This window comes from Saccostrea echinata, unplaced genomic scaffold, assembly GCF_033153115.1.
Source record: "Saccostrea echinata isolate AGI-Se365-2 ecotype Australia unplaced genomic scaffold, CSIRO_AGI_Sech_v1 ptg000001l, whole genome shotgun sequence".
Classification (NCBI taxonomy): Eukaryota; Metazoa; Mollusca; class Bivalvia; order Ostreida; family Ostreidae; genus Saccostrea; species Saccostrea echinata.
Window position 1 is genome coordinate 5,993,781 of NW_026889750.1, and position 123,505 is coordinate 6,117,285.

Here is a 123,505-nt window from a genome sequence, read left to right on the forward strand (position 1 = left end):
TCCTAGGCAGCCTAGGTATGTATTATCTACTATTCCTGTTTAGAAATTGTAATGTTTAATAACTACGATATAAAAGTACTTGATTTTAAACAATAAAATTCGTGATGAATATTCATTAGCAAAATTGTACAGACATGCATGTAGAACATCCTCGTTAGAAATTCAAATGTGGCACAATTTATGCGCGATATATAAAAACAATTCATAGGTGTGTGTCATTTCTTACTTTATTAATCAATTTATCAATTATTATTCATTAATAAATTAACAGTGCACGAGAAGATGACATCCGATACAACATGGGAATCAACAGTTATGAATGGCATCGTGTCCACGGATCTCCCTGGTCAGTATCGTCCAGACTGTGACTTTTAACTATGTAGAAGTGCTACATATTAAGACTGAAAAATGCAAAAGGTAAAGATAACGAACCGTAATCGATCTCAAAAAAACCTATAAACAAATTGAATGCAAATCTGTGAACAGGGCATAAAACACGGACCCCTGGAAATTAATATTCCGAATGTGGGATCAGGTGCCTAGGAGGATTAAGCATCCCTTGTTGACCGGTCACATCCGCCGTGAGCCCTATGTATTGATCAGGTAGACGGAACATTCTGTAATCAAATTTAGTATAAAAACAAAAGCCTAACAATTGGTATGAAATATGTCTGTCGAAATACGACCCAGTAATAGGTTATATTTGCTAATAAGGTCATTATAACGACCATAGAATTTTTTTTTAAATGCTGATTTTAAACGAGTTTGGTGAAATCCTGTAACATCAACTTATCTGACAGTAACCTGCTTCAGTTTAAAAATTGATCGTACTCAGAGCATGCTCTTGAGTATCGAATAAGTTGGGAGACATAAACACCATAAGCAGGTGATAGCGGAATATAACTATATAAATAAGGAAGGATGGCGATGGAAAAGTGCAATCATCTCGTTTGCCATAAAGTTTAGTTGTTTGTTGGTCCTTTTCGTTTATAGTCAGTAAAACATCCATATATGAAACAGATAAGGCATACTCTGTTGCATCTTTTACTTTCAGTTCACTGGGACATATTGAATCGACATATGAATGGAAGTAACTATTGTTTATTAATAAACATTGTAGATATATCTGAATGTGCAACTGAAGGTCACAGCAAGTGTTCTCGTCTTCTCGTGTAAGAGTTTTTGAATAAATTCTGCTTCATAGGAATATAAAAACAGGTCAGGTAAAAAGGAGCACAACTAGTTCCCATGTTAATTCCAACAGTTTGTTGGAAAACCTGGTCTCCAAAGACTACATAGATGTTGTGAATGAGAAACTCCAGGATTCTTTAAATATCAACTTCAGAGTACTTGTGAGTAGAATCAGAGGGATTTTTAACACTTTTGTTGATGACCAATCATAAGATACGAAAAATTCCGGGTTCCACTTTTATTGAAGAAGCAGTTATCTGTGATTTCAAAATGCCTACTTTTTCATTTATCGTGAGGCTAAGTTGTATAAAGTGTAGGGAAGTTATACGTTTTGATGTTACTAACTTTTGAAAAAAATATGTGATTTTAAATTTTCTAAAGTTCTTCGGAGAATTTGAAAATCCATATATGATTAACACCACTTTTTAAATATGCTGTAACACGGTACGTCTGAACACTGTTTCTCCTTTACAGCAGTTAATGTTTTTGTGAGGAGTAAAGATAGAGGCTTGCTGTACCCGGCAATGAATATTTGTAAGGATTTTTATAAATTTTAGGAATACCCCCAGTCAGAATTGTTCGGTCTGCAACTGTAAAACCAGAACGTTTGTTAGGATGACATCCGAGGAGGCCCGAGGTGTAGTAAAACGTATCCGAAAAAATCTTACAGTCGTGATGGCGAATCTTTCGTCTAGTGTAAGGAAAAGAATAAGTGCTGGTGACCCCCGAATGTCCAGTCAGATCATCGGAATGACCTTGGGCGTCAGCATTCTGAGCTTTGCAGGCTGTTTGCTCGTCATTCCAGATATCATTACATTTCTGAAGTTTGTGGTGTCAAGGGTCTGTTGTTGATAGATGACTAAGAGGGAAACCAACCAATTTTTATGCCCCCGGATCGAAAGATCCCGAGGGTGTATTGTTTTTGTCCTGTCTGTCTGTTTGTCTGTTTATCTGTTTGTCTGTTTATCTGTTTGTCTGTCTGTCTGTTTTCAACTTTAACCTTGCCCAAACTATTGATTGGTTGGAGCTATGACTTTCATATTTCACATGTGTATTCCTTGTGACAAGACCTTTCTTTGGGTACCAAAATATTTGATCTTTTGACCTTGACCTTGGAGTTTGACCCACTTTTGCAAAATTTTATGAGACTTTAACCTTGGCCATAACTTCTGAACAAATGGTGCTTGGGGTTTCAAACTTTACATGTGTATTCTTTGTGACAAGGCCTTCCTTTGGATACCAACAACTTTGACCCTTTGACATTGACCTTGGAATTTGACCTACTTTTGAAAATCTTTAACCTTGGCCATAACTTTTGAACAGTTGGTTCTTGGGGTTTCAAACTTCACATGTATATTCCTTGTGACAAGACCTTCCTCTGGATATCAATTTTTTGACCCTTTGACCTTGACCTAGGAGTTTGATCTACTTTTGAAAAACTTTAACCTTGGCCATAACTTTTGAACGGTTAGAGCTAGGGCTTTCATACTTCACATATGTAATCCTTGTGACATCACCTTCCTTTGGATACCAACCACTTTGACCCTTTGACCTTGACATAGAAGTTTGAACTACTTTTGAAAAACTTTTACCTTGGCCATAATTTTTGAATGGTTGGTGCTAGGGCTTTCATACTTCACATATGTAAACCTTGAGACAAGAACTTCCTTTGGATACCAACCACTTTGACCCTTTGACCTTGACATAGGAGTTTGACCTACTTTCGAAAAACTTTAACCTTGGCCATAACTTTTGAATGGTTGGTGCTAGGGCTTTCATACTTTACATATGTAATCCTTGTGACAAGACCTTCCTTTGGATACCAACAACTTTGACCTTGACCTTGATGTTTTACTTACTTTTAAAAAACTTTAACCTTCGCCATAACTTTTGAACAGTTGCAGCTAGGACTTTCAAATTAAACATTTTATATCTTTTGGCCTGGATTTTGACTTGCATTTGAGAAACTTTAACCTTCGCCATAAGCTGCCATACGGGGGCATCAGTGTTTCACAAACACATCTTGTATGTTATGTTTTTGTCAGTTTTTTGTAAAAAAAAAATTCAAAAGATGTCGCCATCTGAAAACAGTTAAACAAGTATTGTTTATGAAGATATTTTATAATAACACTTGTATATGAACAATTTGATTTAGTGAAGTAATCTCAAAGATTATTGTAGTCTTTTTCACAATAAATTTTTAAACAAAATCTGACAATGCGTAATAAATTCTATACTTTGTTAATTTAGATTTACAATTTAGATTTACAAGAATTTTTCAAGAAATTTGGTTATTAGTGCTGTGTAGTTACATAGCTATATCATTTGCGACCGATATTGAGAAAGTGTATATACATGTATATAAAAGGATTATAATCGTATTTGTCAGAAGATATAGGCGATTTAAATTGCATTCTTTAACTTAAACTTTGGTAATTAATCCGAAATACATCTAGTCTCATCCTATTCTTTGGAGATGTATATGTTTGGTAACTTCTTGTATTTTCCATCAATGATTATTTAGAAATTCTATAACTTAGAAGTTGAATGCAGAAAACGGTGTATTATATTCTAAAACACGACTCTGAATGTCTCCTTTTTTTACGTATAGCTAAAAAATTCTCGGTACTTCAGTTTGCGAGAATTTTATAGAATGTGCATGTTGAAATGTTCATTAAGTCTGGTTCCAAACAATTCTGACAGCCAGAAAACTTGAGTTTATACCTTGACCCAAACTGAAAACTAGTTTGCAATAGATAAAATTTTCACGAAGTCACTCGCCAAACAATTTTGAATTTTAAAAAAATGTACATGTATATTCACATGGGCACATAGTACATACTAGTACTAGAGACTTTGTTTCCTTCATGTTTTCAGATTAAAAGTAACTTGATTTATAAAGATTTGATACGCTTAAAGAGACAAAAGTTGTAATGATTTTTGAGTGATATTGAAATCTTTTTGAAGACCCGCTATCAAAACAAAAATCGGTAGTAAATATTTTATTAAATATTGATTGCATGTTCAAAGAAAAATATTTTTTATGAAACCATAATTAAAAGCTAAGTAAACTGTAATAAATACTATAAAAATCAATAACCATTATCACGGAAGGCTAAAACACATAATAATGCAGATGATAAAAAAGAATTCTTAAATTAACTGTAAAATTATCGAAAAAATTTATAACATTTAACTATTTAACATTAAAGAGATCATTGAACTCAATATACCACCTTTTCCTATCGCATGGATGTAAACTTTGTAAGCTTCAAATAGATAAATAATGGTGAAAATAAGACCAAACAGATCCAGAAGAGACACAATCTTATATAGAGCTTCGATTTCGAATAATATGCCAATAGAGGCCTATATACGAAGTACTAAATCCAATATAGCAACATTAGTCTCGTACATCTCTGCTAAACTTTGCGTAATAACGCCTTTTGGAAAGGCGTAATAACACCTTTTGAAAAGGCGTAATAACACCTTTTGGAAAGGCGTAATTACGCCTTTTGAAAAGGCGTAATAACGCGTAATAACGCCTTTTTGAAAGGCGTTATATAACGATTTTTAGAAAGGCGTATAATTACGCCTTTTAGAAAGGCGTAATAACGTCTTTTGAAAAGGCGTAATAACGCCTTTTAGAAAGGCGTAATAACGCCTTTTTCGCGTTATTAAGCATTTTTTCGCGTTATTGCGCCTTTTCAAAAGGTGTTATAATGCCTTTTTTGGCGTTATTACGCCAAATTTTCGAAAGGGTTATAAAGCCTTTTAATATTTTTTCTGCATAGATTGATCCTAATAGGCTTTCGTAATTAAGAAAAAGTGTTTAAAAATTTATAAAAAAAAAAAAAAAAAAAGAAACAAAAGAAAAGAAACAAAACAAAACAACGGTGCCGGTAAGTGTAATTCAAAAATTTTGTAATGTATAACATATGCATAATTTGACCAGAGATATAATGTTACTTATATATCTGATTTGACTAGCTGAGAGTTACAGTAAATGAGCACTTGAAAAAAATATAATCTCTGTAAACAATTTGTTCATTTAGGAGGGCTGGGTAATAATGGACGACATTTTAGGCTATTAAAGCCTCCTGCAAAAGAAGCAAAAACACTTTCGGAAAATGCATTAAATTTAGTAATAAAGTGCACCGCCACAGCGTATGATACGCCCATATCACGGGTTCTAGATTAACATGACTATGTATAATATATAATTTCGCGTTTATTCGCGAAAGTTTCGTGTTATAACGCGATTTTTTTTCACATATGAAAATGAGCTCAATGGGCTTTCGTAGAAACCTTTGTTTTAAAAATAGTTGTAAAAGTTCGTGCTCTTCAAAATTTAAATTTTATGACCATCTAAATATATGACATATTCATGATCATGAACTAATTTAGCACATTATGATGCTAATCATACAGTGTGGATAAAAATTGAATGCCATGTATGAGTGTGTTGTAAAGTTTAAAAGAAGGATTTAAAATAGAATAAAAGTATAAAAATTATACAATCACATCCACTTACCTTTTAATATTTCAAAGTTGTCAATGAATGTTATTTCCATTGTGCTTCTCGCTTTTAAGAACCAAAATAAAATGGATGTTTTGGGAATGTTTTATATATATATGTCCATTTCCAGCAACGAGATTGGAGGACAAGAGGGGGTTTCGGGAAGGGTTGTTGTTAACACACAGTGAACCTACTACTAGTATATCAATTTTATCGATATGTGGAGCAAAGGGAAAAAACATAATACATGTACCATTAAAAAAAATATTTAAGTATTAAATACGTAATTTTTTTAAATTATTTACTGATAGTATCATTAGAATTTATAAGTCCGCCTACTCGATTCTGTGGTAAAATTATCCCTTCACGATGCAGAGAGCAATTTTTTTGTAATTGATTTTATATAATCGCTTTTAGAAGGCACAGTAGATTTTCGGGGGAGGGGGGTGTTGCTACCCCTACCTTTTTCCCAGAATTATAAATTCTTCCCCTGTTAGTTTAATTAGTAAGAAAATGATCAATGAAAGGAAAGGTAGGCTTCCCATTTATTTGTTGGAATATAGACAATTCCTCTCATGTTAATGTATTGTTCTTGTTAAAAAAAAGTATAACTAACACCACATCACCACCACCACCACCATGAAACAGGATTTTCGAGTGGACAAATCAATTTTCCTTTTTTTACGTAATTTGTCGATTATTTTTTCCACCTCCCTTTTTTTCAAAAACGATGTTACGTGCTTCTTTATAATTTTCTTTTGAGAAAATAATCCACCTGAATTGGTTCAACTTGGAAAAAATTATTTCTTTCCTTTAAAAAATTTCGAGGAGGAAATGGTTTAACCGTTAATGATAAACAGATGAGAATATAGATTATGGAGGTAACAGGTGTCACTCAATTTGTGTATGGTAGGAGTTGCTTCTCTTTATATGGACTTGAAGCCAGCATAGACTTCACAGTTACCGTTAGTCAGTATTTTTAAGGGGTTTGTTTGTTTTGTTTTGTTTTGTTTTGTTTTGTTTTGTTTTTGTTTTTTTTTTTCAAAATAAAAAGAGCATTTATATGAGACAAGTATTCTTTATGTGCTTACAAAACGAGTATATGTTAATATATAAATACATGTATATATTATGTTATGAATTTAATAAAGGCAAAATCGTAAATATTAGTTTAATTGTGTCTTTGATAATTTTTTTTTTTTTTCTAAATGATTATCACAGAGTGGAGAAACAAAAATATATAAAATTTATAAAGAAGAGAAGAAAAAAATGGTGCCCATGTGCATATTATTTGGACATACTTAAAATTAGTGAAACTTTTAATGGAAAACGAATTTAAAGAAAAGTAATGAATAATTAATGAAATTGCTAAGAATTGATTAAAATGAGGCTGCATGCAATTAAAACTCTCTCTCTCAGAGAGGGAGAGAGAGAGACTCAGAGAGCATGAATCAGTTAGAGTCGACCTGACTCATTCTTCGTACTAAGACAATCTTGAAGGAAGCATTTACACTCTAAGAGATATAAATACGGTAAGACTTTTCTCACCATTTTTTAAATAAAGAATTTAATCCCTGATATGTTATTTCAAGATTGTATGATATGAAAGTATCAAAACTCTGGAAATACTTTTGAAAATGTATGATTTCTATTTAATTTATAACATATATACGTTGTACTTGTACTTGTCTGAAAAGCTGATAAAACAGTTTGTAGGATAAAGGCATATGGTTTGGGGTTTTCATTAGATATTTCGCTGTAATTTTTAGTCTTGACGTATAATATCTAATGAGAACTTTTGTACCGTAGTGAGTGATTCATGTTTTGCTTTCTTGTAGGATTACCTTATATGGTAATCAATTGTATTCAAAATAAAACAATGCAATTAAGATTTACTATATATCTTCTGATTTTGTGTCAAATGACTGTTCTTTTTTTGAAAAAAGAAATATTTTCCATATAAGGAAGAAGTATCTTAATAGCTTTTGAGGAGCTCTTTTCCCCTTTTAGGACCTCCCAAAACTTCTTCCGTTTTGTTGTCACGTGACAGTCACAGTCCCACCCTTACTATACAGCACAGACTGAGACTGTACTGAAACTTTCAAGATGTCTATCCGACAGACTTTAACAATTACAGATGATCAACTATGTGAGTTAATGGAAACATTTAATACGGTAAGTAATGATTTATTTTCAATGTCACCAGATATCTTTCATAGCGGCCATGACTGTGTTTTGGAGTTCCCTTGCTCCAGGCCGGTTAAGGGGGTAGCCATATTTTTTGTTGTCATTCTTGTGATGTCAAACGTAACTTTGGAACCATGAGAAGCAAGAAGTTGTGTATTTACACCAAAATGTATAAGACATAAAATCCAATTACCACTCAAGCTATGACACCGGTTAATATAATTTGAAAGTACAATAATATTCCCAGTCTGCATTTTATTAATGAATAAAGCATGCAGTTGGTCTTTGTTGCATACTTGCCGTGAACATTTGCAGATATATATCGGCTTTAGTATGTTTAGTAAAGTGTGTTGTGTTTTCAGTTATCAGGTTTTGATATTATCAGATCTTCCTCCATGCAGTATCATGCAAACATGTCAAGAAAGACCAATGCATGACAATGACCATCAAGTAACATACATATAGGTGATTTCTGAGAAAAGGAGAGCATTTACATATACCTTTATTAATTATAAAGTTCTTTGTGAATCATCCATGATTTGTCATTCATTTCTACTAGAAAAAATCAGATATAACAAACCCCGATACATGTAAATAATACAGATTTGTAAGATTTGTTACATAATATTAACCCTTTAAATGTCCATAATTTCTACATATTTTAACTTTGTCCTTATAATCACTAAAACATTGCATAACTAAATGTAATGCAGACCCCAATATCTCTTTAAACATGTTAAATAATTCAATAATAGATTAATGAAAAGAGTCTACATAGGCCATTGATGTTGGCTAAGTATGTGTTCAGATAGATGTAAAGTCTACCTGTCAATAATGATTGATGGTATTTTGTCAGTAACAAGGTGTAAAGGTGACCCATGCAAGTATATGTCTTCTGAGAAAACCAGATGAGCTGTCTGCACATTAAAAATCTAATCAAACCAAATAATACAGTATTGTTTATCCAATGATCTTTCTAGCTAGGGGCAGTTACATTGATTTGCATGTGTATTGCGCATCTACATGTACATGTACACTTGTACGATATGATCAGAGAAAATTGTTGCAAAAACATGATTAAACGTTCTTGTTTACTGACTCGATGGATAATCACCATTTCCCTGTAGTTATTTCCCTTTCCTTCATTCTGTATTGTATTTTAATTAGTTCAAATCCACAAGGAAATGACACACTAAGCTTCTTATTCGTGTAAAGTAAGCAAGCTGAGAGAGGGAAGATAGCTGTGTTTATTTATCCTTTTTTGCAGAAGAATAAGTTAATAATTTTCAAGGAAATATTTTTTGTGACAAGGAAAATCAAAATATTATTTTCTATGCAACTTGAATTATAATACTACTTTAAAAAGGAAACAACAATAATGAATTTCCATACCATACTGAAGCAGTGGGAAGGAGGGAGGGGGATATTGTCAGCCAAATTAAAGGAAGAACTCTAAAAATATCAGAGGGGGATATTTGAACTCAGATGCATGAGTTGGTGCCTTGTCTGTATCCTCATCTCTTCCTCATGTATTTTGCAGTACTTGTCTTTATTAAGTTTTTTTTAACAATTAACATTGCATTGATTTCCATATCGTGTGGTATGTCCTGTAATATAATTTATGGATTAATTCTATTGTGAACATGTTCTTCCCATTGAAACCTTTATAAAGTTAAAACAATTTTTCTTTCATATAAAATTTGTTCTGGTCTACATTTTTTCTTTATGAACTTTCTTTTAAAAGCTTTTCATTTCATATAAAAGTGCGGGTAAACAAATAATACGTGAATCTTTATTTGTTTTTTTTAACACCCAGTACAAACAAATTCAGTAAATCATCCCGATAAAATTCAGCCAGCGGAGAATGCAATAAATTGCCCAGACATTCACTCTTGGAGAGGTTGTATTGGTGTACTTGGAAGAATGATGACAGTGGGCAAACAGGGGTCTCCAAGTAGTAAAAAACATTGACACAAGGTTAGAGAGCACTGTTAAGACGACCACCATCAGACTTATGACAGGTAGCCCATCACACCTTGTATCAAAAGGCTAATCGTAAACTTGGGAGGAACAAACTTATTTCGGGAGGTTTGTCTGTTTGGTTTGCCTGCCATTAAGAAGTCGTATGTTTGTCGAGTTTGTCAGTGGAAATTCAATGAATTCCTATGTGTAAGAGAGGGTAGTGATGATAGCTTACCTCTTAAGTAGGTGTGGAAAGAAAAGCTCTGAATAAGGACATGTTAAAAGGTTGAAGATTTAATCAGATATGACTTGTAGAATCAGTAGAAGATGTTCACCCTTTACAAAATTAATGAACCACTACTCGTAATGACAGAATATTTGTGGTCATATTAATATGTTAAAACTACAGTAGTCCCATACATACAAGAGTGAAAATTTGGCCATTAGCAAGAGTTGACAGCTGTATTAATACAAAGTCGTGAAGGATGAGCAGGTTTTTCTGGTGTACTGAAGCTTGTTGTTTGAGAGAGGAAGACGTATATTTACAGAAACATGGAGACAGGATACAGGAAGGTGTATGGTCAGTGGTTTTCCGTTTCCTCGCTGACGCTTCTCTGGTCAAGTGGGTTGGATTGGGAAGATGCGCACATAATGTCTTAGATGGGTCAAGGGTCTGAGTTGTTCTCTCCTTGTCAAGTGTGTGATTTTTTCCTTGTCATCACTCTCAGTTGTAAAACTTCCTGTCATATTGCGGCTTATAAAAGTGAAGGAATAAAGTATATCTTATGTAAATATTAGGAAATCTTTTACAAAAAAGTGTTTCTTTACCCTCTCCCAACTTGGTATAAAAAAAAAATTTGGGTCAGTAGGTTCGTAGTAAAAAAAAAATTCCAGAAAAATCCAACTTCTATGCTGAATTTGAAATTGAAGGTGTTAATAAAATTAAAAATGGTTGTTGATTGGATGTGGAAATTCTGGAATGATCAAAAAAATAATCTTTTCCAAATTCCTAGAGGTTTAAAAAAAGTTCTGAGTCAGCTATTTTTACTCATTCAGGTGGAAGGGCAAACAGAAAATTTTTTATTGTTGGCCTAAGCTAATGCACTATTGTAGAGTTGATTTTAAGGCATCGTTTACTGTTAATATATATATATGGTATTATAGATTAAACAGTTACATGCGTATAATAGTGGTAAGAATAAATCTGATTTACAAAATTGAGAGATGTTAGGTAAGCACATTAAAATATACATGCTTAAAGTGTAATAATCCACTGGTAGGCAAACTTGAGAGTGTATGAAATATCTTATCAGCCTATATGAGATGTTTGTATTGGAATTTTTCCACAGGGAGCAAAGATTTGGGGTAAATTTTGTGTGGGCCAATAGTTAGAATGGAGAATTTGTGATTTAAAGGAGAGGACAAGATGTTCGATTTTGGGCGTTGGAGCGGGTTCATGTTTATATGAGCTCCTGAATTATATGGTGAAGATGGCATTTGCGACACAATAAATGCATGTTCCAATACGTAGGTGTATGCAAGCTTTGATGAATGGCACATGGGATATGATCGATTATCTTGGAATTTTAAATAACCTAATGTGGAAATCTTGTGACAAATTTAATTTATTTTCTAGGCAGAAAAGAGAGAAGTTTATCTTCATTTATGGCTTATTTGGACCCCACCTTCATTTTTTCATGTTTAGTAGGAATGTCTTGGAACATTTACACTATAAACCCAGCACTAAGATAGATATACTACTACAAGATTGTAATCCTGTTCATTCATGTGTTAGAAGTGTGATCGGCATATCATTTAAATGCTGTTTCTGAAAAGAGGTGCTGCCCATAGTAAAAGAGCTTATAAAAATTCCAGAACAAACACTGTAAAAGTTGTAAAATGAGTCCTCTGACAATGCAAAACACAATTTAAAACATCCCGTCATTCCCTAAATTCAGGTATGAGGTCAGAAAAGTTACAACTGTATACAAACTGTAGTACTATAAACCGTCTAAGCTCGGAAAATATTTTTGCAGTAAAGGTGTGTTATGTCTAATGGCAGTCGTAGGTGATGAAAGGCTTTTAAAGTTGTCAAACAGGTTTTGATTTTGCCTCTCGGTCTAAGAAGTAGGACACATAATGTAAGATTGCATGCATAACCCCAATTTGGGTTAACACTCCATTGTGAAATGAGGTTTGTTTGGGATAATACAGAGGACATATGATAATGTGTCAACATATACACCGTAAATAAGTTTAACAACTCTAGATAACTGATAAATCTCCTTATTGATTTCAATCATTAAAGGTCCAGAGCACTTAAAACATAGCCATTGATTGATATTAAAGCCATGCATGTGTGGATCTGGCCAAATTTGCAAAATTAAAAGATTTCTCTAATGTGAATAGGCTGCAATCTGTTGTGTATTGGTAAGGTTCATGAATATTTGACACTAACATCTTATAAACATATTAGGTTACAAGCCCTGAAACTTTAACTTGGTATACTGTAAATGAATCTATTGAAGGGTTGAATAAGGGAGTAATCAAACATAGATGATACATTTATAGAGGGGTGAAAAAAGAATTTCATGCAAGTTTGACTGTAAGGTGTGAGTGCAGAGCAGACTCTAAGTGTAGGTGGAAAATTACTGCCAGCTTTGCATTTAAAATACAGAGTCAGCAAACATTGTCATACTAAATCACATAGTCTAGCCTGGCAAGGGCAGATTGTAAGATAGCTCAACCTAGAGTAGCTGACTATCCATATATATGCAATTGATAATGAGGTATTTTTTCAAGGTATGCTAACCACACTGAACTTTTGCACCTCTTTGAGAGGTGATCTTGTACAAAAATCAGAGAGTTTTAGAACTGAATGGACAGATTTTTGCAAGAATGACCATTATGTTAATAGTTGGTGACTGGGTATGTGTTGTTTATTTTTGGAGAGACTTGTTTACTTTGTGGAATAGATCAACCCAATATATCATGGACCTGTTGACAGTTGGGAAGACTTCTGCATTTAATCTCTCTATTCATGGAAGAATTAGTTGTGTAAATACACAGAAAGAATGGTCCTTGTGTTGTCCAGTAACCATTTAATCAGTCAACACCCAGCAGATGAAATTACAACCAACATTAAAGATTACCTGAGAAATAATGATTTTTAAGCAAATTAAGGCAAAACAAATAGGGCATATGTGTATTTTACAAGTGCTAAAAAATTTACTGCGGGTTCTGTTTTGTAAAATATACATGTACCATCATTTAAAAGTGACTAAATGAAGTAAAGAAAATGATGGTCATTAAATCTATGGCTCTACGTTTCAGCGACCAGGTCTTGCCTCAGATGTTTTATATACATACCATTCAGATATGGCTGCTTTATTATTCATGAAGTCATAAAGATGTTTTATCGACCTTTTTTGGTGTCATCAACATATATAATAAACAAACACAGGTCTATCGCCCAAGGGAGAGATACTAGTATATATACTTTATCTTCAAGAGTTTATATAGTGTGTACTAATTGGTATTATGGTTATAAATATAATTTACGTGCAATAGTTTAAGGCATTTGTCGTACATCTGTGGCGTTTAAACCTCAGGTTATATGAACTGTCGGTCATCTATTCAGTCATCAGGTTTGATGTTGTGGTCAGGGAGTGTGTAGCGGTTTCAATATGTGGCAAGGATTCAACTCCTGAGTAATCTATTTGACTCATTCATAAGAGGATCCTAAGTAGAGGCTTATTGTCCTCTTCTACAATAGACAGGATCTCTTTAAGTTAAAAGTGGACTGAGAACATATAGTTGAAAAGTTTTGCACTATTAAGTGCCCTAGGTGCTTGAAAATAAAAAGTGAAACATTTATTAAAAAAAAAATAATAATTTGTTGTGGGTGGTATAAAGGTTTCTATTTAAGTTAAAGTTTGGTAATCTTTATGTATAATTTCAATTTTTAAGCAATACAAAAGTTTGTAAACATTAAAATTTGACTCCGTAAAACCTTTACATGTCTATGCTAAAATTAAAACGTGTGTTTCAGTAAGTAATTTGTAAAATACTGTCAAGGGGTGCTTATATATGTATAACTATGTTAAGTATAAAATTAAAGCAATATTCTGTTTGCTTAAAATATTATAATACATGTATTTAAGAGAACATTTGGAGTGTAATATTTTAAGCTTCTAAACAAAGAGGGTTTAGATGAATTTGACAACAGATGCTGTGGCTTTTTTTTATGTGTCATTAACTTCAATATCCCATTAAAAGTGAGTTGAGTAACAAGGAAAGTTAATAAAAACTTGCGTCTTATGACTCGATTCTGAAGCTGGGTGCTGAGTCATCTCAGATTTAGAGTTTGAAACCGTAATTTTTTCCGACTTTCACTGACAGCTCTAATCTGATATCTCTGTCAGGTGGTGTAGGTCTGATAAGGAAAGAATGTGCTGAGGAAAAAGTTTTAGAAGAAAACCCAGAAAAATCTCTCTCTCTTTGGTTTCAAAGGAATTCAAAAGGGAGTATGGAAAATATTTCTGTGTTAATCTTGTAGTCTATATTTAATTTTTTTTTAAATGTTGCTTGGATAAGAATGAAGAGAAATGATGATTCTTATTATTGATGGGACTAGTGCATAGTAATGATACAATATACCCTGTTAAGTTTCCTTGTTCATAAATTTGTCTTCAAGTAGTGTTTCCCCTGTTGAAAACTTCCTCATGGTGCAAACTTGTTTTAGAGGCCAACATTGCATGACCACACAATCAACACACATTGTGCCCCTCCATAATGTACAGATATGTTACGAACTGAAGGAAGTAATCTATAATTTGCTCTCAATAGATTTTCCGTAAATTTTTCCGGGGGCTGCAGAGGTCCTAATATTGTTTAAACAAATTAGCAAAACATTTTGCCAAACAAAATATCCACTTTTTCACATAAACAAGGTGAAAGAATGTACTTAAATTTACATAATTATGGATGAAAATAACTTTTATTAAGTAACTGAAAAATACATTAGTATAACCTTTTCTGAATTTTAAAGACATCTTTTCATCTGAATGCACTTAGCTAATTTTTGTTATGTGTACAGTGAAACAGGGTCATCTAGGAATATCCATGGATGACTAAAAAACATTATGCTACATCAAGACAGTGCACCTGTAATTTATTATATCTGGTCAATTATTCATTAATATATTTACAAGTACTCTGAAAAAATATAAGTTCATTGTAAGCATAAATTAAAAAAAAATTACTTCTATTCATTTATGCCATAAATGTGTTTTAACACATATAAAAAGTTTTTCCCCTTCATAAATTCATTTTCAAAAATTGGTATTGAAATGATCTAATATGGAAACTAATCTTTGACCTAATTTTGACAGATTGACAAAGATGGCAGTGGCTCTATAGAAGTTTCCGAACTACAACATGCGCTAGAACTGTGTGGAATGAAAATACCCAACTACCAGGTCCGAGATCTTATAGCTAAATATGACACAAAGGTCAAGGATGGAAAAATTGACATCGATGAATTCAAACAGGTACACATGCAGTGCTTGGGGGTACTTCTGTGTGTTGTATATGCCACGTGGACTTTGTAATGACTTAGGATTTTTCTCTTTTTTATATATAGATAACTGCATCTTGATAAGTAGCCGTTGTAGAATTTCAGTTTATAACTGATATATTACATGTACATTTCATTATCTCTGTGCAGTCGTCACATGCATTTTAATATTTTGTTCACAATTTGTTGAAATATTTCAACTAAAGTTTTAATTATTTTCAAAGACATTAAAATGCATTCATGGTTATTGACATTAAGGCTTTCACACCTTTATTGCAATAAAAAGTGGATAAATTCAGTCACATTCACAAGTAACAATAGTGAAACATGGCATTTAATATGCCAGACTGGGAAGAATTTAAACCATTTCTATTGTGTTGACAGTCTTGAGATAAAATTGATAATTCAAGAGTTAAATGCATATTTATGTTCACAAGTGGATAAAGACGTAAATTTTGCAAACAACATTTGTAAAACATTTTCTGAAAGTAGCAGAATTGAGGTACAGTTGGACCTTGATATCTTGGACATTGCAACTCTGAAATATCTGATTGCATTAGATATCTAGGTTAAAGCTCAAGTTCAACAAAAGGTCATGACCCCCAACATACCTTTATATACTTCTTGTATTTGACATATCAGTGTTCAAGCTGTACTTTTTCATTTATAGAAAGAAAAAAATTGCTTAGTACAGAATCCACTTTAGAATTTCTTTAAAAAATTCATGAAACACTAGTGGTGGGAATAAAAATATCAACTGAAATCTTAATTTTGTATTGGTATGTGATCCTTGTTAGATTGATATTGCATGATCATTTTGTCTCTCAGTGAGTTCATTACTAACATGTTGACCATTTTTGCTGTGTTGCTATGATGACAGATGTATGCTGACTTGAAAGAGGAAAAAGATATTGGAATAACATTTAAAAAGCAAGTCCAAACTCGTAAAGATGTTGAGACAATGGGAGGGAGCTCCCAGGCTTCTGTGGAGGGTACCACCCACACCGTTAGAAAGGAGGAACAGAAAGCCTTCGCTGACTGGATCAACAGGTATGATGCAAAGCACATTGTCTAATAATCGTCGACCATTTTTACAGATCTACGCGGACCTGAAGAGCAAAAATGATCAAAGCGTACACTGGAAAACTGTTATTAAATCAAGGAAAAATGTGGAATCGCTAGGTGGATTGTCACAAGCTTCCGTAGAGGGCACCACACATAGTGTCAAAAAAGAGGATCAGAAAGCATTTACTGACTGGATTAATAGGTAGCACACTAGTGTGCTGGTGTGCTGTGCTGAGTGTGCTCCTCAACAAATAATAGAGATTATGTGTGATATATAATCAGCTTGCTACCAGTTTTTCACATTTTAAATTTTGATCAACACATTTTCCTCTTTTATTTTTTTTATTTTGCACCTTTTAATATTTTTGTTTTCAGCAAGTGATAAGTCTCAACACAAAACTAACTAGTGTGCTCTTAGTTTCAGTAATTTCATAGTTATTTTTTTGTTGTTGTTTGTTTTGTGTTAATGTCCCACAAATCGTGACATGTTTTCATTTCGTTAGACTGTATGATTAATTCTATGGATGTTTAAGGTGTAATAACAGTGAATTAATGAATAAGATTCTAGCGTAAATATTTTACCTTTTGAACTGTCCCGACTAAACGAATGTCATTAATGTTGCACTGAGTATAGGAATTATTTGGTGCATTCAGAGGAATTCAGGAATTCCTTTTGCAATTGACAACCTTGAAATTAAAACGCAAGCCATGTTTACTGTTGTAAAAAGCTAGTGAAGTTTGTCAAATGTAATGGCTAGAAATTGTAGATGTTAGAGAATTTTACGGAGATTATCCCATAATCATGTCAGATGTAGAGTGCAAGTATTTACTTAAAGACTAAACAGGATTTCTTATGCTGATAAATTAAAGGCACTTTAAAGCTACTGATAAGCATTCTTTTTAGCTCACCTGAACTGAAGGTGCAAGTGAGCTTTTCTGATCACCTGTCGTCCGTCTGTCCATCCATCTGTCTGTCTGTTAACTTTTCACATTTTTGAACTTTTTCTCCAGAACCACCTGATCAATTTCAAGAAACTTACCATAAAGCATCCTTTGGTAAAGGGGGATAGATTTATTAAAATAAAGGGCCATGTTACTCTTTAAAGGAGAGATTATCAAGAAAAGGGGGAGGGGGTTGGCTTAAAATATCCTCTCAAGAAACACTTGGCCATTATGAAACTTTTGTGTAAACTTCCTGACAAAGTGTGGATATAAGTTAATTCATATCAGGGACCCCAGGGACAGGGTGAGGCTACAATTGGGGTGAAAGCTTTACATGAGAATATATATGAGAAATCTTTAAAAATCCTCTCAAGAATGGCAAAGCCATGATTAGTCATATTTGATGTGGAAGCATCCTCAGGTAGTTGTAGATTCAAATTTGTTCAGTTCAAAGTCCCTTGGGATAGAGTGGGGCTGCAATAGGCGATCAAAGTTTTACATAGTCATATATCAAAATCATGTTCTCAACAACAGTAAAGCCATAATTAGTCATATTAATTTGAAAACATTCTCAATTAGTGTAGATTCAACTTTGTTCAAACCATAACCAGATGTAAGGTGAGGTCACAATAGGAGATCAAATTTTTACATAAAACATATATAGAAAAAATCTTTAAAAACTCTTTTTCCCAAGAACAGCATAGCCTCGATTAGTCCTCAGGAAGTGTAGATCCAAATTAGGCTATTCCAAGTTTATTCTCTGTTTAGCGTCCACCCATCTTTCAAAAACCTACCTACCTATTCGCAAAAAACACACAAATCAAAAAATAAAACACAGACTTTATAGTCACAAAAATGACGTCATTCAAAGGATCTATTCTTCTCGTAGAAAAAAACTATTCTTAAGCAAAATCAAGGTACAGTGTATTCAATGCTTACAATATTCCTAATATGACATATTGTAGACAAATATCTTGAGAAATTGACAGAATTCATTGATTTCGACCAGAATAGTCAAGTTCAGGACACCTGATTTTGTTTGTTTTTTCTGATATGGGGTGTCAAAAACCAAGGTGCATGCCGACGCTAAACAGAGAAATAACTTGGAATGGCCTTAGTTCAAATCATAGTCCTGGAGTAGGATGGGGCCCTGATAGGAGATCAAAGTATTACAAAGGAATAATCTGCTGATGAAGAACAGTAGGCACAAAGTGGCTCAGATTAGCATTGTAGCCCATGGACTTCATGTTTTTAATTGTGATATCATTTTTCTTTTTAATTTTTTTCTTTTCACTTCAATCTTATTTTTGTATTCTTTTAATTTTATATGATATATATTTATCACCAATTTTACCATATTTTATATACTGCATATTATGTACTATTATCAGTTAATTTTATGACAAAATTTCAAGTTCTATGGATTCTTTTCGACAGGGCTTTGGCTGATGACCCAGACTGTGCCAAGTACCTCCCCTTGTCATCCATGGGTGAGGATCTGTACAAGAAGACCCAGGATGGTATCCTGCTGTGGTGAGTAGCAATGGGGGAGGGGGGGGAGGTTGTCACCTCAACCAAAATTTACTCTGTTGTCATTATTTGTGACAGATAGTCTGTCTCTTTTATTACGTCAATGAAGTGCATACCTGCAAACAATAAGGCTCGAAATTTTTAAAACAATTTGAAATCTATATATATATAAAGGAAAAAAGTGATTCCCAGTATAAAAATGTATACATTTTTAATTTTATTTAGCAGGACATAGGCTGTTTATCACCTTCCCTTGTAAACTTAACCTTTTGTCCTACAAAGAAAAGGAAATAAATTGATCTTTGTTTTCAATTTAAATTATTTTAGTCTCTCCTTACATATGTCAACTTCCTTATCAGACCTTACACATATATGTGTATATATAAGAGTACAAGGGTATTTGAAATAGAAATGTTATGCAATTGAAAGCTTTGTTTAAGGATGTGTTTTTTTTTCTTATAAAAATTCAACAATTTTCCTGTAAAATTGACATGTGATACTACATAGATATGAATAATAGTTTATGTTTATTGCATCCCTTATATGGCAAACTTGTACATTTCTTTCCTTATATATATAACAGACAGCCTACTTGAACTTTAAGTAACATTTTCAATAGATTTATTGTGCATGGTTAGTGGTCCATATACTCCGTTAGAATATCTGCAAAAGTTAGAGAGAAAAAAATGAAACAGATGACTGTGAATATAAAACAGATGATTGTGAAATACATTAAAAGAGAAAATGCACATTATGCAGTTTGCAGTGTAATTAAAGAGGTGTGTCAAAAAATTAACATGGCATAGCTAATTTCTCCTCTGTCTCATCATAGTACGTGAGTGCATTATGTAACCCCAGCAAGAGTGCATCACATCAAGATTTCCTTGTATTTGGCCATATGTTACCCACAACACTTGTACAATCAGCTGTTTGAGAATTGATTTCTGCTATTTAGAACTTATGCTACAAACAGAAACTTGAGTAAAAAATCTATTGACCTGTTTAGGATGAACAAAAGCTAGGGTCACTCTGTAATAGGCTGACCAATATTGGATAAATTTGGAGCAATATTTATTTTTCACCAAATAAACTGACATTGAACTGTATGTCAGTTGTTTAAAAAAAGCATTGTTTACTTTTTATGATGTTAAAAATAATTTCAGTTCATTCGTAAGTACTTGTTATATATTTGCTAAAATACCAGCCTCTTTTGCTTCAAGTACCCCGTTAAGCTATATTTGCTATTAAGCTGCATTGTTAATTATGCTTTCTTTTTTTCACCCAGAAAGTCTTTTTAATACAGATACGGTCACCATTGTCAATGGTAATTAAAAAATAAATGATTGCTCCCTGAGAAAGGACACAAAGTATTTGGGAAAGTATTAACTGATAAATGATTTGGCCAATTCATCAGTACGAAATTCAAGTTCCCCAGGTCATTACTTATATAGGTCATTACTTACATATTTCTCCAATTTCTGATAGATCCCTCTCAATTTTGCTAATTTTTATGCCCCCGCCATAAAATGGCCAGGGGCATATAGTGCTACCCTGTTCCGTCATTCTGTCATTTCTTCATCAGTCATGTTCTGTTTATTATCTCAGCAACAGTTGCAGACATTCAACTCAAATTTGGCGTATGAATACATCATAGGAATACTCAGGTTAAGTTCAAATTTGGTCATGGTCCGATGATTTTTGACAGAGTTATCCTTCTTGAACTTAGAAAAAATAAATTTTCAGTGTCCACTTTCTTACTTATGTAGGGATGTATGTATAAGGTTTAATTGCATATGCAGGTATTTTACCAGAAAATACAGGTCAAGTTTGAATTTAGTTGTAATTTGATGATTTTTGACAGAGTTATGCCCCTTGAACTTAAAAAAAAATCTTTAATTTGTGCAAACTAATTTAAAACTAAATATGGCATTTGAAATTTTGGCTGCCTGCAGGGGCATTCGTGGCATAACATCTAGTTAAGCATGTATCAAGGATGTGCACCATAAGAAAATTTGATACATATGAGTGTGTATTCTTACCGGTACATTCCTAAGAAGACACAATTTCATGTCTTGAATTCCTTGAATATTGATCTCATTTGTGTCAAATATAATTCTCTGCTATAAAGTATGATTTCAATTTCACAAATTATAAATTAAATTACGTTCATTGAAATTTTGTTTGTATGTTGTAGTAAACTTATCAACAAGTCTGTACCAGATACCATCGATGAACGTGCCATCAACAAAACAAACCTCAGCATTTATCGCAGGGCCGAGAACCACAATTTGGCCCTGATGTCCGCCCAGTCCATTGGCTGTAACATCGTCAACATCGGGGACGATGATTTGGAGAAGTGTAAACCTCATCTTGTTCTTGGCCTGTTATGGCAGGTCATTAGGGTATGTGTCCTAGTAGTTCCAGCAAATTCTTACACATAAGAGATATGGATTTTTGATGTTTGATTTATTGTGATGAAATGAGAATCAAGCAATTAGAGAACTAGCACGGTACTTGTCAGTACATTATACTCGTGAGACTCCTTTCTCATTAGGACCAATGTGTGACAGTTATTCGAGAAATGTTATGTTTCTTTGCTGCAATGACAAACATGAAATTCAATTGCAGTATAGAAATCTGAAACATAATATATTTAATTTGTATAAAATAAGATTATAAACATGTATGTTTCTTTCTTTTATAAAAGTGACCGATATGTGTTGGCTTCTGTTATATTTTTAGCCTAAATGTGGCATTCAGCATAAACCAGATAGGATGCAGGCATTGTAGAGTTCAATGAAATTTTTACTATTTTTTTGGTTGCAATTTTAGATTGGTCTGCTAAGTGATATTAACTTGGCTAACCACCCTGGTCTTGTAAATCTTCTGGAAGAAGGGGAAACTCCAGAGGACCTTAAGAAACTGTCTCCAGAACAGATCCTGATCCGCTGGGTCAATTACCACCTCAGGAACGCCGGAATTGACCGCAGGATCAATAACTTCCAGAATGACATCAAGGTAAAGTTGAAGCATGGTCAACAAAAATAAAATAAAAAATGACATATATTCTCTTGTTTGCAGTACATACACATGTACAATAATTGTTATTTAACAATAAGAATAAAAAAATTTTTTTTAAGTGTAGAAAAATTGGCTCAAAGTGGAAAAGTTTTGTGCTCCTGCATGATTATTCGTAGTTGATAGCTCATTGGACAGTTAGTTATGGATTTTAATTTGCTGTCTTTTACAGGATTCAGAGGCTTACTGCTATTTACTGGAGCAGATTGCACCTAGAGAAAACAATGTCATGTCAGGTCCTCCTATGTCTGTAAGTATACTGACATTCGGCAACAACAGTCCTATTCTCTAAGAAGCCTGTGTCAGATTTAAACATACTTAACAGACTTTTCAAATGATGGATTGATGTCTCATAGATTTGATGCAAGATTTCACCTTCATTGGAGTAAAAAAAATTACAATTTTGAATTTCATGTTTTTAGGAACATAATTTGGAGCAGAGAGCTGAGCTTATGTTACAGGAGGCAGACAAGATTGGCTGTCGCAGCTTCGTGTCGCCTAAAGATGTGACGTCGGGTAACTATAAGCTGAATATGGCCTTCGTGGCTAACCTATTCAACCAGTTCCCAGCCCTGGAACCCCCAGAGGATATGGAGATGGATGTCGTAGAAGAAACCAGAGAAGAAAAGAGTAAGAGGACTTATAAAATGCCATATGTAGCAAAAAAAATAAATAAATAGTAATCTATTTCCTTGACTTGTTTCAAATCAAGCAACTAGGATTTTTAAAGAAGTCTGAGTAGAATAAATAAAAAGTAATCCATTTCCCTGAATTGTTTCAAATAAAGGAACTAGGATATTTAAGGAAGGCTGAAATAGAATAAAAAAATTTTCCAGAAATTCAGAATGTATATTTTATTATCACATGTAATAGCAAGTTTAATTTGATTTTGCTTGAAATTTTCAGCATACAGAAACTGGATGAACAGTTTGGGAGTGCAGCCCTATGTACATTATCTTTACTCTGACCTTCAGGATGGTCTTGTGTATTTCAAATTATATGACATTATCAGACCAGGGGTCGTGAACTGGAAGAGGGTCATTCAGAAGTTCAACAAATTAAAAATTAACTTTGAAAAATTAGGTAAACGTCAGTCATTTCATACATTTCTGTATTTATTCATCTATTTATTTATTTTATTTTTATGATATTTTATGAGATATTCTAAAGATGTGATAAGATTGATATTTTTTTGATTTTTTATTTATTTATTTATTTTTTTTTTTTTTTTGTAGAGAATTGTAATTATGTAGTAGAACTAGGAAAAGAATGTAAGTTTTCCTTGGTGGGCATCAGTGGAGCAGATATTAATGAAGGAAACCCCACACTGACTCTTGGTATGTTAAAACATAATTATTCATTACGTAGAATATATACAAATTTTCAAATGTCTATCTTAAGATACATCCTCCATCTGTTCACTCATATAAAAGTGTACTTTGATGCTATTTATTTACGGAAGAAATCTCAATTTTTGACTAAAAAGCACACAAAGTCATCATACTTTGTGGGAAAAAAACTTAAGAGAAATGGCCTTTTAAGTTGAATGATAGTAATTTATCCTAGTGAGAGACATTTCTCCTATCATAGGGTCAATGAACCTTAAGTTCCTTTTTTTATTTTCTGAAATATTGTCTTCTTGTGGGTTCTGTTTAAAACATTTGAAGAAACCAGTGAGAAACTTCTCCTTTACAAGTAATGCCATTGCTTTTGAAATATTATGTTGTACTTGAAAAATTATCAACATGAAATGTTATGTATGATTTGATAAAAATTGACACTAGTAGTAACATTGTAGGTCTGGTGTGGCAGCTGATGAGAGCCTACACACTAAGTATCCTCAGACAGCTGGCTGGAGGGGACTCACTTATCAATGATGCTGCCATCATTGAATGGGCTAATGCCAAGGTGGGAGTGCTATATATGCCACATATACATGTATCTATTGGTCTCTTAATGTGTTCTTCTGATCCTTTAAAGGATATTACAGCCCTTTTTGTTGTCCACAAAAAGAAAACAAAAAAAAAAAAAAACCCCACAGCAGGCATCTCTTTAGAACGTCTTTTTTAAATGCAGTGCCCAATTTATGCATCAAAGAAAAATTGCTATTATGATTATGTACGGTATAAGAATTCTTTCATATTGGAGACATGATAAGCAATTGGGTTGGGGACAGTGACATAACTATGAACACACTGTTGCCCAAAACCTTGGAACAGTCAATTTTGTTGATAAAAGGAAGTGTGATTTATTGGAATGTTAGCAAAAAACTAACCACTGATCACTCTTGCAGATGAGTTGTGAGTATGTATGAGGTAGTATGACTTAATAACTTTCAAAGATTGTACTCTAAATTATTTGCAAGATTTGGACTTATTCAAACTTTCAGGAAAAAGAGTGCTCTCAAGGGAAATTACTCTAAATAGTGCAATAAAATCTATTTGTGTCAGCCTTACCCTGCCTTTGTATGATTACAATATTCAGTACTGGTCCCCTGGGTTGGTTTTGATAATATTAAATGTGCACTACCACACATTTGTTGTGGTTGGGACCTAAAAAATTGCCAGTACATGTATTTGCAGATTCCTTTACATGTCTTTATTCTATATTATAACTTTTTCTGGCTTTGTTAATTTTGTTTTTTGTAATAAAGGTGATAACATTGTTGTTCCAATGTACATGTGTAGTTCTCTAAATCCTTCATAAATCATATGGATTTTTTTTTTCAGTTGCGAGAGGGAGGTAAAAAGACCAGTTTCACAGGTTTTAATGATTCCACTTTGTCAGATGGTAAAACAATAATTGACCTCATTGACTGCATCAGACGAGGAATGATCAATTACGACTTAGTAAAGGACGGACACTCAGAAGAGGTCAGATATTTGTTCTTGTCAATGCTCTGGGGGTTCTAATAATTTTGAATGAAGGGATATTTAATTAAGGTTCATTGATACACTGATAAGAGAGATAACTCTTAATGACATAAATCTCTATTACTCCTTTATAGATTTGTCAAGCTGAAATGTCTTTTTTGTTTAATTTTGCCCCACAAGCTGTGGTATAATTGTTTGTATTTTACTTATAAAATACATTTCTTTCGGAAAATCGTAAAAGTTAAAGCAACATTTTATATGATTGAGAAGAGGGTTTATGAACCATAAAATAGGGGCTGTTTTGTTTTATGTACCCCCCCTTTCCACTCAAACATAACCCTCAAATTCACCAGCTGTATGAAATGTCATTATATTGTATTTTGTTATTTTTTATATTAACTTTTTTTTTTACTTTCTTTAACAGGACAAGATGTCCAATGCTAAATATGCCATTTCTATGGCCAGAAAAGCAGGAGCTAAGGTGTACGCTCTTCCAGAGGACATTGTTGACGTTAAACAAAAAATGATTATGACCATTTTTGCCTGTCTTATGGCAAGAGACATGAGGAGCCAACAGAATGGAGAAACATCGTAGACATAACCAATATCAGCTTGCATTTTCTGTTTGTACAACAAAAGTCAAAAAATTTGCTTCAAATATTTTTTTTCTTTATTCACTTAGTTTCAATATATTATATGGAACTGCTAGAACGGTATAGGAAATTAAATTGTGCGAGCAGAAGGAAAAAGTGAAAAATCATGATGATTTTTGCAGTATTATGTTTGAAGACAAAATTTTCCATGTTTTGAAAAAAAAGATTTTTTTTTACATTTCTTCCTTTATGCAAAAGTTGTCATAGCAATAAACTAAACATGCATGTATGCTCGTGTACTTAACTGTTGAGCATGTACAATTTCCTTTTTACTGGGAATTTTTGAAAGCGTGGACCAAAATGTGCCAACTATGCAATGGGACCACATCATATACATTTTCAGATATAGTCAGTAGAAAGGTTCATAAATTTATTTTTCTAATTTTAGAAAAAAAAATTTTGTTTTCATATTTATTTTATGAACAATATAATAAAGTATACACTTCCTGTATATTTGTTCACCATATTATCTGTGATTTTTTTTTATTACTTTTGAACTATCATGACATTAAACAATCATATAAAAAAAACTGAAGTGATGCATAAGCCTGTCTCTATAGTCTCTAGTTTTTTAATCATTTAACCTGTAGTGTTAGCCACGGTTTAGATCTGATGAAAACATGGTAGATAATTAAGATGAGGAAACAATAGTGCTGGATAAAATGCTTCCATATCACATTCCAGTCAGAGACTTTGAAAATCTTATTTTTTAGGTCAGAAAATTTCATTTTTGACTGTCTATAGTTCTTATTGGAACATTTGTTGAAACTTTGTTAGGGAGTACATATTTATATAAGTGTGACCACTTCCAATAGTTTGAACATATGGCTGAATTTGAATTCATTTGTATCATTATTATAAAACATCACCATTCAACAGAAATTTATTTTTTATCTTGTCTAATTATTGCTGTTATTGACATATGCTTGAATGAATAAAAGCCTAAAAAATAACATTTATACATTCTAGATTTATTAATAAAACCAATTTGAAAACAAAACTGAGTTTTGCTTGCTTGTAGAAGTGGACCTCAATGATGAAATGTTACGTAAATGTATCAGAAGTGATGGATTGTGGGGCAAATTAACAGAATAAGAGAAAAGACTATTGTTATCAATTTTTGCAGTCTGGCCAAGGCCCAGTCCAAAAAAGTTTTTTTTTTAAATATAATTTTGAAACGGATCAAAATGAGTTTTTTCTCTCGGTTTTTGGAATGTATTCTGAAACTAATAGTGCTGAAGTTTTTTCCTGGCTGTTTCTTAGATTTTATATGCATTGTGTTTTAAAATGAGGGCTTGTCATTTGAAGCTTCTATTTCCACTTCCATTAGATGTACAAACATGCTTTCAAAAATTGCCTGTTTAAACAAGTTTTCAAGAGTCCTTTGGATGAGACCGTATCATTCGATGCTTCCTGACCCAGTATATGCTGGCACAAAAGAAAAAAATACTGCACTGCTCAGTGGCCATTAGTGCCGAATGCAAGTCTAATTTTCCAGCAAGCGGTGGCATATTTGAAATATTCTAGAAAAAAAAATCCATGAAATCTGATATTGTAGATAGGATTGACAGAGTTATTTCCCTTATCTACAGTATATATAATATCATTAGTATATTTAACAAGGATCATGATAAACATTTTTAACTATTTTATATTTCCTGCAACACATGGAAGAAATTGAAATGACTTTGGGAAATACATCTATCATGAAATAATTCTAATAGTTACAATCATGAATGCCCATTCTCGCAGCTAAACTCAGCTAGGATCTAACGGATTATAGTTTAGGAACAAGGTTGACCGACTCAATACACCAAATCATAAATTGTGTATATAATAATTGGTAAAATCATCTTATTATACCTGTGTTATAGTGTTTAGAGAGAAAGAGAGAAATCATACCTGTGCTTACAAACTTTGTACAGGACAAATATTAACAAGACTTTGAATAAATTATTTTCATTTATTGTAACAAACATATGTATAACATGAGTTACATATATGAAGAAGGATAAAATGACAATTGAAGTAATGGTAAATATACATAATGTAAAATAATTGTAACATGCACTTCTTGATCTAATCAATATGAACGCATATCATATATATATATATTGGCACTCAAAATTGCAAAAAGGAAATGAGTTTGATTTTGCATAATCTCTGATATACGTTTCTTCCGTTATAATATTGAAGTGAAAATTACATGCTGTAAAATCTAATCAATTCAACTTCCTTTAAAAAACCCTCAAATATATAAATATTTAAATTTGTACATATGTGTGCATAATATTTTATGACAATGCAGGCACGTAGTATCGTTTATGAAGGGGGGGGGGGGGCAGGTAAAAAAAAAATTGACAATGTACATGAAAAATCTTTGACAAAACGTGTGTGTTTGGGGGTGGGGGATTCCAACCTTTTCCACAAACAAATTTTATTACTACATTATCATGGGACGGGATTTGACTATACTGCAACAAAGGAGGGGAGGGGGCGGGCTTTCAATGAACATTTTCAACAGTAAAAGGTGGGGGGGGGGGCTTAATACATTATCATGAGACGATTTGACTATACTGCAACAAAAGAGGGAGGGGATGTGATTTCGAAGAACATTTTCAACAGTAAAAGGTTGGGGGGGGGGGCTTAATTCATTATCATGAGACGATTTGACTTTACTTCAACAAAAGAGGGAAGGGGGTGTGCATTCGATGAACATTTTCAACAGTAAAAGGTTAGGGGGGGGGGCTTAATACATTATCATGAGACGATTTGACTATACTACAACAAATAAAAGAGGGGAGGGGAAAGGCTTTCAATGAAGATTTTCAACAGTAAAAGGTTATGGGGGGGGGGGGGGCTGTCCGCTCCCCCTCCCCCGATAATACGTACCTGCAATAAATTGGAAGTTGTATATTACGGGTATGGTATTCAGTTCTAACAGTACATTGATTTAATACATGTACGACTAATTTCTTACTAACACTAGAATATATACAAGGTTAACGAAAAGGGGGCAAGATCTGGCACAATGGATATATGTGTTCATGAATTATTAACTCCTTAATTAGATTGGCAAGAAATCTTTGTACTACAGGACTGTTTGTGTTTTATTATTATCAATTGGTGAAAAAAAGGGACATGAGGAAAAAATTAAGTACCATTTAAAATACAGTAACATAAGAAAAACCTTTGTCAAAAAACTACATGGCACTCTTTTGAAGGCATATAATACAAATAATGATAAAGTATAAATATAATGTATGTACTAAAATATAGTAACTTGATCAAAATAAATAATCAAAAATTTATCACTACTGGTAGGCCTCTTATTTAGGAATTTTACAATTAGCCGTTAAAATTCTGCTTATTTGCAGTAAAATAATACGTGTACATATCTGTTGGCTATTAATGTTAAAATCACATATGTATTTTCCCTGTTTACATACATACGTCATATTGATGCGTGAAAAAAAGTATGCATTACATTTTTTCGTATGCGTGTACATGATGACTGTTATCTGTTGGAAATATAAATGAAAGGATTTTAAGCAAGTTATAAAAGGATATGCAATTAATTAATATTTTTAATATTAATGGAAAAGTCAAACCAAAGATTTTTTATATGATAATGTCTGGATATGACACACGCTAATCATGATACACGCTCTTAGAAATCCGTTTACGCTGATGACGTAACATTGCTCTCAACGTCAGTCCAACGTTCTCCATATTGTCGGAGGCGTCACCTAAAATAATGTAATAAACAGAAATGAACTAAACTTTCTTAATAATAATTCCAATACTAGTAATGATGACGGAATTCTCTCGAAAATTATTTCTGGAGGAAATAATATAGAATATTGAGAAAAGCTGGTTGTTATTTTTATATATTTTGCAAAAAGAAGGAGTATTACATACTGCCGGTGAGTCAGCAGTTTTGATAAATGATATGCATCATAAATAAAAAGAATTTTCTGACTACAAAATCTACTACTAAAATAAAATGTGTATCAAGGTGCAATTAATGTATAAAATTGGATCAGGAATTAAAACGATGCTGTATTGCAAGAAAACAACCGGTCACCGTGCTATACATGAAAAAAGCAAAGCAAAATCAGGAATAGAAAAAAAATGGAATAGTTAGCTGCAGAGAGATGGCTTTTTAGAAGAAGCCCTTATCCATTTTTGCGTGGTTTGATCTATATTGTATGTGATTACAAGAAAATAGTCATAACAATGATTAATCTGAAATATCGTCATATATACAAAACCCCGCAAATATTAATGTATAAAGGGCGAAAATATCACCTTATTCGTAGGGTTCCAACATGTCATTAAAGGCATCTGTTATCTCTTGAACCACTGGAAAAATTACAGGAATCAAATATACAAAAATATACGCACAGAAAATACAGCACTCAAAACCACTACCTACCTTTCACAGGTACATGACGTCATATTTTTCTAACACAAAATACCTCCCTATAAAATGTTATTTATAAGGAAGGGGCTATTCTTTACTTATAATCATTATTAATTTATTATTTACTTAGTATTAATTTTTTTGTGATAAAAAAATATGAGGTCAAGTGCCGTGCTTCTATCTACAGTATGGTGCACTGCATGGGTAGTTTTGGCGTCGGGCATTGCAGGTTTGCTTTGAAGCAGTAGTTTAGTTTAAAAGGAAAATAAAATCACACGATATTTGCAAATATTGCTTTGTGTTAATATTTCAATTCATTTCGCTGATCTCGGATTCTATATTTTCACCAACCAAAATATATTTCGCCAAAATTTCCCGACATCCAGAATTTGAACCGACTACTCTACTGCATACACACCCCTATCATTATCATTAATAAAAACGTTGAATTTTGAATGATGTTCCTTCCTTCGTATCAAATACTGGGTCTTTTTAATATTTTTTTCAAAGAGGTTTTTTTCCTTCTTTTTTTCAGGGGGGGGGGGGGGGGGGCTTTTTTTATTTGTTTATTTATTTTGTTTCTGTTTTATTTTGATGAAAAAAAAAATGTCCTACAATTCCGTCGCTAAAAATAAGAGGAAATCTGTCTTCCAAAATGATCGTGTTTGAGATTTGATGCAGACAGTAGCCGTCGATAGATCTAGAACTATAAATGTTTTCCTGGCGATCAATGAACAAATCAAACCGAAGTAGCAATCTAGCACTTTGTCTTCTACACGGAAATCTCGTAAATTCAGAGTCAATGCTAAGAAGCAGAGAAGCGTGCGTCCTACAGGGTGTATGCTGTAAGTACTTACTCTCGGAATCTGAATAGTCGGGTGATTCTGGAGCGAATGCAGGATTATCATCTCCTTTCCGGTCCGCCATTTCTTTCCTCCTGTGAAGAATCGCCTGCAACTCTTTCCCGCCACTGCGTGCCGTCTTATACTGCAATGAGTACATCTTACCTTTAACTTTAATATCGGGTCTCATCATTTTAAATATCTATATTTATAATAAAACATAGGTAAACATGGATCAACTTTGAAGCAGTTTAAATATCTATATTTGCAATATAAGATTTACATACACTTCAGGAAGATACACTTTCTGGAAACATAGAACAACATGGATCAACTTTGAATCACAGGTGCTTGAGGACAGGACCCCCCCCCCCCCCCCCCCGATATAGACCCCCGGGCCTTTTCGAATTTTTTTCATAAATCATCTTTCAATGACATATTTGTGATCTGATAATCTATACCAACAATTCGAAAAATTACCTAAAACAAACATTTTTATAAAATCTACATCACTCTCTATATATGATATATATACATGTATATAGGGTAGGGTAGTAATTTTTTTTAAAATTTTTGTTTAAGTCAATTTTCCGAATTGATGATACAGAGATTATATCACAAATTTGTCATCCATATATAATTTATGAGAAAAAGTCGAACAGGTCCGGGGGTCTATATCTGGGGGGGGGGGGGGGGGGGGGGGCTGTCCTCAAGCACCTGTGCTTTGAATCAGTTGTTAGTAATAACCTTATTTTCCGGCCTTTTACTCAGACATTCATGTCTCTACAACACTTCCCAAACTTAAAAATTTCTACTTTTTATGATAATCTTTATTTCACCTATTCCTCCCATTAAAGAGCTAAAAGAACTCTTGTTTGAAGGAACGTACCCCTTCTTTGTTTTTCTGGACAAGGATTTGACTTTCCAGGCGCTGTGCCTCTTGAGGGCCAATAAGTCGGTCCATCTCTTTCCTTTTCAGTCGGAACATGTCTTCTCCATTGTATCTTCGAAATACTCGGATGCATCTATGAAAATCAAGTAAAATCGTTTAGTGTATACTGAATTTACGAATATTAAAGTGGGAGAAATCAACAATTTAAAAGACCTTTATTGCTTACTCTTCAGAAAATCCCTTTGTATCTAGCCAATCGCCAACTTCGTCCACGGTTGACCTTGCTGTGATGGTTTTGACCTGAGGGCGCTCTCTCTGCGGTTTCTGGGCAGTCTTAGGGCCTTGACCTGACTTTGGACCCCGGGACATTCGCTGCTGAAGTTCGTCATGAAGATCATCTCTTTTCTTATCAGCTATTAAAAATAATTAATCTTAACATTCACTCTTTTTACCAACTGCAAGAATCATTTAATGGTTCTAGGTAGGATCAACACCAACTCTGACACTGAAATCACTCTAGTTGAGGGCAATTTTGAGTATCTGTTAGCTTTGGATTTCGAAACTGTTGCAATATCAAAGCACAATTAATCAAGCACTTGATATTTTATATTAAAACGGTATGCTTACTGGTGATTCTTTGACCTCTTGGAGGAGGGGGTCTAGATGCAGGTGGTGGAGGTGGAGGAGGATCCTTACGTCTTGGTGATGGATCTCTGTATTTTCTGGGAGGATCATCATATCTGGGGGTTGGCGGATCACTGTATTTTGAGGGTGGTGACCGCTGTCTTCGTCTGTCGCTTTGTCGATTAGACCTGTGACTTGTTTGCTCTCTGTCGCTGCTGTCTCGGCTCCAGCCATCACTGTCGTCACGTGGACTGCGTGAGCTGTGGGCTCTATCACTTCTCCGTCTATTGAGGTGAATGTTATATTAGTTATACAAAACAGTCTTTTTGGGGAATATCATTTCTATAAAAGTTTCTAGATTTTTAAATTGGAATATCATGCCTTAATCAAACAATTTCTAGATTTTTAAAAGGCTTACAATGCAGGCAAGATACACATCAGCATATTGTACACAAGGTTATTTTCGCCCACTAATACTTGCAAACAATTTCGCCCCCATTATAAAATCGACCAGAATAGTTGTCTCTTTTGAGAGATAACCCTGTCAATGATATTCGCTACGTTTTAAATTTGCCCACGATGCGAAAATAAAACTGGGCGAAGATTTCCCTGCACACAGTATCTATTTATCGTTTTTCACTGGTGTTATGGTCAATGTATTTTCTTTAAAATTACTTCATCTTCTTATATTGTCACTAAAATACTCTGCAGTAATCTTCAAAAAATTGTTTCCAAAGATAGACTAAATGTGGTAAATTTGATTTCACATTGTGTTTTCTTGGGAGACTTACCCACGCGATCGTCGGTCCTCGTCGCTCGCGCTCCCACTGCTGTAGTCTTCGCTCTGACGATGTCGTCTGCTGCTGTTCTGGCGTTGCTTTCTGTTGTCATTGTCGTCTGCACATAATATTGCAAAACAACAGTTCATTGTAAATATATAGAGTAGATATATTCTCTGTAAAGATGCTCTGCTTCTATTTGTTAATCTTAATCCAACGGTAATGACTATAAAACAGGTACGTAGTATGGGGAAGGGGGGGGGGGGGCTGCCCCCTCCCACTTTTTTCCAAACATAACCTTTTACTATTGAAAATGTCTATTGAAAGTTGTCCACCAACGTTTTAGGTCACCTGAGTCACTCAGGTGACCTATTGCTATCCGTCTTTGTCTGTCGTCTTTCGTCGTGCGTATACATTTGAGCATTTTCAGCTTCTTCTCTGAAACCCCTGAACCAATTTCAACCAATTTTGGCATATAGCATCTATGGGTTAAGGAGAACAAAAATTTTGAATTTTATGGTCCCTGCCCCTTGGTGCCTGATGGGTGGGGCTAAAACCACCAAAATTAATGCTATCTTTATAAAAATCTTCTTTACTCCTGGACATCAAGCGTTCAAACTGTTGGCATGATTGTAATAAGCATTGAATCCCCTACCAAAATGTGAAATTCATGGCCCCAGTGTCAGGGGTTTTGGAGCTAGGACGGGGGTATATAGAACATATAGTGAAAGTGCATTATTTCTTTGAAAATCTTCTTCTCTGCTCCTCGGTTTTAAACAAACTAACTAAGTTAGTTATGATGAGCAAGGGTGCCTTCCAGAATTTTGAGTTTCATGGTTCCTGGGTCAGATGTTCTGGTGCATTAATTGTATAAATAATCCTGTCTGCTCCTTAGTATTGAGCAGATTAACAAAGTGCATAGTTATGATGAGCAAGAATGCTTTTTACAAAATTTCTAAAACTCGTGGTCCCAGGGTCAGGGGTTCTGGTGCTTCTCGGGGAGGGGGGGGGGGCTTATTTATCATTAAGGGAAAATGTGTTAATTCTTTGAAAATCTTCAACTAAGTGCATAGTTATGATGATATGGTTACCTCTTCCATGTTTGTGAAAATCATGACCCTGGGTCATGGGTTCTGGTGTTAGGGTTGGACTGTGTTGAATCTGTAGTGAAAATGCATTATTTCACACGAAACAGAATTTCGAGTATGGATAATTTACTCTTTTTAAGCTTGTCAACATTTTTTTCAAGTAAGTTGTCAATTTTTTTCTGGATACAACCCCCCCCCTTTTCTCAAAAACGATACTATGTCCTCTGTACTAATTTTACTATACCGAGTGATCACTGGAAAATATTTACAAGGGGGGTGGGGGGCTTATAAGGAACCCGATTTGGCATACATCTTATATGGAATCAGTTAAAAAATACCCTGGTCATTTTCCCAAATAATCGTTGGTGAAAAAAATTATACAAAAAGACCTGGTTAGATTGGTATAAAGGAATTGACAATTATTCCTCATATACAGATTTACTTGAAAATTTCATCATTTATAAAGAAACCTGTTCAAGGGAAACGTTCTGTTCTCTATATTTTTCTCTTTTTTTTTATATTTCAGAGTATAAGAAAAATAAAACTTAGATTATACAATCACATAATTATGTAACGTCTATAAAAGGGACATTTTGAGGACTATAAATACTAATATTGAATTCGTTATATGGACATATTTACACTTTAACTACACCAGGAAGAATTTGAATCCGATCATATAAAAGATTGAATTTTGTCCAAAAAAAAAATGATTAGAATAATTTGTCAATCTGAGCATATTAATAATTAATTTGCATTCAAGCTATTTTTGGAAAGGGGCTTTGAAACGGAGGGGGGGGGGGTCTTGAAGATTTTGTAGTTTTCTTCTCAGATTGTAAAACGGAGTACTTATTACGGTATGTGTATTCTTTAAAGTTCTGAAATGATCGATTTTACAGGAAACATGAAAAAATTGACCCCAGATAAAGAAAACAAGTTTCACAGAATTTCATTATAAAAAGATAATGAACGTGTACATACTATGTATGAAATACAAAGTACTAAAATAAACATAGAGTAAATGCATACACGTATGTAAGCTCTGAAAGATTTGCACTGCTTTTCATTTGGACCCAAATACTCTAGTACTACTGTGGGGTTTTTTTCAATTTCGAATTTCTGCTTTTGTCGTAATGACCTTGAGACAAGGTCTTAATCATTCTACGATAATATGCAGCCTTGTGTCAGTCAGAATCTTCAAATTCAACTCCAACACAAGGTCCAGACATAAATGTTACACTTCAATTTATGTAACCTTGATCTTGTTTATATGACCTTGGTTCAGGGTCATAAGCTTATCTGTGACAAGTATGAATCTCAAAAGCTATTTTAAAAGTATGATCCAGGCGTGAATAACACACTTACAATTTTTGTAACATCCACCATGTTTAAAGGTCAAGAGACACCCTCAGAACATAAGCTACTTCATGACAATGAAATCTCCATTATGTTTTTTACTAAAGTTGAAAGACTGCAAACACCCCTCCCCTTTTTTTAGATTAAGACAAAAGAAATCTTTCTCTTCTAGATCCACAATCATTGTCAGTTGTACACAAAATACAAGTGGCCCATGGGTCTTAATGGTCATCTGAGTTTATCAAGTTAAGACTAATTCTATTGACTCAAACAATTTAAGAATTTTACAATTTGGCAACTCTGTGTTCATTATGAAATTCCTGAAACTTATTTAAGATGTTCAGAAATAAATCCAAAGATTTTCCTAGTTAAAATGCGCTTAGCCCCACTCATGGGATACAAAGTTTATGATTTTGTAAAGTGGCCATTGCTTACTGTCATCATGCATACACTCTGATTGCTAAAGCTTAATTTAAAAATAAGATTTTTAAAGGCACACCATACGTATAATAAATCATATACATGACCAACTCAGCCCTACCCTATAGCTTGATCCCTGCACCCAGGAGATCAACTTTACAACTTTTATAGATTTTCAGGGGGTGTTATGTTTGTTCAATATATGACCAAGTTAGCTTAACCTGGGTTTGAACCCAGGATACAATGTTCATGACATCACAGTTCTGGCAGAGAGTTATCTGCTCAGTCGTGAAAACATGAGTCTGATAGATGTCCATGAGTAAATAAGATCATTTCAAGGTGTAAAATTTTCAATATATGACCAACTTAGCCTAATCCTGGGACCTGATCTCCAGAACTATGAGACATAAACACAATTCTGTCAGAGAGCTACCTGCTTTATATAAACATGCAAACAATATGCCTAAGAAAAAGATGACCTGGATTTGAAGATTTTTGTGTAAATTGTTTTGGCTTTGGACCCCATCTTCTCAGTCCCATAGGGGCTGTGACCATGAATTTCCTAAATTTAGCTTTCCCTATCTATAGATGTATATATGCCATACAGTAAAATGTACTTATAGCAAACAAGCTTGAACAAAATTCACAGCAAAGTAATTTTCATTCCCAGTGGTTTTAAATCATATTGTGAACTAAATAATGGATATAACAAATTATGCTTACAACAAAGCAAAATTGTTCATCCTGTCACTTCACTTTAAGAGTGTTAAAACCTTATATTAAAATGGGCAGCTCGAACTAATTCAAGAGAAGCAGCTCAGGTTTATGATGGACTCAGGATGGTTTCTAATCTTCTCCAATACCGAGGATCTCAATATCAAAGCAAAGGACAGAACGCAGTAGAAACTTATTTTTATTACCTTTCAAAGATTTGACATTGCCTCTTAGGACTCCAAAATTCCTGTCCGATTCATCATTGTTTTAGTCTCAATCAGAGAGACACCCTTTTCAGATATCTATATTCAACCAATGAGCATGCGCATAAAAATCACATAGAAAACTACAATTTTTGTATAGGTACCTTTATTGTCATGTTAGATAATATAAACATAAACATGGTATATTTCATACATTTTTGGTACATAATGTACCTCACAACCATTTACAGCAACATGGTGATAAAAAGAGAGGTGCACAGGAAAGGAATATGGAACCTAGAAATTTACGCTAGCTCTAAATTTAAGCTGGCTTAGAGTTATTTAATCAATTTAGCCACAGCATGCAAACTTACGAAAAATTGCTGTATGGTTATTTCATCCTCCAGATTTGCATCTTTGACAGCTATACATTTTCTTATCCATTCTGTGTTTTGATTTCGAGAATGAGGCATGAAGAGTTTAATGGTTGTTAATTAAATATTTATATATAAAAATATACATTGAACACTGAAAATCCCATCACCAAAAGCAAAGGAAAAACCAAACACTACTTTGTAAATTACATTTAATCAGCTTTTATTCATATAGGAAAACGTTCACTGGATGGTTTCTAGCTTTGGTAAATAAATCTATTGGTGTAAAAAATCATCTTATTAAGGCACAAAAAAATATAAATGCTCAGTTGCACAAGCTATGGAACGGTTTTACATAATTGATTCACGTACTGTATATCACTTTTTATTCGCGAGAACTTTATTTTCGCGTAATTACGCAAGACAGTGAGCTCACGAAAATTTCATTCTGGTGTATACTAGTATTTCTTAAGATTATATAGAGGAATAACAGCAATTCGTGAAAACTTGTCTCGGTAATTAAGAGTCAATGACTATCTCGCGAAAAATAAGGGATCGCGAAAATTTAGTGATCTACAGTATATAAAAATAAACATGAATAAAAGCTGGTTTGAAGTAATCTTGCAAATCTACATCTGAAAACACAATGCAATTTTGGGTGCAAATCTTTGGTCTACAGTGAGGTGGAAACTGAAAGCTAAGATTAAATATGAAAGTCATGCATGCAATTGGTTAGTATAGTGCAGTACAAGGAAAAACAGTCTACATTTCTACAGAAAAGTGACAAATATTGCTGTAAATGTGTGTTAATATTTGAAAATTCCATGTCAGATATAATTTGGTTACATTTGCATTTAAAATCATGCAAACTTCTTTCAACCAATGTAAAATTCGTGCAAATAGTTAATAATCAAACACTAATAAACCAATATCTGAAATCAGTGCATGTCATTAGTAGATTAAATAGAGGGTAAAATTCCAGATGTAAATTTCAAACATAAGAGTCAGTTGGGTGTTTTTTGTCTCCTGGGTGGTGCATAGACTAGATTTTTTACTACTAGTTACACAGATTTCTACAGGTGCGATTACACAACACAGGGAGAAACTGCCAATAAGAAAAGCAACACAAAGTATAGCCCTGATTAAACTCAAGCCTCTTCAACTGGCTAATTAAAAAAAACAGTAGCGTTGTCTTTGGGAAATTCCAAATTTGTTCCTGTGTACCTAACTTTTGTACAATGATATATTACATGAATTATTCATCGCTGTTAGACATAAACCACCTGATGGGTTTTGATAAATGTTACATATGATTAATTATGGTTAAGTTTTATAAGGATTCAGAAAAATCAAACATTCTCAATTGAATTATCTCCGAAACAAATTTCAAAATGTAAAATTTCAGGAAACTGCATATATACCAGTAATCAACGCCCAATCCATTGAATATGTAATTAAACTCTCTCATTTGTTAAGGCCTATAAAATCATAAATACATGTATATAAGATACAAGGCTTTAGGAATATACTCTGTAAATGATTTGTGCAAATCAAAAAATGTTTCAAATGTCCTTTCTAAACCCAAAACACTAGTCTGAATAACCAATATAATATAACGTGAATTTCTGAACTCAGTATGATATATGAATATCTATAAATGATGATATACAATTAAATTTATATATATGTATATAATAAAATGTCTATTTATAAACCTATATGATGTATATAAAATTCTTTTATGTCACCTGTCCGCATATTAAAATGTGACAAATCCATCATGAACATAAAAAAAAAAAAATGAACCGACTTTGTCACTTCAGACTTTGATTTCAAATACATCATGCATGTATTTGGTAATGATTATGCACTCACTTTTTTTTTTTATATATACAAGTAAATAAATTCTATATATACCTGTGATACATAGAAACATGTCTAGCAGATTCTTATTTGTAAATTAGACTGATGGAACTTAAGATAATGAGACTTTTGAATAAATGAATATAAACACGATACTCTTTAGAAGGTGAAAGACGTTATGAAATAGACTCATGAGTGTACAATATGCAAACCAGCAGAAAAAAAATATCAAACCATCTACTTCAAAAGCCACATTAAGAAAAAAAGTCAACAATGAAAATTTTATCACAGATAAACTTTGAATCAACAACCGAAGTATCAATAATTAATCAAATTTCAGAAACTGATTATTTCTGTAAATCTCAATTTTTCAAGTATTTTTCTCTAAAGCAAGCTACCGACAAACAAATATAGCACTTTGATTCCTTTCATATGAAAAAAAGTAACTAACTATACACAATAATAAAAAAATCTGTCAGCAGTGAGGGGGTTAATGGAATGTGATATACCATAGCAACCTATCAAAAATACTTGACAATATTGCTATCTTTTAACTTTGTTATAATAATGTTTCTGTACAAAATGATATGTCCTTTACTGAGTGAAAGAGGGAGGTCAATGAATTAAAAGTATCTAAAGTCACCTTGGCGTCGACTTCCACCCTGGGGTGGGGGAGGGGGTGCTGGAGGGGCGGGGGCCCCGTTTGTCTGAATGTGGCTGTTGTATTCTCCACTTGATCTTCTACCCCTTGTCTGAAAATTGCAAAAAAAAATTAAGAGTGAGTAAAAACACATTGTCAATAAAATTTGACAATGATCAGGCATGTTGTAGAAAAAATTTGAACAAAATGGGAGGTCATATTTTTTCTTCATTTGATGTACTATCGTTAGGTATTCATTCCAGGTAGTTAAAAATATTGATATGATTTCAAAACGCATCACTTGCTTTAATAGCTTGGCAAATGGCTTCCTAGAAGCTAATAAATGTAAAAAAAAATGTTAAGAAATAAATAATTCACTCAAGAAATCTTCTTATGAAAAAAAAAAATCACATAGCAAACCCTACTGTAAAGCAATAAATTATTAATCATGCCAGTTAAATCCACACCATTATAAATATAGAGTTTATAAAACCTAACCCCTCCACTTAGACATATTTTTCTTTCTTGTTTTAATATAAGCACATCCCCATGCAAACCAGTACATGTAATATGCAATTTCTTGAGCCATCTTTCCAATACTTAAGATAATTATCAGACTTAGTGATAAGGTGTAGTTTTTCTGGTTTACCTTAGACCATTTTAGAATCAGCTGATATAAATAAAGTACAACTGTATATAATACAAGTCTATTCACTGTATATAATACGAGTCTATATTTACAAGTTATACATTTTGGATGTAAAGTTTGCATACATATGCCCATGGAAAATCCCTCTCAAATATTACTTGATCTTGAACAGTTTTCAACATACATATTTTAGCTATTTTTTCATGCAATAATTTCAAAAGGCCACTTCCAATAGTTTGCTTTAAATTTCAATCCCATACATCACTACATACATGTTCTATTTTATAACATCTACCTTAACATAAAGAGAGGTACTGTTTGACTGTAATTTTGGACAGAAACCCCAAATTAACAACCCTATAATGTCTACCAGTACATAATAAATAATAATAGGTATATTGATTATTGTTTTATGCAATTTTGTCACACCTTGACCTATTTCAATTTGGAGGGACCTCAAGTGTTACAGGTAACAAATACTGGAAGAAAAAAAAAATGTCTCCATGACAATTATCTTCGTTAAATATAGTGCACAATCTAAATTTTCCATGCACATTAATATTTTTATTGTCAAATTTCTTGTGATAAATAAATACTTCTTTTTAAATATAATTTTCCATATCAAAAAAAAAAAAAAAAAAAAGAAAAGAAAAATTGTCAAAAAGTTCATTCCATAAAGTGAGGAGATTTTTTTTTGGTCAAAAACAAAACCTTTCTTACTACATTTACCTGTTCTTAGACAGAAAATGATTTACATAAAGATTGAAAAAAGGAAAATTAATCAAATATAATAGAGTGATTTCAGAATACAAAATTGAAAAGGAAAATTAGCAAAGTTCATTTTCCATGAAGAAATGTTACTATAAAATATGGAATAAGAGCATGTGTTAAGTTTCTATTTCCAGGAAATCTACTGGTGTCAATGGATTTAACTACACAGACACACAAATTGAAACTTAATAAGACAACATAGCAACTAGGAAACACAGCTGAAATCTAGTCACAACACCATCTATAAATCTAGTCAAGAGTTAGAAACTCTACATCACTTAAAACTGATCATCTAATGATGTTATAACAGGAACCCCTAGTGAATTATGAGTCCTAATTCATAATTACCATCAAATGATCCCAGGCCCTCTGACAATTCAAAAACAGATGATTAATTTTGAAAAATTTCTGTTCATTTTTTTGGTATGTGCAAGTCTGTACTGCTTACTAAAGACATAGTGGTACAGAGAGATACATAAATGTAACTAAGTTAAATAAGAAATGATGGTCAGAAAAAGTCACAAAAACACTCATGCTGCTGCTAAAATCTGAATTTGATTCAAATTCTTTTCATTAACCTCAACGACAAATAAAGCACATAATATGGCCATAATTCCATACCCTGACCAATGCATTAAAAATTTTCTCAACGCTATTTCAGCACATTTACAATAATTTACACAGGAAAGCTCTTAGGATACAATGATCCAAAGGTCTGATGAACGTTCCTTAAAAATGAAGTTAGTAAGTTTGTGCAATAACAAAATTCCTATGTGTTTATGTTAGTCTACTTGGTCACGTGTGAGGACAAAAATATAACAAAAAAATATAATAAAGCAGCTAATTAACCAACTCTAATAAATGAAATGTTAATGATATAATTGACATCAGCTGACTAGTAAAGTCCAGTCGGACAAGCTTGATATGGACAGCCGAGTGTTACATTGACTATACGTAATGACTCTCTTGGTGATACAGACTACAGGATTCTTACTGTTGAATCACACTCTCCCATACTGGCCATTTAATGCTGTCTACTAGAGCGCAACCCCTGGCAAAAAAATCAGTGATTGGTTGTTCTCGTCAATATATTTTTGAAAATTTCGATTCAATATTAAGCTTTTTTTTACCAGCATGGAAGCATATACAAACTTTCAAATCAATGTTTCATTCATAACATATATAAATATTACATATTCTGTGTAATGGGAAATTGAGTCATTTTATCTTGGACAATTGAAAGGCATTTTCTTAATTTTCAACAAGATCAAAAATTTGATTCCATATGAACCTTAATTTGTTCCATTATTTTGCAAATTGAATGTTGTACAGATAAGACACAGAATTGAAAATTTCCCAAAATGCAGTACAAATGTTTTATAGCTGAAAAAAAGCAGCCATTTTTTCTGAAATGACTTTTACAGTAAGTTTCTAACTTTAGTCATAGTGAAGCTAATCTGTTAGAGTGCTAATATCAATTTCTTTGGTCAAAAAAGAAAAAAAAATCTGAGTAAATTGGGGTTTATAAGCTGTTTGGAACTATGCCTAATTCCACGATATAATGAACCTTGTGTTAAAACATTATAACATGACTATTGCAGTAGGTGCTCAGAGCTGGTCAGAGTTATCTACCTTGTCCATCTCCATATCAGAAGCTGCATATTCCTTCAGAATTGTGTAGGGGGCATAACCAATGTGACCTTCATGGTTTTTCAACTTCCACCAGTTCCTGGAATCATCTAGGACCTAAAATTGATTTTAAATTCAATTTCATAGCAGAGAAAGACAAAATCATGTCAAGTTGTATTTTACCTAGGACAAATTTTTTTAAGGAAGCATTTTTCTTTTACAGAATGCACTGAAATCTTTGTTTAGCTGGAGTACTGCATACAATATAATTTACTGTCTATTAAATTAAGCATATCTCCTGTTGTTAAATTTTAAGGGTTACAATAACTTATCAGAAGTCTACTAAATCGAGCATGTCTATGTTAACTGGGATAAAAATTTTCATTTAACCCACCTGCAATAAATCTCCCTTCTCCACTGTGATTTCTTTGTTATTTCTCCCCTGACGATCATGAACTGCTTCCATAACCCTGAAAGAGGTCCAAAAGAAAGACAATTTAATTCCCCTTTAAAACAACACATTTCTCCTACTATTTTGATCATGTACATACTGTGTGTATAGATAATTAAACATGATTCACTATATTCAAATAAAATTAGCAAATAAACTTTAAATGTTGAAATATGTCTTTTTTTTTCTTTGTGAATGAATAAATTTAGCGCAATCTTCCTTGTCAAATAATTAGCCTAATCATGAAATGGCACATTCCGATCCAAGCTTCTACATGTATTTGTTTTAATCATATACTGTATTAGCATGTACTTGAATTAGCAGACAAGAAGCAACACAAAATGCACTAAAATATGATTACTTCTGAAATAAGTATGTTTACAGTATGAGAATCCATGCTTTAGACTACGAAATTTGGGGATAATATCCACAATTCGAATAAAATTTACGAAAGGATACATAACATTAAGAAGACAAAAAGGTGTTTACATGTGAATTTCAAAAATTGCCTCATATTTAAATTGTGCATGCTAAGAGTGGGTGTGGCTATCACTCAGTAACAGATATCAAGTCATTTTTTCCCCCCCAAAAAACATGAACTCATTTTTATTCATTGAAATACATGTATTGGATGCAGATATGGGAGGAAATTCTTACAGTCCTAAAAACTTCACTAAATCATGAAAATAGCTTGTTTTAAAATTTAGTTTGTCCAAAAAACTCATAAGTCCCTGCACTGACTTTCACTAATGACCTTAAACATCTTAATAAAATTATAAACATAGTTTAAAGATCTTTCAAACAAAAAAAAAAGGTAACATAAAAATAAACATAAAAAAAACATTAAAAAATTCTATTTGGTCAATTGTGTAAATGTGAAAGAATTCCAAGACAGACAAACATCAAAGTGATTTTTCTGGGTGTATCCCCCATTTCAGGAACATTTAAAAGCTACAAGAAAATCCTCACTCACTTTCCATTGGATCTCAGAACGTCCTGTGCAAACTGAATGTTCTTGTCCTGTCTGGTCAGAACTCGGGGCTCGCTCATTCTGGGCTCATGTACCTCCCTGTTTCTGTACAAACCATACAAATACATTAGCTTTTACTGCTATCATTCATTGTCTAATGAGGATAAAATATTGCTAATTCATGAAATTATAAAAAAAATTTCACTATAGAAATATTCTGACAACTAGTATGAATAGATGGACTTCTAAATTATTTACATTCTTTCCACTTTAAAATATAGAAATATAAAGATAACTCTAGAAGTCAAAGTGTGCAGAGAAAATCAAGATGGAATATTTCAGGAAGTCAGTAAAACATGCTTGTTACTGAGGAAATTCGGACTAAAGTGTGTTACATGGTACACATATTTACACAGACTACTAATAGGACAGTACATGGTACATGTACACTGAACGATATTTATAAACACTATCCGTGATTGTGTAGTAAGATAATGTGTTAGAGGTAATCAGACAAGTTAATTATTGTAGGAGATGTAGGACTTGAAACCTTAACCTTAAATATCAGTGTGTAGACTTACCAGTACAATTACATAAACAGCAAAAGAACATACAAAATATAGCAACATCAACTAATATACTAGCAGTAAATATGTTGTCACATACATGTACTGCAATATCATTGTAAGACTTGAAATAACTGACAACAACAAAAGCATTCTCAGTCCCCCCCCCCCCCCCCCCATTTAAATAGTTTAAATTGAAAATAGTGTATGTAACAACAATTACTAGCTTTCCAAACATTCAGAGAAAATGACCAAAAGAAATACTGTTTAAGCATTATTCCACAAAAATTTGAAATAAATAAGCCATACTTTGCTCACATGAAATAAATTTAATATCTAATATCTTCTCACTGAATGTTTGTTGATGAAAAAGTGTCTGTGAGACAGACCTATTAATGTGTTGCTCAACATGCTCCTGATACCGTGCAACATTAGGGTTAGTAAAGGGGACCCCAGGAGGGGGAGTAGAAGGACGCTTGGTCGACCTTGCGTAGTTATCCTCAGGGGGTCGGCTGTATTGATCGTATCGAGTTGAACGTCCTATGTAATTCCTATCTTCATCACGAGTTGGTGGGAAGGGCATCACCAATTCTCCTCCCTGCAAAAATTTATTCAATTACCAACATAAAACTTTTATTTGTCATCAAACTGTATATAATGTACATCTAATACATCTATGTGAGTCAATTTTCAGTTGGGGCTTGGTCCTTCTTCTTGTCATGCATGCAACAGATACTAACACCTGGGGTTTTTTTTCTCGTACAATTAAAAGAGCATCCCATATCAAAAACTATACATATAAATTTAAGTTTGAATATATTTAAGAAATAATGTATCATTTTTAAACATCTATCGGGATATAAATACGGGTTGGTCACGAGATCAAATTCCATAAAGCCCGAAGGGCTTTATGGTAAATTTGATCTTGTACCAACCCGTATTTATATCCCAATAGATGTTTAAAAATGATACATTATTACTCATATTTACATTTATGACTTACTCATATTTTATATTTTCCTGATTATAATCCTTACGCATGAAGTGTTTTATTTTTCAAACTCAACGGCACGTATTTGATCCATTGATTCCGCGTTGACCCTTTATGACGTCACTGAGAAATTACGTCGAATGTTTATGACGCGAGGAACCCGTGTTTATACGGATATAGATATGCGTTCCTTTTAATAGTGTTATATAAAAGAAAACATTTGCAAATGTAAATATTTTGCAGTATTAGAAGCACAATGGACTGAGCACACATTTGGAAACTTATTACACCATATGGCATTAAGTGTACTGAAGTCCTAAATTCTGATGTATCTTGTACCTCTCTCCGTACTCTGTCCTCAATGTCACGGTCTCGGATCTGTCTCTCATGGTTCATTAAAGCATCCTCCATCCGACTTCTGTCTATCCTGTCCACTGGAGCAGACATCGCTGGGGCCCAACCATTGTAAAATCGAGGCATGTAGGTGTCTCCATAATTATCCCTATAATATATAAAAATCATTACAAAAGGTTTCATCTTCACTGCAAGGCACTTACTGTAAATCACTTATTTGCAAGAACTTTATTTCAATCTGCATAACTACACAAGATGGTCTGCTCTCAAAAATTTCATTTTCCTGCATATTTTTATTAGTATCGATTATATACAACAATAACCAGAATTCGTGATAATTTTGTCTCGCTTATAAATACCAAATACCCATCTTATGAAAATACGATGTCATGAAAATTCAGTGATCTAAAGTACTTTTCACAAATCATTATATCAATAATACATGCCTTTAAAATCTCAGAATTATTTTTATTGAAAAAATTCAAGACATCATCAATTCTTCTGTAAAATGTATGCGTAACACATAAACCACAGTATTTATTAACAAAAGACCGAATACCAACACTGGTATCTTCTTACCTGCTGTTTGTCCAAGATTTCCCAAGAGACTGCCACAATTCCAATTCTTTAGATGTCAAACAGTTCAGTAACAATTGCTTAGCATCCTGTGTAATGGCTGGCCTTGTTGCACTCTCAGCAAGGTCACGACCCCCATGCACAGGGTCACGACTAGCCTCGTATATTAAGCTCAGTGGTGTGAATAAAAAGTGAACAAGCTCTGGGGCATTGGGGTCATGTATGTGAGCCTTTAGTTTAGCCAGCAAGTTAAATGCGAATTTGAATTTTTCAAAAATGTCAATAAAGTCATCTGCTGGCGGTGGTTTTGCTCTCATATTTAGCATGCCTTCTGTAAATGAAGATTAATTAATTACTTCCTCATATTCTTGTATTTCATAAAAACTGAAGACAGTTAAAATATTAATGTTATCTATTTAATTCAATTTTTTGATTTCCCAGATGATTTACATATCATTGTGTTAAAAAATTTTAACATAAAGTAATGATGTAAATAACTGTGATTGAACAGCACTTATGTTACTTAAATTCGATAGAATCACATGAATTTCAGAGATTCAATAATCAAACTACTAACCTCCCGACTGTCGGCTGTTTTTGGACTTTTTGTTGTTGCGATCTTTCCTTCGCCGTTCCAATTCTTTGTACGCCTCTGCAGCTTGCTGTAGCCTGGACACAAACTTCTCTATGTCATCAAAGCAGGCATTCAACAGTTGCTAGAACAAAAAAAAATAAAAGATTCCTAATGCTTTTAAAGATTTGTCAGTATCAGGGTTTTTTTCTACCAATTGGGAATGGTACCCAATACCGATTCAATTGGGAAAAAAGTGTCGAAATATTACAAAGTGTCAAAATATAACTGGGAATTTTTTTTTATTATTTTAACAAATAACATTTATTCTAAAATAATTAGCTATTAATCATTGATTTAAAGAATAACCAACAAGAACTGTTTTACAAATTAATATCCCTTGTTCTGTTTTTTTAAAGATGTCAATATTGACAGACACTTGCAATATATGCCATTGGGCTGTCTACATCATGCATCTCACCACACCTATATTACTTTCGATTTAAGAGGAAGTGAAAAATTCAGTTAACCTGTGTATTTCATACTAAGCGAACTACCATTTCAACTGTGGGGCAGTGTATTACTCAGCAGTTGAATTGGGAATTTTTATAGTCAACGTCTTTTGGCACTGGGACTGGTACCTGTTTATCAGATTTCTTTACTGTAATTTTAATAACTAAATCATAAGCTGGAGCCTTACTGATCAATTTAACCCATGATAAAAAAGCAAGACTTAGGCAATTTAACTGCAAGAGTCACTAATTTGAAAATTGAACAAAGTATTTTTTGTCAAAGATAAAATCATTCTCAAATGGTATTTAACCCATGTTAATTAAAATAACATAGTTTGCAAGGCTTTGTAACTTACCACATCCCTTTCGAGAATTTCATTCTGGCCACTGTCCATGTCTGTGGGCATGTAGGAGGCTCTATTACTCTGTCCAAATCCACCCCCTGCTCTACTTTGTCTGAAGTCTAAAAATATAATCAAACTCTAGTCTCCGTTAATCGCAACAGCTGGCACCTTGTGAATAAATAACAATTCAATAATGATCTGTTCCCAACCTGTACAGGTTAATAAATATGTACAACCCTTGTGTGTAATCAATTACAACAGTTACTCCAAATAAATAGCCCAGATTTGCTGAAAAAAAGATCTGTATGGAGTAAAATTCTGAGCTACAATAATCCAGCAATGACTGGTCAACAGTGACCACTAGGGCCTGGACAGCTTGAACACTCTGTGCTACAGCAGTTTTTGCCTGAAGTGTGTTGTGAATCTGATCTCTGGTATCTGATCAAGTGACACATTACCAAGGCTATAATTTACTTATCGCCTCTTTATAAATTCATGAATATTTTGTTATCTTTGTATATTCTTCTACATTACTTACATGTACATAAACAATACTAGCATAAAAATAGATCCAAGATGCATTTTGTCAAGGCTATGCTCCAAACCCTTTTCAATTTTTTATTTAGTATGATCAGTATTTGAATCATAAATCGACTATGAAATTAAAATCCTTAAAATGGTAAAACAAAATACAACATCAAAAAAAATAAAGCATTGCAATATGAACAATATTTGAAAAGATGGAACATCTACAAGTTTGAAATATCTAAAGAAAAAATTCTATTTAGTACCTTAATGAATTTATCATAGTCAAGAAAATATGTGCATAAAAAATGAAAAAAGAAAAATTTGTAAGACTTAAATTACTAGTATTAAGGTATGTCACTCGTGAAATTTGTTATATCAAGGATTTTTTGAGAAGTATATTTTGGATAAGTACTCATATAGTATGACTCAAAATCGCAGAGAAAATGGGGGGTCAGTGTGCATCTAACTGAGCTACGGTACAATTAAGTTGACCTTTTTGCACTTAAATTGTAACTCTTTGGTTACTCACTTTAACCGTTATCATATTTTTTAAGATGTAACCATGGCAATAAACATAATCTTATTTTACGTAAAATAGTTTGAATAATATTTATCATTGAACAAATAATGCAAATTAATGCGCGAAAATTATTGTGTGACCTTTTTGTACTAAACAAGTCTCATATTTGGGGTATTAAAAATCTAAATAGCAATAGAATATTTTCTTGTATCAAACTTTTTACGACTTAAGTGCTGATCGGTCAAAAGTATCGAGTAGTTTAAAATAATGAAAGAAAAAGTTGGGGTCAGTGGTGTTAATTTTGAAATATTGGTCAAAATATGCGATTTTCAGGCAAAAAACTGTGTAAATTTTGTCTCGCCTTCCTTAATATATCTTCATTGCCTGGCAATGTTTGTTGAGCGAAGGTGTAAATTTTGTTATAAAAATATAAATTGAGACCTATATTTAATATTCCAGGCATATCATAACGGAAAATATTCTCTGAGTAAAAGTATGTGAGGCTAAAGTTCCAAGATATTAAATTTAATATATGTGTAGATTTGCAGAATTTTCTGCTAAATATCCTTCCGCCACAAGAAATAGTCCCTTATAAATCTTGCTTCTTTGTGAATTTTTGAGCAGTTTTTTTAATTGAATGTTGAACATTTTACATTGTTTAATTTAAATATGTTATAAAGATTGAATTGTAATAAATAGTTTTTAAGTAAGAGGTTCTGACTGAAATTTTCTTAAAGGCTGACGAGTGACATACCTTAAATTCAACTTCAAATCAGCTAGAGTTTGTTAGGTATTGAGAAAGCTTTGCAACACACTTCCTCCCCCCTTCCAACTTCTTCCATATCATTGTAACAATTTTTTTCCTGAATGTTGTGTTTTTTTTATCTTACTAATGTAAATTTACCTACCTTACAATAATTAATCTTAATCTTAACAGAGAAGGGTTAGTAACCAGCATACTAAGATCTTTATCAAAGTTAGTAAATCTGCTACTTTCTCCTACAATATCACTTCACGACAACCCCCATACCCCTTAAAAACCATTCAAGCTCTGTTAGTTGGCATAAGCTTTTTTTTAAGGTTAAAACATTCTGTATTTCAACATTTGCAAATTTCTAATGAAAAGAAATCTTTTTCTGCACGAGACACATGCTCAATTATCTTTAAAGGTGCAAACTTTGGGTTTTTTTTTTCTACCTCCATTTCCTCTACCGGCACATGCGTTTTTAGTTAATTCCTAAGTTACTGCAGTGAAAAAAGGCTGAATTTGCAATGACATGCAGCAAGCTTTAGGAAAACTCACTAATTTCATCATCTACGAAATTATTGGCTTGGTTTTCTCGTTCTCTACCGCCCTGTTGTGAGTAGAAATCACTGCGACCAAGCCCTGCATTCTCTTTCAAGTAAGTTTCTAGAAAAATAAAATTCCCATTTTTGTTCAAAAACTCTTTAAATCGTAGCCCTTGATTTGCTTTACTTATTTTTATCCTGAGACTGAAAGTAAAAGTAACTGATGTGCACAAAATTTAAAATACAACAACACTGGTAACTGAACATGTTGAATAAAAAATACATGTAGTGTACACAATTGAACACATGTATAGGTACATGTATATAAAATATTTTTACATCTGAAGACTCTATATACATACATGCTATATATTTACTAATTCCTTCAACCCAAATAATGATGATTCAATTCAAATTGTGTGCAGCATTACTAAATACATGCATGTACATACTACATTTTTTTGAATATTTAAAGAGTAAAATCAAAGGAAAAGGTGATATAGGTAGATAAATTTCTTGCAGGTACAACTACATACTTGTTAAATGTACAAAACAGAAGTTACAATACCATAACAGTGGATTTTTCACATATGCATAATCCCAATTTTCAAATGGGAAAACCGTCCAAATAGATGCATTATTATATATTTTATGTACAATATATATTCATGCATGCCAGTTTAATTCAGCCCTTATTACCGGTAATACATACATTTAAATCACAATTCCCTCTCCTTTACTACTAAGGTAAGCATTCCATTATGTGATATACCGACTTTACGGACACGGTACTGAACCCCATCAAAATTTTATCTTGTTCTTGCATGCATGACTCAGAAATCACTCACTACTAGGTATTGGAAATCGGATGAAAAGGGCCTTACCACAGTTTAGGAAAGTCATATAAGCATTTTCTGATGGAGTTGGACTTTTCATCTCTGGATGGATTAAATGTTTTAAAATGAATTTTTCTCAAAAATATTATGAGCAAACTTTGCAAGGTAAGAAAAACATTTCCAATTTCATGACGCAAAATTCACTTTATCTTTCACAACATTCACTTGAAACAGAAAACATCTGGTGTATCTTTATAACTCATACTTGATTTCTTTTTATTGCATGATACCTAAACCATAAATTCTACCCATTCATAAAATACCAAATATATTTCATACACATAATATATCTCTGCCCATTATTTGGTTTTCACTTGGATAATAGGTCATACATATATCATATAGAACTACAGAAGGCATTCAGAATCCCTCTCCATTTTACTAAATGTGAATATATGCAGGTACATTTGGAGCCCCTTGTCTCTCCAGCTTAAAATATCAGGACAGACGTGTGACATGGCAGCCAGACAAACACAGCAGTGACCTCACTTACTTTGGTAGTTTTGGCTGGATTTGATAAATTCCTGATTAAAATCGGCAGAACTGGATGAGAACTGCCTGCGTGTGACAGTAGGCCTCCCAATGACCCAATGACCAGCTGCAGCCATTAGAGAAAAGAAACTCTTGTCATATATAGGTGTACTTTACAATGTACTGTTTTAGACCAAAATGTTGAGAAAACTTCCAACCAAAAACACTAGTACACAACCTTTCTTAACACTGACATCATCAAATGAATTTTTATGAAACATTCCATGAAAACCAGCAGTATAGCTTTCAAGTCACATTTGAATCGTATGCAATACCGTTGAAAAAACATTCAATTTTACACTACAATTCTTCCAAAAAAATTTAACTCTTTGAGTTATGTGAAATATACATGTATGTACATGCCATATCATTATCATGCTTGGCATCAATCACAAACTACATGAACTGAAAAAAAATATTAAAATGTCAGTCTTCAATTGTAACATTCCAAACCTGAAAATTTCCTACTCATCCCAAACTCACGCATGCACTGAAGTTAGAGGTATTCATAAGTTAATTTTTATGGAATTAATACTTGCATAGATTAACTTATCCTCAATCAAGTTGCCATACCCCGGTTACATATTCTAAGGGAGGTTACTCTCATTTACCTTCATCCTGAATGTCCAAATGTTTAAAATGTGTTTCTATATTTTGCTTGCTGTCTGTTACATCTTTAAAACATAAAATATTGCTGAAACCCGAGTTTCTTGCTTTACCTGCTTGTACAAGTACATAACAATACTATTCTCAGAAGCTCTTGTCGAACATATATAAAGGCACCATAATCACTTAAGGAGTTTGCTGTTTACAACTTAAATGTCATTCTTAACCAGAAACTTATGACCAATGTGAACAGACACAAAAATTGGCAAACCAAAATAAATTCACTGCTGATTTTCCATCTCAGGGGGCATTACAAATATTTCACATGTATTTAAAATATTCAAAATTTTAGAGAAATTACAATGCTTACCATCTCCAAATCTAGGTGGGTTGGGGGCAGGACCCATAGGTGGAGGAGGAATTCTCTGCCTGTAATATACCAACTCAGTTCAAAATCATGGCCAAAGTTTAATTTACAGATAATAATTTTTTTTCTAACTTTATACCAAAAACATAGATAATCAGAGATTACAGAGCTCACCTCAACAAATGTTGTCTTTAAGTAAGGCAATGTCGAACACTAAACTAATAATCTAGTAGTGTACATCCCTAGATGTAACATTTAGGCAATTTTGGTCTGATAGGGCTTGCAATTACTTGAAAATGGACCTACCTAAAAACTTAAAACTAGTCACTCAAACAGAAAATGTAAGTCAAATCCAGCATCTGAAGCAAATTTGAGAGTGTTCATCCCATAATGCATCATCCATGCAAGTTTGGTTCAGATAGCCCTTATAGTTTCTTTGTAATGGACTTGCTCCAAAAACTTAAACCTGGTCACTCATCCAGAAAATGCAAGTAAGATACAGCATCCAAAGCAAGCCTGGTAGTGTGCATCCTTAGATGTATCATCCTTGCAAGTTTGGTCAACATAGGGCTCATAGCTACTTGAAAATAAGATCTGTTCCACAAATTTTAACCTGATCACTCATCTGGAAAACGTAGGTCAGATCCAGCATCCAAAGCAAGCTTGGTAGTGTGCATTATTAGATGTATCATCCATGCCCAGGGTGGGTCAAGTTTGGTCAATATAGGTTTTATATTTATTTGGAAATGAGTCCTGCTCTAAAAATTTAAACTGCTCCAAAAATATTAACCTGGTCATTCTTTAGCTGAAATTGCAGCATCTGAAACCTTGACTGGTACAATGAAACATACTAGAAGCATCCTTCATGTATCTCTGATTAATACAGGGCACAGAAGTACTTAAAAAGAAATCTGTTCCAAAAACTTGAACCAGGGACGCTGACTCAAATGTCAACGTTGAGGGTATTACATGAGCTCCCCCCAACTTCATTGAGGTGAGCTAAAAAGTTAAAAAAAATATACCTTCACTATGGTTTTTAACTTTAATTTCTCTATCTATGAAAATTATCCTTTTATGGGAAGTCTTATCTATGTATTATTTTGTATATTTACCCAAAAGAACCTGTGGGTCTGCCATCCTTTGCTGCCTGAATTTCATCTACAATATCCTGTGCCTAAAAGAAAAAGTAACCTTTTAAACTCCATTAAATAAGGAAATCAATCAATAGAAAAGAATGAGGAAACACCAAAAACACATCCATTTCCACTTGTCAAGGGTTTCTGATGCACTTCCCACCACATAAATTCTAGACCTAATTTGAGATCTTTTTCATGAGCCAGAGGAGGGATTTGATTACTGATATTGTTTGACCAATCAACACTGGGTCTCTGTTTGGAATGTTTCTTGACCTATGCTCTTTTCTCCATGGATTGAAAGGCTTAAGTAAATAATAATCTTTTAAAAAACAATTTGGCTATACATGGTTCTATAAATGATGATGGATTTGAATAGTAAATTGATGTGATTATAATGTAATCTTGTGTTTATAAAATTTCAGATATATATATATAGGCTTGCATCCTATAAAATAGTCATTGCTCAATTCCTTATCAAATATTCGTTGCATACTCCGTTTTTAAAATGCCTTATTTTTTGTCTAACAAACAAGTTGGGATTTGAGAAAATGTGACATAAGAAATCTTGACTTTTATACGACACACAAGGCCAAGGGTTATGAGGAGAGAAGCTTATCAGAAACTCTTGCCTAACAAAGATGAAAAACACCTTACAGAGAGTTGTGAAGGTGGAAATGAAAAAGTGGAATAAAAGACATACAATAACCTAAAGGTTTCATAATTAGACAAGAATTAAGTGGAAAGTGGAAATGGTGCCAAGGGCCTGAGTAAGTAAGTGAAGTAAGAAAAAATTTTTCCTCGTGAACATCTGACAAGATATCTTTTATAAGCATTTTAACATTCAAAAAGCATAATTAAATTTAATCTTTCCCATAAAGTATAATTGAAAACAGATACTCTATAAAATTTTTTTGACTAACCCATTAGAAAAGTAGTACTCTTGATATGCATATAATTATAATAATAATTTAACATATTCAGTGATACGAGACTTACCGGGGCCATAATACTCTGGAAAATATGCATGTCAGAGGGACCGTTTTTCCGACGTGGATCCTCAATAACTGTGAACAGTATCAAGTTGGTATATATTTCCCTTTTATCATCCTTGAATATGGCCGTAGGTTCGTGAACAAGCTCAATGGGAAATCGTTCTAGTTCCTCCTAAATAGGTAAACAAATATTGTAATTTTGGATGACAATATTATTTAAGAAATAAGGTATCAATTTAAAACTTTTATCGGGATGTTAATATGGGATGGTCATGTGATCAAATCCCATAAAGCCCGAATGAATGTCTTCAAAATTTCTAATACTTTTTGACTTTTCTTATTTTTATACTGACCTGTGATATCATAAATATAATGATACTCAAGACAAAGAATATACTCTGAACAACTGTCCTGTTATTCTATCACAAACTTTTTTGTGATGATGGACTATGATATACTTCATCAATTTTGATAGCTCATCCTTGCTAGTTTCCAAAATTTATTAACGACACATCTGAAGCAACTGCTTTAAACTACACAGATCTGTAACAGACTTACCCCATTACTCTTGTCAATGATTACGAGTGTGTTGCTATTTTTTTCCACTATCATGACACATCTCATGGTCCAGATTCCAGTAGAGCTTTCCATCTGCCGCAGCTTCCGTAATCCATCCTCTGCTGACATTGGTCCTGTAAAATTATACGTCAACAGCTAATGAGCAGCTGTGTAAAAACCTTAATCTTGCCTCTGATAAAAATCTTGAATTTCCTTGTCAATTTTTTTGTGCCCCCCACCCCTCTTTGATAATGAGCCTGTCTTGTGTTTATGTCTCTCACACTAAAGCAATCTATGACATTGATCAACCTGATATTTTTCTGTAGACAGTCAGTAATAAACCTTATAATAGTGACCTACTGACCAGATATCAAATCAATTTCTCCCCTCCATGTGACCTACCAACCTGATATCAATTCCATATGGCATTTTCACTTGATCTCGCAAGAGACCTAATAACTTAAGTCACATGAGCTTCAGACAATATCACAATGCAAACAAAGGCTAAGAAATCCTTTGCTTAAGAGAAAATTAACTTTCTTGAAAAATTAATGGCAGGATAAATTTGTTATGTAGACACTTAGAGGCATAATACAGAAATATATGAGGTCCATGAAAAAATGCATATTGGTCGTATGCCATTCCCTATATGCATTTTTTCATGGACACCATATATTTCCATATTACTTCTCCAAGTTTCTACATAACTAATGATGCAAGGTTGCATGCAAAATTCTACAACATTCCTTCCTTGCTGTGAAGGATCACTTTATGTGTTTCTTACAATATTCAAGATCTCATTATGGAAGTCAAGCCAGGATGTGAATTTTTTTTCAGCTCTCATATGTACCAAATCTTTTTGATAATCAGTTATATCAATGTATTTATGTGCTATAATTTCTAAATAACTTTCAGATAGGGAAATATTAACTCCAAACCCCCTTTAGAGTAAGTTCTACAGTTGGTGAGAAAATCAAGAATTTACCTGTTTTGGAGGAGAATGTAGCGAGATGGTCCAGCTCAAACTCATTTTCTCTCATGTCTCTTGTGTCAAATCGACCGTCAAAGCTGGATCTATCTACTAAAATAAATGAAATAAATCACTAAATTAGCTTATCATATCAAATCATACTTTTTTTTAATAAATCTTGTAAACATAAAGCAATTTTCTTTGTTTTTGCCTTCAATCAGACACAGAACTGAATACAAGTTTAATAAATTTGAATGTCTCAAACCAATATTTTTTAATATACATATGAATGATATATGGTGGAAGTCTAATAACAATAGTTGTTATTTTATACTTCTGTAGTTTGATTTCATCATGCTTGACTTATCCCCACTATACACTCCTTAACTTATATATGACTGCATTTTTTTGTTCATCCAAAATATGCACAAGTCTGTGTGAAAATTACAATGAAATTATTTGACCTGCCATAGCCCTAACAGATGTGGATATAATCAATGAGGGTCTTTCATATACATTCTATGATGTAATCTATTTCAAACTGTTCCGGGTAAATCATACATTGTCAGAAAAAAAGAAATGCTACCACAAAACTTCCAAAATTTGACCAATCGTCAATTACTACCGATATTAAAATTTCAAAATTTTTTATGCATTTTGGTTTTTTTAGCCTGAGTGGGTGGTACAAGTTTTGGCACCAATAGAAATAGCAAATATTATGGCGAGGGGGAATGAATGGTTACTCACTGCAATAATTCACGAGTCATGATTGATCTCCATCAATAGAAGGAGTACCTGGACACACCTAGTTTACGTACTGTTTTGAAATATATCTAAAGCTACGTAAATATTACCACATGCCTGACAATATAATCTGTTCCCTTTAGCTATAGATCAGTGAACTTATCCATAGATAATTCACCACTGACCCGAATCCTATGACCAGACATTTAAACACTGGTCCAGTAAGTGGGTTCAGTGTTCAGTTTATCCAGGAAATATAAACATTTGACTGATTGAATATAAAATATTTACAGCACCAAATCAAAATAATGTAAGTGTTAAAATACTAATGCTTCTGATAAAAATAAAAATTACATATTAGTACAAAAACAGATTGAGGAATTTCAAGAGATTATACATTATATAAAACACAAATTGCTCAGTATGATGTCATTCTCAAAATAAGACTATAAAATTCATTCACAATCCACTGTTTTAAATTTTAGATGCCTCAAAAATTTGAATTATTACAATGTCTCATAAAGGTGTTTTACAACATGCACGCAGGTGGAGACATTTAGCCGTAGGCCCTTAAATTAACACTCATATAACATGATATAAAGCGACTTGTTTCACATAACAAAGCTATGATAAATCTTGGCTTACCTTTAAAGTTGTTACATGTCAAAAAACGTGTAGAAAAAAAATTCCCATCCCCAATACACACAGATACACCCAGGGCCTAAACAAATTAATAGACTCCCAAGAACATTAAGACCTCTCAATGATGGGTCCCTGGTTCAATATGGCTTGTAAACAGATCATTATCCTAACAAGATCTGGGCCTACAGGTGTCTTAAGAGAGCCCAGTGGACAATGTCCATCAAAGTAAAAAAGGCTTGTAAAAATAGAAATCAATTAGGAGCCATCATGTTCTCTCTTTATGTCAGTGTGTCAGGACATTGTATATATATAGGAACAACCCAATGTTCTTCAACAGTGATCATAATTAGTTTAGATATATATGCTTATCATATTTTATCAAATATCTAATATTTTAACTTCAAAAAGTTGGATTAATTACTTTAATACTGTACTAAGCAAAAATAATATGTGTGCATTGAACTATCTGTTGCAATAATTTTACTGACAACATTAAACAACAGACCATTGCAATTGGGTTCATAAACTATTGTGCTGTGTCAGTGAGTTATTTTTGATGTTTTGTAATTTTTTCCGCTATCATTTCATATTTCCTACATCACTAGCTCCAACAACGATCTGGTGACAACTTTGAGTAGGTATTACTTGCCTTGCACCTAAATTGTGTATTCTTTTATTTACTGAAATTTTGTTTGAAGTATTCCCAACATATAATGATACTGAATATAAAGATAACTACCAATTCAAGAAGTTTTATCACATGTCTTTTCTTTTGTAAATCAATATTAGATTCTTGATATTTTTTTCAGGTATTTCCCCATTTAAACAAATTATCCTCACTTTCAAAGCAATCTCTTTATCTGTTCCTTCTAAATCTTATCTACACAAGTCCGACAATTTATTTCCTTTCGAAAATTCTTTTCAGTGAATTCCTGATAAAAAATCCACCTTAACTACTACATTGTCTCCAAAACTCCATGAATCCTGAATCTCATAAAATATTGAACAAATAAAACTATGCCTCATTTGAAATACCAAGGACCCAAGTGTGCCCTTACAACTATAGTTTCTTTGGGAATAATAGCATTTTGCTTGTGGTCTCTATCAACCCTTCTCCTCTTGCAATTCACAAATTTTCCTTCTTGACACGACTTACCTATATCAGGTCCAAATCCATTTCTGTGAGATCTTCCAAATTCATTTCTATCGTAAGGGTCATCTCTACAAGATTAACAATCATATTACTTAGATGACTATAACAGATATTGTACTTTACACATCATTTTCTTATGATTCTTCAAATTCTTGCAAAACTTCAAAAGATGCTTAATGAACGGCCTTTTACTTTTGCAGTGTCCACAGCGTTATCTTTCATAATGTGAAAATCAAGTATACATTTAATTATTTGAAAATATTTTTAATTTACATGTGCAGAGAAAAAAAGTCACATACACACTGTATATGTATCAAACAAACACCTTGTCAAATTAACAGTTTTAGTAATAAGAATTATATGATATTGTGCTCAGCAGGTCATGAAATATTGCATATATGTAAATGTGATACTAATAGATCAAATGTGGCCTAATTCTCTCTAAAAGAATTCCAGAGTTCAATGTACACCTGAAGTATCAACACATGAAATAAAACAGCAAGAGAAGGTAGAAACAGTTCATATTCAGAACCCTAAACAGGCAATCAATTTCACAGTCAGCTGTGACAATGACACTTCAGAGGAGTCCTTCACCAGTTTTATTGACCACACCCCCCTTACCTGGCTGTCGACAAGTCAGGTATGCCAAACACAGAGCCCTCATAAACTGAACGTCTAGGACTGTTTAAGTCCATTTCCCTTCGATTGCCACTGTGTAAAGTTTTACACTAATTGATTTTAGATTTTAGCTAAGATTTATTTGTAAATGCTATTACATTAACACAAAGTAAGACCATTTGCCTTACACCAGAAAAGCAGGAGAACATGTAGAATGCTAGTATTAAATATACACGTGTATATAGGTAAACAAAATGTTCATTCACTGTATCCCCTTGAAAATGCTATTTCCTCATTTCATACATCATATATATTTATATACAGATATATATGTAAATCAGTTTTTTAAGCATAAATTCAGCTAATTAAGCATGCAGTCCAAGGCATCCCTTAAACCGTGAAAGGTGAGCATGCAGAATACCCCCATTTATTATTATTAAATATAACCATGTTCTGGTACCAGGAGAAGTCTTACCTGTGATTAAACGGATCTCCAGAGCTGAAAGTAGACAGAAATACAATAAATCCAGGTTATACACAAAAGCAAGCACATAAAGATCTAATTTTTTTTTAAAAACATGTTGAAGCTTTTCATTGTTGTAAAAAATGTGTGCACAAGGAAGGTTCCTTGAGAAAAAAATCTGTTTTCATTTCCTCAAAGATAACTACCATGGTTTAATAACAATGCATTTATATTTTTTTCTTAAATTATGCAACTGCATACATATAAATGTGTTATCAGCATTGTTACTTGGACTCCAAAATACAGCAAAGCACATGCAACTTCCAAACCTGTAAGACAGTGTAGTTTAAATATGAAATTGGAAAAAAATGGATATCCCTGTACACAAACAAAGAAGGAATTGTCACAAGGAAATCTCAAGTAGTGATCTCAATATGAATATGAATCCTGCTTAGTTTGCAAGTAATTTAAACAAAAAGGAATTCCATATAAATGCTAAGTATCTCCTTGCTGAGTATACCCTTTCAGTTTGGCAATACTTCCTCATGAAAATTCCAACTACTGCACACTGCCTCCTAGCAATAGACCCTCATAAATAATCCTCTATCATCTTTGACACTGACATATAATCTGCTCTATAGCTTTGCCAACTTTTGTCTCCAATTACTATATCAAGTTATTAGCTTTATTTTAATTTTAAGAATAAATTGCTAATCCTCAATATCAAAGTCTACACGCTAATCCCATAGAAAAATGGTTCCTTCAGGAATTAGGTACGGCCTGTGTCATAAGTAGAAAGTTAATTCAAATAAATGAATGTTCAGTAAATAAGCTTCTTTTAAATTGTTTGATCATGCATCTTAAGCCACAGTAATTACGGAAATTAGCCAGTGATTTCTACACCTATTTCTACAGCATTAAATGACAAGTTTTCTGCACACATATTTTCATTTGAGTATCCACAAGCTAAACATTTCATTTCATTGCAATTTGATTTCCATTCAATAATTTTTGGGCTGTATACTTGGGTATCCCATGGAAAAAAGAAAGAAGATAAAAATCACAAACTTTTTATATAAGCTGACAAAAGGTAATAACTACCTTAACAGTGGTAACTCTTAATGTGGGCTAGTACTGGTATATGTATATTAAGGACAGATGAATCATAATATATGATGATACAAACAAAAAGTTGGATGCCTGGATTAATACATATTTTTGGACCTTTTTAGATTGAAAATGATGCAAATATTACATTTCTAAAATTGTAAACTTTCTGTAATGTTCAAATTTCTACCTTTTTCCTGTCACCCTTATAAATCTATACAACTTTTTATCGCTTTATAAGACAATTTTGTGAAACCTGGAAGAAAAAATTAAAATCTATGCAGTTAAAATTATTTCCTTTACTCAATATATAAACATGCTTTAGTTATTTCCTTTACTCAATATATAAACATGCTTTAGTTCCTATTTTAATGATTTTTGAAAACAAGTTTGTTTGTATCAATTCTGTCCTTAAGCCTAAAAGTTGTAACCCATATCTGTTTCATACATTATAAACTTTTGATGAATATAAATTTTATAGAAGAAAAATAATATACATATACATTGAACTTTGTTATTATCTAGAACACTGATATCTTGAATACAAGGGATATGTAGAAGTGAGTTGGCAGTCCAAGCACTTTTTCGTTATTTTTTTAACCTCATTATCTTGAATCCTTGGATATCTTGATCTGTAATCTTGTTCCCTCAAGTTCAAGATAACAAAATTTGACTACAGTTAAACAAAAAAGTAGTTCTGGTAGCTCAACATTAAATGTATATGTTCATGATGGTTCTAGCAATGATGAATATCTTTGTCAGTTTTCTTATACAACTATAGTGGACTTTCAGCGGCTAGTTCTAAGCCATTATAAACTGTTAGGATCAATATGAAATCTCGATTTATCTGGCCAATTACAGACTCAACAAGGTGATCTACAACCATATGATCACTCCCTTAAACAAACAAACTGTTATCATGAGCAAGCATAACTCTGCATAATCCAGATAATATGACTACCTTGTGAGATGTTTAATATTTAGATAACTTGTGTGAATAGGGCCTGTATCCACAGTCTAAAGCAGGAATGTTAACATCAGGGATTTACAGAAAATATTGACTTTTCATTTCATAAGATGTCTCAGTTGAATTTTACCTTTTCTGAAGGTTCTTGAAAATAGTACGAGTTATGTTTTTTTTTTTAGGAGGAAGATTTTAAAAACTAAAACACATTATAAGATTACCTTTTATATCTATATATATATTTGTGTATTTGGTTCATTGTCCCCCACCCATGCTGCTGGCTACAAGCCGTCCTAATTATAATAATGAGAAAATACCTTTCTCCTCCTGTTAATATGCAAACACTACATGCAGCTGCAATAGTCATATTAATGAAGGTGACATATCAGGAAGATGAATTCATTGTACAAAATGTTGATTTTTTTTTTGTTTAATTCCTATTTTATAAATTGTATGGCTGTTAACAGTATTTGATTAATTAACACACTTTACTCTAAATCAATATGGAAGTAAAATGTATCATTGTCACTTTGACATCTTATATTCTAGACAGCTAAACTTGTTTACAGTCAGTCACCTTAAGTTATGGAATCCTTAATTCATTTAAAAATCTTTAAATATCTAAATCCCTTAAAGAAGTAACAACAATGAAAAGAAAACAAAAACCCAGCAATTTATTGTTGTCTTTTTCCACAAGGGTCACAACATTTACAATAAAAACGGAGATTCAGAATGTCTGTTTAAGTGTAAAATTTCTTGGGCCAGCATTAAAGATTGGAAGGTTCTGACCCGTGCTTGTATAATGATCCATTAATCTACATCAAGAGGTTTACATATATATATTCCCCCTATCCTAGGGGATTAGAAATGAATGGCCAAGTTAACCCTAAGGTGGATGCACACTCTAAAGAAACATCAAGTCCTATCTCTCATTTCTTTTCTCCAGGATTTCTTCACCTATACTTCATTCAACACGCCTTTAACTGACCCAAGATTAAAATTTGCGAAATTTCTTCAGTACATTTAGACATTCAAATCTCTATCACCCTATGTCACCTTCCTATGCTGACAACACTTCTGAGGAAGAATTTAGGTCAATAGAACATAGCATTAATACATATGTATACGTACCGGCCTGCACCTGTGTAAAACTTCATCCTTCATTTGTTTTCAAATAATCCTTTCACTGATCGAAAATCAAAACAAAATCTTAAGTCCCAAATTCAACTTAATGCACCAAGCTACAATGTCTTCAAGGAGTTCCACTCTTGCAAAGTTATCGTCCAAGACCTTCCGTTTACTACCAAAGACCTGGCATTCTTTAAATCCCTCTAAACCAACCATTCATGCTCCTTAAAGTGTCACCCTTGGCAAATCATGCGTGAGACCAAACTAGTTTTAAGTTGAACCATTTCAGAAACACCTTCCATATCACCTTAACATACTGATGTAATGAATACACACACAAACACAAAATTAAATTTTATATATGACAACTATTTCTAAGGTAACAATAGAAGGATGTCCATTACCCTAACGATAAAAGAAACTATGAAGCATTTTTCTTATACGATTTGCAATTCTTTGTTAAAGATTATTTTTTCCCCCCATTTTTATGATAATAATAATGTGGTGTAAAATTTCATACAGGGTTAATCTTTCTTATTGAGAGTAATAAATGTCAAAATGAAGAATATACTTTGAATTAGATGTTAAAACAAATCATGCCTATTTAATTCTGCCACTCTTAAATATCAAGGGAGTTAACCATACCAAAAACAAAAGAATGTCTATTTATCAAGGGGGGGGGGGGGGGGGGGTAAAAAAGAACATCACAACTAGGGCTGGGACATTTGAGGAATTTCTCAGTGCTGGTTTTACTCATTTTTTTCTTATCAACATTTTTTCTTCAAATTGGTTCATTTAACATTAGAAAACATATATCTTCTGTGGTAATAATAAGAAATGAATACTGTTCTGGGTTTTTTTTAACTTATAGATTAACAAAACTCTTCTCAAAATAAAATATACACATTTTAAAAAACAAACAAAGTAATTAGGATAGAGATGTAAAATTGACCAGATAAAGTTACTGGCAGCTGAAACGACAGAAAACTGCTGTTGTCTATTAAACCTTTTTCTTGCACAAAATAACACTGACTCTGAGATTTGGCCACCATCTTGATTTAAATGCAGGATTGAACCAACCACTGCTTTTCTAAGCACACCTTCCTGAAGTTTCTATGATTCTAAAATCAAGTAATTCAACAACTAAATACGAGAAAGTCTGTATGTAATAATTACCATTTCATATTAACTGCTATTTGACCAAAAATCTTGTGGAAAAAGCACCCTTAAATACAGGGGAAATATAGCACCTTAACCATATAGTTGTAATACAAAGATTATATGAACACAAGTTTAACACTATTCTTTTCCATGAATCAACCAGGAAAGACCATAATCTTCATGTCAGTTCACACAGAATAGAAAGTCCGATAATAAATGTTAAAACAGAATTATAAATTTATAATGCATACTTGGTGTCAAATTCAGACCAACTATTAAGTAAAATGAAATTCCAGAAAACATATCAGCAGGAGGCCCTCAACAGAGAAGACGCTCGTATAAATTTTATATTTAAGGACTGAAACTAAATACAACACCTTCTGTTTGTAACTCAGAAAAACCCTTCGCCGGGCCTGAATTGGTACATGTAATTTAAATAACTTGTATCTATTTCTGCATTATGAATGTAAAACTAGGTTACTACTGGTGTATATGTCACGATGCATTAAATTAGTAAAAGTAGATCTAGAACAAAAACAGTTAATAATCCTCTTGGCAAAAGCATGGATTGACATCTGCAATACGTACACCACCTACAGAAAACTGCTGGAAGCACAAAACAAATGTTAACCATGGAATGTGCATTAAAGAGATCTTAGTCTTTCCAATGGGTGCTCCTCAAATTTTTGGCCTTCATGAAATGACTGCATTGCCATTAATGACTTTAAAATATTGTATTCCCAATCTGAGCATTTCACTGATGACATTAAAATCAAACTTTTATTTGCAGGTGAAACACAATACATCTGCCAACTGCAAATTCATAGTATGACCAAATTTAAGTTAAAGTGTTGAAATCTTTGACCTTGTACTGTAAAAACAGCCTTCCATGAGCTTGATTTCCTTGACATAAAGTTCTTATCCTTTACAGCTCAGCATATATAGCTTCTTAACTATTAAATAGGAAATTATAGTTAATTAAGCATCTCTAGTTTAAATGCACATGGCTGATCTACCTGGCATTTCTGATTGTAGACTTTACTTACTTTACAGGATGGAATCCGTTCCGTCCGTAATGATCGTAACCGTTCATTTCCACACCTCTAACACTCTGTCACTGCATACCCCACACCTACAAAACAGAAAGAGCACTTGTCAAATTGTAATATCTACACTTTTTTTTTTACCTGGTTTAGAATTTCCAAGCTGAAAAATGGGCAAAATAGTTCTCCAAAGGTAAAAAGAAAAATCAACCCCCAAAAAGCTCATAATTTACTACTGCAGACATCATTTATGTCATATAACATGCGAATTCTCAGGTTCTAATAAGCAGAAAGTTTATCATCCAAATAATAAACAAGGTAGTATATCAAATTCCTCATAGAAAGTTTCTAGCAAACAATACTGGAAATTCTTAATGCAGCACATGCAATGTTAAAAGCTAGGCTATGTTTAAATAGCACACAAAAGTCAAAACACCTAGATAGCAAGCAATTTTTCTAGAAACACAAAAATTGCTCAACGCAAATTGTTTGTTTTGCATACACGATTAGCCCAAGTAAATTAAGAATGCTATTGCAATATTTCAGGTTTTTCTCTCAATTCACACTAATATTTTAATAAATAAATATAATTTTTTGCTTTAATTTAAATACTAGGGTTAATGAAAATGGATCATTTCCACGCCCAACAAGTCATCAAGTTTCAGATTTGTTTGTTTGTTTATTGTTTAATGTCCCTCTCGAGAATTTTTCACTCATATGGAGACGCCACCACTTGCCGGTGGAGAGCTGCAAATTTTGACCTATACTCGGCACTCAGGACCATTGAGCAGTGAAGGATCTTTTCTGTGCCAGCACCTACTGCGCATCCAAAGGACTGGTCTCCACTTCCCTCAGTGGGATTTGAACCCACGACATAAGGATTAACTCCTTACTCCGCACCTCTAGAGCAAACGCTCTAACCCCTGCGCCACGCAGGCAACTTTCAGATTTGTAACAATCATTGAAAACTTCACAATTATTTTTTTAATTTTAATAAAATATCATATTATATTGATACTGGGACATAAGCAATCTTTAACATAAGACTTTGCAATACATGGCCCTGCTGTTCTTTATCAAAAAAGTTTTTAAGATTTTTTTCTCCATTTTTTCCCATATAGCTTTTGACCCATACTGTGGCTCCCACTTCAGCCCCACGGGGTCATGACAAAACTGCTCAAATCTACACAAAATAGGGATGCTTTAATAACACCTGTAACATGACCTTGCTGATTTGGTTACGAAGATTTGATTAAGATTTTCTTTCCTGATTCTCAATTTTGGCTCCACTCTAACCCCAAAGTTTATATAATTTGAAAGAAAAGAAATCCACACACTTTGAGAATGTTTGGGTTATATGACTTAATCATGAAGAACATGAAGAACTTGGAGTGAAATGCAATACTTAATCTGACTTTCTTCGATTAACAATTAATTACTGCTTTAATATTCTTAATCATTTTTTTTTTTCATGAATATCAACACAAAGTAGATTCATAAATATTTCTTCACACTGTCCCATGTGTGACAAAGTTGACAGGACGACTCAAATTCTGCAACATGGACACGTTTTTATAAAAAAAATTACCTCAGCGATAAAAAAATTGTATCTAACAATGTAGTACAACAAAACAACTCGTCGACAATTCCGATTGCAGAACACACATATCAACAAGAAACATGCAACATGGCGCCATTTGCCAACACCAAAACAAATCGTGCACCTTGGGCGAGGTTCGAAAACGAAAGTGATACACATTGCTTGGTGTATTTTTTTCCTGTTTCCTCTAACTTACCCGTTATTTCCTCTTTGTCAATGAATGTCACTAAAAGTAATAAAAGTTTTCACACAAGATTCGGCACACGTCGAAAGATACGACAGATCAATGTGCTCTGGGCGAGGCTTGTTTAACGCTGTTCCAATCAACGATTATACACCCTCCTCTCACCTTGGAAAGGTGATTTATAAATACCGTGGGACAATATTTTTGTTTAAATAACGATCTTTAAAGCTTCTGCTTTACTTTCAAGAGAAGTTAATATTTTTTACTAAAATACATGCCATGGAAAAGACTTTAATTATATTTTGCTTGTCGTTTTCACACCTGTGTAGGTAAACTATCCCAACTGGGAACAGCCAAAAAAGTTGTTACCTGTGATCACATGATTATTCATTCATCCCCCCCCCCCTTTGACTGGGCAAGGAAAAGCACGTCTGAACAAAAATACAGATATGTTCTGAACGAAAATTTACTGTATATAGACGTTTTTCTACATCTTGAAACTTTATCCAACCTTGTTATACACTATATATTCAAAGTTCCCTTTCAGAAGAGGACACTTTCAGTTTTTTTTAAATTATACTTTGATATTCCAGTCAAAGGGGGTGAGTTTAATTTACCGTACCAAATACTGGATTCTAACGATCGAATTCCAAAGAACTCTTTGGAAAATTTAAAATCTCAACACTTTTCAAACATAAATTGCATAAAAACATATGACTTTTCTATATGCACTTTATAAAGAGCATGAGGGCTCTTTAACACAACCACTTCCTCAATAGAGATGGAACTCGCAAATTTTCATATCTCGTGACTGGTCATCTACATGTACCAAATTACAATCAATTTTAAAAATCATTCTGTTCTATATACAAGTACTCTGGAGTTTCATCACTTTCACAATATCACGGTAGTCTTTGGAGACAATGTCATCCAACAATCTGAACATTGGAATTTCGATGGGCACTAATTGTGCTCCTTTATTATCCGATCTCTTTTTGCATTCCCATGAAGCAGAATTTATTCAAAAACTTCTACACGAGAAGAAAACTCTTAATTCTTGTGGCCTTCAACTCAACATTGATTCATATCGATTCTATGAGTTTGTGGATTCAAAACCATGGGGGGGGGGGGTCAAGGATGATTTTTTTGAAAATAAAAAAGTAAATAAATTATTAAGTAAAAAAATTAATAATTACAACAAAATCAAAACAAAAAATAAAAAAATGTCCAATTTCGAAATCCTATTTCGGAGAGATGAGGGAGGGATAGGGGATTAGTATAGGTTCAGTCTCTTTGACAAAAAAATATTTTTAAAATCAACTAGACCTGGGGTCAATTACTTTGAAATGTAATGCATTAAATTACAATTACTTTGGAATTTTTACCATTACAATTACCATTACCATTACTCTTATTCAGAAAAAGTAATTAATTAATTGTTAAAGTAATGAATTCTATGATTTAATCAACCCTGATACCATACGCGCCTGAATGTTACTTGGGGACTGAATTGAGAGTATATAAAACTTTAAGAAGCAACATGTACAAAACCAAAAAAAATATATTACGAAATAAAATGTTTAAAAATTTCAAATGGGGGGGGGGGGGTGGAGGGGCAAGCCAGGCGAGCCGGTGCTGGATCCGCCTTTGGTAGGTTGAGTCAATATTTCAATTTTCTCAGTGCAAAGTTAAATTGACTTTTGCTAAGACACAAGGCATCTGTATATATATATATATACTTGTAACTCTCATTTCTCTTAAGCATTTTTATTCTTTATCATGGTAAATATTTGAAATAAACTTCATGAAAAATGTACATTACCATGTACATGTACTTTCAGGTGCGTAACTCTTTAAAAACAATTATTGAATTCGATTTGCGAATCTTAATCTTATAAATCACATGCGTGGTTATTCTCTTTAGAGAAGTGGTCAGGCGTTGCCTATATAGTCATGGGTACGTGTAGGATCTCTTAAAATAATAGTAAACACAAGGGGTGGGGGATGAGAGGGGAGCTTTTGCCCCCAATGCATTTGAAGTTGGAGGTCAAGAATACCTAATTGACCCCCCCCCCCCCCAACAATCTTTAGTGGGAATAGTAAAAATGTTGGAATTTTATACAAAATCCTTAGGAACCTGCTTTTACATGTGTATTCCATGTGACCAGACCTTTCTTTGGATACCAACATTATTGACCTATTGACCTTGGAGTTCGACATACTTTAGAAAAACGTTAACCTTGGCCATAACTTTGGAACGGTTGGTGCTAGAGCTTTCATATATCAACTGTGTATTCCTTGTGACAAGACCTTTCTTTGGATACCAACAATTTTGATCTCCTGACCTTGGAGTATGACCTACATTTGTTTAAAAAAATGAACCTTGCCTATAACTTTTGAATGGCTTGTGCTAGGGCTCTTTTGAATGGTTGGTGCTAGGACTTTCACATTTATTTATGTATTTCTTGTGACAAGACCTTTCCTTTTATTGGTACCAATATTTATGACCTCATGACATTGACCTTGGAGAACTACATGTAATATGACCTACTTTTGAAAAACTTTAACCATGGCCATATATTCTATAGCTACTAGTAAGTGGTTGGTTTTCAATGGAGGGCTTTCATATTTCACATATGTATTCCTTGTGACAAAACCTTTCTTTGGGTACCAAAATTTTAGACCTCTTGACCTTGGATATTGACCTACATTTGAAAAAACTTTAACCTTGGCCTTGAGCTGCCACACAGGGGCATCAGTGTTTTACAAACACATCTTGTTTGTTTGTTTTGTTTTGTTTTGTTTTTGTTTTGTTTTTGTTTTGTTTTTTGTTTTGTTTTATTCTTGTAGCCAAACTGGAATACACATTTACTAGGCCGAGTCTCCACCTTCATGTTTGTGACCATGCACACGCCACTGCTATTTTTCAGTATTTCATATTTCTCATTTCGAAATGAACAAACTGAAAGGAATTTGTGTCTTTTTTTCTTTTTTTTATCGATTTATATTTACATATATAGTAAATATTTCTAACTTACCTGTAACCAGGTTTATCTTGAAAATGATATCTATATCATGTCATCGGAAAGCAAACATAGGAACAATAAGCCGCATCCTCTTAAAGGCGTTGGAAATTAAATGAATACGCCATGCAGTCCGGAGGGGTAAGCAGGGGCAGGGTCATGTTTATCTCCTTAAATTTACCCCGAGATCCCAGCTGTGGCCCGGTAAAAACTTGTAACTGGTGTGAAAATTGGTTATAATTGATTAGCTTTAAAGGATGACTGCACTTAACGCCGGTTTTCGGGTCTTTTTCGGTTGCTTCTGTTGCTTTTATATCTAAACCTTAATTCACTTTTGTATATTTATGAAAGAATCCTGTCAATTTGGAACCAAATTTAAATCTTAAAATGATTTTAGACTGTGAAACAATAAAATGATTCAATGTTTTTTGTCCTTACTGCTTTCCAAATATAGAGAATTTACACTTACCTGCCCTTGATTGAACATTAGATATGCATGAGAGGTGGAGCTAACATTGTAAGAATGGGTCTAAAATTAGACTAGATAAATAACAATGACATGTTTGAAATAAGGAATGTGATCACTCTTTCCCATCTCCATCTCCATTCTATATGGCACAAATACACTACTGTCAAAGGTTTCAAAGCGAAATTAACAATATGATCACGTCCATGTAATTAAAGCAGATTTTTTATCAATGCCAGATGACTTAACGTGTTCGAACACAATGTCCTAGTTAGCACAAAACATGCTACCTTACAAGTCACGTGATGGAATTTAGTATTCACAGAGTTACCTGAGGTAGGAAATCACGTGGTGAATTATAATATTCAACATGTCACAACCCTTGGTTACAACACAGAGAGCGAATGTAAGAAGAAACAGTTTTTTCTCTTTTTAACCATGAGCGCATGTTTGTCTATTAATCTCCTTTTGACACATTATTATTTATGCAAATATACAACTACTGTTAAACGTAGAACAATAGACAAACATGCGCTGACTATGTATGAAGTCAGTAAAAAAGTGGCCGTCCTCATTATCGAACGGAGATTCAAGAAATTGTGATGACCCCTGCCTTTGAAAACAGATTCGAACTTCGTAAATACACACTTTTATTAAACGTAATTACATAAAGTTGTAGATTGGATGTTGACCATTCTTGCAATGAAAAGGAAAAATGCTTGTTTTGAAAGTTTATTTTGTCGCAAATTTCGCATATCCTTAAGTGCAGTCATCCTTTGCAGGAGACTTAAGGAAAGGGGAGAAACTTAAACTGAAATATTTTACACTAAACAGATCTAGAAATTGATGAACATATAAGATGAGCTTAGGCATGTTTGCGCTTGTATGTCTGTGTGTTTGGAGAGAATGGATATACAGAGCGTATTCCAGTAAAAAATAAAAAATCCTTATTAATACAACAAGTATTTGTACAGGAAATTATTTTGCAATGACTAAAAATGTATATGTAACAAAACAAAAATTTCTAATGTTACACATCACAACATACTATAAAGAATTGTCGTCACTTTAATGAGTACATGGTGGTTAACTTAGTGTTTTATTTCTTCTAATGATGCGCCTTTACAAAATTTTAGGGGGACATTTAAAACTAGGATTGGGTCACTGAAAGGAAAACGTTGTATTAGAATTGATTTTTTTTTCATAATCATAAGTTTAAAGCACATGCATGGTCCATGAGTCCAGGACTGGACCGCAGCCGGGTGTCAATCTTTAAAATCCTCGAGCTCAATTTAATAAGAATCAAGAAGATTCGTGAATATTTTTTCAAGATATGTAATATTCTAAATTTTATCTTTTTGCAAAGGTATACCCAAAATTTGCGGCTGGATCGTCGAGTCTGTCTTCAGGCGTTTCATCCCTTAACCCAAAACGTTCTAGGGATGGCGGGGCAACAGAGGAAGAGCATACATATATTAAAAAGTCCCCTCCTCTCCAAATTAATATAAATGTTAAAATGTACAAAGTGATCCAAATCTTTAATAATGAATCTAATGCCGAGAACAGAAAGGAGTGATATAATTGTAAGATATAAAGATAAAATATATATTTCTCCAAATCAAAGTTAAAACTGTGAAGCTACGCAAAATAAATCAAATAACTTGGTTGAAATTTCATTTTATAAAAAAAAAATATACGTCACATCGAACAACATGCCAATTTTCAGCATTTTTGATACCGACAAATTACCAGGGGAGGTTCGTTTTATTATAAAAATGCTTGCAAGACTTTAAACATTCCCCCTCTCTATAAAACTAGACTTGACTTTTTAAAATAATAGTTATTCAATATTCACAAATTCCCGAGGACTAAAGTACAATGGTGTATTAATTCCATGCAAACAGGACATATATATCAAACGCCAAATTTAACGAATTTAGACTGAATACCCGGGGGGGGGGGGGGGGGTCGAGTACTGGTCTGGCATTGGCTGTTACATAAGCATTGTAAGATATGTTTTTGAATTTTAAGTTTTTTTAGGCTAATTATAGTTAGGGTTGGGATAAGATCCCCACTGAGAACTGATATATTAAGGTTATCAAAGAAATGCAAGGATATCGCCGATATATTGGACGGAGAGGAATCAACAAACTGCTTTAGGGGATGATCGAACCAGAGACATATAAAACTTATATTTATATGTCTCTGATCGAACGAAGGCAGTTCTAGGAGGTGTAGGAGATCATTCCTGCGTGGAAGAGGGAGAAGAGTAAAGGAGGAACGGAAGGTGAAAAAATAAGAGGAAAAATTGCATGGAAGGGAGCAGGAAGAACAGAACAGAACATTTATTTTCTAATTTAGTGCCCATAACAGACAAGTATGAAATTATTACAATAATAAGGAAAAGATATGCCAATGGATAGTATAACAATTTGTAAATGACATTGCTCATTTCAACAATAATATTGTACTATTTCAGTTAAAGGGAATACTATATATATAAAAGTGTATGGCTACTACAACATGTTATCATTTATGAATTTGCTCACAAAATTAAGAGTTTCTTTGTCTTTAGTATTGAGTAATCAAAAAAGTTTTTGTCCATCATCCAACGCCGAGAAATTTGGAAATTTACTTTTAATTGACTGAAAATTTCTTTTCTTTGATGATCATATTTTTTACATGTTATCAAAAAATGAGTTTCATCATCTACACTGTTAGAATTACATCTATTGCATAATCGATCTTCTCGAGGGATGTAGGTAAATTTTCCCACTTCAATTTGCAATCTATGACAAGAAATTCTTAATTTACATAGAGATTTTCTGTGATGAAAATTTTTAACTACAGATAAATAATTCTCATAACCCCAATTTTGTTTGAGTTTTTACATATGTGCTTAATTTACCATCGGTATAACTTTGTTGACTTGTATACCAATTTTTTTTTTTACATAAAAAATCTAATAAGGTTTTATGACAGAGTGACTTAAAAATATATGCTTCCCATAACAAATTACTTCATCTTTGATATTCAGTATATTCGAAGAAGAGTGTCAAGAAGTCCCCCCCCCCCCTCTTTTTTGAACTATCTTTCCCTGCTCTGGAACTTGCACTCTTCTTTTTTCTAAATAACAAATTCCAGTATAAATATTTCGCATCCTTATTTTCCAATTTTATCCGTTCAAGTATTATTTTATTATGAAGCGCTGAAGTGACTAAGTCAAAGCTACACGTATATCGTGACGTATTACGCAGGAAGTATCAAGTCTATGACAGCCTGGCACTGTTTTGATTTTCAGTTTACAGGGAAAATCGAAAATGAGAAGAGCACACGCAAGTAAGAATGACGAAACTCATTATTTGTGACTAATATGTTGACGGTGCGACCGTTGGGGCGAGCGCAGTGTTCACTTCATTATTATGATCCGCCTCTTCAAACCGCACGAGACATTTGGAACGTCTAGACTGTGACGTCACATGACGTCGTATGTTAGCTGCATTTCCATAAACAAAGTTTAAAAAGTGCAAATATTTTAACAAAGAACGTTTAATCTACTATCTGCATGCAATATCCATTAAATTAAGGTGAGTTTATTTTGTGTGAATTTTTAGTTGTTGTCACCGCGTGAACGAAGTTAGCAGCGAGAACAAGAAGCGATGCATTGTGGGTCAGAATTACTGCGGAAAAAAATTCTATTGAATGAATGTGCAGTAGTCCGAATTTTCTCTTCGCCCAGGCGTTGTCGTTAGAGCTCGCAGTGACGAGCGGCGCTTCGCCGCTCGCTGCGCTCGCTATTAGATACGTCTGATTCAATTTATGTTCTGTTTGTGGCCTAAATCGATCTATGAACAAGAATCTGAATGTCACCGGTCTTGTGACAGATGGAAATAACATAGAATCAAGGGTACACTGACAAACACTTATCATGTTCAAGTGGTCTTGATTCATATCATGTTGGTACGGTTTGATTCATTTGAAATAAGGAATGTGACGATTTGGAAACTCGTCACCAATGGCCAATATTGTAAATGAAAGTGGCTATGTATGCAGTAAATGGAGACACTTGTTCAGTTGAAACAGGGACCTATATACTAACGGGATAGGCAACTCCTTCAGCGCCATGTTTATTTACCCAAAACGGCACACACAACACTGCAAGTTTTTCAAACTACGTTTTTTTCCCAGTTAAAAGCTTGTTTTCTGATTAATGTAAACTGTTCTATAAGTGTATCGGAATGGATATTTAATAAATTTTAAAGCACATATTATAAAATAATTAAGATATTAAGTAAACAACCACCAAAATAAGCGATTTCTCGGAAATACGGCCATTCAGGGGCACGCATTGATTTTTAAATAAACGTTATTACTACTAAGATTAGGAGTAAAAACAGTGCTAATAACACATCTTGAATAATTTTTGATAGATAAATCAAGATTTTATTCTGAAATATTTGATAGGAAAAGAGATATATTTAATTAAAATTGACTTACAAAATCCCGCAACTTACGAGATATCGCGAGACTTGTGAGAGTTGCCTATCCCGTTAGTATATAGGTCCCTGGTTGAAATTTTAGTCTAATTGTACTTCCATCCTTCTAGGGACCTATATACTAACGTTTTAGCATATAGGTCCCTGATCCTTTTTTCAGGTTCCCTGTTACACAGTTTTAATATTTAAAACATTGAAAAAAAAAAGTGCAATGCACAGTGCAATCATGGTTCAGTTTCAAATACTTTTTGGGAAGTTGACATGATAAGAGTCAACTTACTTTCATATATTCCGGGTTTTTGAAATATCAATTTTATAGATGACCAAAGTGCATTTATGAATTATTTTCCAATGGCATGTTTATTTCCTCATTTTAAGTTGAATGTAAATTGAATCTAAGGATCAGGGCTCGACATTAACTTTTTTCCCTACTTGTCCATTCAGACAAGTGACCAAGACATTTACTTGTCCGAACTTCAACTTCACTTGTCCGAAAATTTTTCAATAAAGATCTAATACTGTCAACTTGAAAACTAAATTAAAGTCCATTACACATGACATGTGCTTGATTGATTCGTGATGTTATTGATATTTACAACAAACACATAAAACGAAATTTTATCTAGGCTTTCTGTCCTGACAACAACATTTATAAATGTCCACAAGTGAACCAAACTTCGTTAAGTTCGTAAGTTCCATGCCTTTTCAGTAGTATGCAATTAGTGAACTTCGATCCCGATCCAATGTGAACTCAATTAATAGTGATCCCTATCGGGATCAAAGTCCGGTTTTTATGTACAGCTTCCGTCTTGAAACTACCAATTAACTTTCATAGTCATTCTTATTATTATTTAGAGACTCCTTTACATTAAAATGCACTTGTCCAATCGGACAAGTGCCCAGCAATATTCACTTGTCCGTAATTTTTTTTCACTGGTACCGGGCAAGCGGACAAGCGTTAATGTTGAGCCCTGAGGATATATTTTTTTTTTCATTTAAAGAAGATAATCAACTTGTCATTTATTCATATACTAATAAATGATTTTTCAGTTTTTCTTTTCATTTAATCATTTACAATGCAAAACCAATTTATATGTCAAATACATTATTTTTTAGATAATGAAGGAGGATATTACCAACCAACAGCTCAAATGCTTGAATCGGAAAATGACCGCAGAGAACAGGAGTTGTCAAGCAAAGTGTCAGCCCTAAAATCAGTAATGCCTTGTATTTCATACACACTTTAATTGTGAACAATTTACAGTTGATGCATGTAAAACAGTTAAAAGATTTCATGCAGATATACAGGAAATATTATGAATCTAAATGTAGAAAGAGTAATTATGATAAGATTTTTAGGAACTTTTTCTTTGTGAAAACAACAAGGAGCATGTATAACATGTTTAAGACAAATGTATAAAGTAAATATAATGCCTATGCAGGGCTTTCAAAAATTTTTAAGTGAAAAGGAGAATTTAGCCATTTGAATAGGTTTGTTTTAGAATTATTTTCAACAGTTCATGAAAAAAACAAACAAACACACACACAGACAAATTATGAAATTTGAAGTACAAATTCTGATCAATTAACAAGGATAAATTGCTTCCTGTTGCCCTTGATTGAAAGCCCAGCCTGAGTTAACTTAAAATGTTTTTGATTTTTTTTGAAAAGTCAGTTATCTTATTCACTATAATTTCATATTTTAACTGTACACAAGAATTTGTTGAGAATAAAGTGAACTGTTTTTGTTTTTTGGTTTAATTTTAAGTCTATTAAATTCTAGATATTATTCCAAGATATGGAAAATATAATAATTAATATGTGGTAAATTTAAAGAAACTCATTTAACATAAAACCTTGTCATTCACTCTGATAACAGTTGGATCAATGACAAATTTTCTTTTGCAGTTGACAATTGACATTGGGAATGAAGTCCGAGAGCAAAATAAATTCCTAAAAGAAATGGCAAGTCTTCTGCATATTTAAGTCCAAATTTATATTCTATTTGTCTTTCTTAAAATTTTCATAATAAATACGGTATTAAAGTAATGATTTATTTACTCAACAAAAAAAGAAGTAAGGAAGACAGTATGGTAAAAACACTTGTTGATGAAAATGACATTTTTTGACATTTTAATATTTTACGTATTTTATTTGATACAGGATGAAGATTATGAAAAATCTGGAAATCTCCTTCAGTTTTCTATGGGTCGATTAAAAGCCATCACAAAAGCCGGGGGACCAAAGCTCTGGTGTTATATGTTTCTGTTTTGTTTATTTGTTTTCTTCCTTATATGGGTGATTGTTAGGTTCAGGTGATCCAGGTTAGACTACTGGCTTTTTGTTTTGAATTATTGTTGTTGCCAAATCATATACACTGATTTTTACATTTACTGGTATAAGACTAGTTCATATGAAAGGTTTAAATGACCCAGGAACTCTGTTACTCACATTTTTTTCTAAAAAAAAAAAAGCCTTAATTTAGCCAATTGTGCAATGAGAGCAAACTTTTAACACTTAGAATAAAGGAACATCTTCCATGGAATATTATATACAGTTGAACTTCAATATCATTGATGTCTTGAATACCATGAATTTATCAAAGTCATTTGGAAGTACAAACTACTTTTTGTCAATGTATTTTACCCTCATTGTCTCGAACCCATGGATATCTAAGTTTTTCATCGGTTCCATTGAGTTCCAGATAATGAAGTTTGACAGTATATACAGTCAAACCTTGGAATTCTGGAATTGATGAGGATGAAATTTTTTTTTTGAGTGTAATTTAACATGTAAGATGTTGACAGCATTTTTTTTTCTCAAGTAGAAGATGTCAGTCATCATACAAATGTTCATACCATTGTTTTATCATATTCAACACCAGTAAATTTTATCATTTAATTTTTATTTAAAAATATTTTTTCAGCATTTTGTCAAGCATAAAATGTTAGTCAATATACATTTTAAAGCCAACATTTGATCATGTTGATTTATATTACAGGTATTTATTTAATTTTTGGTAAAAATAACATTTTTGCCAAAGCCATATTTCAGTATTGTGAGGGTTGCTCTGGAAATTTATGAACATAAGACACATTTTTCAGAGATTTGTATGACAGAAAAAAAAGTTGTGTTCATCATAAGTAACATTTAATTATCTGCAGTCATGGTAAAATTTCATCCTGCATGTAATGTGTTTTCTAACAATGATTTGACATAAGGTTTTTTAATTTTCTTTCAAATATAGCTCATTTTTGCAAAATGTCTACCTTGCTGTTTGGTCAAGTCATTCAATTCTGATATTGTACCTTTTAAAATGGTCAACAGAGCAGACAATTCAGACTTTTTACTGATTTTTTTTTCAAAGCTAGGAATTATTGTATGGTGAACCTCCACACTAAGAGTCATGTTCTTGGTTGTTCAATAGTATTTACGTATGTGACCACTTGCTCTATTTTTATTTTCAATTAAAAGTGCCATTCCTGAGGTCATTGCAGTGCTAATTGATAATGCCATTATACACTCATTTGAAGTAGCATTGTTGGCCAGTTGAAAATACAGTTGAACTTCGGTATCTCGAACACTGATATCTCGAATACCATGGATATGTTGAAGTGATTTGGATGTCCCAACCCCTCATTCTTTTTACCCTTGATATCTCGAATCCCCAGATATCTCGAAGTTTTTTTGCAGTCCCATCAAGTTTGAGATAATGAAGTTTAACTGTACATCACCAGATCAGTGGCACGTTGATACTAGAGTTGTGTAGTGAGACCTTTCAGAATTATTCCTTGAGTGATTCCATACTATTGTACTATAAATCATATTTGACATAGAATAACTTTGATTGTTTGTATATTTATGGAGAATTTTTGTTTTTTGATTTAATCTTCAGAAGTTGACTGCTTCAAAATAGTATTCCTTGTACATGTATAATCTGCAATACATAACATGCCATTTATAGATATGTCACTACTGAGTTAGTTTTTGAGATGTAAATTATGTAAAATAACCAGGCAGGTGAAAATGTGCAATCAAGTAAGATTTATAATGTAAAATTATCATTTCAATTGTGGACTACAGTAAATAATCTTTCATTTGTGTGCTATGAACAATGCAAGTTTCAGGATAATGTAAAAATGGCAGAGGCTTTTTGCCAAGTAAAAAGTAAAAATTGGAATCTTATTACTATATGTATGACAATTTCATGAAGACAGTAGTCACAAAGGAAAATTGAATTAAAAATTTTTAAACTTTTGTTCACTCCATTTTACCATCTCATTATTGGTGTGATGTTTTGCTCAGTGCATGAGCCTGTATGTGATGTTGCCATGACATAGTAATAAATGATTTTATGAAACCTAAAAAGAGGTCTCTTTAATTTTTTTTACTATAACCTTTCTATTTTCTCATTATCAGTCTAGTTAATATAGTGAACATCACCATTTTTAGGTCACCGGAATCACTCAGGTGACCTATTGCTATCTGTTTTCGTCCGTCGTCGTCCGTTGTGCGTCGTGTGTTAACATTTGAACATTTTCAGCTTCTTCTCTGAAACCGCTGAACCAATTTCAGCCAATTTTAGCATATGGCATCTATGTGTGAAGGGGAACAAAATTTTTGAATTTCATGCTCCCTGCCCCCCTGGGGCCTGAGGGGTGGGGTTAAAACCACCAAAATTAATGCAATCTTTAAAAATCTTCTTCTTTACTCCTGGACATCAAGCAGTCAAACTGTTGACATGACTGTAATAAGTATTGAATCCTCTACCAAAATTGTGAAATTCATGACCCCAGGGTCAGGGGTTCTGGTGCTAGGGCGGGGCTATATAGATCATATAGTGAAAGTGCATTATTTCTTTGAAAATCTTCTTCTCTACTCCTGGGTATTATTTAAACAAATTGAATACATAGTTATGATAAGCAAGGGTGACTCTACCAAAATTGTGAAATTCATAGCCCCAGGGTCAGGGGATCCGGTGCTAGGGCGGGGCTATATAGATCATATAGTGAAAATGCATTATTTCTTTGAAAATCTTCTTCTCTACTCCTGGGTATTATTTAAACAAATTGAATACATAGTTATGATAAGCAAGGGTGACTCTACCAAAATTGTGAAATTCATAGCCCCAGGGTCAGGGGTTCCGGTGCTAGGGCAGGGCTATATAGATCATATAGTGAAAATGCATTATTTCTTTGAAAATCTTCTTCTCTACTCCTGGGTATTATTTAAACAAATTAAATACATAGTTATGATGAGCAAGAGTGACTCTACCAAAATTGTGAAATTCATATCCCCAGGGTTGGGGTTCTGATACTAGGGCGGGGCTATATAGATCATATAGTGAAAGTGCATTATTTCTTTGAAAATCTTCGTCTCTACTCCTGGGTATTATTTAAACAAATTGAATACATAGTTATGATAAGCAAGAGTGACTCTACCAAAATTGTGAAATTCATAGCCCCAGGGTCAGGGGTTACGGTGCTAGGGCGGGGCTATATAGATCATATAGTGAAAGTGCATTATTTCTTTGAAAATCTTCTTCTCTACTCCTGGGTATTATTTAAACAAATTGAATACATAGTTATAATAAGCAAGGGTGACTCTACCAAAATTGTGAAATTCATAGCCCCAGGGTCAGGGGTTCCGGTGCTAGGGCAGGGCTATATAGATCATATAGTGAAAATGCATTATTTCTTTGAAAATCTTCTTCTCTACTCCTGGGTATTATTGAAACAAATTAAATACATAGTTATGATAAGCAAGGGTGACTCTACCAAAATTGTGAAATTCATAGCCCCAGGGTTGGGGTTCTGATGCTAGGGCGGGGCTATATAGATCATATAGTGAAAGTGCATTATTTCTTTGAAAATCTTCTTCTCTACTCCTGGGTATTATTTAAACGAATTAAATACATAGTTATGATAAGCAAGAGTGACTCTACCAAAATTGTCAATTTCATGGCCCCTGGATCAGGGGTTCTGATGTTAGGGCGGGGCTCTATTTATTATACAGTGAAAATGCATTAATGTTTTAAAAATCTTCTGCTCTGCTCCTGGGTATTATTTAAACAAACTAAGTACATTGTTATGATAAGCAAGGATGCCTCTTCCAAAATTGTGAAATTCATGTCCCCAGGGACAGGGGTTCTGATGCTAGGGTGGGGCTATATAGCTCCTATAGTGAAGGTGAATTATTTCTTTGAAAATCTTCTTCTCTGCCCCTGGGTACTATTTAAACAAACTAAGTACATTGTTATGATATGCAAGGATGCCTCTTCCAAAATTGTGAATTTCATGGTCCCAGGGTAAAGGGTTCTGGTGAAAAGGGGGGGGGGCTCTATTGATTATATAGTGAAAAAGCAAAATTTCTTTGAAAATATTCTTTTCTGCTTCTGGTTAAAAAGCAAAGAAGCTAAGTATATAGTTATGATGAGCAAGAGTGCTTCTTCCAAAGTAGTGAATTGCATGACCCCTGGGTCAGATGTGCTGGTGTAAGGGTGGGGCTCTTGATAATATAGTGAAAATGCAGTAATTCTATTAAATAATCCTGTCTGCTCCTTAGTAAGCAGATAAACAAAGTGATTACTTATGATGAGCAAACTTCTGGTCCCTGGGTGAGAGGCTCTGGTGTTTCTCGGTGGGGAGGGGGGACTCTATTGATAATATAGTGAATCTGTAGTAAAAATGCATTATTTCTGTAAAAATTTTCTCTGCAGTTGGGCATATCAGAGGCAAAAAGAGTAAAAGTTTTGATAAGGAAGGGACTATTTTTACCAGATTTTTGAACATCTGGACCATTTGGTCAAGAGTTCTGGTCCTGGCCAGGGCTCTATTAATTTGTATTCTACTGAGAGGAGTTATTCCCCTTTGCCGTTTGCTTTTGATAATCAATCACTGTAAATAATGTACTTGAAAGGTTAATAGAATAAGAGAATTATGCAAGAATTTTTATTGTATAATACAAAAAGTATTTTCATAGTTTTAATGATCAGGTGGACTTGTAAGTAATAGATAAATAAAAATGAGAAAAAATAACTTGTCTTATTAAATGTTCATCAAAGACCAAGAGAGGCCTATGTAAGAGATTTCAACAAGGAAATAAAATAATACAGGAGTACTGGTTGTTTGCTTAGTATACTGTATGGTGATAGTGATAAATGGGGAACAGATTAGAACCTAATTTATGAACTGTTAATGAACACTAGACTAATTATTTTGTTGATCCTGATCACCCTATTTTTCTTGCTTTTGGGCAACAAAGCTTCACCTTTCAGTTCATTTTATACTCTATGGATCCTCAAAATTGTTGTATTATACTCAGGTGACCGTTAAGGCCCTTGGGCCTCTTGTTTTCTTTCACAAACTGCAACTGAACTTCAGTGTCTCAAACACTGCTACTCAAATACCAAGGATGTGTTGAAGTGATTTTGATGTCGTAATCACAATTTTAGTATGGAATCCTTGGATATCTCAAAGTTTTTTTCTTGGTCCCATCAAGTTTGAGATAAAGAGGTTTGACTGTACATGTGACCTTGCATTATAGATTTTTCTCTTGAAAGTAATGTCAATATACAAAAATCTGAGGACCATTTAGCATTAAAGTTAAATATGTAATAATACAAAGTTCAGAAATTTATACATGTACCATTGAATACAAATGAAAATGCAATTATGATAAAATATTAGATGATTCATGTAGATTAATTTTGATACATGATATAAGATAACATCCACTGTGAAGTTGTGAAATATAAAATATACATGTATGTTCCTTTTCCTTAAGATCCCAAAATTTGCACAGTAAAAAGTGTCTGTTTTAAAACTGTTCTATTTACTGCATGTTAAATGTTAAGATTATTAAGATTTTTCTCTCTTTCTTTTTCAATATTCATGTATTATTAGAAGTGCAGACTTCCGAGTCTTAGCATTAGGATAAACTCTATGAATAAAAAAAAATTGAGGTTTCGGATTGGTAGTCTCTGTTAATTCTGTCCCAAATTTTGTCTTCAAACAGTTTTCAAAATCCTTCTTCCAGTTATATTTTCCTGACTTGAAGGAAAACTGGTATTATATTGTAGTTATCATAAAAATTTACAATTCTGATTATTAAATTCAAGTTTTTTGATAAAGAATGATTGCCACTAGCACCATAATATTTATTCTTAATATATTTCAAAGTACACCCCTCCCCCAAATGCCTCTTTCTCTATGACTGGCATAAATCTTGATACAAGACTTCTGGACATACTTCAGTTCATCTGTTATTGCTATTTGTTTTTAGGTCACCTGAGCTGAAAGCTCAGAGAGCTTTTCTGATCACATTTTGTTTGGCCTCTCTGTCTAGCTGTCCATCGGTAAACTTTTCACATTTTCAGCTTCTTCTCAAGAACCACCTGGCTAGTTTCAACCAAACTTGCCACAAAGCATCCTTGGGTTGTTCAGATGAAAGGCCATGTCCTCTTTCAAGGGGAAATAATTTAAGGGAAAATTTAATGGCATCTTTTAGCTTTTTCAAGAACCACTAGGCCCGAAAAAAAGAAACTTATATGAAAGCTTCATTACATAGCGTAGATTCAAGTTTCTTCAAATCATGACCCCTCGGGGAAGGATGGGGCCACAATGACGGATAAAAGTTTTACACTTAGGAATATTTTAGTTAAAATCATCTTCTAAAGAACAGGAAAACCATGACCTAGTAATATTAATATGCAAGCTTCCTCAGGTAGTGAAGATTCAAGTTGTTTAGATAATTGCCTCTGGGGTTAGTGTGGGTTAAAGTTCTAAAGAAAAGGAAGGCCAAGGTGACTCAGGTGAGCATTGTGGCCCTGAGCCTTTTGACGTCTGTTGTCATGTGTTAACATCTGAACATTTTCAGCTTCTTTGAACCAATGAACCAATATCATTTAATTTTTTGTGTAAAGCATATATGGGCAAAGGGGAACCAACATTGTGAATTTCATGGTCTCAGCCCCCTGGTTGGCCAAAACCATCAAAATTAATTGCAATCTTCAAAAATCTTCACTCCTGGACATCAAGCAGTATAAAACTGTTTGCATTATCATAATAGGCATTGAACTCTCTACCAAAATTGTGAAATTCATGACCCCAAGGTCAAGGGTTCTGGTGTTAGGGTAAGACTCTAATAGATCATAATATAGTAAAAAAAAAATCTCCAAAATTCTTCTTTTGCTCCTTGGTATTTACCACACAATCTAAGTGCATGATTTGGATGAGCAAGAATGCTTCTTCCAAAACTATGAAAATCATGACACCTGGGCAAGGGTTCTGATGTTTGGACAAGGCTCTATAGATCATATACTAGTATAGAAAATGAAATGCATATCTCTTCCTCTGTATATTTAGCAGATAGACAAGTGCATAAATATAATGACCAAGGGTGTTTTTTCCAAAATTGTGTAAATCTTGGCCATTGGACCAGGGTTTCTTGTATAAGGATGAGCCTTTATTGGTCATAAAGAGAAAAATGCCTTAATTCTTCAAAAATCTTCCTCTCTTCCTTGTATATTAAGCAGATAAATTACATGCCTAGATATAATAAGCAAGGGTGCCTTTTTCAAAATTGTGAGATTTATATTCCCTGGGTTAGGGGTTCTGGAGTTAGGGTGGGGCTCTTGATAATATAGTGAAAATGCACTAATTCTTTGAATATCTCTGCTCCTGAGTATCAAGCAGACAAACCAAGTGTATAGTCATGATGAGCAAGAGTACTTCTTCCAAAATAGTAAAAATCGTGAACCCTGTGTAAAGAGCTTTGGTGTTAGAACAGGGTTCTATAGATCATATAGTGTAAATGCATATTGAATTCCCCCCAAAATTTTCCTCTCTCCTCTTTTATGCTGGAGTATTTAGCAGATCAATTAAGTCCATAGATACATATATGATGATCAATTGTATCTCTACCAAAATTATGAAATTCATAGCCCCTGGGTCAAGGGTGAAAATGCATTTAAATTCTTTGAAAATCTATTCTCCTGGGCACTGTGTATTTAGCAGACAAATTAAGTGCATGGTTATGATGAGCAAGAGTGCTTGTCCCAAAATTGTGAAATTCATGGACCCTGGGTAAGGGGTTTTTACGGTGGCTGGTATAGGACATGGTATGAGAATTTTTTTTATTAATTCGTGGCCACGAAATAAAATTCGTGGGAACGAAATAAAATTTCGTGGCCACGAAATAAAATTCGTGGGAACGAAATAAAATTTCGTGGCCACGAAATAAAATTCGTGGGAACGAAATAAAATTCGTGGCCACGAAATAAAAATTCGTGGCCACGAAATAAAAATTCGTGGGAACGAAATAAATTTCGTGGCCACGAAATAAAAATTCGTGGCCACGAAATAAAATTCGTGGCCATGAAATAAATTTGTGCTACATAATGCCATTTTTAGCTTCTTCTGTTTTATGTCATTCAAGATGAACGAACTTATATATAATTATCATTTAATTGGAATGAGCCAACGGGATATATGTGTAATGAGCAATGAGATTCGATGCTGTTACGTAGAACATGTTTTACATGAGAAGTTATACTCCTAACATGCTAAGATTTTGTGTCTTTATTTCATTACAACTATGTGACAGGATTCAATAGAAAATGTGAGAAAACAGCAAATAAGCCCTTAAAGTCATTAATGTTCGGGTTGCCTTGACTAATATCAGGAACAAAACTTGCCAGAGTTGTTATAGTTAAGAAAAATACATAAATTGGCTAATATAAAATTGTCCCTGCGTATCATATCATCTAAAAAATCGTGACTTCTTGCTGTGTCATGTAGCATGATGACAAGCTGAAGAGAACACTTTCATTTTGTTTTATCATTTGGTTAGGATGTCATTTTGGATGCAGTATCATTGAACTGCCTTAAACTCCAGAACAGTCAATTGAATTGGCTTGAATGTCGTTTTAATTTTGGGCACAGAGCAAAAGAGAGAGTTTATTATTATTATTATTTTTTACATCTAGACTATGTTCATAATGCATGTACCAATTCTCAGCTGCTTCTAATATATATGCAAATTAAATATATGGGTATTTATAATGACGTTTATCAGTGCGGGCCAGTTACAATAATCTAACTGTGTTTGTGTGTCATGGGACAGACTCTCACTAGGTCCATAGCAAATTATCATTTTAACACTATATGTACATATAATTGTGAAATAAAAATTCGTGGCCACGAAATAAAAATTCGTTCCCACGAATTTTATTTCGTGGCCACGAATTTTATTTCGTTCCCACGAATTTTATTTCGTGGCCACGGATTTTTATTTCGTGGCCACGAATTTTATTTCGTGGCCACGAATTTTTATTTCGTGGCCACGAATTTTATTTCGTGGCCACGAATTAATAAAAAAAATTCTCATATCATGTCCTATAGCAGCCACCGTAGGTTCTGGAGTTAAGGTGGAGCTCTTTTTTGATCATATATTGAAATTTTTACTTTGTATTCCCCTTTGCTATTTATCTTTATATAAATAATCACTGTAAATAGTACCAAGTACATGTAATATACAATTATGGACTCTTGCGGTGGTGAATATGGTTTGTTATTCACCAGAAAAATATCAATATTGACCGAGGCGATGCCGAGGTCAATATTGATATTTTTCTGGTGAATAACAAACCATATTCACCACCGCAAGAGTCCATAATTGTTTTATTAGTCAGGATTTGAATGAATAAGACATTGAAGGCTGCATGACAACTCCATTTTCATTAACAAACTTCTATCGTATAGAAAAATTAAAAAAAATTGTCCAGATTACAACTTATAACTTCCGTGTTTTCCTGTCGTTGTGTGTAATACATCGCAATGTTTGGAAAATATATAGTCCTACGGTAAATTTGCCTAACAATTTTCCTTCTCAGATATACAGCTGGGGCCCGTTTTACAAAAGAACTTACGACTAAGAGCAAAATTTAATTCTGCTTATAACTTTCTAAATTACATTAGATAGAAAATGGTTTTATTATCTTTAAAAAGAATGTAGAAAGATACTTTTACGATAGCAATTTTGAACACAATTATCAATTTTGCCAAATTTTTCAATCAACTGGAGTTTTTGGTCTTAGTCGTAAGTTCTTTTGTAAAACAGACCCCTGGCTCCGGCCTTTGCACAGCCATTGTTTTCAACGTTGCTTGAGGTATTGATTGTGACGTCACAATGCCGCTGCACGCGCACTGACCCTCCGGTGAATACGGCTTCAAATCCAGTGAATATGTAGTATTATGAACTGTTTGCGTTTGTATAGATTATATAGGGACTATTCATAAACTATATAATAATGTAATTTATAGATAAATTGTGTAGAGAATTGTACAAGAATTTTTAACTTATAACACAAAAAGGACTTTTAAATATAACAGATGAATAAAAATGAGACAATAATACCTTATATTTGTTCATTAAATGTTATTCAAAGACCAAGCGTGACCAAAGCTGGGTTTACTATACATGTATACAGTGTTTTTATAAGTTTAATATTAGAGTGGAGTTAGCAATGGCAAATAAAGGCAGGTAAAGAGATCTATTTTCCAGTTTTTGCTGATTACCAGATTAACAATTTTGTTGATCTCTGTTCATCCTCGTTTTCTTTTCCTCTCTTTTTTTAACAACATGTCTTCATTTACATTCATCTACATCTACCTTCGTCTTCATCTAGCTTTATTTATTCTTATATAACTGTTTACCATTCTATGGATCCTTTACAGGGATGTATTATACTCAGGCGACCATCAAGGCCCTTGGGCCTCTTGTTAAGTCTCAATAATATTTTCAAAGTACTCTCGAATTAATTGTTGAACAAATTAACTTAAATAAAAAATATAATGAATATGCTTTTAAAAATATATGTTGTATAAATTAAGGTTTAAAGCGGCGACGAACTGTATGCACCAAAATGAGGATCGTATAATTATTTTGATGGCAAAATTTGGTCTAAATATATAGTAATTAGGTTTTTGATTTGTCATGAAAATATATTTGATTTCTGAGTGACTTTGAAATTAACAAAATGAACTTTACAAGGTTGTTACTTTGCCAATACAAGTCATTAACAAAAATATTATCATGCATGAATGTTTTTCAGCCCCCCCCCCCCTTCCCTTTTCCGAGAATTATGATGTTTTACTTTTCAATAAATTTTTATATGGGAATCTTAAGTGCTTTCCCTCCGACTTTTTAGCTCTACTAGTCAGAGACCAGAAGAGCTTATGCGATAGTAAGGTGTCCGTCGTCCGTCCGTTTGTCTGTCTGTCTGTCTGTCTGTAAACAATTTTTCAAAATGCTACTCCTCCTACAGTTTTGGTCTGATTTCAATATAACTTGGCACACAAGTAGACTACACTAAGGTACATAATTCTTTGTATCTGTATCTGATTTCCATGAAAGGTGTTGCCATGGTTACTAAAAATAGAAATTTCTGTGAAATATTTTCAAAACGCTACATGTACTTCTCCTACAGTTTTGGTCTGATTTCAATATAACTTGGCACACAAGTAGATTACACTAAAGTACATAATTCTTTGTATCGGTTTCTGATTTCGATGAACGGTGTTGCCATGGTTACTAAAAATACAAATGTAGTTAAAAATACGAGGAGAAAAACCAGGACAATTTTTTATTCAAGAGAGCAGCTAAAAATGTATAGCTTTGAATGCCAGGCGTCTTTTTTAATATCCATGCGAGAGTTTGTATGTAGTACGTATCCAAGTGTTAATGTGCAGATTTCTTTGTGAGGTCCACAATAAATTAATTTGCTGGTACTCTATGCCGTTGTTCAAGGTACTGTTTGCTGCGAGGGAATATTTTCATGACATCACAAATTGGGTCACATACTTTGTATTTTTTTTTTTTGGTTGACATTTCAGAATCGATGAAGTTTCTGAATCAAAAGCAAATTTCTTAAAGGCTTGAACAGTTGGTATACTCGTATTCTACTGATCAAGACACAATGAACAGAAAAACTAAAGTAGCAGTCTCATTTAAGGAAAAACAATGTTCTCGTCAAATATTCAATAATATGTAGACAGATTACAGGTAATATTTCTAACAAACAAAATAAGTTTAAAATTACTGAATGTGATATAATTTATAGGAGTCAACTGAAATAATGAAAAAGAGCAGCATAATGACCAATTTTACATATCAAAACTTGGTATAGATTTGAAAATTTGTCCACAGAATTTCCTTTACTTAAAGATGCATATGAATGTAGTAAAAACTCTTTGTAGATGGCAAGAACTCATGGTTCGCATTTGTACAGAAATTAAGAAATATACTGAATATCTAAAATGAAGTAATTTTTTACGGGAAGCATAAATTTAAGTCACTCTGTCATAAAACCTTATTATATTATTATGTAAAAAATTGGTATACAAGTCAATAAAGTTATACCGATGGTAAATTAAGCACATATGTAAAACTCAAACAAAATTGGGGTTATGAGAATTATCTATCAGTAGTTAAAAAAATTTCATCACCGAAAATCTCTATGTAAATTAAGAATTTCTTGTCACAGATTGCAAATTGAAGTGGGAAGATTTACCAACAACTCTCAAGAAGATCGATTAAGTAATAGATGTAATTCTAACAGTGTAGATGAGGAAACTCATTTTTTGATAACATGTAAAAAATATGGTCATCAAAGAAAAGAAATTTTTCAGTCAATTAAAAGTAAATTTCCAAATTTCTTGGCGTTAGATGATGAACAAAAACTTTTTTGGTTACTCAATACTGAAGACAAAGAAACTCTTAATTTTGTGAGCAAATTCATAAATGATAACATGTTGTAGTAGCCATACATTTTTATATATAGTATTCCCTTTAACTGAAATAGTACAATATTATTGTTGAAATGAGCAATGTCATTTACAAATTGTTATACTATCCATTGGCATATCTTTTCCTTATTATTGTAATAATTTCATACTTGTCTGTTATGGGCTCTAAATTAGAAAATAAATGTTCTGTTCTGTTCTTATAACAAAAATGTCATCGAGTTCATTTAAGGTTTTTATTTTTCAATAACTTTTACAACAATTTACTTAATATGGATTTTAAACCCATATATAGCAACAAAACTTAAGTTTTGTACTATTTTAATCATCCAACTATTATTAAAATCCCAGCTGGTATTGCTAGAATCATGGCTATAACGCAGAAAGCAAAGGCAAAGTGAAAGTGACCAGTTGCTCCGGACTCTTTTTCCTTAGCGGCAAAAACAGCGATGGATATCAAAATGCAAATCGCTGAAAGAAAGACATGTACTTGAATTAAAGGAGTACAAAGTAGGTTTCCTTGCTGAGTTTAAATTTCAAATTTTCATTGTCCACATTTAATCGACCGAGATGCTTATGGAATTTTTTAAAAAAAATATATGACATGTACCTCCTGCAAATGTTAACCCAGCAGACAAATGGAGAAGTGAGGCTTTATCCAGACGAAGTTTGATTGGTAGTGCGACAACAGCAATCAGCAGACAAATAAGCCCAAGGCATGCAAAAGCTTGTACTGCCTTGAACCAACCTTTCAAAGATAAAGAAATAGGTAAGTAAGTGTCATTATATGAGGAACTCTGTACTGTTAATTAAGCATCTCTATAAAACAACAACTTATCGGTTATTTTTTACCTGCATTAGTCACGACTTGATTGCAATTGGAGACATCTTGACCAGAAAAGTCTGAGGAAATGCAATATTTCCACAATCCTCCATGCGCTTCTACCTTAATCCCATCAATGCTCGATTCCCCTTTAATCCAGTAGGGTGAAGCAAACCCGACGATGTCAATAACCAACGCAATAATTTGTAGAACGAATCCGATGACGAAGAATTTAGAAACTTCTCCAAACAATGCCATCTTAGATTACGATTGCGGATATCAGAGGCTGAAAGAAAGAATAGCATAGTTTTATGTGGATGTTCTGATTACAATGAAAGCTCCTAGAATTACACAACTAATTATATTTTATTTAGGCATTCTATTTAATAACATTTATATATAGGGGAGGGGATTCATTAAATAAAGCAAAATGTCACCAAAGAAAAACATGGAAAGCATTAATCTTTTAACACTACAATCTATTCTCTGTCAACATTTACAGATGTGTGAAGTCTCTTTACCCACGACTGAAACACCTAAGCTTACTCTTCCTTATGCTTCAAAAAGATACAAATAGATGACACTCTATTGGACAGTTCCAAAATTGTAGTGTTTTCCTTTATTTTGAGTTTTGGGAATAAGAGGAAGTCGACTGTACCTGGTGAATATGGGGAGGGGGGGGGTATGGCTTAGTTCTTCAGTTTCTTTTTTCAAAATGTTCTTTACATATCTTTGCTTGTTTGCAGCATTTGGAGCTCTGGTAATGCTCTAAGCTTTCTTTCTGATGTCACATTTTATAATCGATCTTTCTTTTGGGCTCAAAATATTACAATCCTGTTTTGTCACAGATTAAACGTTTATTATACTTTTTGTTGCAATGTGTAAACATGTATTTTTAAAAAAGGTAATTTGACATTTTTAACGCGTGTTTTCTTTTAGGAATCTATAAGCAGAAGAGGTACCTATATCTGGAAGGAATTTATTATTATTAGAGTTAATTACTCAGTCGGTAGAGCGCTCGCTGCGTGGTTGTTTGTTCGAATCACAGCCGCGACTGACCTAAGTCGATACAAATAGGTTTCTTTTAGCATCACGTTGCCATCCGACAACAAATTCACAACAAGCGAGTTTATTGGTCTGTAGAGACGACTATAAAGGGTTAGGAGGTAGATAAAATATACAGGTTGGTTATAGAATATGTCTAGAATTAGGGAATTTTAATGAAAGGTCGTTGATTGACCAATGCTGGAAAGTGGCGAAATACATCCCCAAAGTGCGCAGAAAATCTTGCGCCGTAGATTGCTTAATATTTGCATTACGGGATCTGTAGCGTTATGGTCAAAGACCAAAATATAAAACCATAATGCTTCAGTCAAACCAAAATATAAAACCATAATGCTACAGTTTTGCAGCTATCTTTTGGCATGAATTTCGTGTTGTTGAGCAGGGAGTACAAAGGCTTTGCTGATACTTTAGTTAAAGTCCAATTTCTTGCTTTATCAAGTACATGTGTTTATTGATTCATCTTCTTCCATAAAAATTATACTTCTTTTTAAATGAAAAAATATTATATATTATACATTAAAATGAAAATGTAAATGCACATGCAATGTTATCTTTTTTAAAATCATCATTATATCAGTATTATTTAGTAGCAAAGGATGCAAAAAGTGTTCAATTAAATTACCATCTTATAAAAAATTTAGCTGACCAAATATGATTTTCTTTGTGTATGTAGTTTGAGAAGTATATAAATTAAGATATTTCATCTATGATACTTATTTTATTTATAAAAAAAATATTATACAATGATATATAAGCATATGTATAGAAATGAAATGTCAGCAATGATATGTATACGTACATGTAATTTTTTTTTCTCATTTAATGTATATTATTTTGTAAATTAAATATTATAATAAAAATACCGATCCAGGGAGCTCCTGGCACCCCAGATGAGGTATATACAGAGGGCTTCTGCGGAAGTTTTGCCTCAATATTTTGTTGTATGTTATTGAAAATAAATATATCATTTATAAAAAAAAAAAAAAAAAAAAAAAAAAAAAAAAATATTATGTAAATAGTGTAAATTATTGTAACTGAATTATCATCAATAATTAAACACACACGGAAACATACAGAAGCTTTTTTTCCCCATTGAAAATGCTTTACTACAGACAGAATTAAACATACTCGTATAAATGTACATTGTACAATGGATATCGAAGTCGGAAATATCAGTTTCACGCGTTTTTTTTTCCGGACAGTATTAATTACAAAAGTTTGGTTTCATTGTCATTGGTGAAAAGGTTTTCTGAATCACATGCATATCATTTTTAAACAAACGTAAAGCATTTATAATTATCAAATGAAGAAATAAGAAAGCATTTTACATATTTATTGTATTATGCCTAGAGATATCAAGAGATGGGGGGAAAAGTCAGCAATGAGCACGGACCATAAACAGGTTTAATAAATGTTAAGCTTTACCCTGCCATACGATTAAATCATAGAATTTAATGATTTACAAGTAACTTTTATACAGAGTTTGCTTGAAATGGAAACTTTTTACGCTGAACTCTGCCTAAAATTCTTACATGATATAAGTATTTCTTTTGGGGGGGTGGGGGGGTGGGGGTGTACAAATATCAATGTTTTGTTGAAGAAAAAAATCTACAAATTTTTAATCAGAACAGTGAAATTTACATATAATTATTTATCAGATTTAAAAATGACAGATTTGTACATATCCTTCGTTTTAAAAATCAGAAATGGGATTAGTATCCTTATTTCAAAAATATTTTTGATAAATATTAACTTAAAATTAATGTTTCGAACTAAATTTTGAACAAACATTTGCACCTTATTTATAAAGTTGACTTTGTTAATGCAAATAAGTAGGAAAAAATTTAAATAATTTGTATATAAATATTTTAAAGTCTCAATCCTATTACATTATTTTTTTTAAAGACAATCGATCTGTTAGTTTTTCTTCAGTGCGCTCATGATAATCTGAAAGAGTAATTCCAATGCGACTTGTGAAACGTATTTTTTTTAGTTCTTTAACTTAATGAATACAAATTAATATATGGCGGTTTGAAATTAAAAACATTTATTTTTACACATCTATGCTTTTTTTTCAGATAAAATTTATAATAACCCGTTTATACATGTATTTACAACTGTGTTTCACAAAGTAAATATTTCAATAGTTAATTCATACCTGCTTGTGAAGGTTCTTTTCGATGTTTTGATGTAAAAGTACCGTTATACGGTGCTTGAATGAGAAAAAAGACTTGATCCTATTAGAAATACCGACTACTTATTCAAGAAAATGTAAAATTTGTCCAGGGATGGGTTTTTCCTCCTTTATCTTCAATAAGAGGGGGTAAAGGTAAAAAAGTATTTCTTCATAATCTTTAGATTAAAAAAAAAATAAACACTTAAAGACATAGATTTTAAGCAACTCCTTCAAATATACCTGGTCTATGTATACCCCTGTCAATCAAGTGCATTAAGGTACATCATTGGGTGCTAGAACTTGATAGACATTTACTTACTAGTCCCTGTGTATACAATGTACACCTTCTTTGGCACTCGTGGTGACCTTCAAATTAACTTTTGATCCTTTGATATTTACCACACATGGTATAAACAATAGAGAAGCTGTATTACTATGGAATTTTTAGCTTGATAATATACACACACCTTCAGTATTTGAAATAATTATGATATCCTTTATGGCAATATATATATCAGGCTTGGGGTGAAATTACATTGGAAAGTAATGCATTACATTATACCATTACGTCAAAAATTTGGGCATTAAATTACCATTACCATTACTCTAAATCTTAAAGTAATGCTTTACATTACCATTACTTCTGGGGTTTTATATAAATACAAAACTTTGCAACTATTTTCATAAGCATGCATCAAACCCCTTCAAAACTAAACATGACGAATGATAATTCAAATTTGATTTCAAGTACTTGTATTTATTACACTGTAAATAACTTAATATCTTTTTTTTATTCATAGACAGCGAGTGATAGGAAGTTCAAACTTTTCAATTGTCAGTAAGGTAAAAACAATTGTACAATATGCATTTTTTTGTAACTACATGTATTGATGTCATAAAGAATTTAACTTTTGAGGCACTTTAACCCCTGCCCAAAACTATCTAATAATAAATAAGCATAGATTATTTGGATCTAGTGCCTTCTGAAAAAAAATATAAATGCATTAACAAACTTGTAAGAAAGGGTTGGACAGTATGCACATTTTGCTCTGATAAACATTAATGCCTGCATGTCTTCTGTTCCTTTTGGTACAATGTATTTTTCATAGTCAACTCAAGCTAGACCAGCTCAATTAATGTTTTATAAACACAGTCAGGAGAAAGGGACTGGTAATTTGGAGCACTTCTCAAAACAATGCATTGTTTTAATTGTTACCGAATATAACCCCAGAGGTTTAGTTTGTTTCGATGACACTCTAAGTATTCAAAAGAGGGTAATTATCAGTTTACAGTGTACATTAATTAGTGTACGTACCTCATATCGGATTTATTTTTTAAAAAGATTTTATAAAAACTATTTTAAATAATTCTTTGAAGTCAAATCTTATCTAAAAAAGTGTGATAATTTAAATGTAAAGTACCTAATCATGGTAATTGTAATTTCAGTGGAATAAAAAGTGTATTTAAATATAGATACAGAGGGTTTATTTAATAAGGTTAACTTTTTCCATTCATCTCTATCATTTATAAAATAGAAATTCCAGGTTCATTTTAATTTAAAATAGGTACATACACAATAATGCTTTGTAATGCTATGTAATGCCAGCATTACTCAGGATTTGATAAAGTAATGCATTACATTACCATTACATGTAATGCAACTTTTTTGGCATTACACATTACTAACATTACTTCCAGTTCAAGTAATGCATTGCAATGCATTACCATTACGATTAAGCATTACCCCAAGCCTGAATTATATATCAAAGTTAGGTATAACTGTTTTTCAAAGCTCAACAAATACTTTAAATAATAATATTTTTAATGGGTGGGAATGCTTTGACACAGATTCAATTACAAATTAATAAAAGTTATTGATATTAACCTTTATTTACAACTTTTTATTTCTAATCTAATATCATCTCAAAATCCCAACACAGTTAAAGTTTGACTTCTTTTGTACTCTACTGTGTATTAAATCACTTCCTGTGTATAGGGACGAGACGTTAAAAACCGAGGCCCCGTGTCACGGCAGGCGTTGGCATGATAAAGATCCCTCACTGCTCAATTGCCCTAAATGTCGAGTAAAGGTCAAAATTTGAAGCCCTTCACCGGTATATGGTGACGTCTCTATATGAGTGAAAAAATCTCGAATTGACGTAAAACAACATACAATCAATCAATAGCCATTTAGCTTCTTTCATTTGACTCCGCCCCTCAACCAATGAGCTTTGAAAAGGATGGCCAATAAGCGAGGGCATTGCTTAATGCCGATGGGAATGTTCGATTCAATAAAGAGCGAAAAAAGACAAACCAGCTTATTGAAATGGGTCGTAAATAGAAATATCAAGTCATGAAAAAACAAGGTGTGTTTGTGAAACACTGATGCCCCCGTATGGCAGCTTATGGCGAGGGTTGAATTTTCTCAAATGCATGTCAAACTCCAAAGGTCAAGGTCAAAAGGTCAAAAGTGTTGGTACCCAAGGGGAGGTCTTGTTACAAGGAATACACCTGTGAAATATGAAAGCTCTAGTTCTAAATGTTCAAAAGTTATGGCCAAGGTTAAAGTTTTTTAAAAGTGGGAAAAACTCTAAGGTCAAGGTCAAAATCAAAAGAATTTATACCAGCTGAAAGATCTTGTCACAATGAATACACATGTGAAGAATGAAAGCCCTAGCTCCAACTGCTCAAACGTTATGGCCAAGGTTAAAGTGTGGTATTTATTTGTAAAAGTAGACCAAACTCCAAGGTCAAGGTCAAAAGGTCAAATTTGGTGGTACCCAAAGAAAGGTCTTGTCACAAGGAATACACCTGTGAAATAAGAAAGCCATAGCCCCACCCACTCAAAAGTTATGGGCAAGGTTAAAGTTTTTGCGGACAAACAGACAGCTAGACAGATAGACAGACAGACAGACAGACAGACAGACGGACGGACAGGGCAAAAACTATATACCCTCGAAACTTTGTTTACGGGGGCATAAAAATAAAAAAAACTCAACTCCTTTTAGTATGAAAAACCTCGTGCTGCATTACTTATTGAACGACACTTTTATAATGATCAATACTAAAATGACAACTTTTATTTGCTTATATAAATTCCATTAAAAATATTTTTTTAATCTGACATGATGTGTAAAAACAGTGAAAGAAGTCTCGTGATGATCTTTGAATATCTGCATTATACATGATTGAATTTTACTCACATACAGACACGAACCCTCACAGACACACACACACACCCTAACACACACACCCAGAGAGAGAGAGAGAGAGAGAGAGAGAGAGAGAGAGAGAGAGGAATTTGCATTTGATAGAGAAAATCTTATACTGAAAATATTGAACTAAATGATTTTTTATGTAAAAAACTTGATACAATGTTTACGTTGAATTGCAATTCAATACATGTATTTTGTTCCGATACGATTGTACCACTTGCATCTTCGCCTCTAGGTTGCGAAAGTGCGAAAATGCAAAGGCGAAAGTGAGAAGGCAAAAGAGCAAAAAAAGTGCTAGGGCAAAATACGAAGTAGAAGGAGCAGTGTTATTAGCACTCCCTAATTATTGCACTTAAATTGCATCACCTCAATTTCTTTCTTTCGCGTTTTTTTTCTTGGGGTGGGGTGGGGGTGGGGGGTGTTTTATGTGTTGTGCACATGTGCCAGTTTAACGTTGAGTGTGTCGGCATTAAGGAACGATATTAGTATCGCCTTCGCATTTTATCATAATTGAACACACAAAGTAAACTTAATCGCTATTTTCCTCAAAACACACGGAAACATACAGAAGTTTTGTTTCATTTATTCTAGAAAATAGGCACTTTTCATTGAAAATGCTTTACTACAGACAGTGTTAAACATCTAAATGTATACTGTACAATGGATATCGAAGTAGGAAATATCAGTTTCATGCACTTTTTTTCCTGACAGTATTAATTACAAAAGTTCTTTACCGTTGTTTGGTTATCAAGAGATGGGGAAAAGTCAGCAATGAGCACGGACCATGAAAGGTTTAACAAATGTTAAGTTTTACTCAACTATACGATGAAATCATAGAATTTAATGATTTACAAGTAACTTTTGGAGAGAGTTTGCTTGAATAGGAAACTTTTACGATGAACTCTTTGCTGAAATTTCTTACATGTTATAAGTATTTCTTTTTTTTTTGGGGGGGGGGGGGTACAAATATCAGTGTTTTGTTGAAAAAAAATCTACAATTTTTTTTAAATCAGAACAGTGAAATATAATTATTTATCAGATTTAAAAATGCCAGATTTGTAAATATCCTTCGTATTAAAAATCAGAAATGGGATTAGTATCCTTATTTCAAAATATTTTTGATAAATATTATTTAAAATTAATGTTTCAAACTAAATTTTGAACAAACATTTGCACCTTATATATAAAGTTGACTGTTAATGCAAATAAGTAGGAAAAAATATAAATAATTTGTATATAAATCATTCAAAGTCTCAATCCTGTTGCATTATTTTTTTAAGACAATAGTTCTGTTATTTTTTCTTCAGTGCGTTTATGATAATCCGAAAGTGTAATTTCAATGCGACTTGTGAAACGCATTTTTCTTAGCTCTTTAACTTATTGATTGCAAATTAATATATGGCGGTTTGAAATTAAAAACATTTATTTCTACAAATTTCTGCTTTGTTTTCAAATAAAATTTATAATAGCCCATTCATATTTGCAACTGTGTTTCTCAAAGTAAATATTTTAATAGTTAATTCATACCTGCTTGTGAAGGTTCTTTTCGATGTGTTGATGTAAAGTATACAGTACTTGAAAGAAAAAAGACTCGATCCTATTAGAAATACCGACTACTTATTCAAGAAAATGTAAAATTTGCCCAGGGATGGGTTTTTTCGTCGTTTATCTTCAATAAGAGGGGGGTAAAGGTAAAAAGGATTTCCCCATCATCTTCAGATTAAAAATAAACACTTAAGCTTGTACTTCGGTTAAGATTACATGATAAATGACATTTTTGGAATATATCGCAAATCCATTTCAAGAGGGAGTTGATACGGAAGCGGAAAGGTGTCCACACTTGTTGAGTTATAACTTGTACATTGTCTTATATTTTATTGTGTTATCAACATAAAAAGTGTTATAAATCCCATTTATACACATATTTTGAATTGTATTGTAAGGGTGTTTTTAAACAATTTAAGGCACCTTCTTTTATTTGATTGATTTTATTGCTATAATATACATCGACTTAAAAAAATATTGATTTCAAGATTTTGATCAAAACAAAACATCAATATAGTAATGTCAATATGAGAAAATAAAATTAAAGTTATAAATAATAAATATATCAATATTTCCGGGAAAGAAGTGAGAAAATATTGTTAATGAATTAACTTTGCGGGGGCGGGAACCATAGCGAAACGTCACTTAGCTCTGGATCCAGAGACAGCTCGTGTACCATGTATTTGCTATCTTGTACGATTATAGTTTGATACATATATCAATTCTGAGATTCAGAAATGTTTTGAAAAAGAGGAACAGAGAGACATCAGTTGTTAGATCAAAGACAAAGTCAAAGGGGGCTACCGTCCCCACTACCACTTTTGAAGACGGTGAGAGGCAAGAGTATCTTTTTGCCCCTCCTCCAGCTTTTTTTTCTACCTGAGTATAGTAGAGTATATAAAATTATATCTCAAAAATAAAGAAGAAGAATCGGAGTTAGATAATCATTTTTTTTTTCTTGTCAAATATTTTATTTGGTTGACCCCCTCCCCCATTACTAAAACAATGATGGTTTAATTAAGTTGCGTACATGTACGAACACATTACAAAATTAACATAGATACTCCATTTTATCTCTGCGTATCAGAAAACGTCTTATCTCATTTACTGAGAACTTAACCCATCTTAAGATCCCTAGTGAAAGAAGTTGATATAATGTGATAAATGCGATTTAAAAAGGATGTGCTGAATTCCTGGAAATTATATAAAAGAAACTAAAAATACATTCATTTATATAGTTTCAAGTGATATTTTTTCTGGATAACGGTACATTATTGCATACTTAATCTAAATTCTTAAATTTTTTTCTCCCTTGAACGGATTCATGGCAGAAACTGAACTTTAATTTTCATGGCGAAATACCTTTACCAGCCGATAATGAAGAATGAAATTTAGAAGGTTAAATATATTCATTCAATAAAAAAAAAAAAAAAAATCGATGGCACATAAAAGTAGTTAACAATCATTTTTGGAGTATGTACTAAGTAATTAATTTTGTTTCTTCGTTTCGATAAGTTGATTTAAAATTGCTCTTACAGTGCTGTATGACAAAAAGACTCGATTCTATTAAAAATACCCAACTTTGTTTTGTTTTTCAATGGTAGGGGCTAAAGGACAAGATAAGCTAAGACCCCTTTTTGGCCTCCGGTTTGAAGTTTTGCTAAGAACTATGCAATAATTTAAAATAAAAACCTGTTGTCATCTCCGTTATAAAATGGGTATTGATTTTAATGTAAGGGATACACAAAGGCCACAAGAAGGTCAGAAAATATGTTAATTTCCTAATTTTCTCATTTTTATGTAAATTTTCATCAATTTTAGAGCGCATTTTGTTTAAGAAGAAACAGAGCACAAGTCTGCCTATCTACCAAATATATATATTTCATACATTAGCATCAGATGAATCGTGTATTTAAGAATCACAGATACAGTAGGCAATCTTGTGCCCTATGTTTCCCGAAGTTAAAAAAATCCCAAATTTGACGAAATTCCATCAAAATTGAGGAATCTCGGTAAAATGTCCTACTTTGGCACCCTCTTGTGACTTTGCTCAATGTCATCAACATACAAACTCAATATATCTGTATATGTAAACAATTCGATGGAGATAACAACCATATCTTAAATTAGATTTCAATATTCAAAGTTTATGCATTTAAAAAAATCTAAATCCATACACTGCACAAAACAAACCGTATGAAAACACATTGCTCACATAATTTTTTTACCACTCCTAAAATAGATGTACCCCCTTTAAACATCACTGGAAAGGGCGGGTCATCATTAATTTTGAAAATGACCTCAGTCACCATAAAAAGGGAAGGTCGTCTTTAAATATAGTTAATTAAAACATTGCTGTGATGTCATTCCTTTGTTTTTGCATGCATGCAGTCTAAAAGTTTATCTGTAGCAGTCCGATATTAGTGAGCAGTCTGGTATTAATAGTAATATCAGACTGTCTCAGTACTGATATCCTTCAAAATTAGACTGTTATTGAACAAAAGAAAGGAGATGGGCGAACATAGCTTGCAGAAAGCCTACAGCTTCGGATACATAAAAATCATGTTCAATTTGTGAATTTAGTATTAAGAGTAAAGTTCTTATTATTGAAATTTATCAAATTATGATAAACAAAACTTCTCCGAAGAAAATTTTCTCGGCAAAATTTAGTCGTTTATTAAAAAAATAATTTGGTTTTCGTGGGGTTCGAACCCAAAGCAATAAAAATCCTAAGTATCATTTTCTTTCGAGACTAGCGCTAATCACTAGACTACACAAGTCCTGATAAAGGGTGGCATTTAAATCATATTTGTGATATGACCCTTGACTTAATGGACTTCAAGTATTTCTCGAAAAGATGCGAAGGTTGTGTCATAAAAGTATATTTTTAAGGTATAGTGGTCTTTACTCCATATTTTTGGTAACCAAAAATGTATATTTTTATGCAAACTTTGAGGATTAACTTTCAAAAAAATGGAGCGAAGACCCACTCATATCGAAAAATAGTGTTATAGTTTGAGAAAATGACTCGTTTTGCCCTCTTTAATGTGTGTATAATATTTCATAAGCAAATAATTTCAATCTTTGAGGGATTTTTGCAAATTGTAGAGATTTTACATAAAGTATATTTTAATGTTGGATGAAATATCAAGGAAAATTTTGATATGAGTGAGATTTAATTTTTCACCTTCATGTTTGTCACACTATAGACTTTTCGCTCGCCATGTTCACCCATCTTCTTAAAATGGGATTACTTAGCAAACAGCAAAGTTTGATTTTATGCGTAATAATTACTCATTTATTATACAGAATTAAAAAAAAAATAACTTCCAGTTAAATGAATATATATTCTTATAGGAAAGGAAAAAAATAAAACGTTTAAAACACGGGCTCCCTAAACTTGTTAAACTTAAGCAATGTTTTCAATGTAAATTCAGAAATTCTCTTTTTTGGGGGGTTGAAACCACTGAATATTTAAAAAGCAGATTTGGCTGATAAATCTGCTATAGAAGAGTTCGACTTAAATCTGCATACAGTTTACAAAATTATCCATTACACATGCAATCTTTTATAGATTTATTCTCAATGTCTGTAATTAGAAAATAATATACCTTCAGCATCTACATTAACTGTTCCAATCTGCATTTTTAAGGTCTTCCGTTTCCAACGGAAGACCTTCTACTGATTGTAATGATTAAGATTATTCTTTTTTTTTTTTTTTCCTAGACGCCAACTTTGAAGCTTCATATCTTCCTCATTTCTGAACGGATTTTGTTCAAATTTTCAGAGCTTTTAGACTTTACAAAACACTTTCAGAATACTGTAATACAATTCGGAAATTACCTTCTTTTCACGAGTTATTCCCCTTTGATTGAAATTTTTATGCCTCTGGTTTCCAGACAAAGGCTCGGAAACTGTAATAATTGGAGCACAATACCATTTGAAATTGAAAAGAAGAAGCATTGAAGTTGTGCACATCGGTTTTTCTTTCTTGATTTTTGCATTAAATATGGCGCTAGAGAGGGGTCAAAAGTTAGAACGCGAAAAAGAGCAAAAATTTTGACATATTTTCCTTTATATCTTTAAAACTAAAAATAATTTGTTAAAACATGTATAATAAAAGTTGTGCATAATTCCAAGAGCTTTCATTTGATATCATTTAAAAGGGGCTGGCCCCTAAAATTAGGGATCTAGAGCCCTTGAAAGTTTTCGCTTTATAACTCAAAAACGGTAAATATTTCGATATGGATTTAGGAATTAAAGTTGCTCTTTAACACCTTATTGATCTCATAAAAATGTTGTTTTGTTCGAGTATTGCGTAATATGTCGTAATATGTAGGTAAAAAGCAGGTCCCGTAAACAGGTAAGCGTTTTCAATCGGCAAGTAAATCAGAACTCTTCATGTGTATAACTTAAACAAACTTGCTATAAATAATATACCCTACTGTATTTAATGTTGATTTTCTTCTAAATAAGGTTTTAAACGTGTTCTGTGGTTCACTCATAAATTATTTTTTACAACTTTCTTTTCTTTTTTAATTTAGTTTTAAAGGGAACAACGTCTTCAAATAAAGGAAGGAATTAAATGTATCTATATAACTATGTAAGTAATATTAAACTCTAAGCTTCGAATAATTAATGATCATTAACTGTACGCATTTTACGTTCTCCATGTTCACCTAGATGTTTTTTGTTATGTAACACAATCCGCGATCCCACGTTGCCGAGGTCACCATCGACCAGCCACCTGCGGTCATAAACCATGTAAACAAAACAAATATCTGTGAAGACTGTGATCACGTTTTAAATCCATCGTGTAGAAACAACGACTAATGAAACATTGTGTTTTTCTTTTCTTTTCTTTTTTTTTTTTTTTTGAATCTTTAACAGTTTAAGATAACTTAATCTTATCTTTGATTTAATCTTAAATTCAGACACTAGTGCATAAAATCATTTCGAATTTTAATCGCTTTTACCGGCCTGTTTACTGTCGACACAGCAATACGATTTTTTTTTAAAGTAAAAACAAAACAAACAATTTATTTCTCTGTCCCGTGTAATTGCATCTTTGATTTAATCTTAATTTCAAACACTAGTGCATAAAATCATTTCGAATCTTAATCGCTTTTACCGGCCTGTTCACTGTCGACACAGCAATATGATTTAAAAAAACAAACAAACAAACAAACAATTTATTTCTCTGTCCCGTGTAATTGTATTCTATTTCAATTGTAATTGAAAAGGTGCTAAGGCAAATAATTGCAATTAGTGATGGAAGTATTAAGTATTAATACTTGTGTAAAGTATAATTTTTACTATCAGTCTCTTAATTGTTTCTTCATTTAATTTTTCATTAAATATTAAACTATATACATCAAATAATACTTTTAAACATACAATAATTCACGCCTTCTTACAGCACAGTTTACATTCTGCTCTGTCGCTTTGTAACCCAGTCTTCGTGCACACGTAGCCACAGAGAGTCGGGGTCATATCGGTGTTAAAATACATTGTGTACTCATAGCGATTAATGGAAAATTGGGTTTAAAATCATTTCGAATCTTACATATTATTTTATTTTACTTTATCTCACGCTTATTTTTATCAATCCTTACCGCCCGTGCATTTATTCATTTCAAGTTTTACGCATTTTAATTGCCGACTTAACCATTAAGTTTGCAACAATTTATTTTTCTGTCTCGTGTTTTAAACTGCATGTACACATGCATGATAATTGTAAGTGGAGGTGACTTTTTCAATTCTCGGCATCCTCACAATGTCAAGGTATTGTGATTTCGGAACCTGAATTGACATTGTGAGGATGAATTCTCGGGAAAATCGAAAAGTTTTACGGATACATACATACATACATGCATGCAAGTACAGAACATGCTCTTTTTATAAGCACGATCATGAATTCGAATGTACAAGTGTACATGTATATGCAAGAGCGCCCCAAATGTACGCATATCGAGTGTTTAAAATACAGAGAAATACAAAATCCCCGGTCTCTGTTTTACATTATCTTTGCAACAAAATATTGGTTAATCTGAAATCAATTTTATTGATCTATAGCTTATTTTGAAGTAAATTATTGGTCCACTGAGTTGATAATGAGTTGTTTTTATAACGGGTACATTTATAGTATTCCGAATCACTTTTTACATTTTGACTGTAAACGATTTTATTAACAAGTTTATAAATGGTTGGTTGGTATTAAAGGAAAGCCAATTCAATGAAAAATCAAATCTACAGTCCACGGCGAGTCTATCTACGATACAGCGGCCTTGACAGGTGTTATATTTACATCACCTTTTTAGTGTATTGCAGGTCACTTCCGGGTATTTCGAATCACCAGGTAAATGGCTAAAAACAGTCAGATAACAACATTATAATTAATGAATTAGTTGGTATTGTTTACCAAAAGAAAAAAATTATTTTCTTGTTGAATGTTGTTGTTTTTTATATTAAGTTATTAAAGCCCCCCCCCCCCCGCCCCCTCCCTTCTGTAGACACACTATAAACAGCGCTCTCAGAGGCGGATCGTGCAGAAAAGCAAATACCAACAGAATATTACTTTCTAAAATTACCTGATTGTAAATTGTTGTCCTGTAAATATAATCATGATAATTATGTAATTTTTTTTACCTATGTGATTTTTTTTAATGCAAATAATTAACATTGAACAGTCATAATTCTACGAGTAGGCTACCAAATAATGATATAATAATGATAAAAAAATATTGTGAAAAGGAATTAAACCAACTCATGTTTAGATTTCATGATTATCAAGAATGACGTTTATCACTGCATACGTGTACTCGTACATATCACCCTTGATCAACACTGATCAAGTGTATACCGGGACCCGGGATAGTCTTATTATAGCTCTTGCATTGTCAAATCATTACTTTCATACCCTTTGCATTTAAGAAAAACAATGTTATAAAAAAAATAATAATCTGACATATAACAAGTATACATGTAGCGTGTGCAATTTATTTGGCTAGGGGCATGTACACACGTGGTTCGCAACTGTAGGGGGCTACAAATGCGGCCATAACTAGTATATTTTTAAGGTGTTATTAAAAACAAATAATACTCACAAAAGCTTATAAAATTGCCGTTCTATCGATACCTTATATGCCATGTTTCATCCACCAACAACGCCACGACATCGATGAGAAATACCATGCAACGTTTCCACACGGGCATTTTCTTCGAAAAGGATAGGAAGTTAATGAATTAAAATAATTAATTCTTTTACTTAACGCATTATGTTTACCTCTTTATTTGTTGTATGCAATAAGTATAGACCTTACTAATAATGACTGTTTGGTTGTCACACCTGTGCATGTGTCGTGCGAGGTACAGCGGTAACTAAGGTAAATTACCGAGAGTCGCGATATGCGGGGTGATTCGGAATACCCTAAATAACTGTGGTCCATTGAATTTCTACTAGTAAATCAACCTGTCAAATATAACATGGGCCCACATAATACGACTAAATTCGTTTCATGAATGAACTGGTTCTTAACAAATATATGTACAGTATACAATATCTTTTCTTTAAATCTGTTTGTTTATTATTTTCAACCACAATCTGCAGTACATGTATAGTTACACGAAATGCATGCACAACGGCGCTACACCTGTCAATCAAAATCACTCGATATTGTGAACTCAGTCTGGTGCTACGGTAGCATTTCCGAAGTGATTCAAAATATTCTTTCGGCTAATTCTAATTTTTCGCGTTGAATAATAATATTTTGGAACAAAGTTGGAATTAAGGCTGGAGCTGCATGCTGTGACTTTATCACACCGGCAGTCTGAAGTCTTCTCTTCTTACATGTATGTGAAGCATCTGTTGAGTAATGAATCAGAGAGCATAATATACGGAACAAGTTTGATTGAGATTTTTACTTTTCCTTTAAGATAAAATGATTAATAACATAATTTATACATCTAATAGATACATATAAATGTACATGTATAGCTTTTTAAAAACAAGAATCTGTAATTGAAAATGTGAAAGTGAAGAGTTTAGGTAATAGTTCTTAACCAAAATTTAATGACAGTTCATTCCTTCCTAGTCTCTATATAACTTTTAATTACGGCCGTGCCCTCTCCCCTTCAATTGATGTCTTATACATGCTTTTAAATTCTGTTTATGTATCAAGAAATTTCCACAGGTACTTGTGGACAGGATCCCCCCCCCCCCAAAAAAAAAAATTCAACCCCGATGTTTGTTGGACACTTTTTCCCCCACAAATTATATTTATTACACTTATTCATCATGTGTACCATAGGAAAAAATCGAGTACAAGTACCTGTGGAAATTTCTATTTGCCCCCCCCCCCCACCTCCCAAAAAAAAACTGAAATTGCTTTCTACGGGATTGACAACAGGTACTTGTTGACAGACACCCCCCCCCCCCGCCCCCCGATATTCAACCCCGGGGCTTGGACATTTTTTTCCACAAATTATATTTATTGCACTTACTCATCATGTGTACCATATGAAAAAATCGTGAAAACCCCAAAATAATCGTTCCACACAAAAATGCCTCACTATGTATAGTTAAAACATTAAATTTTCATATTTCTTGATGAAATTAACATTAAAAAAAATCAACACAAAATTAATACCGAATTACATATCACTTGAATTTATCATAAAGCAGAAAATCTGTTCTGCGGGCTTCAAGGCCAGCTCAGGAACCTAAAGATATCCTCATTTTCCAAGTCCAGTACAGAACGTAAAATAAATGAAATAAATCACACGATCACTGGGATGAACTCAAAGAAAGAAGACTCTTGAGGAAAAGATATTTTGGTTCGAATTATAGACTGAAATAAACCGATATTCTCTTTTTGCCACTCTTTCCTGGTGCCCTGGGACTCTGAATGTAGGATCAGTATTTTTTTCACAGGTCCGTTGTACGGGGGGGGGGGGGCAGAACTTCTGAAAATAGTCTTTTGCTGTAGTTTTAATATGTAAATTTTGATTTAGTTGCTGCTTGCCCCCTCCCCACTCTTTGTTTCTCTACGGTCATACATAGGCGAATCCCAGCAAAAATGTAATGACCTCCCCCCCCCCCCTCCAACACACACTTTTTTTTAATGTGTATTGCGATAGGACTTAAAATTGGAAAACATTTTCTGTATATCTCTACATCGAAAAATATAAAACAAATATTTTTTTATATTTCCTTTTTAAAACAACATAGATAATTATGCATAGCTAATTAAATACTGAATTAAATATTTATCTTTGCAGACAATATGCTCTGGGTTATAGAACATGATGTGAAAGCGTATCGTAATGCACCTTGTAATCCTTTGGATTTTCAGATTTAAGGCCAATGCGAAAACCCAAAGACGCCGACATTTTTTTATGCTACTGTAATCGAAGATCCGGGGGGCATACAGTTTTTGTCCTGTCCACCTGTCTATTTGTCTGTTAAATTGTGTTAGCCTCTTTGTCCGCAAAAACTTTAACTATGCCCATAAAATTTGATTGGTTGGAACTACTGCTTTCATATTTCTTATGTGTATTCCTAGTAACAAGGACTTCCTTCAGGTACCAACATATTTGACCTCTTGACCTTGAACTTGGAGTTTGATCCTGTTTCGTAAAATTTTACCAAACTATAACCTTGGCCAAAACTTTTGAACAGTTGGTGCTATGGCTTTTATACTTCACATCTGTATCCCTTGTGATAAGTCTCCTCCTTGGGTATAAATATGTTTGACCATTTGACCTTGATCTTGGAGTTTGACCAACTTTTAAACAACTTTAGCCTTGACAATAACTTTTGAATGACTAGTACTAGGGCTTTTATATTACATAGGTAATTTTCTTGTGACAAGGCCTGTCATTGTATACCTTTAATTTTGACCATTTTACCTTGACCTTTTAGTATGTCCTACTTTTGAAAAACTTTAACCTTGGTTTTAACTTTTGAACAGTTGGTGCTAAGGCTTTTTTAAAACCATATGTGTATTCCTTGTAACAATTAAGACCTCCCCTCAAGTACAAACAATTATGATCCCTTGACCTTGGAGTTTGACCTTTTAAAGAAATTAACCTTGGCCATAACTTTTAAACTGTTGCTGCTGTGGCTTTCATACTAGTATATATTTCACAGTATATTCTTTGTTCAAGACCTTTATTTGGGTAATAACATTTTTTTTTATCTTTTGATCTTGACCATGGAGTTTGACTTGCATTTGAGAAACTTTAACTTTTGCCATAAGATGCCATATGGGGGCATCAGTGTTTCAAAAATCACACGTTGTTCAGTATCCAAATCGGGCATAAAACATTTACAATGATCCTTTAAAGCAGTGAGTTGAACCTAATAAATTACGACTATAGAAATTATGATAATTTATTTCGATGTATGGTCTAAAAAAACGTTTATTATACCTCTGTGAAAACTAGCTTACAAGTGAAAAATCACTAGTAAAATAGAATTTGATTGGCCGAGAAAGTCACGTGTCCATCATGTTTGCCCTACAACAAAACGTCGTGTTTCACGATTGTGACGTCACAATTAAACGAGTGAGGAGTTAGATTGTTTATAGCGACGCTGCTAACTTCGTTCGCGCGGTAACAACAACTAAAAATTCACCCCAAAAAATCACCTTAATTAATGGAATTGCATACAGATAGTACATTAAACATTCTTTGTTAAAATGTTTGCACTTTTCAAAATTCGTTTATGGAAGTACAGCTAACATACGTCATGAGACGTCACAGTCTAGACGTTCCAAATGTCTGAAGAATGCTGTTTGAAGAGGCGGATCTTAAAATTAAGTGAACAATGCACTCGCCCAACGGTCGCACCGTCAACATATTATCGTTGATTGATTGTGTCGATTTAAATGTGTAAAAATGTAATGGTGTTTGAATGTTACTGGTGTGATCACACAAACTTGTCACGTAGGATTTTTTTTTAATGAAACGAGGCTGTTGGTGTACCTGTAACTTACATCTCTTTCATATCGTTCTCATCAAATGCATGTTTGCTTTATTCATTGGATCTCCTTTGTAATTCCTGCATTTTGGTTAATTCGGTATTATAAACAATTTATTGCATAATAGAGACATAAAGATTTCTTTGCAAATGAAAAATCATATTTCCCTCGGGCGTTGCCCTCGCGGAATATGTTTTTTTTATGGGCGAAGAAATCTTCATGTCTCCCTCACTATCATGCAATAAATGCAAACTGTGAACTTGTAAAGTCCGAAACACACAAAAGGGTATCGCTGATATCATACAGAGTGTATCATTGCCTTGATCAGGCCCATAGGAAGCAAATTCAGTTTTTAGCTCACCTGAGCCGAAGGCTCAAGTGAGCTTTTCTGATCACATTTTGTCCGTCGTCCGTCCGTCCGTCTGTCTGTCTGTCTGTCTGTCCGTCCGTCTGTAAACTTTTCACATTTTTGACTTCTTCTCAAGAACCACTGGGCCAATTTTGACCAAACTTGATACAAAGCATCCTTGGGTGAAGGGAAATTTAAATTGTTAAAATGAAGGGCCAAGTCCCCTCACAAGGGGAGATAATCAAGAGAAGACAAAAATAGGGTGGGGTCATTAAAAAATCTTCTTCTCAAGAACCACAGGGCCAGTAAAGCTGAAACTTATATGGAAGCATCCTGGGGTAGTGTAGATTCTAAATTGTTCAAATCATGACCCCCGGGGATAGGGCGGGGCCACATTGTGGAATCAATGTTTTACATAGAAATATATAGGAAAAATCTTTAAAAATCTTCTTCTCAAGAACCACTGGGCCAGAAAAGCTGAAACTTACGTGGAAGCATGCTGGGGTAGTGTAGATTCTAAATTGTTCAAATCATGACCCCCGGGGGTAGGGCGGGGCCACAATAGGGAATCCAAGTTTTACATTGAAATATATAGGAAAAATCTTTAAAAATCTTCTTCTCAAGAATCACTGGGCCAGAAAAGCTGAAACTTATGTGGAAGCATGCTGGGGTAGTGTAGATTTTAAATTGTTCAAATCATGACCCCCGGGGGTAGGGCGGGGCCACAATAGGGAATCCAAGTTTTACATTGAAATATATAGGAAAAATCTTTAAAAATCTTCTTCTCAAGAACCACTGGGCCAGAAAAGCTGAAACTTACGTGGAAGCATGCTGGGGTAGTGTAGATTTTAAATTGTTCAAATCATGACCCCCGGGGGTAGGGTGGGGCCACAATAGGGAATCCAAGTTTAACATTGAAATATATAGGAAAAATCTTTAAAAATCTTCTTCTCAAGAACCACTGGGCCAGATAAGCTGAAACTTACTTGGAAGCATCCTGGGGTAGTGTAGATTCCAATTGTTCAAATCATGATCCCCGGGGTAGGGTGGGGCCACAATAAGTACTACGGGGGGGGGGGAGAGAAATCAGGTGAAAAACAGCAAGGCCAAAGTTACTCAGGTGAGCGCTGTGGCCCATGGGCCTCTTGTTTTTTTTTTGGGGGGGGGGGCGGAGCCACACATTTTCAGTTGACAGTTGAGGGGGCACTACTACCATAAATTTCCTGACAAGCAAAAAAAAAAAAGGTCACCAACTACCAAAAATTCCTTGACGAGCAAAAAAAAAAAAAAAAAGGTTATCAGACGTTTTTATTGAGGTGGCACAAGCTATAGTATCTATGTCTACTATAGTAATCTATATATCGGCAAAATTATTGGGGGCACGCCCCCCTCGGTTCCTACGGCCATGTTGATTAAATTTAGGGTCACTAAAGAAAGAATGTTTTGACTGGATGAATGGTCTGAAAGAACATGTGTTAACTTGTCGAGTCGGTAACACATAGATGGGGTTTTCTTATAACCAGAGTGTGTCATGGTTTGATGCAAGGTCATTTGAACGAGTTCAAGGTCATCAACGAAGAAACAACATTCCTTAACTGTCTTTCTACTGGTGAGACATTGCAAATTGATACCCCTTACAAGATTGCTTATAACCTTAGAATGTGGCATGACCTTGACTCAAGGTCACTTCTTCCTGTTCGCAGCTCCAACGGAAGACCTAATCGTTGCTTTGCAACGAGCTCTGCTCTAGTTCTTATTATTCTTTTTTTTTTTTTCCTAGACGCCAACTTTGAGACCTCATATCTCGCTCATTTCTCAACGGATTTTGCTCAAATTTGCAGGGTTTATAGACGTTACAAAACTCTATCAGAATGTTGTCAAACATTTCAAAAATCCACTTCTGATTTTGGGTTATTTCCCTTTAAATGAAAATTTAGGGGGCTTCATTTCCAGACAAAGGCTCAGAGACTACAAGAGCTGAAGTAGAAATTTTACCGAATTTAAATAATAGAAGCATTGAAGTTGTGCACATCGGTTTTTGTTTTTCAATTTCTGTATTCAAAATGGCGCTAGAGAGGGGTCAAAAATTAGAACGCCTAAAAGACCGAAAATTTACATATTTTCTTTTTTATCTTCTAAACTAAAAATATTTTGATAAGACATGTATAATAAAAGTTGTGCACAATTTTTAGGCCTTTCATTTGACACCACTAAAAAGGGTCTGGCCCCTAAAATTAGGGATCTGGGGCCCTTTAAAGTTTTTGCTTTATAACTCAAAAACGGTAAGTATTTCGAAATAGCTGCCGCAAATAAAGTTGTTCTTTAACATCTTATTAATCTCATGAAAAGGTTATTTTGTTTGAGTCTTGTGTTCTAAATGAGCTAGAAGCATAACACATATACAGGTAAGTGTTTTCATTCAGCAAGTAAACAAGAGCTCTTTATGCGTGTAATTAAGATAAACTTACTATAAATAATAAACCTTGCTACATTAGATGCTAATATTCTTTAGAATCAAGTTCTTGAAGTATTTTGTGCTTTATTTCCAGATTATTTACTGACAACTTTCCCTTTTATTTCGTTTGTTTTCAAATTTGGATAAACCAGTCTACTAAACAGGGAAAAAAAGAGATAACCTTTTCTTCTTATCATATAAAAACAAACAATAAAGTTAGAAAATAAAACAAAACTTTAAACATAGACTATTCACAGCCAGTAAGTACACGCCTTTTACATTCACCTTGTGTGCTTACAATTATGTAACCCCTCCCTCGATAGCGCGTGGCAAAGGAGGTCACCGAGGATCAATCGGCGTGTGAACCAGCGACCTAAGGTCATACACAAAACAAACTATAGAATGGCCATTCCAAATACATTTTAACTAAGTGATGAGTGGATAAATATGTTGAATCTTTCAGATTATTTCATATCTTTGATTAAGTCGCTAGTACATTTCAATTTATATTTTATTCGCTGAATTACAAGAAAGTTGCATATTTATTCTTATAAACATTGCATTGTTGAGATAATTGCGCTTTGTGGAAAATTACTTTAAAATAATTTCGAATCTTTCATATGATTTCGTCTTACTGTTTAATTACCACTCGCTCGTTTTAATCAGCTAGTCTTAAGTGCCTTTCACTTATTCACTTCAAATTCAATGCATTTTGAATGCCGAAAAGACCACTTTCTTTGCGTATTAAAGAAACAGTTTATTTATCTCTCTTTGTTATTATTTAACGAGTTGCTATTTCTTTCATGAACATTAAACAGGATATATATAATTATCACGATAATTGTATGTTGAAGTCACATTTTTAATTGTCAGGAAAATCGAAAATAAAATTAAGTACTTTTGAGTTTGTATTATTTTCTTCCTAACTTACAATATTATTGCATACAAAATACTAGGTCGGACGCAAGTAACCTAAATCTTTCACTTGTATTTGAAAATTCTATCGAGCATCGAATGAATTTTACCCGTTCAAAAGTGTACCAAAAAAACCCTTCCTATGCAGTTTTCTTTGGGAATCAATTGGCTTAGATAGTCTACTCCGACATGTGTTGACAAAACTCACGCAATGAGAAGCCATACATTTCAAACTTGTGACCTCTTGGTCAGTGCATGTGAAGATTACGCATGGCAATTAGTGTCTGGAAAACGAAGTATGTTTTATAAGTGATTTGACAGGTTAAGATTTGTTCTCATTCCAAATTAAATACAAACACAAACCCGTTATTTTCTTTGTTATTTTATACCGTCAGTTATATCAGATATTGTGTTTTAAAAACGTGTTGTTTAGGAAGATTAATCTTATGCATTTGTTTTATTTCATCTAATAAACTGAATTTACCCATGACACGAATTACTTGTACATGCATGTAAGTACGCGTAAATGCGGTTTAATTTGTTTATGTGGAAGAGCGCCCAGAATAAATACACTTCGAACTCTGGAATTTCCCTATTTTACTGTTTAAATCATAGGTCCGCTCAGCTGACGAGTTGTTTTAATAACGGTAATAAATCATATTCAAGTCCTGGCCAGCGATCGTTACGGTTGGTGACATTGCAATTAAACAAGTCGGTACTAAGGTACTAAGATACTAACGGGTATATATATTTTCACCTAATATGTTTTCATTAAGTGTTTTCATAAGAAGTAAATTGCTGAAGGATATCATGTTCTCCCTGATCACATCGATAGCGTGTAGAAACAGCGGTATATGAACACACGCTTTTGTACAAAGCAAACGTGTAAACAAAAAGGATGAGAAAAAAAAACGACGAAATAAAAACATTTCTCTATTTACTGAAATTATTGTCTTTAGACAGATAAAAATAAATGATTATCCGCCTGAGAACATGTGGAAAGTATACCCAAATACAATGTAACGAAGGATTTTGGGTTTAATCCCGAGTACGCAATTATACATGTAGCAATGATGTGTACATGGACATGCAGAATACCGCTTTTTTTTTTATCCTTCGTTCATGTGTTCCTCCTTAACGGAAAAAATTATCAGTAAATTATATTATACCGAACGAGGTTGAAAAATGCCGAACTTTATTTCTTAAAATTAACAGAAATTATCCGACTTTTCTCATATCACTGTAAAAATGCCCTAAAAACTAAAACCGTCTGGTTTGACTTTGTCAACGCGTTTTAGATCGGGTTTGAGATTTTTATTAAATGTCTGGAGTATTTCGCTTATTCTACAAGTCCTTATAATGAAAGAAAACACTGGCAGATTTAGAGGAGGTTCAGGGGGCCTGCCCCTACTGGCGGATTTAAGGGGGGCGTGGGGGCGCACGCCCCCCCCCCCTTAAAATTTTTAAAATATGACATGACTAATATTAATAATGCCATACTTTGGTTTTATAATTAATGGTCAATTAAAAAATGGTAATTTTATTTTATGACCAAGTATCGGTTTTCTTAAAAATCAAGTCTGAAAACCTTGCATTCCCTAGGCTATGAATATTATCTCATAATTATTCAAACCGGAAAACGTCTCCCGCCTTCGTTTGAAGGGTAAACAGCACTTGTCAATTTCCTATCATGATGCAAGGAAAAATACTGCAATATTTAAGGTATCCGACCCATAATAGCCTCAGATTCAGTGGATTTGAATGTATAACAGATATATATATTGGCTGAATACTCAGTATAAGTAGACATTATCTTCATGTTTTAGTATCAATATGTAAGTGCGGAATGTGTCCTAATTTTTGACCTTGTCCTGTCCTTGAAGAGTTATCCCCCTTCGCTTTTTATTAATAAAAATCAATTCTAAAGAAATCTATCTCGTAAAACTTAAGTTTTCAATCGCTTTTCTATTCCTTGTAATTGAATACATCTTTCCACCACAGCATTTTTGGATATGCTTAGTATTTAAATTTTTATTTTCAAAAATTTGCGTGTCCCCATAAACATCAATGCAATCTTCATTAATTAATTACTGCTTAGGTAATTATATTTTTGAAAATTTCTCTGGGTAAATCCTTTACTACTCTAAAATGCTTTGAATTAATAAAGTATTTAATACAGGATGGATAATTAAGGTTAGAAAATTAGGTCCTAATAAGGGTCGGATACCTTAAAGGCTGGTCGAAGGTAGATAACATTCGGCAAACCTCGGCTGATTCCGTCACCTTCATCCAGATGAGGTACGAATCGGCCGAGGTGTGCCGAGTGAGGTAAATAAATGAATTTAAAATCAGACGGTCTACGTTACAAACCTATCCACTGATTGATGTATTTATTTATCAAATGGTGTACATGTAACTATGCAGTAATTTACTTACATAGATACAAGACTTTTTTTTAACGTCAGGATATAGGTTAGGATGGTCACAGTGTAACTTCGCCCACCTGGTTAATTTCGACCGTTCATAAATACCTTAAAATAATTTGTTTATAACCCATTATAGTGTACACACATCTATTTTATGCAGAAAGAAAATGCATTTTTCATATACAAATCAATAATAGGCGAAATTTATTTCTTCACTGGAAAATTACATCCAAGAAGAAACTTTATCGCCCGAAAAATTACGGACGAGTATTTTTAAACCATTGCGGGGAATTATCAGTTCATCACCTCTGAAAATATCTTGTATATACAGAAAGACACAGTGGATATTACTGGCGTGAAATTTATCAACTATGTTTAAATTTGCACTTAAATTCATACCTTTTAAATTTATAGTATTTAGTTTTTACAAATAAAATGCAAATCAGCTGAACAGAAATCGGCCGAAGTTACCCTTTGCATGAATACGGCGTCAGCAGGTAACTCAGTTTGACCAATGAAAATGACGCAATGCTATTTGTTACCAGAAAAAAATCATGACCACCGTCCGTATAAAAAAGTATTAGGATAAGTATTATGTATAAGAATACTCCGTAGAAACTAGTTCTATAACCGTGAAAAAAATCATCTGTTTTGTTTACATGCGGTTTAGATGCCTGCGCATATATATACATGTACATTTGTAGCATGCCTTGACAAATCGGTAAATCAGTCTCCTAAGGCAGCTGGTGCACTTAATGTCTTCAAATTAGGTACATTTTGAAAATTGCTTTTTTTTCTTTTTGTCAGCATTTTTTCACAAACTTTTATGTTTTACAACAGAATAATTTAAATTAATATATATATATTTTTAAATTAGAGACGACGCGAATAATTTCATTTATATTTGCACATCGATCGAAAATACCCCGTGTGCGGTCGAAGTTACCCAACACACATATCTTGTAAATCGAACACATTTATTTTATATCATGACGAATAATACATATAATACAATTTAATCTGAACAGTAAAAGGTATTCCGAAGGAAAAAGGATCCAGTAAAAGTTGAGCGTAATACATGTAATAGGCAGTGACATACTTGAACAAATCTAAATATAAAAAAATAATCGGTCGAAGTCACACCACCCTACCCTACAGTGTATCTGTCATATATGTATAATACTTACAAAAACAAACGTTTCAATATTCAATTTTTCAACATTCAGATATTCTTTGTGTATCATTGTGCTTCGTTTATTTCATACTGCTATAAAAGGGAACTGCACGTTACAGCGAGTTTGTTTATTTTGTTTCGTTGGCTGCGGTGGAGATACATGTGTAGGTCAGTGAATGGAATTTAAAAAAAAACAACACTTTTTGGAATAACATTAGAGTTACATACAAATATCAGGTTGACTAGCATCCTTGCTGAAATAACAATGATTCAGAACGACTTCTAAGATACACGAAGTTCGGAGATACACAAAGTTTCTGCTTTCTCAAGAGTAAATTTGAAATAAAAATTATCGAATGATTAATAAATTTGTACATTATTCTTAAGCAGACGTGAAATTCCTACAAAGACTTTAGAGTATTGTAAGTTACAAACTAAATTCATATCTTATAGGCTTTTGTGTAAAGGAAGTAATCAATACCACTATTTTTGTGTCTGGTTTTACTGACTCTTAAAATTCACGTAAACCCAGGAGCTTCCGGGGGCTTCGCGCCCTGGGCCACCACCAGGGCTTCGCCCTGGACCCACTGGGGGCCTTAAGGCGGTCCCCAGACTCCCTGCCTGAACGAAGTTATCCACGCCCCCCCCCCCCCTCATAAATCCTTTATCCGCCCATGGCGCCCTTTTGTATCCAAAATATACACAAGATTTAATAAATCAATTTAATATGTGGCTTTGGGCCCCTACCCCGGCACAAAACTGGTCGGGCCCCCCTTTTCAAGATTCCTGTATCCGCCACTAAAAAAGAATGTGTTGTTCTCTTGGATGTCGATATCTGAATTATGTTTTATTTAAACACCTAGTCTAATATATCATGGGCGCCCATAATAGGACGATTATTTGTTTTTAGCTCACCTGAGCCAAAGACTCAAGTGAGCTTTTCTGATCAAAATTTGTCCGTTGTCTGTCGTCGTTGGCGTTATCGTCGTTGTCGTCGTCGTTGGCGTGAACTTTTCACAATTTCAACTTCTTCTCCAGAACTACTGGGCCAATTTCAACCAAACTTGGCGCAGAGTATCCTTGGGTGAAGGGGATTCAAGTTTGTTCAAATGAAGGGCCACGCCCTCTTTCAAGGGGAGATAATAAAGAATTAGTGAAAAATTAATAGCGTCTTTTAAAAATCTTCTCCTCAAGAACCACAAAGCCAGGGAAATTGAAACTCATGTGGAAGCATCTTCAGGTAGTGTAGATTCAGGTTTGTTCAAATCATGACCCCCGGGGGTAGCGCGGGGCCACAATGGAGGATCAAAGTTTTACATAGAAATATATAGGAAAAACCTTTAAATATCTTCTTCTCAAGAACAGGAAAGCCCTAATTGGTCATATTTATCTGAAAGCATCCTCAGGTAGTGGAGATTCAAATTTGTCCAAATCATGACCCTAGGGGGTAGGGCTGGGCCACAATGGAGGATCAAACTTTTGCATAGAAATATATAGGAAAAACTTTTAAAAATCTTCTTCTCAGGAACAGCAAAGCCCCAATTGGTCATATTTATATGGAAGCATCCTCAGGTAGTGTAGATCCAAGTTTGTTCAAATCATGACCCTCGGGGGTAGGGCGGGGCCACAATGGAGGATCTAAGTTTAACATAGAAATATATAGGAAAAACCTTTAAAAATCTTCTTCTCAAGAACAGCAAAGCCATGATGAGTCATATTTATGTGGAAACATCCTCAGGTAGTGTAGATTCAAATTTGTTCAAATCATGACCCCCGGGGGTAGGGCGGGTCCACAATGGAGGATCAAAGTTTTGCATAGAAATATATAGGAAAAAATTTTAAAAATCTTCTCAGGAACAGCAAAGCCCCAATTGATCATATTTATATGGAAGCATCCTCAGGTAGTGTAGATTCAAGTTTGTTCAAATCATGACCCTCGGGGGTAGGGCGGAGCCACAATGGAGGATCTACGTTTAACATAGAAATATATAGGAAAAACCTTTAAAAATCTTCTTCTCAAGAACAGCAAAGCCATGATGAGTCATATTTATGTGGAAGCATCCTCAGGTAGTGGAGATTCAAATTTGTTCAAATCACGACCCCGGGGGATAGGGCGGGTCCACAATGGAGGATCAAAGTTTTGCATAGAAATATATAGGAAAAACTTTTAAAAATCTTCTTCTCAGGAACGGCAAAGCCCCAATTGGTCATATTTATGTGGAAGTATCCTCAGGTAGTATAGATTTAAGTTTGTTCAAATCATGACCCCCTGGGGTAGGGCGGGGCCACAATGGAGGTTCAATGTCTGAAATAGATATATTATAGGAAGGTATCTTCTGATGAAGAACTGCAAAGCCATGATTAGTGATTTTGATATGGAAGCCTCTTCAGGTAGTGTAGATTCAAGTTTGACCCCCGGGGATATGGATGGGCCACAATGGGGGATCAAAAATTTCTTACATAGAAACATATTGGAAAATATCTTCTTCTCAAGAAATGAAAATCATGTTTAGTCATTTTGATATGGAAGCATCCTCAGGTAGTGTAAATTCAATTTCTTTTTTTCAAATGATAACCCCCAGGGGTAGTTTGGGGCCCAATGGGGATTGAAAGTTTTACATAAGTACACATAGAAAAAATATTTCTTCTCAAGAACAGAAAAGCTATGTGTAGTCATATTGATATGGAAGTATCCTCGGGTAGTGTAGATTCAAGTTTGTTCAAATGATGACCTCTGGGATAGGGAGGAGCCACAATGGGGGATCAAAATTTTACAAAGGAATATATGGGAAATTTTTTTTTAAAATCTTCTCAAGTACAACAAAGCCATTTGTTATATCGACTTGGAAGCATCATCAGGTAGTTTAAAATTCACCCCCCCCCCCCCAACCCCCAGTAATCTTTTTAATACTGAACTGATTTGTGTCTAGCTAATGTGCTCAGGTGAGCCCATGGGCCTCTTGTTTAAAATAAAGTGGTTCTTACGGATGTTATAAAAAACCTTATAAACGGCTAAATAATTACATGTATTTAATTCATCTACTGTAAATGTTAGTTTAGTTCTTTGCTTTCATTATCTAGCTTTTATAAATTAACACGAAAGTCGTTCGATCGTATACAAATACTCATGCAGAAGCAATCTTTCATATTTAATGAACGTATAGGTGAATAAATTTCCTCTCATCACTATACGTAAACCCCCATCCTCGAAATAAATAGAATGTTTTCCTTCGCAGTCGGTTGGTTTTACCAGGTACATGTAAGTACAGGTGAGGATGGAGCTTTACAGAAGCAGGTGATGAATTCCGAGAGAAAGGCACTGCCTATTTTATATACATGTACATTCCTAGGGACCTGGTTTTCTGAACCGATCTCACAGTTATTCAAAAACCTAGTTAGAAATTCTCTCTCTCTCTCTCTCTCTGAAATGCAGGCCCGTCAATTGTAAAAAAAATAACAAAATAATTTCAATTTTTAATAAGTATCTCATCTCCCAAGCCAAAGACACAAATAAGCTTTTGCTGTTCATAATTTTTCATCTTTGTTTGCTAATCTTGTTGTATATAAGCATTATCGTCGTTGTTGTTCTAAAGCTACTCGTAAATTTTTCTCATTTTTATCTTATCAAGAACCACTGGACCATAACAACGAAAATTAACACAGAATATTTTTTGGTTTTGTTCAAATGAAGGGTCACATCCTCTTTTAACGGATACATATAGCAAAAATTAGATGGGGTCCAGGCGCAGATCAAGGAATTTTTTTCCACGGAGGGGGGGGGGGAGGGGATGCCAATAAAAAAAATATTTCAACCCAGAAATTTCTTGACGAGCCAAAAAAAAAAAGAAACTCTTTTCCAAAACGTGAAAAACCTATTTCGTGTGTGTGTTTGTGTGTGTATGGGGGGGGGGGTCGTTGACTTTTAAAACTTCATACCTAAGACTTTTCATACCATTTTAACACAGATCCGCGTTTTCGAGGAAGGGTCCGCGTTTTCTAGGTGTGGGGGGGGGGGGGTGGGGCATGGTCACTTTTACTTGTTTAGTATATACATTTAACTGCCCCCAACCCCCTCTAGATCCGCACATGGGGTCATTTGAAAATAGTATTCTCAAGAATCCCTGGACTAGAATGAGAAAATTTCCAACATAGCATACATTCAATTTTTTTTCAAATATTGATTCCAGGGAGAAAGTTTGGGCCGGAAAGAGTGTTCATAATTTTACATAGGAATTTATATATCCCCCCAAACGAAGTGTGTGGGTTTGGGGTGGGGTGTTTTGAGTCTTTTGGAATCACACTCTCCGTCTGCCTAGCTGTCCGTTTGTACGTGTTAGTTTGCCAAGGATATTATAACTTTGTTATGAAGAAACTGGAAGGTCATACTTGGTACAAAGATTACTAATGATCCGAAGGTGTGTCATAGTTTTGATCCAACATCATTCCGGCAAGTTCAAGGTCACTTGAAAAAAATAGCAAGTATCATACTTGATACAGGAATTACTTATGACAAAATTAAAGGGTTTGACACGACCTTCATCCAAGGTCATTCCTGTAAGTTCAAGGTCACTGACAGAAAAGTGTAAGATTACTGTATGTGCTATAATTTTGGATGTTCATACTTGGAACAAAGATTGCTTATGATCCACCGGTTTGAGATAACATAGTACTAGACTGGCAGAAGAAGTGGCAAAATTCGTGCCTGGATTATAAATTTATAAGGGGTGGGAGGAACAAAGGAAACTTTTTCTCAGATTGCTTGAGATGGGTTTGTCCTGATCTTGAACAAAGGTTTTTCCGGCAAGTTCAAGGTCACTGGCAGATAAATATTAATTTTTTTCCATGCTATAACTTTGTAATATAAAATCACTGGAAGCTTTTACTTGATACAGAGATTGCTTATGATCCAAGAATGTGTTTTGACTTTGATCCAAGGTCTTTCTGGCAAGTTCAAGGTCACTAACAGAAAAGTGCAATATTCTTTTTCAGGTATATCTTTGTCATTGAGTATCACTGGAAGCTTATGATTTGTTCAAAGGTTGTTTTTGACCTTAACATAGGTCATTTAGGCAAGTTCAAGGTCACTGATATAATAAGTGTAAAATTCAAAAAGGTCTAGTCGCCCAAGTGGCGCAGTGGTAAGAGTGTCTGCTCTAGAGTCGTGGATTAAGGAGTTGATCCTTACGTCGCAGGTTCGAATCCCACTGAGGGACGCAGAGACTGATCCTTCGGATGAGACCGTACAAACTGGGGTCCCGTCTGGCAGTAGGTGCTGGCACGAAAAAGATCCCTCACTGCTCAATGGCCATGTGTGCCAAGTATAGGTCAAAATTTGCAGATCTCCATCGGCAAATGGTGGCGTCTCCATATGATTGAAAAATTCTCGAAAGGGACCTTAAACAACATACAAACTAATAAACAAAAAGGTCTATAATTTTGTAATAGAAAAAATTGCATGCATTTGCATTTCACTGAAAAGATGATAAATACATCATCCAGAGTGTGTAATGGCCTTGGCTTAAATTCGAGGTCACTTAGAATATGATGTTTTGGATGAATAGTCTGAAAGAATACGTGACTGAATTTTTTTATGTCGGTGACATAAAGATGGTGTTTGCTCTTAACAAGCTGCAGAATGTGTTATGGCTTGACGCAAGGTTATTTGGAGAAGTTCAAGTTCACTGACAGGGGAATTTTACATTCCTTTACTGTCTTTCTACTGTTGAAACATTGAAAGTTGATGCCCCTTACAGGATTGTTTATGACCTTAAAATGTTGCATGACCTTGACTCAAGGTCGCTCTGTCCTGTCTGGAGCTCCGACGGAAGACCTATTCGTTGCATTGCAACGAGCTCGGCTCTAGTTCACTACACTATCTGTATGCATTGCTTTAAGCACTATGCATGTTTTGATAAAGGAAAATTTCAGCCCCATGCACTCTCCATTCCAAACAATTATATTATATTTACTTCAAATACCTACAATTGTGTAGCTGAATAAAAAATTACTGGGTAGTTTTCATGCAAGATGCAATCTTGGAAGAATTGCGTCATTGGTCATTAACTTTTTCTTTTGTTGTAATATCGGAGTCTCAGGTAAATCGGTGTCATTTAAAAAGCAATGTTTTAAGTACGATGTATGCCTCATACAGTTCTGTATGAAAAAAAAAAAATCAGACAGTTTTCGGCCCTAACGGGCCTCAAACTG

At 33.4% G+C, this 123,505-nt stretch overlaps 4 protein-coding genes across 4 annotated transcripts; 2 read left to right on the forward strand and 2 right to left on the reverse strand.

The window, feature by feature from the left end:
- The first annotated feature begins 7,731 nt into the window (after positions 1 to 7,731).
- On the forward strand, positions 7,732 to 26,578 carry LOC133184276 (plastin-3-like). Its single transcript, XM_061319260.1, has 13 exons — positions 7,732 to 7,885; positions 15,253 to 15,411; positions 16,318 to 16,487; positions 18,882 to 18,977; positions 21,169 to 21,376; positions 21,807 to 21,992; positions 22,225 to 22,302; positions 22,475 to 22,682; positions 22,959 to 23,135; positions 23,288 to 23,389; positions 23,851 to 23,960; positions 24,782 to 24,925; positions 25,350 to 26,578. The coding sequence occupies exons 1-13, from the start codon at positions 7,817 to 7,819 to the stop codon at positions 25,518 to 25,520; spliced, it is 1,878 nt and encodes a 625-aa protein (XP_061175244.1). The 5' UTR covers positions 7,732 to 7,816; the 3' UTR covers positions 25,521 to 26,578.
- A 2,634-nt stretch (positions 26,579 to 29,212) lies between these two features.
- Positions 29,213 to 67,543, reverse strand: LOC133184258 (epidermal growth factor receptor kinase substrate 8-like). The gene is made up of 27 exons (XM_061319236.1): positions 67,397 to 67,543; positions 65,604 to 65,689; positions 60,210 to 60,233; positions 59,120 to 59,184; positions 56,593 to 56,688; positions 55,608 to 55,741; positions 55,054 to 55,221; positions 54,034 to 54,095; positions 52,925 to 52,983; positions 51,911 to 52,015; positions 50,535 to 50,642; positions 48,196 to 48,302; positions 47,334 to 47,472; positions 46,760 to 47,087; positions 46,166 to 46,328; positions 45,225 to 45,433; positions 44,273 to 44,374; positions 43,243 to 43,318; positions 42,852 to 42,965; positions 41,568 to 41,588; positions 39,803 to 39,911; positions 33,154 to 33,259; positions 32,366 to 32,646; positions 31,965 to 32,151; positions 31,736 to 31,871; positions 30,862 to 30,991; positions 29,213 to 29,327 (listed from the first exon to the last, which is right to left on the reverse strand). The coding sequence occupies exons 2-27, from the start codon at positions 65,648 to 65,650 to the stop codon at positions 29,230 to 29,232; spliced, it is 3,174 nt and encodes a 1,057-aa protein (XP_061175220.1). The 5' UTR covers positions 65,651 to 65,689; positions 67,397 to 67,543; the 3' UTR covers positions 29,213 to 29,229.
- Positions 67,544 to 74,096: 6,553 nt separating this feature from the next.
- On the forward strand, positions 74,097 to 79,756 carry LOC133182591 (BET1 homolog). The gene is made up of 4 exons (XM_061317468.1): positions 74,097 to 74,212; positions 76,486 to 76,586; positions 77,278 to 77,334; positions 77,533 to 79,756. Exons 1-4 carry the CDS (start codon positions 74,194 to 74,196, stop codon positions 77,686 to 77,688), a joined length of 333 nt encoding a protein of 110 aa, XP_061173452.1. The 5' UTR covers positions 74,097 to 74,193; the 3' UTR covers positions 77,689 to 79,756.
- A 10,742-nt stretch (positions 79,757 to 90,498) lies between these two features.
- On the reverse strand, positions 90,499 to 91,254 carry LOC133181966 (uncharacterized). Its single transcript, XM_061316636.1, has 3 exons — positions 91,026 to 91,254; positions 90,784 to 90,921; positions 90,499 to 90,644 (listed from the first exon to the last, which is right to left on the reverse strand). The coding sequence occupies exons 1-3, from the start codon at positions 91,252 to 91,254 to the stop codon at positions 90,499 to 90,501; spliced, it is 513 nt and encodes a 170-aa protein (XP_061172620.1).
- Positions 91,255 to 123,505: the final 32,251 nt, after the last annotated feature.

What these genes read in the sequence shown, in the direction of transcription:
- LOC133182591 (XM_061317468.1), top strand. An exon ending in AAGTGTCAGCCCTAAAATCA is followed by an intron (nt 76,587 to 77,277) that starts GTAATGCCTTGT and finishes TTTCTTTTGCAG; the next exon opens with TTGACAATTGACATTGGGAA. An exon ending in ATAAATTCCTAAAAGAAATG is followed by an intron (nt 77,335 to 77,532) that starts GCAAGTCTTCTG and finishes TATTTGATACAG; the next exon opens with GATGAAGATTATGAAAAATC.
- LOC133181966 (XM_061316636.1), bottom strand. Translation starts at nt 91,254, where the DNA reads ATGGCATTGTTTGGAGAAGTTTCTAAATTCTTCGTCATCGGATTCGTT. An exon ending in TCAAGTCGTGACTAATGCAG is followed by an intron (nt 90,922 to 91,025) that starts GTAAAAAATAAC and finishes TATCTTTGAAAG; the next exon opens with GTTGGTTCAAGGCAGTACAA. An exon ending in TGGGTTAACATTTGCAGGAG is followed by an intron (nt 90,645 to 90,783) that starts GTACATGTCATA and finishes TCTTTCTTTCAG; the next exon opens with CGATTTGCATTTTGATATCC.
- LOC133184258 (XM_061319236.1), bottom strand. Translation starts at nt 65,650, where the DNA reads ATGAACGGTTACGATCATTACGGACGGAACGGATTCCATCCTGTAAA. An exon ending in GGGCCTGGGATCATTTGATG is followed by an intron (nt 39,912 to 41,567) that starts GTAATTATGAAT and finishes TGCAATTTTCAG; the next exon opens with ACAAGGGGTAGAAGATCAAG. An exon ending in GAGGACCGACGATCGCGTGG is followed by an intron (nt 32,647 to 33,153) that starts GTAAGTCTCCCA and finishes TCACCTCAATAG; the next exon opens with ACGGAGAAGTGATAGAGCCC.
- LOC133184276 (XM_061319260.1), top strand. Translation starts at nt 7,817, where the DNA reads ATGTCTATCCGACAGACTTTAACAATTACAGATGATCAACTATGTGAG. An exon ending in AGAAACCAGAGAAGAAAAGA is followed by an intron (nt 22,683 to 22,958) that starts GTAAGAGGACTT and finishes TGAAATTTTCAG; the next exon opens with CATACAGAAACTGGATGAAC. An exon ending in AGGACGGACACTCAGAAGAG is followed by an intron (nt 24,926 to 25,349) that starts GTCAGATATTTG and finishes TTTCTTTAACAG; the next exon opens with GACAAGATGTCCAATGCTAA.